A 144,179-nucleotide genomic window follows, 5' to 3' on the forward strand; every position below is an offset into this window, starting at 1 on the left:
CATTGAGATGATAAAACACCTCCCATCATCTTCTGTGGATCCTCTTCTCTTACTATACAAGAAAATATTTACAGAAGAAGAGTTTCTGACTTTCCCATTGCTCTGACTAGCCGTTTTTGTAAAGTCTTTAAAAAAATAGTAAATGCATGGCTTCTCTGGTTCCTTAGAAAGCAACAAACTTCTTTCCAACACTCAATGTGGCTTTCATAGGCACTGATCAACCTTGGGATCATTTAGAAACGTATAAAAGACATGTTCATAAAATGAGAACATGTGGTTTCAGTATTCTTTGACATGGAAAAAGCCTGATGGAGATGTGGCCGTTTTTATTAAGAACTTTCTGTCATTAAGAAGAGGTTGGGGGGGGGTCCTTAAGACTCTGTCTTAAGTGTAACCCTCTTCACTATTAAAGCGAACTCAATCACTGAACAGCTTCCTCTCACAGTGGTAGACAATTGCCTTTATGTCAGTGATTTCACAATTTACCGTCACTCCTGCAATATGAAGGTCATTGAGAGCCAACTTCAACAAGCAATTGATCGTGTATAATTTGGGGCTCTTTGCCATGGGTTCAGGTTATCTGCTGAAAAAACTGTGTATACTTCTGCTGGAATTGCATTCCCCACCCTGATCTTGATTTAAGAATAGGACAAACTATTATCCCTGTAGTTCCAGAGGCCAAGTTTTTTGGGATGATAGAAAGCTTTACACACATTTGTCATCTTCAGGATAAGTGCAAAAAAGCATTGAACATCTTTTGCACTCTTATCCTGTACTGAATGGGATGCTGATTGATGTTCTTTGCTCTGCATTTACAGTTCTGCATGGAAGAAAAAGCTCTAGTAATTGGACACTATCCATCAACAGGGTATCCAATTAACTTTTGGTGCTTTTCACACATTACCTGTTCAAAGCATTTATGTTGAATCAAGTGAACACCCTCTATCACTTAGACGAAACCATTTGTCTCTATATTATGCCCAAAAAATAAAGTCCCTTCCAGATCATCCTACATGGACTAGTCTTATCTACATTGGGAGGTCCTGTATCACACATCAGACTGCCATCCCTCCTTTTGGTATGCACGTTAAAGAGGCTATGGAAGCATGAGTGTTGACAACATTACCTACACCAAACAAAACAGCATTTCTCCATGGCAGACTTCTATCCCATCCTGTAACTTCTCATTTTGTCAACTACAGACATCTCATACATGTTCATCTGTCTACTTTCAATTGTTTAATGCACACTGAGCAGCCCTCTGATTTTTTTGCCCATCTATAATGATGGTTCAAGATCACAGATCTCTGTTGGCTGTGTTGCTGTGTTTCCTAACATTCTAATCTCTAATCAGATCCCTCTTTGATATGCATAAGTACCAGCTGAATGGCATGCAACTCTGCTGTATAGTTACTGCAGTCAAGTGGGATCTGATTAGAGATTGGAATGTTAGGAAACACAGCAGCACAGCCAACAGAGATCTGTGATCTTGAACCTTTCTTATACAAAATAAAGACCTTTCATTTCACAGTTCGGTTATGTTGGATTCCCGGCCACATTGAAATTAAGGAAAATTACATTGTAGATACGGCTGCTAGATCAGTTAATCCTTTCTTGACATACTGTTTGATGGATCCCTTATATTGACTACATACAGGTTATAAAATCAAAGTTAATGGCAATACTCCTGTCAGGAAGCACTGACAAACAAATTGTAGAACCGGTCACTACCCAGACCAGTTTCGACCTTTATTGAGGTCCCACTGGCTTCCACTGGTTAAACTTCAATAAAGGTCAAAACCAGTCTGAGTAGTGACCTTTCCCATAATGCATAGCCTTATACATGTCCATAAGGATATGTGCTCTGCATTATGGGATACTAAGGCAAGTGATGTGAAGTTATTAGCATCTATATATGAGTTACCTAGTCCTGAAGTTACTTTAGGTGCAAACTTTGTTTGCTTACACTTAAATAAAGGATAACCAAGAATATAATTTCTTGGCATTTTTAATTTATAGTATAACCAAGTGGAAAAACTTCCAACATCTCTCCCTAATCTAGAGTATTTTAGTAATAAGGTGTGACACCTTTTGGCTACTTGTATATGGAAATATGATTTGTGCATTATTTCAACCTTGGTATCACTTCTGAGTCTTGCTCCACTGATGAGATCTGAATAAAGGTACTATAACACTTTGTGCTTAACTCTAAGACTGCTATGCTTTGGCATTGACATTCTTTCCATTAAAAAATGAGTAAAATTTGATATAAAGAGATCTTTAATCTCTTTTGCCACAAACTTCCACAGTTGGGTACTGACAACAATGCTTTGTTTCATAGTTTATTGAAGTTCCAAGGATACCCTAACAGGAGGGATCTTGGAGAATATAAAGTAAAACAGAAACAGGCCATGAGCTGCACAAGGCAAGAAGGGTGACCTGTATGATAAAAAAGGACCAAAGCTAATTTTGAGAGGAAGCCAGCTGATAAGGCCAAAAGAAATTATTGTTATTGTTATTATATGGTATCTCCATGGAGTGCAGAAACTCATTATGGGAGACTCGCACTAAATTTTATACACATGAAACTTATCATACCTCTCCTTAAACTCATTGACTGTCAGGGCACTCACAACTAATTCTCTCGATCCATTCCACTCGTTCACCACTCTCCACACACTCTTACAGAACTTCCATGGATGACCCCTAGTTCTCTAACTATTGTTGAAATATCTAAATATTTCAACACGCTAGTTCTCTAACTAGCATGTTGAAAATTTCCATTGTGTCAATATTATAAAACCCTTTAATATCTTATAAGTGTATCATGTTCCCTCTTTTCTAACTATTAACTAAACTTTGTAACCCACACACACCTTCAACCTATTCTCATAGGGAGCATTCCACAGACCTCACTAGTAGTCACTTGTCTCTGAATCCTCTCCTGCTGATCCCCAAGAAACCCAGGTGATCAAATCTGTGCATAATAGTCAAGATGCAGCTGAATCATAGCCTTATAAAGAGGGATAATAATTTCCCTATCTTTGTTAGCATCTTTTTACATCCAAGTAATCCTTTAAGCTATTTTACTAATTTTTGCAATATGCCCTCTGAACTTCAGTTCTCTGTCCACCATTATCTCCAAGTCTATGGCGCCATCAATTTCCTTTAATCCAGTACCATCAATATGATATAAAGTATGTAAATGTTTTCATCCCAAAGTACATTACCCTGTATTTTGCAACATTAAATTGATAATCATTATCTTTTGCCAACAATGCCAATTTATTTAAATCATCCTGCAGGATATCTACATCACTTTTATCAACTATTGCCCTCTCCAGTTTTGCATCATCAGCAAACAACTGAATCATCATCATCAGCCATTGTCAGTCCACTGTTGGATGAAGGCCTTTCCAAGATCACTTCAAAACTGTCTGTCAATGGCTTTTCTATATCACTCATGGAAATCTGATTATATCATCAATCCACTGTGATTTGGTTTAGTGTCATGGTCTCTTATGGAATCCAATCCAGTACTTCTTTTATCCATCATTGATCTTGTCTTTTGCTCTTCCTATGATATCAGAGACTTTGGTTTGATTTCTTATTCACATATTCCTTTTTTGATCCAGTGTTGTGATACCAAGCATTCTTCTTTCCATACTAAATTGTGTAATTGTGTAGTTCTTAATTTTTGAATTTCCTTTGCATTTATTATCCATGTTTCATAGCCATATGTTAATATAGGAAGAATACATTGGTTAAAAACTTTTGCATTTCAGGCATAGTGGTAATTGGCTTTTGAATACCAACTATAATTTTTCAAATACTTTTCATTTAATCCTTGTATGTCTTTTAATTTCATTCCTGATATTTTGTTCCATTGACGTTCGCTGTCAATGAAACAAAAACCAAAACATAATTGCAGTTGATATTCATTACACTCTTTGATAAGTATATGTAATGATCTACCTGTTCAATTTTATCATTACACTTTTTTATTATTTCTGGTTTGAACATAGCTAGTGAACATAACTTGGATCTTTTTTAGGTTTATCTTTAGGCCAGCAATTTGAAGCTCATGGATACGAGTCTGTAATTCATGCACAGTTGAAGTAAAGAGAACTATGTCATCTGCAAAGCATAAATTGCTTAAATATCTTCTATTTATCTTCAGGCCTTTTTCTTCCCAATCAAGAAGCTTTGAATATTTCTTCTAGATATGCTGTGAATAGTTTTGGAGATATAGTCACCTTGTCTGGTACCTCTCTATATTTCCATAGTAGAGATTATTATTATTATGTGACACCTCCAGGAAGTCCAAAGACTCATCGAGGGAGAGTGTGGCAACAGCATCGAATGAACTCCTTCCAACTACTAACTGCACTCAAACTTGCTTACCTTTTTGCAAGCCATTAGTATACATGAATTGCAGTGTTCCCTTTGTCCCACCACTATCTTGATGCGTTATTCTAAATATCCCATTCCCATTTTTTGTCCTTATTGCTGGCTCAGGTACATTATATACATTTTTACACTCAACTATCTCACTGATGTCTGGATATCCACTTCCCCCCCTCCTTGGTAGTTCTAGTTTCCCTGGTTCTGCACATCCATTTTCACTTCATTCAGCAACACTTTTTCCAGTCTCCGCACACCAAGTCCATTCAAATGCAGTCCATCCATCTTGTATAAGTCCTTTCGCCCATCAAACTCATTCCACACATCCACAAATTCCACACCACACCGTCCACATAACCTGCGCATAATATCATTTGCGATTATGGCCCTCCTTCTAAACTCCTCTCTGTCATACCGCGGTAACAGACTCACCATTCTAACTCTGTCACGCTTTTCTTTCGCTACCTTTAACAATACTTTCAAGTCCTCTCTCATAAAAAATTTATCACCTTTCAATTCATTCGTACCAGCCACAATTGTTATTTCTTTCACCCTCTGTTTTTGCACTCTAATGCTTTAAATATTGTACAAGTTTTTACTGAATCAAAAGCTTTCTCATAATCAATAAAACCAAAACACAATCGTAGTTGATATTCATTACACACTTTGATAATGTGTTATACAACTTGAATATGACCATTGTACTAAAGCCACTTTGAAAGCCTTCTTGTTCGTTTGGTTATGCTAGGTTTAGAGTCACACAAAGCCTATGAGCCAAGACTTTTGTAAACACTTTGTAAACCACCAATAGTAGACTGAAATGTCAGTAGTTCATCAAGACTTCACCATTTTTTTGTATCAGAATAAGGGTAGCCTTTTTCTATGTTCTTGGTACATCATTTTTCTTCAGGGCAAATAGTTTTGCTAAATATTTTAGATCATTTCCCCAGTGCTTTTAGAAGTTTAGCTATGACTCTATTCTGACCTGCAGTTTTTCCATTTTGCAATCTTTCGTTGCTCCACATAACTTCCTTTGGTAGAATCTATGCCACAGTTATTTCATAGTTTGCGCCTGCACGAAATGCAAGTCTAACTGACCCTGCAGGTAGTGCAAGACCAAGGTAACTCATGGTAAAAGTAGAATAAGCTCATTCATCAATAAGTGATTGAGCTTATTATACCAAGGTAACTCATGGTAACAGTAGAATAAGCTCATTCATCAATAAGTGATTGAGCTTATTCTACTTTTACCATGAGTTACCTTGGTCTTGCACTACCTGCAGGGTCAGCTAGACTTGCATTTCGTGCAGGCACAAACTTGACTTATTTGTCTGTTTGCTTACTTGGGAAATGGAGTAAAACCAGGTTTAAAATAGCTTGGTATCTTTAACATTTATTATACCCAAGGTAAAATACTTTCTACATTTATATCTCCTCCTGAGATTTTTATTTAATAAGGTTAAAACACCTTATGGTAACTTGTTCTGGTAAAATACTTATAAGCTCTGTATTACTAAAATCTTGATATTTCTAGCCTGGCTCCCACTGATGAGACCTCAATAAAGGTCGAAACCAGTCTGGGTAGTGGCCCCTTGCCTTTAAAACAAAGCATCATACATCTCCTCCAGGAGATGTGCTTTGCATTATGGGTAAATATTAAGATTAGTGATCAGAGCTTATTCTACTTTTACCATGAGTTACCTTGGTCTTGCACTACCTGCATGGTCAGCTAGACTTGCATTTCGTGCAGGTACAAACTTGACTTATTTGTCTGTTTGCTTACTTGGGAAATGGAGTAAAACCAGGTTTAAAATAGCTTGGTATCTTTAACATTTATTATACCCAAGGTAAAATACTTTCTATATATATATATATATTTAGTGTAAGAAATTTTTTTTAAATACCAGGAATGAAAACAGCGGTAACTCAGAAGCCAGTAGTACTAACAAGATGGGGGGGTGTAGAATTTCTTAGAACTGTAAATCCTCACCTCATCATCCCCCAATTCTCTGGAGAGGACCACAATGATGTGCTGTCTTTCTTCAGGTTTGTAGAAGAGCTATGGAATGTCGGAAACTGGTCAGACTTTCAGCTTCTAATAATACTTAAGAATAAACTGATTGGAAGGGCCAGGAATTTTTTGTATTCCTTTCCCATCATGAGAGACACTTTGGAATACAATAAATTCAAGGATACCCTAATATCTCGGTTTTCCAAAGTTAAAAGCATGGGTCCGAATCTGTGGAGGCTACAAAAATATAAACAAGAGAAGAAAGAATCCATCACTGATTATTACAACAGGCTGCTCGCCTTAGCTAATAGCACGAGCATGTCCAGTGATGAAAAGAGTAACTTTGATTGGGCTGTCTTCAACCAGTTCAGATTAGGAGTCAGAGAAGAATATAAAGAAACAGCATATAAAAGGAAGATAAATAATTTAGAAGACTGCTATCAGGCCATAAAAGAAAAAGAAGAAAGCCTAGGCGATCTTCATCTCGATTCTAGTGCCAGGCAGATACACAACATCACAGAGGTGACAGATCAAAAAACTAAGATTAAGAAAGAGAAAAATAAAGGCAATCCTAAAATAAGTAAACAGAAGGAAGGAAAATAAGGTCACAGAAATAAATAACATAGACCACAACAGATTGAGTGTTGCAGAGTCTATTAATATGGAGGAAGTACACAGTTTAATTAGACAAGAGGTTGAATGGCTACAACAGTCCATTATGGACTGTACTGAAGCAGATGGCAGCAGTAACAGAAGGGACCTATGTTACTGCCGTGGCTTTTGGATCTGGAAAGCCCTCTCTCTGGCGATGTCTAGAACCGGGAAGCCTCTCTATGCTTGGCTCTGTCCCTTTTTATTATGCCTTTCCTGAGACCTTGCACAAAGTTTGTAACCCCCGAAGAATTCGGCATGATTCTTTCATCTTAAGTTTCAACCCCGAGAGAGGTTTATTTTAAATGCCCAACCCCACCCCCCCCCCCCCCCACCCCCCCCCCCCCCCACCCCCCCCCCCCCCCACCCCCCCCCCCCCCCACCCCCCCCCCCCCCCACCCCCCCCCCCCCCCACCCCCCCCCCCCCCCACCCCCCCCCCCCCCCACCCCCCCCCCCCCCCACCCCCCCCCCCCCCCACCCCCCCCCCCCCCCACCCCCCCCCCCCCCCACCCCCCCCCCCCCCCACCCCCCCCCCCCCCCACCCCCCCCCCCCCCCACCCCCCCCCCCCCCCACCCCCCCCCCCCCCCACCCCCCCCCCCCCCCACCCCCCCCCCCCCCCACCCCCCCCCCCCCCCACCCCCCCCCCCCCCCACCCCCCCCCCCCCCCACCCCCCCCCCCCCCCACCCCCCCCCCCCCCCACCCCCCCCCCCCCCCACCCCCCCCCCCCCCCACCCCCCCCCCCCCCCACCCCCCCCCCCCCCCACCCCCCCCCCCCCCCACCCCCCCCCCCCCCCACCCCCCCCCCCCCCCACCTGTACTATGTATCCTGTTTTTCTTTTTGTTGTCATTTTTTATTGTTTAAATCTTCTGGAATAGGGATGTTACAGTCACAGAATTGTTCTTGCAGTCTTGTCCATAAAGACCTGATGGTAGAACCTGTGTAGGTGATATCACAGTCTTTTTTGGCAGGGAAATTTATAAACAATGTTGTGATGTTCTAATATTTCTTTGTGTCTGTGAGATTTTGTAGGTTTTAGAAGTATTGTCAATTTTTGGTTTGTGGTGAACCAGCTTATTGTAAGTGTGTTTGAAAATGTATTTGTAGGCTTTGTACGTGTTCTGGATGTATGGCAATATATTATCATCATTCCACTAGGAGACAATCTTTGGTGGTGTCCATCTATGGTGGTGATGCATATATGTATATATAGTTAACACAAATACAGAGTTATGAAAAAAATTTTTATTGCATTTTTGTATGCTATTTTAGAAGTGATAAATATACTGTGTAGATTTATGTTCCTTATGAACAATTTTTGAATTGCAGCATATCAGTAGCTATCTGCAAGTCTGTGCAGTTAGCCTAGTGGCTTTGCGCTTCACAACCATATGCCTGGGGAAGGAGTGTCCCAGGTTCAATTCTCGTCGAAGACGTGAGGAACTTGAGGATCTTCCTCGGGCATAGCCATGTTAGCCGGTCTTGGGTGCAGGCAGTAGGGTTTTTTCTGCCATTTTTCATCCCACAAGGGCAAACCAGCCCCGTGAACATATGCTTCTACAGTCAAGAATATATCCCCTCCAGCAGCAGACTAGGCGACAGGTCGGTTGGGAGTGGTACTAACAAGAAGTTGCATCTAAGTAACATGCAGACCCTGCATAGGAAGCGAGAATAACGCGTAGTGAAAGAAGAAGCTATCTGCAAATAGTAAGACTGATTATTTGTGATGATATTTTTACAGATAACTAGCTAACATCTGTTATTAGATAGTCATCACCATTAAATATTATTATACTAACTCTAGTAGGAAAGGTTTTTTTTATTTTTTTATATAACTCTCACTGGTGAAGGGTTGTAAACCTATAGCACAAGTACCATGAGTGGATAAGGGTTGTTTTTTTATATTTGTTGTTTATTTCTTACATAATCTGGAAACCCTGCTCTAGAAGAACCAAACATTAACTATTTTTCAAGCCATTTCTGGCTTCCAGTAATCAGAGCAGTGGTCACACGCTTGGTAGTGGGAGATAATCCCCCACCTAAAGACACTAACAAATATTCATTCATCTTTAGGTTGATGGATTTTAAACCCACAACCAGTTGGTTGAAGATTAGGCATGTTAACCACTCAGCCAACTAGGCAATAAATTTAATCCAAACTAGAATTCATTGATTTCTCTTGTGAAATATTTTTTGTGTTATCTTAAGCTCCACAGAAGTTTTGAAGTTCTTTGGCTCTTATTTAGATGTAGCTGTTTGTGTATCTTAAGAACCATAGACCTGAGACTCTAGTATTGCTCATTTGTGAGAAGAATGACATAACTAAAAAAAAATTTCATTTTTTGAGCTATCTGCAAAAATTAAAAGAGAACCTTGAATTCTATTTATTTACTAGAAGAACAACATAAGTACCTTTACTCAGCTACAATCATTTCCACATAGTAAATAGTAACATTTAAGAGTATTGAGCAATTATAATATTGACTCAAAAACTCGTTTTAATGAAAAATTTTGTTTTTGTGCATTTGTCATTCTTCTTGCAAATCATGTCTGTGCACTATATGACTAGTATAATTTTTTTAAGTTAACTTAGTCAAATTATCAAAATATTTTGAAATCAGAAATTCATTATTAGTTACTTATTTAATTAAATAATATTTTAAATTATAATTTTTCATTCCAAATTCAACAACATAAGTGAATTACATTTTATGAGATATATTTGAACATACATTTGTATACCTCATTTCTTGAATGACATGCAAATTCATATACTTAAATATGATGTATTTTCAAATGTACTTCGATTTAAAATTTAAAAATATGCTTTCCAAAATTAACAAGTCATTCTTGAAAAGATATGTGAAGTAATTTTTATCTCTCTCTTCACAAATTGACCTAACATTGTGGGGAAATATATATATATATATATATATTCTTTTTTTCTTTTTTTTTTAAGTACTGCAAATATGTTTGGTTAGGAACTTATGATTCAAGGTCGAGCTTAGAATCTGAAAGCAGGGATGAGCAACGAATTCGAGAATTTATGGTCCAAAAATATGAGCGAAAGCGCTGGTATGTAGATCCAGACATTGCCACAAAAAAGATGTTGCAAGATCAACAACAACAGCAGCAGCAGTCTACAAATTATTCCACTGTTTCCAAGCAAAATAGTGTGGTTCCAGAAACAAAGCCACTTACAGTATTATTAGGGAAAAACATCGCTCCACTAGTCATTCAAAATAGTCAGGTAAAGTGTTAACTTAAAATTCATGTCATTACATTATGTTATTAGGAGGAGTTTTTCCAATTCTCATATTGCATTCTCCTCTCCTCTTTGATGCACATCTAATTATTGTAACCTAAGTTTCATATTAAATATTCTGATAAACAATGCAAATAAAGCCTTACTTAAAAATATCTGACCATATTTTTATGACTGCTTATTGTCTAGAGGTGAGATCACTGCTTCAAGAAAAAAAAAAGTTCAGTTATATAGCAAGAGATAGACTAATTCATTGCAGATGAAAGTACATAACATCTAAAACACATTCCCAATAGAACTGTTATTAAAGCAATAAAACAAATGAAATTTAACTTTTCATGCTTCTTCAGAAAGCAAACCTAAGTATAACGCTGAGATATATTTGAAAAATTTGATATGCCATAATTCATCCATTCGTGACTGTGACTGTTGGCAGTTATCAATGAAATGTGACTTCTTTTTTTTTAATATCTGCTATTTGTATTTTACATGCCACTTTATGAATGTTTCTTTTTGAAATGAAGAAAATTTAGTATCTTTGCTAAAACTTAATAAGAAAGAAACTATATATATATATATTTTATGCAACGGATTTACTTGACTCAATGATATAATTAAAGAAATTTAATGACTTGAAGCCAAGAGATACCAAAATAGAAAAAAATTATTTATTATTTGAACACACAACTAGTTTCTTCTTCTTAGAAGACTTCATTGATTGCATAACATGAAAAGTGAAATACCAAAATATACATTACGAGAGAACAACAGCTATAAATTAACTTGCAAATGTATTGCTGACATTTGAAGGCATTCTGGATGTCATAGTATTGTTGAGTATATTCATGTGGGCATGAGCTCATGTACACCAAAGCTGGATTACTGAAGAGTGACAATCATATAGGTTATAGCTAAGGTTAGTATTAAGATGGACCAGATTGAGGATAATTTCTGCTGACTCCATAATTCTTCTCTCCAACTCATCGTAGCATCTAAAAATGTTTTCCGATTTGTTCCAGATCATTGGATGAGTGACAGAATCTTCATCATTAGGATGAGCAGGATTAAGAACATGATTAGGTTGTGCACTGGCTTCATTTCTACCATATGTAATGTCCCTCACGTGTTCTTCCATATACAATTCAATGGATTTCTCTGTCTGACCAAAATAGGACACATTGCAATTACACCAAAGACGATAAACTCCTGGATACTTTAGGCTGTCATGTTTTGGTTTAGGTGTGTTGAGTAAGGAATGGAGTTTAGATAGAGGAATAAAAGAAGTATGGATTTTAAATTTCTTAAGAATTTTAGCTAACTTTAGTGAAACTGAGCTGATATATATATGGTAGATATAAAGAGATTTTAATTCTTCTAAAAGATAAGTTATCAAAAAAAGTTGTCACTCTTGACCTATTGCAAAAATTCTGGTTACTTTCTTTTTAAAAATATTATTTACAAACAGAATTTCGGCTTACCACAGGCAGTCCATTATCTCCTATATTAGCAAATTGATATTTAGAAACCTTTGAGGAAAAAGCAGTCGATTCCTTCCCATTAAAGCCAAGGTTCTGGAAAAGGTATATTGATGATATTTACTTAATCTGGAGCCATGGATCAGATTCTTTAAAAGATTTACTGAACTAGCTCAACAATCAACACCCAAGAATACAATTTACCTTGGAATTGGAAGTAAACGGTTTTCTCCTGTTCCTGGATGTCAAACTCACTTGTGTGTCAGAAAAACTGAAGATCTCTATTTATAGAAAACCCACACATACTGACACATACCTTCATGCACAATCTCATCATTATCCACCCCAAAAGCTTGGCATCATTTCTACATTAGGTAAACCTGCTTGCTTCCTGCTCAGTGAAGAAGACAAGATCACCAAAGAATTACAGTTTCTTATTACAACCTCTCAGAAAAATGGTTAGCCTAAGCAGACTGTTTATAAGTTACTATTTAATCCACCTGCTAACTGTATACGGAAAATAATACTGATGTAAAAAGCTTTCTATCTCTAATATATATCAGCTCCATTTCACCAAAGTTAGCTAAAATTCTCAAGGAATTTAAAATCCACATTTCTTTTACTCTTCTATCCAAACTCCATTCCTTACTCGGTATGCCTAAACCAAACATAACAGCCTAAAGTATCCAGGAGTTTATCATATCTTTGGATTTGCAATGTGTCCTATTTTGGTTAGACAGAGAAGTCCAGTGAGTTGTGTATGGAAGAACATGTAAGAGACATCACATATGGTAGAAATAGAGCCAATGCACTTATCTAATCATGTTCGTAATTCTGCTCAACCTAATGATGAAGATTGTCACTCATCCAGTATCTATAACAAATCAGAAAACATTTTTAGATGCTACTATGAACTGGAGAGAAGAATTGTGGAATCTACAGAAATGGTCCTTAGTCCAATCTGGCTTAATACTAAGCTTAGCTGTAACCTATCTGATTGTCACTCTTCATCTATCCAGCATTGGCATACATGAGATCATGCCTGCCAAAATTTGCCCAACAATATGGCATCCAGAACACCTTCAAATGTCAGCAATACATTTGCAAGTTAATTTATAAGTGTTGTTCTCTTATAATGTATATTTTTGTATTTCTCTTTTCATGTTATGCACTTGATGAAGTCTTCTAAGAAGACGAAACTAGTTGTGCATTTAAATAGTAAATAATTTTTTCTATTTTGGTATATCTCTTGGCAGTCATTAAATTTCTTTAATTATATATATATATATATATATATATATATAATATAATATAAACCTATTACTAGACTGACCATATTTCCTTGAGACAAAAACAGGATGTTGAGAATGCAAAAACGAGACAGGAGTTATATGTAATATTCTGTATTCATGAAAAATTAAGACGATAAAAAATTTTCACTACATAAACATATTGAGCTTACCGTTATTCTTAAATGACAGAACCCGTACAAAAATTTAGGTAGATGCAGAGGGGGACTGTATTTCACAACGATCGTACCATGAATATTTCTCCAATGAAGTGATCTTACGCAACAAATTTCGGTCTTTCAACACCTTATCATAAAACTTCTCGCACTCCATGACGCAATTTTGTCTTACAACTAACATAGCCCTCGTTGTCTACACTTAATCTAGATTTCTCCTCTGGCCACATACTGTTCATAACAGAAAATATTCTCTCAACAGGTGCTGTTCTTCCTGGAAGACAAAGAATATATTATTGTAAACCAAAGATGGAAATCAAGTGTCCTAAACTACAGATCCTTCTCTGCAGATTGTGGATCAGACCATAAGCTAGTATTAGCAAACCTAAGAATAAAGTTAAAATCTGGAAGCACTTTTAAAGTCAAAAGGAGACTGAATGTAAAAAAAAAATACAAGACAACAATATTCTAAGAAAATATCAAATATGTGTTATTTCTTGTATTATTCTGAATAATTTTACCACCTTCTTCTTCTTGAGTATTCTGCAATTGAGCAGGCTCCTTTCTTAGTAGCAAAAACTTTTCTTCCACTCTCTTCTGTTCTGAGCCTTCTCTTTCAAGATTGTGTACCAGTCTCCATTCAGCATGTCATCTAGCATTGTTTTCCGTACTCTTCCTCTGGGTCTTTTCCCGTCTATTTTTCCTTCGATGGTATCTCTGATGATTCCATTCCCTCTCAGAATATGTCCGATGCAGTTTCCCTTTCTTCTTTTTATTGGAGACTATGGAGGCTCTGGGGTATTAATACTTTTTTTTAACAAATGCCTCATGGGTATCAAGAAAGCAAGCAACATTAACTGCAAACTATAAATTAAATTATATACATCATGCCCTATATAACTTTATTCATATGCTAAGTCATTTTTATGCAATAAATTTAGTTTAATCCTTTATCCAAGTGTAAGCAAACAAAGTTTGCGCCTGAAGTATCTTCAGAACTGAGGCAACTCGTGGTAACGGTAGACCGAGCTCTCGTCACTCCTTGTTTTATTATAGTCTAACCAAGTGAAAAAAACTTCCAACATCTTTCTCTAAATCCAGAGTAATTTAATAATAATAAGGTGAGACACCTTTGGCAACTTGTATAGGTAAATATGACCTCTCCATTACTTCCACCTTGGTATCACCACCTCTGGGTCTGGATCCCACTGATGAGACCTTAATAAAGGTCGAAACCGGTCTGGGTAGTTGCCCTTCCCTTAATGCATAGCATTATACATGTATGCAAGGAGATGTGCTTTGCATTACGGGAGATACTAAGACAAGGAGTGATGAGAGCTTGGTCCGCCTTTACCATGAGTTGCCTCAGTCCTGAAGATACTTCAGGTGCAAACTTTGCTTGCTTACACTTGGATAAAGGATTAAACTAAATTTATTATAGTCTAACCAAGTTTTAAAAAAAAAAAAAAAAAAAAAAAAACTTCCAACATAAAAATGTTGGAAGTTTTTTTTTTTTCTTAAAATACATGCTGATAGTAAAACCTCAATCATCAGTTTTTCATCATCGCACCTTCAAGAATGAGAAACATCAGATGGCTAAATCAATTAATTTTAATTTGCTCATTTAATCATAAATCATCATCATCAAATTCCTGCCATGTACTCGCAAGGGGTGTACAGGATATGATAGTACTACATGAAAAATTTACATCATTACTAACTTCCTATCTACAATTTTCCTCCAAATCAGTCTGCTACTTGTCAAGACTCCAACATTATCAGATCTTATATTTCTATCTTCTAAGGTACTTTGTACCATATCAATCCACCTATATCTTGGTCTTCCTCTGGGTCGTTTTCCTGCCAACCTGGCAGAGAACACTTGTTTTGCTAATCTTTCTTGGCCCATTCTGTTTAAGTGACCATACCACCTGACATTAGCTCTGTTAACGCATTCCTGGATGCTTACAATGTCTAGTTCTTTCCTAATATCCTCGTTTTTAATATGATATTGCCACTGATGCCATCTGTTCACACCTCTAATCTTTCTCAGGACTCTCATATCTGCAGTCTCTAGTCTTTGGTCAAGTGTTTTACTTCTGACCTAGCTCTCAGATCCATAAGTTAAAACTGGTTTGAACACTGTCTTGTATACAGCTAATTTAGTGTTCCGACTAATTTCTCTTTTTTTCTATATGAATTTATTCAATTGACTTCCTACCAGCTTTGTTGATTCTATTTCCATATTTAATTTACCATCTTCACTAAAAATCATGTCTAAGTAGCTGAAATGTTTTACTTGTTCCATAGGCTCTCCATTCACAACACAGTTGACATTTTCAATGATTCTGCCTATTTTCATTGTCTTTGTCTTTTTATTGCTGACCTTCATACCATATCTATTACAACAGTTATTCAATTTAGTCAGGGAATCTTGCAAACTTGTAGCAGATTTATTTAGAAGTATAACATCGTCCGCATAAAGCAAAGAGCTGACATTAACATCTCCAATTTTGATATCATGTTTAATACCACTTTGATTCATAATGTGATCCATATAGATAATGAATAACAGAGGGGATAATGTACATCCTTGTCTCACTCCAGATTTAACATTAAACCATCTTCCTGTACTTCCTTCAATTCTAACTGCTGACTTACAACTCAATTAAAGACTAAGTATTGCCTAATATAATGTCCCATTGACACCATATAACTGTAGTGTATTGAATAGCTTCTCTCTTGGTACCCTGTCATATGCCTTTTCCAGATCGACAAAACTTAAATACAGATCTTTGTTATATTCCCATAATTTCTCCACTATTTGTCATAAAGTGAAGCGATATCTGATCCTGATCTCTATTTAGCCTGAATCCAGCTTGTTCTTCACCAAGCTTTTCTTCCACAATTTTTCTCAACTGTTTCAAGTATACTGGCATAAATCTTACCAGGATAACTCAGTAGGGAAATACCTTTTGTAATTCTCACATTCAGTTTTATTTCCCTTTTTATATATGGGTACAATGAGAGCTCTACTCCAATCATCAGGAATTTGCCCCTCTGTCCAGGCCTTCTGAACTATGCAGTGCAGCCACTGTAAGACTTTTATACCACCATACTTCAGCATTTCTGGTCGAATATCATCACTCCTGCTGCCTTTCCACATTTCAAGCCTTTGATGGCTTTTTCTACTTCAAGTATGGATATGTATTCCTGACTGTATGCCTGTTGAGTGTTTTTTACCACTGTACTATCACTGCTTGTGATAGTACAGTGGTAAGTTGTTTCATTTAGCAATTTTTTGAAGTAATTACTCCATACTTCAAGGATATCTTTTTCTCCAGTTTTCATGTCACCTTTGTAATCTCTAACTCCTTTTACAGCACTCTTTCCTCCATTTCTAAGCTTCTTCAACAACCTCCAGAATATCTTATCACCTTCTTGATATTTATTTTCTATGTTCTTGCCAAAGTCCTCTTATGACTTTTGTTTAGCTAGTTTTACAAAGTGTTTAGCTTTCTTACTTTTGTCTCTGTATTCTTTAAGAGCACAAGCTGATTTATTTGCCAGGAACTTTTGATATGCTTTCTTCTTTTCCTTCACTGTTTCTTTAACTTCCTGTGTCCACCATTTTTAGCAAGGATTTTTCTATCCTTGCAGTCACCCTCACTACATACCTCTCTGGCTGAATCAATCAGGGTTTTCTTCAAGGCTTGCCACTGAATCTCCAAGGTTTGGTTCTTGTTCTCAAACTCTTTCATTTTTTCTTCAATAATCTTTGTGTATTTTAGTCTACAGTTCACATCTGAGAGCTGCTCAACTTTTATTTGTTTTAAAACTTTCTTTCATGTCATTCTTTTCAATTTGAAATTCAATTTTATCCTGCTGAAATAGTGATCACTTCCAATTTCAACTCCTCTGTACACTGTGGTGTCCTGCACCAGGGAGAAAACATCACTATCAACAATAACATAGTCAATGAGACTTTTCTAATTCCTTGCCTCTTCTCTCCATGTGAATTTGTGCACATTTTTATGTTGGAACATGGTGTTTGTAATAACCAGTCCATGTCCTGAGCAGAAATCCAACAGGTATTTGCCATTATTATTAGCTTTGCTCTTTTCTCCAAATTTTCCCAAAATATATTTGTATGTCTGACAATCATTTCCTACTCTGCTATTTAGATCCCCAATAAGGACCAACTTTTCCTTTTTCATTGTGTCAGTTGCTTTCTCTAAAGACTCAAAAAATTCCTCCACTTCTATCTTAGTAGACCCTTCTGTGGGACAGTAGGCACAAATAAGTCTCATTGTCCAGTTCTCCATTCTGATATTTGCCCATATCACTCTACTTGAGACTGCCTGCCATTCAAGAAGATTAGTCTCGTATTTTGTGTTGAATACTATGACTACTCCTTCTTTTCCTTGATTGTCATTGCCTGAATATAACATTTTTTATTTATTGCTCAAAAAGATCTCACATAATCATAAAACATATTAATCATAAATTATAAATTTAAACAGCAAGAATGTCATCTGATAATAAATATTCAAGTGTATATATATATATATATATATGTATATATATATATATTTTTTTTTTAAACTGTTAAAATAATATAACAGGCTATTTTAATATAATCCTTATAAAGTACAAAGCAAACTATTGTTACATCATTTACTCAAGATTAAAATACCCTTAAATGTTACACAAATTTTGCTCTTATTAACTATTGCTTATTCTGCTTAATATATTTGAAGTGTAAGTTATGTGATCAGTATTGTTATTTTTAATGATCATGTCTTTATTTCTGCTTTCTAAACATTGTTTCCTTCCAATCATATTTATAATCTTCATTATTGTTTTAGTCCAGTAGCCCGTGGCCACCCCCTGTTACTTCTGCAACAGCACAACCTACAGTTACCATCACTACTTCCACCACGTCAACTAATGTTACTTCACAGAGTAAGACAAAAGGCTCTCTTGATTTACTCAGTGAATTTGGAGAAGATATTTTCAGTACACCTACTCCCACAGGTAGGATTAATTAACATTTACCAGAGATTAATGCATAAATTTGGAATATAAGAGGAGAACTCATAATGAGAATAGTAAACATATGAGGGTTGTTCAATAAGTCCGTGCAAAAATGAAGAAAACATAATTTTTTGGGGACAAACGTTTTTTGTTTTTCAACATAGTCTCCTTTGAGGTCTAAAACTTAGTCCAATGATGCTTGAGTTTTTTGATCCTGTCCATATAGTATGATTTGTCCAACTCTTCAAAATAGGCAGTTGTTAATGCAATCACCTCATCGTTTGATGAAAATCTCTTTCCTGCCAGCCATTTTTTCACTCATAATACACTCCGGTAATTGTTTTGCCCTTTTCCAAGAAGTTTATGAAGATTGTGCCACAAGCATCCCAGAAGATGGTGGCCATAACCTTTCCTGCTGAAGGAATGGTTTTTGCTTTCATTGGTACAGATTCCCTGCTTGCAACCCATTGTTTGGCTGTTCCTTGGTCTCAGGCTGATAGTGATGAATCCATGTTTCGTCCACTGGTACGAAACATGCAGAAGCTGTTTCAATGGAATCCTCTGGATTCCATTGAAACAGCTTCAAGCTGTCCTTGCAACAGTTCATGCATTGATGCTTTTGATCCAGTGTGAGCAAATGCAGCACCCATCTTGCTCATATGTAAATGTTCATGTAAAATATTATGTACATGGTCATTTGAGATGCCCACAGCCTTAGCAATTTCATGCACCTTCACTCTTCTATCATTCATCACCATATCATGGATTTTTTTTGATAATTTCTAGAGTAGTGACCTCAACAGGGCGTCCAGAATGTTCAGCGTCACTTATGCTCATATGACCACTTCGGAGGTTACTAAACCAATTATAAACCATTCTAATCGAATGCACAGACTAAAAATTTTTTATCATGCATTTTTCACAAATCACGGTACTTGATCCATTCAAATGAATGCCAAACACAGAGTAATAGATCTATCTGACTGAAACTTAGTGTGTGATCCTCCAACAGTTGACAGCAACTAAAAATAACCTCGATACGTACTGGTGACACCATCTCTTAGACTTTGCACGGACTTATTGAACAGCCTTCATACTTGTTGACGCCTTAAAATAGAAAATTGGTCATTTATGGTTTAATCGGAGGTTAAGTTTCTTTAAAAAAATATATAAAAATTAAAAAACTTAATATAAATACTTGCTATTAATAGCTGTGTTAATAATAATAACTAAGGTGTTGTATTGCATTTTCTTGTAAAATATATCTTTTCTGAAGTGAAGCAAACTGTTCATTATTAAAAAAAAAAAAAAGCATAAAATACCACACATGAAAAAATGGGCTCTACCTAAATACTTAAATACTTATACTTATTATACTCCTGTCATAAATACAAATCCTTGATGCATTCCAAATTATGTTCAAATGGAACAATCTTTTTTTTTTTTTTTTTTTAACTTACACAAAAGTAGTACATACATAGCTCACGGCAAAAACATGATGTCATTATATATTAACAGAATTGAAGAATTTAAAATATTTTAAGTTAAAACTTTGAACTTTAAAGTTGGAAAATTAAAATAAGAGTTAAAAGTAAGCTTAACATGTTATAATAAGGAAAAGAAACATATATATCATTATAAATTCAGATCTAAGTTCATAATCCAGGTCACAGCTTCAGGAGCCACTGGTAAAAAATCATTCCAGTCATTCTAATAAGCATGGAAGGTGCATTCTGTGATTGTGTTTGAATGATGGGGGGGGGGAATCATCCTAATAATTGCAACTTTAACATTGTAGCACATAAAGATCACCAATGGGTGTGTGTGTGTGTGTGTGTGTGTGTGTGTGTGTGTGTGTGTGCGTGCTCTAGAGGAGCTGTAGGCAAGCTTTTTCTGAAAAGGGCCAGATAGAAAATATTTCAGGCATCTCAGGCCGAGAGATAAAATTGAGTTTATCATATACTTATAAGATAGAAAACAAAATTTACACAACACTTTAATAACAAAATACAGAATATTATGTATTGCACTATAGTGTCATTTAATAATAAGCACAACAGTTTGTGGTTTGCTTTTTAATTCAATAAGAAAATAATGCACCTCAAGTATTCATTAAGAATGTGAAATTCAGAGTGATTTTTTCCTCTTTTTTACTTGTTGGGACATGAAATGGGTACTCACTGATAATTACAGAAAAAAATCAAAATTTATCATCCTATTTCCAAAACTTCCAAGTTACCAAATTTCAATAGAAACAAATATGTACCAATATTCAGTGGCATAAATAGTATATAAGCATACCATAAAAATAATATAACTAAGGTCTTGTATTTAATTTTCTTGTAAAAATAGATCTCTGTTTTGAAGCAAAGCAAACTATTTATTATACTCCTGATGATATGGCATGTTAGGTTCCAGACTACTGTTGTATAGCAAATCACTGTTTTTTCCTCCACTTTTAATAACCTTTGTACCTTTGTAAGCAGTCATATATGTGCATGAATGGCTTAAATAAATCATTAATTTACTTCAATTATGCAAACGAAAAGTTCTGAATATCTTGGCTTAAGAGAATATGCCAACCAGTTTGCTCATCGATTTATACTATTAAAAGTTTTTGATTTTGGCGATAAGATTGTCATGTATTAGGATGACTATAGCATTAACTAGTGTAATACTTTTCACTTTATCTTTGTTTTTAACAACTGTAATAATAATAGTAGTGCAAGGTAAGTTTAACCTAGGGCTGTTTCAATGTTCGATACACAGTTACTGAATTTAATAATTTAATCTTAGCATGCAGCATAATAGATTACACTTCTTCCTTTCATTAGAGCAACAGCACCCTAATTTTAAATTTTATATGCCATTATTAACAACACTTAAATAAAATAATAGTTATAAGCGGTTTATAATTCACAGCAAAACACCAAAACAGAAAGATGTAGTGAGCAGCAACATCATAAACATTTCATGAAAACTATGCATGGGTTGATTCACTGGAGATTCAATCTGCTAAACCATCATATGAGCAAATGCATTGTAATTTGAAAGTGTCGTATAAGAGGATCATCATAAAGCAAAATGTCATATGGTGGGATATTACTGTATGCAACTCATAAAAATGTGTCACTCAAAATGCTAGTGTTGATGAGATTGCAACATATCGTACTATATATAGTGCAAAAAACATCTAAAGACAACATGCAAACGAATGAGCATATCTGCATTATATTAACACTATTCTGTAGATACCAAAACATCAGTTTCATGGTTCTGTTATGAAATTCCTTTAAAAATCATCCTGAATCATGCATTTTTCATTATTCATATCTAATTTGGAAGTAGGCTTTGATAAACAACGAAAACATCAAAAGATAAAAAAATTATTTAATATACTCTTTCTTGCATGGAAGGCAAGATGTACCTTAGGAGATATTGTGAAAACAAATAACCAATCTTCAGAATGCACATAAGCCTTTGTAAGAGTCATTTTGTCCATCTGCATGTTATTTTTGAAATTTGGTTTGTAGAACTGTGTTAGGAGTTACAAATTTATTTAGCTGTTCCAAATTTTGGTTCATTTGCAGTGATAAAATGTCTCAAAATTATATATTACTTAACTCTGCTATATCTGGATGTAATTTATACAATTTGAGATTTAGAATTCATACAAATGAGACTTATTTGTGCCTATGGTCCCACAGAAGGTTCTACTAAGGTAGAAGTGGAGGAATTTTTTGAGGCTTTAGAAAAAGCAACTGACACAATGAAAAAGGAAAAGTTGGTCCTTGTTGGGGATCTAAATAGTAGAGTAGGAAATGATTGTGAGACATACAAAACTATTTTGGGAAAATTTGGAGAAAAGAGCAAAGCTAATAATAATGGCAAATATTTGTTGGATTTCTGCTCAGGACATGGACTGGTTATTACTAACACCATGTTCCAACATAAAAATGTGCACAAATTCACATGGAGAGAAGAGGCTAGGAATAAGAAAAGTCTCATTGACTATGTTATTGTTGATAGTGATGTTTTCTCCCTGGTGCAGGACACCAGAGTGTACAGAGGATTTGAAATTGGAAGTGATCACTATTTAGTCTTGAGCAGGATAAAATTGAATTTCATATTGAAAAGAATAACATGTAAGAAAGTTTTAAAGCGAATAAAAGTTGAGCAGCTCTCAGATGTGAACTGTAGACTAAAATACAGAAATATTATTGAAAAGAAAATGAAAGAGTTTGAGAACAGGAATCAAACCTTGGAGATTCAGTGGCAAACTCTGAAGGAAACATTGATTGATTCTGCCAGAGAGGCATGTGGTGAGGTTGTGTGCAAGGATAAAAAAATCAGAACTCCCTGGTGGACACAGGAAGTTAAAGAGGCAGTGAAGGAAAAGAAGAAAGCATATCAAAAGTTCCTGGCAAATAAGTCAGCTTTTACTCTTACAGAATACAGAGACAAATGTAAGAAAGCTAAACAGTGTGTAAAACTAGCTAAGCAAAAGTCATGGGAGGACTTTGGCAAGAATATAGAAAATAAATATCAAGAAGGTGGCAAAATATTCTGGAGGTTGTTGAAGAAGCTTAGGAATGGAGGAAAGAGTGCTGTAAAAGGAATTAGAGATGATAAAGGTGAAATGAAAACAGGAGAAAAAGATATCCTTGAAGTATGGAGTAATTACTTTGAAAAACTGCTAAATGAAACAAACAGTGATGACAGCACAGTGATAAAAAACACTGACCCGGCATGCAGTCAGGAATACATATCCATACTTGAAGTAGAAAAAGCCATCAAAGGCTTGAAATGTGGAAAGGCAGCAGGAGTAGATGATATTCGACCAGAAATGTTGAAGTATGGTGGTATAAGAGTCTTACAGTGGCTGCACTGCATAGTTCAGAAAGCCTGGACAGAGGGACAAATTCCCGATGATTGGAGTAGAGCTCTCATAGTACCCATATATAAAAAGGGAAATAAAACTGAATGTGAGAATTACAGAGGTATTTCCCTACTGAGTGTTCCTGGCAAGATCTATGCAAGTATACTTGAGAAACGGTTGAGAAGAATTGTGGAAGAAAAGCTTGGTGAAGAACAAGCTGGATTCAGGCCAAATAGAGGTTGTCAGGATCAGATCTTCACTTTACGACAAATAGTCGAGAAAGCATGGGAATATAACAAAGATCTGTATTTAAGTTTTGTCGATTTGGAAAAGGCATATGACAAGGTGCCAAGAGAGAAGCTATTCAATACGCTGCAGTTATATGGTGTCAATGGGGCATTATATCAAGCAATACTTAGTCTTTATTTGAGTTGTGAGTCAGCAGTTAGAATTGAAGGAAGTACAGGAAGATGGTTTAATGTTAAATCTGGTGTGAGACAAGGATGTACATTATCCCCTCTGTTATTCATTATCTATATGGATCACATTATGAAGGAATGTGGTATTAAACCTGATATCAAAATTGGAGATGTTAATGTCAGCTCTTTGCTTTATGCGGATGTTATACTTCTAAATAAATCTGCTACAAGTCTGCAAGATTCTCTGACTAAATTGAATAGCTGTTGTAATAGATATGGTATGAAGGTCAGCAATAAAAAGACAAAGACAATGAAAATAGGCAGAATCATTGAAAATGTCAACTGTGTTGTGAATGGAGAACCTGTGGAACAAGTAAAACATTTCAGCTACTTAGGCACAATTTTTACTGAAGATGGTAAACTAAATATAGAAATAGACAACAGAATCAGCAAAGCTGGTATCGTGGGAAGTCAATTGAATAAATTCATATGGAATAAGAAAGAAATTAGTCGGAACACTAAATTAGCTGTATACAAGACTGTGTTCAAACCAGTTTTAACTTATGGATCTGAGAGCTGGGTCAGAAGTAAAACACTTGACCAAAGACTAGAGACCGCAGATATGAGAGTCCTGAGAAAGATTAGAGGCGTGAACAGATGGCACCAATGGCAATATCATATTAAAAATGAGGATATTAGGAAAGGACTTGACATTGTCAGCATCCAGGAATGCGTTAGCAGAGCTAATCTCAGATGGTATGGTCACTTAAATAGAATGGGAGAGGAAAGATTAGCAAAACAAGTGTTCTCTGCCAGGTTGGCAGGAAAACGACCCAGAGGAAGACCAAGATATAGGTGGATTGATACGGTACAAAGTGCCTTAGACGATAGAAATATAAGATCTGATAATGTTGGAGTCTTGACAAGTAACAGACTGATTTGGAGGAAAATTGTAGATAGGAAGTTAGTAATGATGTAATTTTTTCATGTAGTACTGTCATATCCTGTACACCCCTTGAGGGTACATGGCAGGAATTTGATGATGATGATGATGACAAAAAATAACATCAGTAGTGTTCAGTTTTGGTTAAAATTGGTGCATTTTTATTGAGGAAAATTATTCAAACTAATATTAATTATAATAATATTATTATTTATTATTTTCATTGGCACCCATGGAGTCACAAGACTCATCGTGGGAGGTCAACTCTAGTGAACATAAAGTCTGCACATTCACCACCCTCTCAGGTAATATATTCCATGCTCCTACCCTCTCTCCATGCAAAAAACTGACCCTCCATCCTTTTACTCACCACTTCCTTTTTTAACTTCCAGGGATGGCCTCTTGTTTCTTTCCCTCATTCTGCCATATGAAAAATCTCTTCAGTGTTATCGTGGTAATAACCCTTCAATAGCTTAAATGTCTCAGTCATATCCCCATTTTGCCTTCTATCCACTAAACTCTGCAGTCCACATGCCCTCAGTTTATCCTCATAATCACATTGTACAGTCCTGATATCGCTTTTGTTATCCATCTCTGCACGGATAACAAAAATTAGATGAAGTAATCTCTCCAAGGTTACTTCATCTAATTCAAATCCCAGTGACCAGATCTGAGCACAGACCAGATCTGACACTTTATACAATGGGACAGCACACTTTTATCTCTCTTGGTCATTGTTCTCCTCAACATTTCTCCAATTCTCTGAGCTGTCTTCACAACTTTTGCAATATGTCCCTGGAACTTTAAATCCACAATCACCCCAAGATCCCTTTCTTCCTCCACTTTTTCCAGTATAACTCCAAGTGGATATGAAGAATCCCCTTTGTGAATCCTAAATGTTAAAACTTTACATTTAGTTGCATTAAAGTGACATCCCCATTTGTTCATTTGCCCACTTTCGCAGCTTATTCAAATCCTCTTTAAGAGCCAAAACATCAGCACTATTACTAATAACCCTTCCAAGCTTCACATCATCTGCAAACAACTGAACATCTACCTGTAGTCCTGTGACAATATTATTGACATAAAGATTGAACAGCAGTGGTCCCAGTACTGAACCCTGTGGAACTCCACTAACCTGATATCCAAACCTGTATGATGCAACTTTAAATCAACATCCCTGCATAAATAATATTACCCACATCTTCCCAATTCTGTACATGAGTTTTTTGCCAAGTTCTCCAAAATCTTAACAACTACAGAAGAAATACAAACAGGCCTATAGTTTGATACCTCCATTCTACCACCATCCTTATGCAATGGTACTATCTTATCCTCCTTCCACTCTTTAGGAACCAGCCCTCATTACAAGACTTTCATTAAACAACCAAGTTAAAGGCACAGTCAGTTCCATAGCACATTCCCTTAAAGCACATAATGTGGAAACACTAGAGAGAGTCCAAAGACGAATAACAAAAGTGATATCAGGACTCTGGAGGTTATAAAGAGTGTTTGAAGGAATATGGATTACAGAGGTTTCTGGATAAGAAAAATTAAAGATATGTTAGAGAACTTCAAGTTAGTTAAGAGATTCTATCAGATTAATACAGAAGGAATTATAAAAAGAGTGATGTTAAGATGGGAAGAATGAGAGGCCATCCCTAGAAGTTGTATAAAGATGTGGTAAAGAAAGTTGTGAGGAATAGATTTTTTTCTACTCTCCTCACAGCCTTCTTTCTTTTTCTACTCCTTTATATGAAGAGTTGTTTGTGAGTGAAATGCATTGCTGGAGTGCATTGAGAATGCAGGTAGCGTAAATAACTTCAAAGCTCATAGACATGTCGTTGGTTGAGTGGGCCTCCCACAATGAGTGTTGACTCCATGGAGGTTACCAAAATAATAATAAAAATGTATCTGAAGTTCTTAAGATGATAACAACTGTTATAGTTTGATAAAATCCAATAAATGTGTTAAAAATTACATGCTCTAACTTTTAACACATTTATTGGATTTTTTGGAAGATTACTGTTCTTTGAATAACCTAAATTTGTTGCAGACATCATATTATGAAAACACTGGAAATAACACTATTTGAAAATTCAACTCTGAGTAATATCAACTTATGCTGTAAGCAAATAGTTATGAGTTTCCTCCCTTATGTTCATTTGATATTATACAGGGTGGCCATGATTAAAGAAGAGGTGTTCAGAGTCCTGTAGTGAAAAATGTATTGAACAAAATTCAACCAAACTGGGTGCAAGTACACTCTGGAACATGGAGTGTTTATTTACAGAAGATAAAAAAATAGCACAAAACTCTGTCACAAGGGGAATTTTGGTGCTAGAAACACATGTTTTGCGATTAATTAAACCAGTAGTTCTTAACCTTTTTTTGCCTGCATCTCCTTCTCAGTTTTACACTAGGTTAATGACTCAATAAGGTAATTATAATATATTATTAGGCAAACCTAAATTACCATCAACATATTTGAACTGATAGTTAATTAAAAATTAATGACTTTGATACAAATTATTTTATTCAAAAAAGATGTAAACTAACTGTATTTAATAAGCACCAATCATTAATGGTAACCCTGAGCCTGATGAGATCCTGCTGATTTTTCAATATCAGGTTCAATGTTTGACAAATGAAGCCTCAGATCTCCTCTTTCACATATTTGCAATCTATTTCATTGCTTAGCTAACAATTGCAACATGATGCTGAATCCTTTTTTGACCAAGTATGAAGAAGGAAAAGTAATGAGCAGTAATTTTATTTCTTGTCAAAGCTTGAGGATACTTGCATTGCATGTTTGGCCAGAACCTTTCATACCCATGCTGTTGAAATTGTACTTGAGCTTCAAAATCATATAAATAAATCAATAAATTCTTCACACAAATTTGAATGAACAGAAGTGCCATCAAAAAGAAATGGATTTATGACCCAATGAGTATTTTAAGCTCATCAAAGTCTTTGAATCTGATCATCAAGTCTCTTCTTTCAGTGTCAGAAGATGGGAACAATAACAATCCAAATCCTTATCTAATATTAAATCATCATCTATTATTTGTAGACTTGAGAACTGCAGAAAATCTCGTCTTGCAATGATCTGCTTGTAGAATGTTAATATGCTGATAAAAGCATTTATAATTCCCTTTGTTTTAAAAAGATTCATGTTGCTTCCCCACAGTTTGATGTTAACCTCATTTAATTTGGTGAAAATATTGGAAAGATATGCAATGTCAACCTTTTCCTTTTTTAGAACACTACACCTGTTCTCATCACATGAATTAAGAAATTCATTTGAAGTTTCCATTTGAGAGCCATCTAACTTCAGTGTGAAGCAAAAGATGCTCAAATTCTTCATTTTCATGGCAAAGTTCCTGAAAAATATGGGTATTCAATGACTAGGCTTTTCTTTTATTCAATGCTTTAATAACATCCGAAGTCTTAAATTCACTGTGATGACCAGAGCTGGTGCTCCATCAGTTGCACATTTAATAATATTTGTGAGAGGAATGTTTTTAGCATTAAAAAAAGTCTTTAACAATCTTGAAAATTGTAGAACCTTTTGTGTCAATTTTCAGTTGTTATTCAGCAAATAGAAACTCTTCAATAATTTCTTCATTAGTATTTATATAACACATGTAGGCCATTAAAAAAAGCTTATTTGTCACGTAAAGCTGTCTCATCAAGTTGCAAAGAAAATTCTATATTTTTTAAATCATCACAAATTTTTTTTTTTCAATGTTCTTTGCCATTTCGTCAATTTTTGTTGATACTGAACTATTGCTGAGAGGAATTGATGACGACATATTACTTTTACCTGGACCAATCATTGTATTTAAAACTTCATTTATAGTCAGTAAGATGAAAGTTTCACCAGTAGTATGTGGCTTTCTACATTTGCCAATTAATTTTGAAAGTTTGTAAGACACATCAAGTCCCTTCTCTTAATTCGCAAAAGTATTCCACGTCCTTTTTTTGCTTTATATGGATGCTTTGTTTTTAAATGCTCAATCATTCTTGAAGGCATCATTCCTTTGTTTGAGAAAGTTTTTTCACATATTAAGCACATTGGCTCATTATTTATAAATGGAAAACTCCATATTTTAAATATTCACTTGAATATTGACAACACTTTCTTTTTTCACTCATTTTAATGGGCTATGGTGCTACACAATATCAATCGGCCTGCAGTGTGCTTTTATGCAGCCTGCCTGTGGGTTTTGATTTTCACAAGTGAAAAAATAAAATAACAATTTGAATCAAATGCGTATTGGATATTTTAATTCTATCACTAATCGATAATCTCGATATTGGTAATTTTATTTGGTGTTTTCGCATCACTATATATTCACTTGTTTTTCGAATACTAGATGTGTCAAAGAAGCGTTCTTACACATTTTTTTATACTAACAGAAGTGAAAAAGGAGAAGATTTTTTTTAATTATTATCAATAGAGAGGTACCCGAAATTGAGGAACTTTGGACTCATTATGTGCTCAATGCTCGGGAGCACATATTTTTGTGAAAGTACTTTTTCAACTCTGAAATTCATTAAATCAAAGTACAAATGTTCATTGACAGATAATTCTCTTGCAAATTTACTGTGATTGACAACTACATGCATCGAAATTGATATAGGTACTTTAGTAAACGAAGCCGAACTATCGCTAAAATGAAATAAACAATTATTGCTTCTTGTCTACTGTTTCAATAAAAACTTTTATAAGCACCGTGACTTTTCTTTCTTATGAAATTTTCGAAGTGCTTCCTAAACCTAACTACCGGTAGGACTCTCCAAGCAATTTAATATATGTACTGTATTTATTATTCTGGATGCAGCCCTTGTATAAATCTTATTTTTTTAATGTGGCCCTTGGATTACCTAAGGTTGGACAGCCCTGTCATAGACCAAGTATCTCCAGAATGATAGTAAAGGTGATGGAAAAGTTGGTTGTAAGTCAGAATTCGGGAATGGATGGATAAGAATGATACTGTATGGGGGACAGCATGACTGTGTGAAGAACAGGTCATTCCTTCATAATTTACTCACTGTTTATAATAGAATGACAGTTGAGTTGGATAAATCAAATAGTTACATGATCCAACTCAACTGTCATTCTATTATAAAAAGTGAGTAAATTGATGATGATGATCATCATCATCATGTAGCCATTTGATTTATCTGCTGGATTTGCAAAAATACTTGATAGGATATCACATGGAAATCTGACACAAATTGGAATGAAAAGGAATGGATGTGAAGCTAGTGGACAGATACAAAGAGCAGTATATGGAGGAGCAGAATCCAGAAGAAAACAGGCAACCAATATTGTTTGCAAAGCTATGTGTTTGGACCTCTTCTGTTTAATTTTAAAAATTATATGATATAGGAAATGATTTGAAGGAAAATATTGTGGTTTCCTTTGCAAATTTCAGTGGTATAATAGTAAATCAAGGCAATGTAGAGAGCTTGTAGGATGATTTAAATAGGCTGACAGTATGGACAAAAGATAATGAATACCAGTTTAATGTGGAAAAGTGTAAAGTTATAATCTTTGTATCTCACAATGCATAAGTTGTCTACTACATTGATGGAACTACACTCCAGAAAATTAACACGGATTTGGAATTGGTGGATAGGTAGTTGAAGCTTAGAAGGCATATTGCAGTTGTGTTCAGAGTTGCTCAAAAGATTACTTGGTTGTTGAAGAATACATTATAAAGTAGAGATAAGCAAGTTATCATTCCTCTTTATAAGACTGATGTAGCAACATCTGGATTACTGTGGCCATATCAGTCTTATAAAGAGGAATGATAACTTGCTCATCTCTGCTTTTAATGTATTCACCTGGATTTCTCGAGGATGAAGAAGTTGTGCATAGAATCTAGAGGTGAGTGATCAAGATGGTGAGTAGTCTGCAGAATGCTCAACATCTTGTAATAATTTGCCTCTGGATCTGCTCAACCACTTCCTCATCCCCAAGAAATTCAGATGACCAGATCTGTACACAGTATGACAGGTGATTATAGCCTGACAGTTTGTTGTTGTTGTTATTAACATCTGACCTCCTTGAAGTTAGACTCATCATGGGAGGTACACACTAGCGCACACACACACACACACACACACACACACACACAAAGCTCATCCAGCCATGCCTTAATTCACAACACACTCAGGCAATGCATTCCATTCACCATCCACTCTCCATGCAAAGAACCTGTTCCTTGCTCCTCTGCTCACACCCTCCTTATACAGTTTTTCAGATGGTATCTTGTTCTACCATGCTATGAAAAATTTCTTCCATGTCAACCTGATAACAACCCCTGACTAACTTATGTCTCTATCATATCTCCTACCCCCTTCCTCTTCCTATTCATGAGATTTTGCAATCTACATTCTTTCAATCTTTCTTCATACTCCACATTCCAAAGATCACTGACTATCCTTGTGAATCTTCTCTGGATCCTTTCTAACATATCCTTGTCACCATGAAAACCAGGTTACCAAATCTGTGCACAATAATCCATATGAGTCCTGATCAAAGCCTTATACAATGTAATCAACCTGCTATTATCTGATATGACCATTTCACAACTTGTGCAGTGTGGTCCTGGAATTTCAGGTCCTTATCCACTGCCACTCCCAAATCTCATCTACTCTACCTCTTTTAAAGTTTCCCCACCAAGTGTATACTTTGCATCCCATCATTGCTTACCAAATTTCAAAACCTTACACATTGCAATATTGAACTGATAGTTCCACTTACCTGCCCATTCATACAATCTATTTAAATCCTCCTGTAAGGCCATAACAGCCGTAACATCTGCTTGATTCTGCATTGCTCTTCCCAATTTTTCATCATCTGCAAATAGCTGCATATCACCAATTAAACCCATCCCAATATCATTGATATATGAATTGAACAACAATGGGCCCTAATACAGTCACTAGTGGAAAGTCACTACTAGTAACTTTCCACTTTCGTGATACTGCACAACTTTCTGATACCTATATGACAGCTAATCACTGATCTAACTCACTAGTTATCCAATCCCATCTGTTTCAGTTTATTTAACAACTTGTCATTGTTAAATAAACTGAAACAATCTATCAAAAATGACATGTAACAGTCTATCAACCCTTTTACAAAATCTAAGTATACCACTGTATATGAATCTTTCTCTTGTCCAAGAAATTTTGTCACCTTTTATAATACGAGGGCTGTTCAATAAGTAATAAGACTAATTTTACTGTCGCGAAACCACTTATCACAATATTAATTTCTGTGGAATAAAGAAATGTTGCTGTCTGTATTAACAAAAGAGGTTGATAGATGGTGTATGGGCTGATGTGCCACGTGACTAAATGCAAGTTTGTTTCAGCGCGCCTCTAACCGCGACCAGTCGTCGAAATGGAAGTGTCCTTGGAACAACATTATGCGATTCAATTTTGTGTGCGTTTACAAAAATCGGCATCGGACACTTTTAGTATGATATGCGAAGCTTTTCACGATGAAGCAATGTCGAAGGCAAGTGTTTTTCGCTGGCATAAAACTTTTAAGGAAGGAAGGCAAAATGTGGAAGATCTTGAACGTGAGGGAAGATCTTCACCGTCCATCACAGAGACAATGATCAACACAGCAGCGATTATCATCAAGGAGGATCGCAGAATTACAGTACGCCAGCTGCATGTTGTCCTGAATATTTCTGTGGGAAGTGTTCACTCAATCGTGGCTGAACATTTGGGACTGAAACGTGTTTGCGCCCGATGGATTCCCAAACTCTTGACACCGGAACAAATGCAGCATCGAGTGGATGTGTGCACAGAATGGAAAGAAAGACTGGAACAAGGAGGCGACAACTTCTTAAAACGCATCATTACAGCAGATGAAGCTTGGTTGTATCACTATGACCCTACAATGAAACAACAAAGCAGTGAATGGAAGCATCCATCTTCGCCTACCCCCAAGAAAGCAAAAACTGTAAAATCGGCTGGTAAAGTTATGACCATAATGTTTTTTGACTACAAAGGCATTGTTTACCAACACGCTGTAGAACCTGGGAATACTAAACGGCTCATACTATGCGGATGTTTTATGGACAATGGTACAGCACGTCAAAAGGAAGCATCCATTGCTGAAGAATGGCTTCTTATTGCACCACGATAATGCAAGGCCACATATTGCTGGTTGTGTAGTGGACGTTTTGCAGAAGAACAACATAGATATCCTACCACACCCTCCATACAGTCCTGATCTCACACTGTGCGATTTCTGGCAGTTTCCTCAGCTCAAGAAACCACTAAGAGGCCACCATTTCGAAAGCAACAAAGCATGTGTAAAAGCTGCGGAGGCGGTTTTGAAAGAACTCTCAAAAAAACGGACTTTCACATGTGTTTAAGAAGTGGACGCAGTGTTGGGACAAATGCATCGTGTCTCACGGTAGTTACTTCGAAAAAGACCATGTAAATGATGACGATTAAAGGTAATCTGTTTTCTGTATAAATATAGTCTTATAACTTATTGAACAGCCTACGTACATAACTTGGTAAAACATGATCTCCATTTAACAAACCCATGCTGACAACCACTGAGAATACTGCTATTATCAACCCATTTCTGTATCCTAACTCTCGCCAATCTCTCCAATACCTTAACCACAACTATGCAGATTGGCCTATAATTTGTAACCACACAAATAATCACCTCCTTTATGCAGTGGAAGAATTTTACCTTCTTTCCACTCTTGGAATCTCTGCTGTTGTAAGACTTATTAAACAGGCATGTCGATTTCCTGGGACAGTCCCTTAAGACACATGGTGATATGTCATCACCTATTTGACATCAAGCTTATTTATTTCCTCATATACCTCCTATCCACTCACAATTATTCCTTCTTCTATACTTGAGTTTGTCTGTACACATGATTTCTTCCTGATGAAGATGAAACACCCTTATATATTGTTCACAGAATACCTCAACATCCTCTGCATAATGATATAAATGGATGGAAATACTATTCTACCATTTCCATCCATTAATATCATCTTACCATAATCATTCTTCCTTCTACTTGCCACATATCTAAACTATTTTGGGTTTTTCTTGACTTGATTTTCTAATTACTGCTCATACTACTTTTGCAGTTCTTACCGACTGAGTCACTTTCTTGGTCTGTTTTTTATACATCATCATCATCATCAAATTCCTGTCATGTACCCTCAAGGGGTGTACAGGATATGATAGTACTACATGAAAAATTTACATCATTACTAACTTCCTATCTACAATTTTTCTCCAAATCAGTCTGTTACTTGTCAAGACTGCAAAACATTATCAGATCTTGTATTTCTATCTTCTAAGGTACTTTGTACCATATCAATCCACCTATATCTTGGTCTTCCTCTGGGTCGTTTTCCTGCCAACCTGGCAGAGAACACTTGTTTTGCTAATCTTTCCTTGCCCATTCTGTTTAAGTGACCATACCACTTGAGATTAGCTCTGCTAACGCATTCCTGGATGCTTACAATGTCTAGTTCTTTCCTAATATCCTCGTTTTTAATATGATATTGCCACTGATGCCATCTGTTCACACCTCTAATCTTTCTCAGGACTCTCATACCTGTGGTCTCTAGTCTTTGGTCAAGTGTTTTACTTCTGACCCAGCTCTCAACTCCATAAGTTAAAACTGGTTTGAACACTGTCTTGTATACAGCTAATTTAGTGTTCCGACTAATTTCTCTCTTATTCCATATGAATTTATTCAATTGACTTCCTACCATACCAGCTTTGTTGATTCTGTTGTCTATTTCCATATTTAATTTATCATCTTCTAAAAATCGTGCCTAAGTAGCCGAAATGTTTTACTTGTTCCCCAGGTTCTCCATTCACAACGCAGTTGACATTTTCAACAATTCTACCTATTTTCATTGTCTTTATCTTTTTATTGCTGACCTTCATGCCATATCTGTTACAACAGTTATTCAATTTAGTCAGAGAATCTTGCAGACTTTGTAACAGATTTATTTAGAAGTATAACATCGTCTGCATAAAGCAAAGAGCTGACATTAACATCTCCAATTTTAATATATCATGTTTAATACCACTTTCCTTCATAATGTGATCCATATAGATAATGAATAACAGAGGGGGATAATGTACATCCTTGTCTCACACCAGATTTAACATTAAGCCATCTTCTTGTACTTCCTTCAATTCTAACTGCTGACTTACAACTCAAATAAAGACTAAGTATTGCTTGATATAATGCCCCATTGACACCATATAACTGTAGCATATTGAATAGCTTCTCTCTTGCCACCTTGTCATATGCCTTTTCCAGATCGACAAAACAGAAATGCAGATCTTTGTTATATTCTCATAATATCTCCACTATTTGTCATAAAGTGAAGAGATATCTGATCCTGACAGCCTCTATTTGGCCTGAATCCAGCTCGTTGTTCACCAAGCTTTTCTTCCACAATTCTTTTCAACCGTTTCTCAAGTATACTGGCATAAATCCTGACTATTAGAGCTCTACTCCAATCATCAGGAATTCTTTCCTCTGTCCAGGCCTTCTGAACTATGCAGTGCAGCTGCTGTAAGACTTTTATACCACCATACTTCAGCATTTCTGGTCGAATATCATCTACTCCTGCTGCCTTTCCACATTTCAAGCCTTTCATGGCTTTTTCTACTTCAAGTATGGATATGTATTCCTGATTGTATGCCTGTTGAGTGTTTTTTACCACTGTGCTATCACTGCTTGTTTCATTTAGCAATTTTTCAAGGTAATTACTCCACACTTCGAGGATATCTTTTTCTCCCGTTTTCATGTCACCTTTATCATCTCTAACTTCTTTTACAGCACTCTTTCCTCCATTTCTAAGCTTCTTCAACAACCTCCAGAGTATCTTACCACCTTCTTGATATTTATTTTCTATGTTCTTGCCAAAATCCTCCTATGACTTTTGTTTAGCTAGTTTTACACAGTGTTTAGCTTTCTTACATTTGTCTCTGTATTCTCTAAGAGCACAAGCTGGCTTATTTGCCAAGAACTTTTGATATGCTTTCTTCTTTTCCTTCACTGCCTCTTTAACTTCCTGTGTCCACCATGGAGTTCTAATTTTTCTATCCTTGCACACAACTTCACCACATGCATCTCTGGTTGAATCAATCAGGGTTTTCCTTAAGGCTTACCACTGAATCTCCAAGGTTTGGTTCTTGTTCTCAAACTCTTTCATTTTTTCTTCAATAATCTTTGTGTATTTTTGTCTACAGTTCACATCTAAGAGCTGCTCAACTTTTATTCGCTTTAAAACTTTCTTACATGTTATTCTTTTCAAAATGAAATTCAATTTTATCCTGCTCAAGACTAAATAGTGATCACTTCCAATTTCAAATCCTCTGTACACTGTGGTGTCCTGCACCAGGGAGAAAACATCACTATCAACAATAACATGATCAATGAGACTTTTCTTATTCCTTGCCTCTTCTCTCCATGTGAATTTGTGCACATTTTTATTTTGGAACATGGTGTTAGTAATAATGAGTCCATGTCCTGAGCAGAAATCCAACAGGTATTTGCCATTATTATTAGCTTTGCTCTTTTCTCCAAATTTTCTCAAAATATTTTTGTATGTCTCACAATCATTTCCTACTCTGCTATTTAGATCCCCAATAAGGACCAACTTTTCCTTTTTCATTGTGTCAGTTGCTTTCTCTAAAGCATCAAAAAATTCCTCCACTTCTACCTTAATAGAACCTTCTGTTGGACCATAGGCAAAAATAAGGCTCATTGTCCAGTTCCCCTTCTAATATTTGCCCACGTCACTCTACTTGAGACTGACTGCCATTCAAGAAGATTAGCCTCGCATTTTGTGTTGAATACTATGGCTACCACTTCTTTTCCTTGATTGTCATTGCTTGAATGTAACATTTTGTATTTATTGCTCTGATAGATCTCACCAGTTTTTGTCTTTTTTTGTTTCAATCATCCCTATTATGTCGATCTGGTACTTATCTAATTCCTCAGTTAGCTCCATTTCTTTGCCATTCTGGCTTCTTATGTTGATAGTACTGGTCTTCAACTCTGGTGATATTGATTTGGGGTGTGTTTTAAGTTTGTTCCAGTAGCTGACTTTTTGCTGTTCGCCCTGGTTCCCTGGTGAAATGAATGGGGGCCTTGTTTAACCGTGCTACACCCCAGCCAGCATGAAATTTTGTCATGTTGTACCATCATTTTGTATATTGGTTTAAGCCAATAAGAATACAATTTTGTCGGCTAAATCCCAAATTGCCAGCCCATCCTCGTTTGTTCAGTATCCAGGTAGATACCCAACAGGGTGCACCACGAGAAGGTGAGGATTGGACATTAGGTCAGAAGCCCTGGTCGGTTCTCTGCATTCCTTTAAAGGCCATGTGGAGGCCTCCTCTAAGTTATACAGCTTTGACCTTTATGCTCCTCATGCAGTTCACTGCTACCATTATCTTGTGCTGCCTCCACAGTATGCTCTTCCAAATTTCATGCTTAGTCCCTTTATTCATCCACTTGATACCTACTTTAATTAGGCTTTTGAAGTTTGGAATACATTCGCACATCAATGTTAAATATCTTTGGGTTAGTTCCTGTGCAGCACTTATCTCCCTCCTGCTTATCATCTCATTCCATGCTATAGCTTCAAACTGTTTCCTAAACTCCATATGAAGACTTCCTCACAGAAGTCTTCATATGGCTATCCACAACCCATGTGATCACTTCATGATCCTTGCCAACTGGAAGAAAGTGTAAAACACCACTCACAATTACATCCTCTAATGAAATGATCAGATCTAAAATTCTCAGTCCTCATGTACCTCCTTTACATACTGCCTGAGGTAGTTGTCATTAAAGAATCAAATTCATTTTCCTTATTCTCAGATGGTTCTCATTCCAATCTATACCACCATAATTAAAATCACCCATAATAATCACCCTTCCCTTGTTCACCAATGCAAGTTGCTTATACATTTCTTTATCACTTCCATTCACATTCCCTGACCTATAGTAACATCCAGCTAAATATATCTTCCTGTCAACCTCCACCTCACACCATACTGATTTAAAACTATTGCCACCATAATTCGTCTACTATCATCAACCTACCTCCCCCACCTTCTTGTCCTTTTTATCCTCACAGAAAACTTCATACCCTTCCATTTCTATTACCCTAAAATACAAGCTAGAATACTAACAATAGATCGTTAAAAATAGAACATGCCGCGTGATGTTATATCACTAAGTATTAAGTATGAAATAGAACATTTTGAAGTAGAGACATGATTGAAAAAAAAAATTGAGTAATCTTGATTAGACTTTCCCAGATTTTTGATATAGATATACAGTCATTACGATTCAGGTTGGGACGATGGAGTAAGGCCTCCACGCTTTCCTTGAACAAATGTTCGAACCTATAACGGGATCTATGTAAGAGGTGAGTCCTGGACCAAAAGATGCTGTGGTCAGTTTCAATCCCGTGTTGAGCCAATCCAGGCTTTTCAGGTTTGTTGTGAAGAATGGAGGATTGATGTTCTTGGATTCTTTTTTCAAGAGAACATCCAGTCTGTCCAAAATAGGAAAGATCACAGTTGCAAGGAATTTGATAAACTCCAGGAAGAGATAAAGTTGAGCGTTTGTCTTTAGGAGAAGGAAAATGAGAAGACAATTTGTTAATAGGTGAAAACGTAGTTGTTAAATCATATTTCTCTAAAATTCTTGCAATACAGTCTGAAATACCGGAGATATAAGGAATAGACACTCGACTTATTGAAACTTTGTTGTTTTGTGGAGGATTATAAGAATTGAGAAGATGTTGTGTACTTTTTTTTAGAAAAGCCATTGAGTTTCATGTGTTGTTGGATAGTAGAAAGTTCTTTCTGTAATAATCAAAAGTAGAACAATTAGTTTTGGCTCTTCTGATGAGGCATTTTATAATTCCTGTTTTTTGACAAGGATGATGGGCTGATTCTTTAAGAATATAACGACCTGTGAACATTGGTTTCCTGTATACTGTAGTTGTAAGAATATTTGAAGGTGACCGGATGAGGAGAACATCTAAAAAAGATAACTGGTTGTTTTCTTCTATTTCCATAGTAAACTTTATACGATGATGCAAGAAATTAATACTGTTTAAAAATTTCCTTCTGAAATGAAATCTTTACAGTCCTTAAGAAAAAATAATCACCTCATTATCACCAAAGCTGACAAGGGAAAAGCAACAGTAGTTATAGACTCAGCTAATTACAGAAGAAAACTTTCTCTTCGAGATCGCTCCACATATCAAGAAATTGATTATAATTCCAACCAACAGACAACTAAAGAAATTAAATTCTCTCCTAGATGAAGTCATCAGTTTAGATAAAGACACGATTGAAAGACTTAAAACTCATTTTGCAAGACCTCCTAGATTTTATGGCCTTCCAAAAATCCATAAGATTGACTATCCTCTTTGTCCATTAGTAGATTGTATTGATTCTCCTACTTACCATATAGCCAAATATCTAGCTAAATTATTGAAATCTTACATTGGCAACTCTAATTCTTTTTTAAAAAACTCCTCAAATTTCTTACAAAAATTAAAAAATTTCTCATTACAACCTACAGATCTTATGATTAGCTTTGATATAGAATCTTTATATACCAATGTACCTCTCAAGGAAACTTTAAAATTACTTGCTGACATCTTTCCTCAAGACATTATAAAACTATTCGATTTCGTATGTCAAAATAAATTTTACAGCCAAGTAGAAGGAACAGCCATGGGAAGTCCTCTTTCTCCTGCTTTAGCCAACTTTTATTTGGAACATTTAGAAAAAGTCCTCTTCTCATCTATTTTCCCTCAACCATCCTTTTGGGTAAGATATATAGATGACATCTTTACTATTTGGCCTCACAGCAAAAACTCTTTACATTCTTTTTTAAAACAGTATTAATTCCTTGCATCATCGTATAAAGTTTACTATGGAAATAGAAGAAAACAACCAGTTATCTTTTTTAGACGTTCTCCTCATCCGGTCACCTTCAAATATTCTTACAACTACAGCATACAGGAAACCAATGTTCACAGGTCGTTATATTCTTAAAGAATCAGCCCATCATCCTTGTCAAAAAACAGGAATTATAAAATGCCTCATCAGAACGGCCAAAACTAATTGTTCTACTTTTGATTATCTACAGAAAGAACTTTCTACTATCCAACAACACATGAAACTCAATGGCTTTTCTAAAAAAAGTACTCAACATCTTCTCAATTCTTATAATCCTCCACAAAACAACAACGCTTCAATACGTCGAGTGCCTATTCCTTATATCTCCGGTATTTCAGACCATATCGCAAGAATTTTAGAGAAATATGATTTAACAACTACGTTTTCACCTATTAACAAATTGTCTTCTCATTTTCCTTCTCCTAAAGACAAACATGACAGCTTTACTCAACTTTATCTCTTCCTGGAGTTTATCAAATTCCTTGCAACTGTGATCTTTCCTATTTTGGACAGACTGGACGTTCTCTTGAAAAAAGAATCCAAGAACATCAATCCTCCATTCTTCACAACAAACCTGAAAAGCCTGGATTGGCTCAACACGGGATTGAAACTGACCACAGCATCTTTTGGTCCAGAACTCGCCTCTTACATAGATCCCGTTATAGGTTCGAACGTTTGTTCAAGGAAATGTGGAGGCCTTACTCCATCATCCCAACCTGAATCATAATGAGTGTATATCTATATCAAAAATCTGGGAAAGTCTAATCAATATTACTCATTAATTTTTTTTTTTTTTTTTTTTTTTCAATCATGTCTCTACTTCAAAATGTTCCGTTTTATACTTAATACTTAGTGATATAACATCACGCTGCGTGTTCTATTTATAACAATATATTGTTAGTATTCTAGCTTGTATTTTTTAAAACTGTTCTTGTAATACCACTGAAGATGGTCTGCTGTTTTCAGACCAAAATATTTGGTTAATTAAATATCTTTCTTGTGTTTACGTGCATTTATCATTCAGTCTTATGGCACAAGTATCCTTAAAACAGCATGTTTCACTTATTCCAGTAATTTTTGGGCAAGTAAATTCAATCAACAAAACCATTTCATCTCCCTTATTTCTGATGCTCCTAGCATTTGTAAATAAACACATCAATTCACTTTTAGGTCTATAATCACTCCTGCCCATACCACTTGTAGCTTATGATTTCCATATACCTAACCATTCCCAATTGCCTTGATCACCACTTAACCTGTCTCTCTCTCTCTCTCTCTCTCTCTCTTTTCAGACTCAATTACATTATATTTCCATACACACATTCACTACTTCTAACATCAACTCTCCTTATACTGTGTCTCCCTGTCCAATTTGCATTCTTGTTCTATCATTATCACTCTCAGTACTACTTTTTTCGGAAGTTTTTCCACTTAGTTATACTACAAATTAAAGATACCAAGAAATTTGTTTGTTTACAAGCAAACAAGTATTAAGCCAAATGATGTGAAGTCATACACCTTTACTATGAGTTGCCCCAGTCCTGAAAATATTTCAGGCACAAACTTGTTTGCTTACACTTGTATAAAGAATTAAACCAAATGTATAATTTCTTGGTATCTTTAATTTGTAGTATAATCAAGTGGAAAAACTTCCAACAACTTTCTCTAATCCAGAGTAATTTAATAATAAGGTGTGATACCTTTTGGCAACTCGTATGTGTAAAAATATGACTTCTGCATTACTTCAACCTTGGTATCACCTCTGGGTCTTGGGTCTGGCTCCCACTGATGAAACATCAATAAAGGTCAAAACCGGTCTGGGTAGTGACTCTTCCCATAATGCTATGCATTATACATACCCGTTAGGATAGGTGCTTTGCATTATGGTATACCAAGGCAAATGATGTGAAGTCATACACCTTTACCAATAGTTGCTCCAGTCGTGAAAATAGTTCGGATGCTAACTTGTTTACTTACACTTGGATAAAGGATTAAACCAAGCATATAATTCTTGGTATCTTTAATTTCTACTGCTGTTTTCATTTACAATCACCTCAGTCTCACTAGTTCCTCTCTCCTGATCTTTTGCTTCACCTCTTACTTCCTCTGCTCTCTTGCTCACATCACTCTTTCCTCCTTGTAGCAGTAGTCAGACTCGCAACGTATCCATTTAATCGCAACTCATCACTTTTGTACATTTCCATCTTTCCTTCAAATGCATCCCACACATTCATAAATTCCACTCCCTTCTCCTTGCACAGCTCTGTCAACATACCATTCATGATCCCTGCTCTTCATCTCAACTCACCATTATCATATCTAGGCAACACACCAACCACCCTTATAACCACACTGTTATCTTTCATTCTCCTCAACACTCTCCTGATGTCCAAACAAGTCATTTGTTCCAATAAAACCACCACCATCATCTCACTTGCTCATCTGCTTCTCTTATTTAATCATAAATTTTCCTGCTAATTCTTCCTTCTGGAAAACACATCTTATGAAATTTTGCATTTACCACACACCTCTTACACAACTTTCCAGGAGTGGCTCCTTGTTCTCTCCTGTCCTATCATGAATTGAAAGATTTCTTTAGCTTTCTCTACTCTATAGAACATTTTTTTTTCATGTGTTTCTATGATGTTCTCCTATCAGTTTAAATTTATAACCCACAAACCTTCGGTCTGTCCTTGGAAAGCACACTAAGCAGTTAATATTATGGTCACTTGTTCTGAATCTCCTCCCACTACTCTACATCTTCAAAAAACCCAAGCAACTCGGAAATTGTTGTTTTCATCTGTATTTTACTTTCCAATTACAGGAAGGGAAAAAAAAATACAAATATCTTTTTTGTATCTGATTTGAAATCATTTACCTTACTTGATCTGCTTGTCATTTTAGGTAGTAAAAATTAAATGTTTTTATATTCATTAGTTCTTAATTGTATTATAAAATTATATCTTTTGTTAAAAAATATTTTCATAGGTTCAACATCAAATGGAAACTTCGCTAATTTTGAAAATGCTTTCAACTCAGGAGGTAAGATATTTTCGAAATAAATATTTTTATTTGGATTGTATTCTGTTCTAAAATCAAATACATATATCTGAAGCTGTCAAGTTTCTTCTTCTTTCTCGTACATAGTTAACTACAATCAGAAATTTAGCTTCTTTTTTACATTTTCAAAGATTTGTGATTGTGGATTAAAAATTAGTTTTTTTAGTCTTCATGATTTCTGATGCTGTGCATCTCGGTGTTTGCATTATATCTAAATTACTTGGAAGCTGTTATCATTTATGTAGCACTTCCAAATTTCCAACTTCTTTCTTACTATTAGTCATACTTAATATGCCATACTTTTAAAAGAGGATAATGCATATGTTTGGTGTAGTATTCATTTTCTGCAAAAAAAAGGGCAGTTTCTTCGTGGTCTTTTAGTAGTCTGCTTGCTTTGAACAACTAGTTGTTATCATCCCTTTTCTACAAGGAATTTATATTTTTGATTAAAAATAAAATAAATCCTCTACTGCCTTTATTTTCAAAGATTGGATTTTCAAAGATCTGCAGGTGGTGGTAAGCTAGTCTCCACCTTTCAGCTATCACTGACTGATAGCCAAGCTCAATGCTGTCAGTGAATCAGCACATGACAGTGACAGCTGTTCCTGAACACTAACAGGTGTGTGTGTGTGTGTGTGTACATATGTTAGCCTGAGATACTATAAGCTCAATGGTCAGCTTTCTAAATGCTGAATTATGAACCTAAGAGAGGAAATTTAATTTCCTTTAATTAAGCAGTTCAATTAAATACCATAAACCAGGTTTCATATTATCAGACATGAAAAACACTTCAGGAATCTTCCCTATTAAGCAATTATCGTATTACAGCTAGAATGATAAAATTGATAAGTATAATGCTTGATTTTGATTGCTTACTTTATTTTCCTTAAATCGACTTGTATTCATTCTGTGATCTGCTGAAAATGATTAAAAATAATTTCACACACAAATGCCCTTCCTACTGAAAGAAAAATTTTCTGACCTTTCATTACTAAGTCTCATGACATTGTTGGTAATGCTATGAAGCTTAGAAGGTGCAGGGTTAGAGAAGTTGTATAGGATGATGATGTGCTCCTTTAGAAGGATTCGAATAGGCTGGCAAACAATGAGGTTGAACACACTCTACATTGGTAGCTGCTGACACTGTGACACATACACATAGATAGAATGCTGTTTTAGGGAATTGCTGCTTTGTGGAGTGGTAATGGCAAAGTAATACAGAGCTGAGGTTATAACGGATTCCAATAGCAATGGAAAAAATGTTGAGCAATAAGAGAGAAGGAGGTTCTGAAGCACTTTATAAATTCTGTTAGACAAAACCATGACTATTGTGCATAGATTTGGTGGATTGCTTTCATGAGCATTATATGAGGTTGAAGTGAAGGAAGAGGAAATTTAGAGATGAATGATTCAGACTAATGTGATTAATTTCTGAATGTGATATTAATGTAATATTATGATTGGCTGTGATGGTAAATTAAAAGAGAAGGGTACTGCAGCATTGTTCATAGTTCTTTTGTGAAATATGAAGATATTGGAATACTGGTTAGGAATTCCATTTAAAGGATACAAGTGTGTAGAGAGCATTTGAAATTGGAAATGACATTACTTAGTTTTAAGTACGATAAAAATGAATATCACATTGAAAAGAACAATGTGTAAGAAAGTTAAAAAGAATTAAGTTGAGCAGCTTTTATACAAAAGTTGCTATAAAAACTATATAAACATTATTGAAGAAAAAATTAAACAATTAAAAAAAAAAATTTTTTTTTTTAGTCTCAATGGCAAACTCTGAAGAAAACTGATTAATTCTGTTGCAGAGGCATGTAGAGAAATTGTCTCTACAAGGATAGAAAAATAAGAACACCATGGTGGACACAAGAAATTGAAAACCGATCCCAGAAGGGAATGAAACATACCAAAAGTTCCCAGCAAACAAAGTGGAAAACGCACTAAAAGAATACAGAAAAAAAAATGTAAGAGAGCTAAGCTATGTATAAAATTAGCTAAACAAAAGTCATGGGGAGACTTTGGTAAGAATATAGAAGATAAATATTGGGAAAGTGGCTAAATGTTCTCTATGCTATTGAAAAAATGGAAGAGGAAGAGGGAAGATGGAAGAGGACAAATGTAAAAGGAATCAAAGATAATAAAGGTGATGTGAAAACTGAAGATAATGATATCCTAGACATCTGGAGTTGAGCAGCTTTATCGTCAAAGATCGAATTACTTTGAAAGACTGTTAAGCAAAACAAGTAGTGACAGAACTTACTGAAAATTTTCAAGAGGAATGCAAAGAGAAGTACATATCAATATTTGAAGTAGAAAAATTCCACATTTCAAAAACTTGAAATGTGGACAGACAGCTGGACTAGATGGTATTTGACCAGAAATACTTACATATGGAGGTATGAAAATTTTGCAGTAGCTTCACTGCATGATTCAGAGGGGCTGGTCAAAGATTGAATTCCAGATGATTAGAATAGAGCTATCATAGGTTCCATGTATAAAAAAATGGAATAAAGCTGAATATGAAAATTACAGAGGAATTTCGCTACAGGTAAGGTTTATGCAAAGATACTTGAAACGAGGCATAGAAAAATTATTAAGAGAAACTGGGATAAAAATAATGTGGGTTCAGTCAAAATAGAAGTTGTGAAGATTAGATTTTCACTTTATGACAAATAGTGGAGAAATTGTGGGAATATAACATGAATCTGTAATTTTCTATATCTGGAAAAGGCATATGACAGGGTGCCCAGAGAAATGCTTTTTAAAACACTATAAAATCATGTAAAATCAGGTGTAAGACAAGTATGTACATTGTATTCATTCTTATTCATCATCTATATGGATCACAATATGAAAGAAAGCAATATTAAATCTGATATTAGAATTGGCAATATCAAGCTTAGCTATTTGCTTTACAGATGATGTTGTACTCCTAAACATATCCAGTACAAATCTCCAGGATTCTCTAATTAAATTGAATAAGCTGTAACAAATTTGGCATATAAAATAATTGGCATGTAAATAACAAGGAAAATAATTCAGCTTTTTGGGCATAGTTTTTAATGAATATGACAAATTAAATTTAGAAATAGATCTTAGAATAAGCAAATCTGGTATGGTGGCGAACCAGTTGAATAAATTTTATGTGGAATAAGAAAGAAATTAGCCAAAACACTAAACTAGCAGTATACAAGACAGAATTCAAACCAGTTTTAAGTTATGGATCTGAGAGTTGGGTTAGAAACTTGATCAAAAATTAGAGACCACAGATATAAGAGTTCTGAGAAAAATTAGCACCCTGAACTGATGCCATGAATGACAGAATCGTATTAAAAATGAAGACAGCAAAAGGTGTTTGTTGCCAAGATGGAAAGGAAAAAAGATCTAGAGGAAGATCAAAGTCTAGGTCAGTGATTGCAAACCTTATAGGTTCGGTGTGTTAAAAATTTGGAAAATGCTTATCCTGACTCTGCTGGCATGCCCCCCTCCCCCAAACAAAAGAGAAATAATTCTTTACATATTCATTTAGTCTGCGTGGTTAGCCTAGTGGCTATGCGTTTCGCAACCATATGCCTGAGGAAGGAGTGTCCTAGGTTCGATTCCCATCGATGATGTGAGGAGCTTAAAGATCTTCCTCAGCCATAGCTGGTCTTGGGCATAGACAGCAGGGTTTTTTCCACCAATTTATCTGGGGTTTTTCATCCTGCAAGCACTGTTTTATTCTAATTTTCACATTTCTTATCTTATTGTTTAATAATTATTGGTCATTTAAAGTATTATAAGAAACAAGAACAGTGCATATAACCAACTTCATTATTTCTCTTTTTTGAATATCTTCAACATTCTAGTCTGATTTTTGCATGATTATGTTCTGCCAAGAAACTTGGCTGAAAACTTTGCTCTAAAAATGTGTTATGTAGTATACTAAATAATTTTTATTATGACCTTCTCCTTCAGTATCTATTTCTTAACAAATTAAACCACTTTTGTATAACTTTTAAACTTTTATTATTAATTAGAAACCTTTTCACTAAGACTTCTATGATTTCTAATAACTTGAATAATGGAACTGATGTTTGTGTAATTAAAATGTAATTATGATATGAAAATTACTTTCTGATGGCATTTCTCCTACCTTATCATTCATTCATTGGACTTTTATAAACTCTAATACAGTAACCTACTGTTTATTTGACTTTCAAAACAGTCATTCTTTAAAGTTTTAACTCACGAGTGTTTCTGTGCACTCAGATGGAATTTTATTATCTTATTTTTTCCTCTTCCTTTTCTCTCTGTTAACATTGGCTATTACTCTTTATACGTATATAGAAGTATGCTAAGCTTCAATATAGCATAAATTAGATAATATAACAAAAAAATAATTATAATGTTGTTAAAAAAAACACTTAAAAATTCACTTTTTTTCTGCTTGTCATCTTAGTGGATATAGTTTTATGGTGTAAACTCCTTGTTAGTTGACTGTGAAATACTGATGTTTATTCTGACTTTTTGTAGAGCAAAGATTTGCAAGCATTTATACATATGGCCTGTTTTTGTCATTTGTGCATTATGTTACATGCAAATATTTCATAGTGCATGTTAAAATCTGTCTGTTTGTTCTTCCTTTCTGAAAAATGTCAGTTTTCTATTCAGTTTGCTGATTTCTATCATCTGTGTACCACAGAACTAAAAGAATATTCTCTTTTTCTTAGTACAAACTTGCATATCCTGTTAATTGCCTATAGCAGGAGTGGCCAACTACATGTCCTATTGGAGCCAAAATAATTCCGGTAAGACTTAGAAGAGCCATATCCTTTGACTGATGTGATGGTATGGAAGTGAGTGAGTGTGCACATGGTGAGGTGGATGGTGGGGATGCAGAAGCTATGTATGCCTGTCACAACACATTAATTACACTTCTGGCACTCATCTGTCAGTATTGTTCAACATATTGTTGTGCGAGTCCATTGACAGTGCTTGTTATAGTTGATCTCCTTTTCAAGTGCTTAGAAATGTCACATAAAAACATAAATGCGAAGAGGAATACAGAGTTTTAGGCCAGAGTGGGAAGATGAGTTTCTTTTTGTGAAACCACAAAGTAAACCAAGGTGTGCCATATGCGAAATAACACTTGCGCAATTCAAAGCCAGCAATTTCATGCATCATTATGACATGCATCACAGTAATTTTAGTAAAGAATTTCCTCTTGGCTCTGATCTGAGGCGAACTAATCTTTTAACTTTGAAAGAACAACTCCATGGGCAGGGTAAACTGATGTTCATGTTTATCAAAGAAACTGATTTTACTTTTGAGGCTGGTTTTATTTTAGCATTTAATATTGCACAGGCAAAATGTCTGTATATGGAAGGAGAATTTGTTAAGAAGAATATTGCACAACTAATTTCAGTTTATACCTGGATAATAAAAAAACTACTCAAACCGATTGAACAGATGCCATTCTCCAGGCATACAATTAAAAGGAGAATTTTTGAATCAGTGCTGACATTGTAAATAACTTTCACCATAACTTGAAAAACTGTGCTGCATTTAGTCTGACTTTAGATGAATCTACAGATATTTAGGACAAACCACAACTAGCTACATTTGTCTGCTTTTTATCTCACAACCTGGACGTCAAGGAAGAGCTATTGGACTTGATAACGTTGAAAGATACAACATGTGGCTCTGACATCAAAGAAGATCTCGATGTGCACATACAAAAGCTGGGTATTGTATGAAAAAATCATCAGTATTGCAACCAATAGTGCTCCAGCTATGAGGAGTAAAACTAAAGGGCTCATGGGGCTCCTTGAGAATGATGAATCATATCCTGCTTTCCTACCTGTACATTGCATTATTCACAGGGAACATCTAGTTGCCAAGTGTTTACAATTTGAACACATAATGGAAGTAGTTTTAAGAATTGTCAATTTTATTCATTCAAGTGCTAAAACATACCGACAATTCAAAAGCTTTCCCGATGAGTTGAATTGTGACGAGATTACTGATGATGTATCATGGTTTGCTTAGTAAGGTGGCTCGCAGTTAGCAATGTATTAAACAATTTTTTTTGTTAAACCCAATCAAACAGTTTCTTTGAGAGAAGGAGAAATTTTTCCTTCATTTCGAAGACACTCAGTGATTGTTAGACCTGGTATTTTTCACCAATGTTTGCCAGCATCTACAGATATGAAACGTTTCATTTCAAGGGAAAGAAAAACAAATAACCGATCTCACACAGACCATGTTAAGCTTCCAAAGCAAACTGCAACTTTCCAAAGAGACTTGGGAAAATAAAACTTGCAATCACTTAGTTTGTTGGAAGAAAATACTGACAAATTCACCAGGAGTGGAATTAGAAACGAGATCTTATGTTAGCAAATTAAATGACTTGGGCGAAGAATTCAACAACCGATTTTGCGACCTTCGAGAACTTAAGCCAACATTCACTTTTTTTGGAAAATCCTTTCCTTGCAAATGTGCTTGATCACGATTGTCCTATTTCAAAACTAATTGTGATGGATGTCGCAGCTGCAGAACTGCTTCTGGAAGTTCAAGAGAATGAAGGACTGAAGCTAGTGAAGTAAAGCAGATGTTCCGTAATTGAGTTTTGGAAGCAAGTTCTGGACCAACGGTATCCAACACTTAATCAATGTGCTAGAAAACTGATCTCCAGTTTTGGGACCACGTACTCCTGTGATATAGATCTGTTTTAAATTATGAACATTTGAACAAGCTTGTAAGAACTGCTTTGACTAATTACACACCTAATTGTAAGGAGCTTACTAAGAAAATGGATAACTCTGTTTTTCTCTCTCTCTTCTCTCTTTTTTTTTTATTTTGTCACTCTTTTTTATTGTCTCCTCTTCTCTTTTTGTTTATTTTTTCCTGGTAGAGCATGAAAAGCCACATTGTGGCCCTCCCTGGCCTATAGACATAATAAGTTTTGCAAATTTGCATTTACGATTGTTTTAACTTTATAGTTTATAAAACTAAAAGTATTGCACTTTATATCTAGAATGGTGATATCGTGTAATGATCTTTCCATTTTCCTCTAAGTAATCCTCTTAGTCAAAGCCCATATTTTACTTCCATATGTCATGACCAGAAGTATACAACAGCCAAATATTTTTCAAAGGCTATCCAACCAAGTTGAATTCTATGTATAATTTCTTCTTTACAGTCATCCTCTACTGTGATCTTCAGTCCTAGGTAAACATAGGAGGTTACTATATCAATTTCCTGGTGTCCATTTGTATTGGCTTTTTGGTAATGTATTTACTATACATTGTTTTGTTTTGTCTTTATTTATATTTAATCCTTTCTTTTTTACTTTCTGCATTCAATTCAGTGATCATTTGTTGAAGTTTTTCTGCAGAGTTTCCTAAAAGAACAATATCATCAGCAAATCATAGGTAATTTAGTTTTTTCCCATTTACCATAATTCTTCTATTTTTCCAATCCAGGTTTTTAAATATTTTTCTAGGGCTGCTGTAAATAAATTAGGTGAAATGGCATCTCCCTGTCTAACTCCCTTTTTTATAGGAAATTTCATATCTGTTCCTGAATTTAAAGATGCAGTCGAATTTTTATGTATGCAACTAAGTATATCAATGTAAGTTTTTTTTCATTTCCTTGTTTTTTAAGGGCTTCTAAATTTTAATAGCTAATGTTGAATTGAAATTAATAAACTTACTCAAATGTCTTTGAGTAAGTTTATTAAGTAAGTTAGTTATTTGAGTAAAAACCCTTAGGTCTGGAATTCAATTTATGAATGCCAGACTTAAGGGGTTTTGGTATTCATTTGTCTTACCATATATATGATTAATGGTGTTTAATTTTTTCTGAATCTTGTTTGTTCTGGAGGTTGGGCGAAAATCTAATCTGTTTTGTATTCTGTTGCTAATGATTTTGTAAAAATTCTGTATATTGTTAAAAGGAGACTGATAGGGTGGTAATTTGTAATGTCTTCTCTGTCTTCCTTTGTTTCAACCATTTGATATTCTCTTCTGTCTTAGGCATGATGTATAAATTTTACTTAATATAGTCATGACTGGTACACTACCTACTTTCAGAACTTTTATTGATAACTCATCTTCACCTGGTTCAATATGCAGTGCTAACCATTGCATATTGAACTTCTTCTATTAAAATATCAGAGCATATTTCTTCCTCTTTCATTTGGGATATTACATTTTTGTTTTCATATTGGTTTAGGTCTTGGCATAAAAGGATTCCATTACAACTTAAGATTTGTTCTTTGTCTTTAATTAATATTTCATTTTGATCTTTAAGGGTCATTAGCACATTCGCTGCCATGCTCCTCGGGCATAGTTTGTTACTTTGTTACCGCACGGCAAGCACTTTCGCTTCTTCAAGGTCAGTATGAGTAATCTCGTAAGCGGCGGTAATCGACATACGAGTATATCGTAGTTGGCTTGTGAGGCTCATATACCAACTATGAGTATACACATGTTCGCTGCTACGCTCCGCAAGCAAGCACTTTCACTTCTTCAAAGTCAGTAAGAGTAATCTTGTAGCCAGTGGTAATTGACCTATGAGTATACTCGTAGTTGGCAGCGAACGTGCTAATTTATTTTGTCCTATGAACAACTCTTCTTATTCCTTTTAGACTCATATTATTTTCTATTGTAATTCTAATTCTCCTTGTTCTGAAGTTTCTAATTTCTTGTGTCATCCTTTTTCTTATTGTTTTACATAGCTCCAAGAATTCCATTCTGCTTCTCATGTCTAGATCTCTTTTCATTTCTGAAATCAAAATTATGAAATTATGGTTTCATCACACAATTTTCTTTCATCTTTCTTTGGGTAAGAGATTTATGAATGCATTATTTAGTAGGGTCTCAGTTATTATTTGATAGTTTTTATCCAGTTCTTCATTCCTATCACTATTATAAAACTCTTTTTCTATCTCTTTCTGGAAGAGTTCTTTGTTTTTTTCCAGATTTGGTAAATTAATAGAGAGCCTTTTAATTTTGATCAGTTTCTGTCTTTCCCATCTTTTGTTGATCGCAATTTTTGATCTCATTAATCTGTGGTCACTCACTGTATTGAAACTATTTTTTTGCATCTGTATCTTGGACAATATATTTTATGTTGGTTAAAATGGCTATGATGGCAAACGATTCGATGTGTAGGCTATGTAGAAGGAATGGGTGTGAGTTTTTGGATATGTGGAGTGAGTTTGAGGGAAGATTGGATTTGTATAAGAGGGATGGCCTACACCTGAATGCGTTTGGTATCAGGAGTCTAGAAAAACTAATAACTGGTATGAGACCTAACACAGAGAGTCAGGGAAACTAAATTATAAAGGGAGGAATGGTGTGAATGTGAGTGTAAGAGCGACAATGTTATATAATTCTGTTAATGATGGGAATGGGCTTTGTCATGGAAATGTTGACGAGGCGAGAACAATTTCAGGTTTGTGTTCATCCGGTTCGGACCCATCATATGTGTGCAAAGATGTCTACATGTGTAAGGCATTACAGAAGAATAGAGATCTGCAAGTTGTTCAACTGTGTCAGGCAGACTGCAAACAAGAGTATACAAAAGAACATTCAGGTAGATCATTGTCTGTACACGAACAACAAAGAAATGATATTCCTGAACAGACTGATTTAGAAGGACCATCCATTTTGCTCTGTGAAGTTGAAAATGCCATCAGAAAACTAAAACCACATAAAGCTGCAGGAATAGATAACATCTTGGCAGAATGGTTGAGGGCTCTCGATGAAGGAGGACTGAAATTTCTAACAAAATTATGCAATAAAATATGCGAGACTGGATTTCTACCTAAAGATATTAATCACTCAATTTCATTCCAATTCCCAAAAAAAACAAAAACTACAAGATGTGAAGAGTTTAGGACAATCAGCCTCATCAGTCAAGTATCAAAAGTCCTCCTATACGTTATTCTTGAAAGAAATAAAAGAAAAATAAACATAGAAATAAATGATATACAAAGTGGCTTCAAGGAAAATGTGGGTACAAGAGAAGGTATTTTCAACATCAGAACCATCATAGAAAGATATCTAGAAAAACAAAAAGATGTGTACCTCTGCTTCATAGATTACAAAAAGGCATTCGACAATGTCCAACATGAACAATTAATTGAAATCCTTTCAAAAATAGGCATGGATTGAAAAGACATTAGGCTATTAACTAATCTTTACTGGAAACAGACTGCATCTTTGAGAATAAATAGAGAGACCTCAAAAGAATTCCCAGTTCAGAAAGGTGTGAGACAAGGCTGTGTCTTTTCTCTGATTCTCTTTAACCTGTACACAGAAGAAATATTTAATAAAATTAGTAACCTCAGAGGAATCACTGTAGGGGCAGAAATATTAATAACCTAAGATATGCAGATGACACAGTTCTTCTAGCTGAAAACAAATATGACCTCAAAAACTCTTATAGATGAAACCCTCAAGTATAGCGAACAGTATGGCCTCAGTTTCAACTTTAAAAAGACAAAAATCATGATAATTTCAAGAGAAAAGAAAATGTCAAAAATATGCATCAATATAAAAGGAAATAAATTAGAACAGGTGGAAAAATACATATACCTCGGACACTTGATCACAGAGAATGGCAGGACAGAAGATGAAATTAGAAAAGGGATTGAAATTGCAAGGTCAACTTTCAACAGTATGAAAAATCTACTAACATCTAGAGAATTAAATCTGAAAACAAGACTAAGAATCTCCAAATGCTACATATGGTCTACATTATTATATGGAGTAGACATGAACACTCTCCAATCTGAGTGTGAAAAAACTGGAGGCCTTTGAAATGTGGATGCTGCGAAGAATTATGAGAATATCATGGAAAAACAAAAAGACAAATGAAGCGGTACTAGAGATGGCAGGCATAAACAAGAGCCTGATGAAAGAAATTAAAAAGAGAAAAGTCAGATTTTTGGACATATTCTGAGACATAACTGCCTACAAAGGACACTTCTCGAAGGAACTGTTGAGGGAAAGAGGGAGACAAAGACTGGAGTGGATGAAAAATATAGAAGACTGGACCTATCTCTCATATGAGGAATGCAGCAGAGAAGCGCAGAATAGGACATGGTGGAGACACATGGTAGTCAATCTTCTGGAGGGAGAAGACACCTAGGACATGAATGCTAGGAGTATCAGAAACAAAGGGGAGTGTTTGTTGCTTCAGTCAATATGTTGCGACCTCATATTGTAGGTATTAATGAGACCTGGCTATCAGAATCAGACCTACTAACTAGTAGCGAGTGTCATGGGTACAGTATTTTTAGGAAGGATAAGATAGGAGAGAAGAGGGTGTGCTGCTAATGATATCAGATGACTTAAATCTAGTTAGAGTTGAGACCTATGATTATAGTAATACTACTAACAATATTTCATGTGGCAGTGAGTTTGAAGCCATCTGGTGTGAGGTGGAATCTAACAAGACAAATTACATATCGACAGCGCATGGAAAGTATTTAAACAATACTTAAATGATGCGATATCAGAATGTGTCCCAAGAGTTCAAAGAATAAATAGAGTAGGAGTCAAATGGATGTATAATCTTATTAAGCAAGAGATTTGTAAGAAAAGGACGATGTGGATGGAATACCGTTTGCATAAGGATGACTTCCGTTATTAACGTTATAAGTAGCGGGCTAGAATAGTCACAACTGTTGTACAGAAAGCAAAGTCTGAGTATGAAAAGAAACTGGCTCTGCATGCTAAAGACAACCCACAAGAATTCTATCGATATGCTGCAAGTAAAAGAAAGAATGAATATGAAAGAATAACTCTTCTAAATCCAAATGGCATGAGGGTTACAGATACAGAAGTGGTTATTTAATTAATGAGGGCCCATTTCGTTAAAAGCTATCAACCTGGTGAACGCAACATTGAGATCACTGTTACCTCTTCACTAGATGAAGAAACGCAGGTGTGTGAGGCTGAGGTATTACAGCTGTTGCACAAATTGAATAAGAATTCAGCAATAGGGACTGATGGAATATCAGCACGTGTGCTAAAAGAGTGTTCAGCTGAATTGGCCATTCCTTTGATCAGGAAGTTTAATATGAGTCTCAGAATGAGACTCATATTAAAGGAAGATTCCACAGGAATGGAAGGAATGTATGGTAATTCCATTGCTTAAGGGTGGTGCAAAGACCGATGTATCTAACTATTGACCAATTAGTATCTCAGGATACTAATTGGTCAATAGTGGTGGTGAAGATTTTGGAAAAATTGGTTAGGGCCTGCATTCAGAAATGGGTTGACAGTGAATCTCTACTTTGCAATGAACAACATGGTTTACTAAGGGAAGGTCATGTTTTAGCAACTTGCTCACATTCTATAACAATGTTACCATTAAACTAGACAAAGGGAATGATGCCCATGATGCTTTTGAATTTTGCTAAGGCTTTTGACAGAATACAGCATGGAAGACTGTTGCATAAATTGGAGAAAATGCGTTTGGGTTATACAATATTAGCATGGATAAGAGGATGGCTGACTGACAGATATCAAAAAGTGGTACACGTGGGATCTGAGTCTACAAGGTTTAAGGTAACAAGTGGTGTACCACAAGGATCAGTGCTTGGTCCACTGTTATTCAATCTGTACATTAATGATATTGGGAAGGATTTGACAAGTGACATACAGTTATTTGCTGATGATGCAAAGATAGGTAGGGTAATCAGGAATGCTGCTGATATGTAGTCTTTGCAGAATGATTTGAATAGGCTGGAATTGTGGGCATGGGAAAATGGGTGTCAGTTCAATGTCAGTAAATGTAGTCATTCACTTCAGCATAATTAGATATCCAATGTCGTATTATATTGGTGGGATTAGGCTAGAAGAAACTGATGAAGCTAGGGATCTTGGAGTGTTAATAGATAGGAAGTTAAAGTTCAGGGGGCCATGTGACAAAGATTGCAAATACAACTCAACAGATAATTGCAATGCTGAAACGAACGTTCACATGCAAAGTTAAGGATGTTGCCTCTTTACAAGGCCTTGATAAGACCTCATTTGGACTATTGTGCACAGGTGTGGTCTCCTGGTTTCGTGATTCTGATATATTGGAGAGAGTACAAAGGATAGTGTTAAAAATGATATCAGGATTGTGGAATACTGAATATGAAGACAGATTGAGAATTTGTAGACTGCAGAGACTAGCAAACAGGAGAAAGAGGGGTGATATGATTGAGACTTACAAACTTCTGAAAGGGTCATACAGGATTTCATTTGATGGAATTTTTCAATTTATGGAGGGTGAAGAAAGGACTTGGAAGCTGAGAATGAAGGATATGAGGGCTAGATTTTTCTCTCGGAGGGTGGTGCATGGTTGGAATGGATTGCCTTGGGATGTTGTGAGTGCAAGCAGTATGAATGAATTCAAGAATAAATATGATAGCTGGTGTGTGTAGTATGTGGCCTCCCTTGATGAGTTCCCTGGAGGTCTCTCTTAATAATAATAATAAAATATAATCTATTTCATTACACACCTCTCCTTTTGGATTTCATTATGTGCAAAAGAATATGACGAGGTCAAGAGGAAAGCTCTTCAAAATGCTACAGTTATATGGTGTAAATGGGACACCATATTTAAGTTGTAAGTTAGCAGTTAGACTTGAAAGAGGTACAGGAAGATGGTTTGATATTAAATCAGGTATGTGACAAGGGTGCATATTATCTCCACTGTTATTCGTTATCTATATGGATCACATTATGAAAGAAAGTGGTATTAAATTCGAAATCAAAATTGACTATGTTAATCTTAGCTCTTTACTTTATGCAGATGATGTTATACCTCTGAATAAATCCAATACAAGTCTGTAAGATTCTCTGAGTAACTAGAACAACTGTTGTAATAAATTTGGTATGAAAATTAGCAATAAAAGGATAATGAAAATAGGCAGAAACATTGAAAACATTAACTGTATCCTGGATGGTGAACCTATAGAACAAGCAAAAAAAAAAAAAAAAACAGCTATTTAGATACAATTTTTAGTGAAGATGGTAAATTAAATATGGAAATAGACAACAGAATTAGTAAAGCTGGTATGGTAGGAAGTCAGCTGAATAAATTTATATCAAACAAGAAAGAAAGAAATTAGTCAAAACACTAAATTAGCTGTATACAAGACCGTGTTCAAGTCAATTTTAACTTATGGTTCTGAGAGCTGGGTTAGAAATAAAACACTTGATCAAAAACTGAAGACTTCAGATATGAGAACAGATGCCATTAATGGAACTATCAGACTAAAAATGAGGATATTAGGAAAGAACTTGTCATTGTTAGCATTCACAAATGTGTTAACAGAACTATGGTCTGGTTGTGTTAACATATCAGATGGTATGATCACTCAGACAGAATGGGAGAGGAAAGATTAGCAAAATTAGCATTCTTAGCTAGGTTGGCAGGGAAAAGACCTAGATCAAGATGTAGGTGGATTGATAGTAAAAAATGCTTTAATAAACAGAAATATAAGATCTGATAATGTTGATGTCTTGACAGATAACAGATTAATTTGGAGGAAAATTGTTCATCAGAAGTTAGTAATGGTGTAACTTTTTCATATAGTACTATCATAATTTTCCTGTATACCCCATGGGGATACATATCAGGAATTTGTGATGACCTTTGAACCTGTATTATTTTATGATGTGAATTGTTTTGGCTTATAAAAAAAATGGGCTCAAGTAAATTAGTTAATCTTTAAAAGCTGTTAAAATAAAATTTAAAGAAAGCATTATTTGAATAACAAGCAAAAAATACTTTGGAAATTTTCCATGGGTTTGGCTGAAAGCCATTGGCTTGATTCACAAACTGCAAAAGTAAAGATCAGACACAGATTTTCTTCATTATTCCTGGAAAATGGCATAATGAAGAAAAATACCTTCTGGAGAGTAACTCATTATTCATTACTTTTTTTTTTAATATTCAATGTGTAATATAACCAGGGAAAAAATCATGATTAAGAAGTTAAAGAAAAAACGTAACTACATTTTCCTCACTTTTACTAAACTTCTGGATCTCTAGGTACCTCAGTAAAGGTCGAAACCAGTCTGGGTCATGGCCCTTCCCATAATGCATAGTATTATACACATCTGAAAGGGTGTGTGCTTTGCATTATGGGATAAGGCAATTGATGTGAAGTCGTTAATAGCGTCTGTATACAAGTAGTCCAGTTGTGAAGATACTTCATGCACAAACTTTGTTTGCTTACACTTGGAAAAAGGATTAAACTAAGAATATAATTTCTTGGCATCTTTAATTTATGATTCTTAAGTATGTTGAATTATCCAATAGCAAATCAACTTGGTTTTATTGTATAATTTCAAGACAGACTTTTGCTTGATTCTTGCTGAATCCATCACAGTTAAAGTATGGACAGGAAATCCTAATGATCAAAAAATTTGACTGATGACCAACCTTTTGCAGTTTTTATATGGTCATTTCTAGCCATATAAAACTATATAAAAATTAATCAGTTAATCTAGAAAATACATAGTACAATATTTTTATATTATGTATTCGTTTTAAAATTATTGTACTTTGTTGGTAGGCTTTTGTGGATATTCTTTATTTTAAATACTTTTTAAGTTTTAATAAATCTTAAATATACCTTTTTAAATGTAATAATGATGCTTGAAGTTCTTAAGTGCATTTTTATTTACTAAAATAAAAAGTGCATTTTTATTTTGAAAGTTTTATTTTGCATAGAGCTAGCTTAGCACTAAGGTTTTATTCTAACTTGCTGTTTTAGCTGCCTGCTGCTGCAATGGATCTTTCTCTTCTCCTTTATTTTTTTTATTTCTTTGTGATTTATGCTTGATAAAAACTTTGCTAGATTTAGATATCTGATAATTTTAGCTTCATGCATTAGATTCTTGCTAGCATATTTATTATGAAGAACAGCATGTTTTTTGATTCATTAATTGAGCATATTTTTTGTTGTGTTGAGGGCAAAGAAAACCGCTTTTGCAGAATGCTGTTAAATCTTTTGTTTTGACTTACTTTGCTAATTATGTAAATATTAAGTACTTCAGCACTTAGTATAATTCTAACACAGTTTAACATGACTTGTATAAATTTTATACCAGAGATGGAGCTCTCTTTTTCTTTATCTTTGCATCTTCCTTTTCTTGCACTTCGTGCTAGCATTGTCACCACAGTCATCACAGTCCCACCACCAGAGGAAAGCCTATACACCTCCGGCTGGCTGGACATCATTTGATGATGAACTTGATCCTCTCTTCTCTACTGCTCCTCCTCCTCCTTCCCAAAAATATTCCTCACACAAGCCCCCTCCCAGACTGGACTCTCATGGCCAGTTACAATCGAACAGCAGCAGCAGCACAGCTATACCCCGTCCTCTCAGTCTTCCCACATTTACCCCTACCAATCCCTTTACTTCTCCTCTCAACCCACCAGAAACATCGACACCATCCTCCCAGTGGCCATCATTTCCAGTTGCAACTAGCACCACTAATTCCATAGTTTCATCTGCCCAGTGTGGAATATTCACTACCATCACCACTTCAACTTCAGCCTGCAGCACATCTTCCATGACATCAACAGATACGTTATTTGGTCAAGCTTTCAGCCCACCAAGTGTGACATCAGTATGCCAGTCCAGTAGTGCACCAACTCTGACAATGAATGCAGCATTCAGTCCCCCAACAGTTAAACAGCAAGGTGCTCCTCCTTCGGCTGACCGCTATGCTGCACTGGCCCATTTGGACACTCTGTTTCATCACCATGATGAACCTCCAGAATCATCTACACATAATTGGTTTCCAGCAGCCACCACCACCACCACCTCCACCACCACAGCAACACTTGTTGCTTCAACAGTAACATCTCCTCCTGTTTTTGGAAGTTCTGTTTCTGCTACATCTAATGTAACAGGTAATTTATTTAGTTTTTTGTATTTTAAATATAAAATATTTTTACTCACATAAAATCCCAAGTAAAAATGATATTAGTTATAGTGTAGAGGCAGTATATCATTTTTGTTGCTCTTTAACTTAATGGGTAACTGTTTTTTCTAATGATAGTAGTTGAACAAATGTCCCTGTCTAAGAGATATTCACAGTTATTTAGCATTTCCTGAATGAATGGAAATATATGTCAGCTATCTTATTTACAGAATGATAGTTCCTTTTTTGCTCTTTTTGATGTTATTCTAAACAATTTAATTTAATGCCATTATAAAAAGTAGAAGTCCTTGATGAATTTACTAATTATATTAATAAAGCAAAAGATGCTAATAAACATAGTATCGGTAAGTCATCCTCTAATATCTGTCACCCCCTTCCTCCCTCCTTCATTATTATAATTGCCACTTCTGAGCTAAAGGCTGGATCTTCCACTAAGTATCCCTGCAATGATATTTTTGTAGTAGTTTGAAATCCCCCATCACTAGATGATGTGTTTGAAACTGCCATCATTAGAAAATGTATGTTTATGACAAACTTACTCTGGCTAATAGAGCAGATACATGACAAGAATTTCCTCCTGATTTGATTCAACCTTGTTTAAAATAAAAGCCTTAACTTCTGTCTCAGACAGATATAGTTTGATTACACTGTGTAGATGTGTTCTCCATTTGGCCCTGAGGCTCTTAACAACCTGCATACCAGGATCCAGTTCACTTTAGAAAAACCAAAAAAAAAAAAAAAAAACAGTCTCCTCTTCCTAAATACCTTGATTAAATGCCACCTGATGTATCCTTAGAATTCTCAGTTTACAGAAAACCCACACACAAATAACATTTGCCAACAGTCATCCCATCCCCAACAGTATTGGATTGTTAAAACTCTGTACAACAGGATGAAATTCACTAAGTTTAATAATGCTCGCACTACTGAGCTTGAACACCTTCACAACACCTTAGCCAATGGCTACAACTCCCACCAAATCCAAAAAATATTAAAACCCAAAACCATACTCCTCCTCTTTTTCTCCATCCCAAACAAAACACCAAATCTATCACCATCCCATATATGAGGCACATCTGAAAAACTAGCAAAATTTCTAAAACAATACAACCTTGTAACTGCTTGCAGATGATATAAAAAACTGGCATCCCTTCTGCTCTCCCTAAGACCTGCCATGTTTTTTCTACCAGGTACCATGCAATTATAAGCTTTCTTACTATGACCAGACAGGCAGGGCAGCCAACATAAGAACTGCATATCCGGTTTCGCTACTATGGCCAACCAAAGGCTTGTTAACCACACCTTGGACATCCACCACAGGGTATGATGGAAAAAGACCACCTGACTTCGCAGGAGTAAATTTAAATATGAAAGACTTTTCCTGAAATCTGCCTCAGTCATAATTAACTACCCCAGTCTTAACAAATTTGGTTGCATGAAACTGCTTCAAATCTGGGAAACACTCATCCTTAGAACTTCAGCCCAACAACCATGAACACCCATCCTAACCCACTAGGAGACACTATTTAGGACTTTAGGCTTACCTTTGTTACTCTGCTTGTTCCCTAATGATGGAAATTTGGCTTTCCAAAATATTGGAAATATTAAGTCATTCTAATTAATATATGGTGTACATTGTAATTTGCTTAAATGATGTTATGAACAACCGGTGTATAAGCCTTACTACCAGAAGGTTATAGTTCCCTTGTATAAGAATTTTATCAGGCCACATGTTGACTACTGTGTCTAAATCTGATCACCAGGTTTTCTAGATATATTGAAAAGGATTCAGAGGCAATTTACTGAAGTGGTTTCTGGAACATTAGATATGAAGAAATGTTGAGGAAATACGAGGGGGGATACCCAAAAATAACTGGAATTATTTTTTTAAGAAAAATTTATTACATTTTATAATACCATATTCTAGTCTCCTTCAAAGTACTCTCCATGTGAATCAATGCACTTGCCCCAACGTTTTTTCTGTTGCTGGAAACAGTTCTGGAACTGTTCAGCTGGAATACTGTTTATGGCCTCCAGTGACATTTCTTTCACTTTGTCCACATCAACAAATCGCTGCCCTTTCATGGTTTTCTTTATCCATGGGAATAAAAAAAAAAAAAAAGTCACATAGAGAGAGATCGGACGGGTAGGAAGAGCAGGGAACAACGACCATGCTGTTTTTTGTCAAGAATTGTTGACAGACAAGGTCATGTGGGTTGGGGCATTGTCATGGTGCAGCAATCAATCTCTGCTACTCCGCATTTCTGGCCATTTTCATCATACACTATCATGCAGCCTTCTCAAAACGTTGAGATAAAAATGCTGGTTCACTGTCTGCCATCACAAAATCGGCAAACTTGCTTGTAACAAAAAAAAAAAAAAAAAAAAGCAGCCAGAACAACGAACTACTTCACATATGATGACGCCACTTGCCAGACTGGCACAGAAAACTTCACACTCACGATACCTAGCAGCAGCATCATTCATAAATAGAAAATGTGCAAGCACCAAGTTCAGATTCCGGTAATTTTGAGTACCCTCTCATATAATTTGCCAAGCCTTGTGGATAAGAGGGGAGATGTGATTTAAACAAACAAGTTGGAAAGGGGTTAATGTGGAAGAAATTTTTTATAGAACATAAGAGTAAGAGGATATCCCTAGCTGTATGTGTATATGGGGGAGAGCAGGACAGTCAAGGGCTTCATGCAATAGAATGCATTCTGTGAGAGCAGAAACAGTGAATGAATGAACATTATAATGCTAATGAGTGATGTTGATATTATGACCTTTCATATATGTAGAAAGTTTTTTCACTTGGTTACAAATTAAATTAAATCTTGCCAAGAAATTGTATTCTTGTTAGAAGTTTTTCCACTTGGTTTAATCTTTTATCCAAGTGTAAGCAACTCCAGTCCTGAAAATAGTACAGGTGCAAATTTGTTTGCTTACACTTGGATAAAGGATTAAACCAAGTATATAATTTCTGGGAATCTTTAATTTATAGTATAACCAAGTGGAAAAACTTCCAACAACTATCTCTAATCCAGAGTATTTTAGTAATAAGGTGGGACACCTTTTGGCAACTCATATATGAAAATATGACTTCTGATTTTACATTGAACTGAAGAGATCTTAGCTTTTGGCAAGATAAGTACTTTGGTTTTCTTTAGTTCGTTTTTCACTTTGATTTTATTTTACTGGTCCTAGTTGTGGTTTCACTTCCACTAGCACTGGTCTTTATTAAAATAAATATTAACATTGCTGGTAGTGCAGTTAATATCTGCATTATGGGATTACTTTTAGCGGTATCACGGCTGCCATTTTATAGTAGCTCAAATAAAGCATTTGCTGGTGGTGTAGAATTATTTCTGTATCAAGGGATTATTTTATCCTCAGTCTTACGACTGAAAGGATTTTTTTCTTATAATCAAATGCAGAGATTAGTCTTTTTTGCCACTTGAGATAATGGTACCAATACCTCCAAGGGTGCAAACTCTAGGAATTGAAATTCCCAGATGTGAAGAAGCGAGATGGGTAACTAAGGTTTTAAAAGAGATAATCGGCGCAAACAAGATTTATTCTTTTACCCTTTACTGGGAGGAAAATATTTGATTGCAGTTAAAGATGGGGAAATGAGGGACAAACTATTACAGGGTTTTACTTTTGAGAGCAGCACAGTTATTCCTGTAATGGTCGGGAGCCACGTAAAAACAGTAAAAATCAAAAGATTTCTGATGGAATATATAGAAAACAGTAATGAAATTCTTATACAGACATTTTCGAAATATGGTAAGATTAGTAATATACGAAAGGGTTTATCAAGTGAAGATCCAAATTGGTTTTCTGGTGATGTTACTTTCACAATGGATATGAAGACGCCCATACCAAATTTTGTCAACATCGGAACAATCCAAGTTATGGTAAACTATCTCGGAGTACAACAGCAATGCCTGCATTCTGGTTCATATGATCACTTGGGTAGTAACTGCCCCAAATCTAAATGTTTCAACTGCATGGAAATCGGGCATATCGCTAATCAATACCTCAAACCAGAAATACGAAAGTTCTGAACACTGCGTTAACACCTGTCCTTTTAGAACTTTCACAGAAAGAGTGGGAGCAATTAGAACACCATATATATCAGAGAGGCATAATGAAGTGTTCCTGGATCTTCAGTCTAGTAAAGAAGGCACTTTTAAACAAACTGCACTTGGTAAAATCACAAAATGTTTGCAACCAAATCAGCTAGAAATTAGCCCTAAAACTCAAGATCTGCAGAAGCAACTTTCCCAGTCAAATACTGATGGAACATCAGTTGAAATTACCAATAATGAACCTAATGTAACAACTGAACAGGTACAAAATGAAATGCAAAAACACGCAACTGTTCTACAAGGAGAAACTGGAAAAGAAACAGAAAAGGAAGTAAGACAACTGAAAGAACTTAATACACAGACAAGATCATCAAAAAGGAAAGATGAATTAATAAAAAAATTGAAGATAAACAAAAAAAATTTAAAAAAGGAACTACATCTAAAAGAAAAAGAAGTAATAAAAAATGTAAAGATGGAGAAGGCTGTATATCAAATGAAAACTCTTCAGGCTCAGAAGCGTTTATGGATTATGAAGAACTAACTCATGCTAATAAAGAGAAAGCAAGAGATACAATTAAAGAAAATATAATAAAGTTTACTGATTCAAAGTTTTCTCAGTACAGTTATGACCTACATGAAAAGAAAATAACCAACTTTCAAATCAAGGACGATAGGTATGAAATTGAAATAATAGAAAGCAACTGGAAAAAACTGGAAAACAGTTTACAAGAAGCAGGTTACATAATTGCTCCTTCACAGATTGAAGACCTCATCAGGTTCATCCAAAATTCAGAAGTTAAAGACTTACCAGTGACACTTCAATAATCATGGCATTCCCTTTCTGCATTGCCTCATTAAATGTACGAGGATTCCACAGGCAAATTAAACAAGAAACTATATGGAAATTTATGCTACGCCATAATATCAGATTTCTGTTTCTCCAAGAAACATACTTTTGCAGATATAAAGATATAAAAAGTTTAACAGATAGATATCCACTTCTTTCTTATTGGAGCTTTGGAAGATTTAACAGGGCTGGAGTAGTTCTTATTCTTGCCCCCCCCCTCCTTGGGTCATTCTGCAATATTCAAAAGGATGCAGAAGGGAGAATCTTGACAATAGATTGGAAATACTGTAAATGTGTAATAAGGTTTATAAATATTTATGCTCCATCCAATGAAACAGTTAGACGAAAATTCTTCCAGGAATTGGAGCCATATTTATATGGTGCCCACTACATTATAACAGCTGGAGACTGGAATTGTATTAAAAACCCCACATTAGACAAAATAGGAGGACACCCCAGGAGTGGAAAAGTGGGATATGCACAGTTAAAAACATGTCTTGATAATGCTCAGCTAGTAGACATATGGAGGATTCATAATCCTAATCTCCAGGCATACATGTATATGAATCAAGGTATTGGCACTCGTATTGATCGCATTTATATCTCTTCTTCCCTTATAAATAGAATAATTCAGAAAAACATCTTGACATCAACATGTCAGATCATAAACCAGTTCAACTGCATGGAAAAAGTAGAGATCTCTTCTGGACCATAGAGACTTCCACCAAATTTTCCGTTAATCTTTACAACTAAATTCCAGACCCTCTGTTCAAATTGGAATAATGTTACCTGGAATTGGAATATGTGGTTAAAATTCAAAGAAACAGTAAAGCAGAATATGATGGAATGGGGAAAGGAACAGGCTTTCCTCGAAAGGAAAAAGTTGAAAGACCTGTATAAAGAGAGAAGCTGGTTCGTAACAAACGAATGCAATGGTATAGAATGTAGCAACATCATTCAGAACATAACATAGAGATAGAACTGGAAAGGCAGAAACAAGTAGAAGAAAGAAATTTTAAGATAAGAATACAGCAGCACTTAGCAGATAGCCCTTCAGCTGCATTCTTCAACAGACAATTCACAACATTTCGCAAAGAAAGGACTATCACTCAAATCTGCGCTGATGGAGAAGACATGTCCACCACTCAAGACATCCTTGACCCCTTTCAAAAATACTACAAAAATCAGTTTGAAGACAATAGTACTACTGTTGGAAATTATAACTCTTGGAACATTAATGCTTTCCTGTTCATATCCAAGATGGGCTTGACAGACCCATTACAGCATCTGAAGTCATCACAGCCTATAAAGAATGCCAAACAAGAAAATCACCAGGACTTGATGGTCTAGGAATAGAACTTTATCGCGAGGCCTGGAATTTTATACTTCCCATTCTAGTTACACTATTTAATTCCCTTCTCTCATCAGGACACATACCAAGTGAATTCATAGCAAGCCATACTGTTCTCATTCCTAAACCTAATGGAGATCACACCTTAATCAGCAGCTCGAGACCTATTTCTCTATCTAATACTGACTACAAGATATATTTCTGCATTATCAATAACAAGCTTAAAGTGGGAATGAGATACATAATTAAAAGCACACAAGTGTATGGAGTACCAGGTTGAACAGTAGAATTTAATCTATTTCTGCTACGTGATCTAATCTGCTTAGTTAACACGAAAAAGCAGTTGATGGCAGTGCTATCAGTAGACCTTACTCAAGCATTTGATAATGTCTGGCATCCCTTTCTATTCTACATCCTCCAGCAAATTGGTGTAGGTAAAAAGCTGCTATCTGTTATCAAAGGAACCTATGCCAATTCAACTACCTGCCTCCTAGTTAATGGATTCCTGTCAGACCCTGTTAAAATTCAAAAAGTTGTCGAGCAAGGTTGCCCTTTCAGTCCACTGCTCTTTGCATTGGTTCTTGAACCTTTCTTACAGGAAGTCAACAATACACATGCTGTGCAAGGAATAACAGTTCCTTCAACTATAAAGGAAAATAAGGTATTAGCATGTGCGGATGATGTAGTGGGAACTTTGAAAATATATGTATTTTTTTTGGTATTTTGGAAAAATTCAGCAAAAGCAGTGGATTAATTATTAATGCAGACAAGACAAAATTAAAAGTTTATGGAAAGTGGGATCTTGAAGGCATTCCTTTTGGACTAACCCCTAAGAGAGAACCGCTCGCTATACTTGGAATTCCCTTTAGGAAGACCAAGATATAGGTGGATTGATACGGTACAAAGTGCCTTAGACGATAGAAATATAAGATCCAATAATGTTGGAGTCTTGACAAGTAACAGACCGATTTGGAGGAAAATTGTAGATAGGAAGTTAGTAATGATGTAATTTTTTTCATTTAGTACTATCATATCCTGTACACCCCCTTGAGGGTACATGGCAGGAATTTGATGATGACGAACTTATATACAAAAACCTTGAAATGTTAGAAGACTGGAAAATAGGGCCACTCTCCTTTTCTTCTAAAGCCATAGTACTCAAAACCATAATCTTCCCTGCTCAGTTGTACATAATAAATTACAGACATCACAGAAGCTGAAGAAAAGCAATTATATAGTAAGCCTCTGCAATTTTTTTTGGTCCAGCCGATACCAAGAAGTTAAAAAGGAATTTCTTCAACCATCAAAGAAGCATGGAGGATTTGGACTTCCAGTCTTAAAATTCTGCTATCTAAGCAATACAGCTTCTAAAATCCATAAAATATTGCAGACTGAATCGCACATGTGCAGACCTTCTCCGTTACTGCTTGGGTTTTCATCTTCCCCTCTTTGGAATTAATGATTATACAGGTCCAAAAGCTGAGATTGTTCCTGAATACTACAACACTCTGTACTTAACTCTAAGACTGCTAAAACACTCTGAAATTGACATTCTTTCCATTAAAAAAAAAAGTAAAATTTGGCACAAAGAAATCTTTAATCTTTTTTGCCATGAAGTTCCACAGTTAGGTACGGACAACAATATTTTGTTTCATAACTTGAAGTTCCACGGGTACCCTAACAGGAGAGATCTTGCTTGGAGAATTACATATGGCCGTCTTCCAGTCAATACCATCAAATGGAGATACTTTAACATTGGAGATCCAATCTGTGACATCTGTTACCAAATGGAAACAGTGGAACATGCATTCTACAGTTGTCCTCTTGCCCTGCATATTTGGAACAGATTATGTAATGTATTGGGCATTCCATTACTTACAACAGAACAAGTTCTTTTTTTACAATACCCACCACCTCTCAGCAATGGGAAGAGAATTTTGATTTTTATAATTAATGAATTAAAATCCATTTATGGAAGGTTAGAAAGAAACATGGATTTGAAAACCAAATACTTTATAATATTGTATTGTGGAAATTTTATTGTTCAGTCAGATGATTTTTGCATTTAGAAAGAAGCATTCTAGGAGATATCAAATTTATGATTAGATGCTGTAGACTACCCACATTAGGCAATATTCACCAGAGGGGGGATAAAATTCTGTCTATTCTTGCTATGAGAGGTTTTTTAAATAGTTCCATCCTTTTAATTCGATGTGGTCTTATAGTCAGTTGCAGGGATGACTGGAGAGCAACCCCAAGCAGAGAAGGCCAACTGAAGGCAGTTAACTCAGATGGAGGCTAACCACATGGGTATTTGTCATCTTTGCACTTTAGTTTCAATTGGTCTTTTGGTTGTTCATCTATATGAGATTGGTGAAAAGGAAAACTGATAGCCTTTGGCTATATGATGATATAAAAGAGCTGAGGCCTTTTCTCTCTCTCTCATGCTATCTATCTGTCTTTCTTTCTCCTAATACTATCAGGCTCTCTTGCACCCCCTATACTAACTACTCTAGACCTATGATGAGCAACCCTTTACTTTTTTGTCTCAATAAAGGTTGAAACCGGTCTGAGTAGTGACCCTTCCCATAATACATAGTATTATACACCCTTAAGGATATGTGCTTTGCATTATGGGATACTAAGGCAAGTGAAGTCATAAGCTTGTATGTACGAGTTGCCCCAGTCCTGAAAATAATTCAGGCTTTACACTTGGATAAAGGATTAAACCAAGTACAGTTTACACCCCGAGTTATGTAATATGCAACTTATGTAAATTCGCAGTTATGTAATAAATCTACTAGCATGAATGAACACGTTTGCAGCTTTGCGCAGGTGCATCTTTGACAGCCTTATTGCAGTACAGTAGTAGATGCCTCGCGCAGTTAGCTCAGTCACTTGTTATCACTACTAGTTTTGTTGTTTTTTTTATCCTTAAACTGGAATGCAAACACAAAACAGAATGAGCTGGTAATAAATCGAAAAAACAAAGGTCTGCAATTACTTTAAGGATAAAAAATTTGTTGAAAATATGTTGAAAAAATTGGTTGAAAATAATTTGTATGTATAAAGGTGGGAAAATTCTATCAACAATAGCTCGGGAAATAAATCTACCTATTTCGACAGTGAATACAATAGTGAAGGATAAAGTTCGCATTCTTGAAAGCACAAAACGTGCGGTAGCATTGAGGGGCACAATTATTACCAAGAAGAGGCTATGCCTGATATCAGAGATGGAGAAATTGTTGTTTCACTGGATCGATGATCTGACACACAAGCAGATACCAATAAGTTTACTGATTATCCAGAAGAAGGCTTATATAAGGATTTAAAAGAGCAGGTTGGCATCACAGATGCAGAAAGTACATTTAAAGCTAGTGCTGGATGGTTCAAATGATTCAAGAAACGTACAAATCTGCACAGCATCAAAATCAAGGGTGAGGCAGCAAGTGTAAATTACTTGAAGAGGATGCCAACACAGACATTTATTGCAAAAGAGGAAAAATCTATGTCTGGATTCAAGGTCGCAAAAGATTGGATCACTGTTATGATTGGCAGCAACATTTCTAGGGGACTTAAAACTTGAACCTGCTTACAGTGTACCATTTCCAGAGACCGTGCGCCTTTAAGAACATTGACGCAAGTATGCTGCCCATAATCTGGAAATCCAGTCTCCAAACAGCACACATGTAACACATGTCTTGGTGGTTCAATAACTACTTCGTTCACCAGGTGAAGGAATATTGTGCCAAGAAACAAATCCTGTTTAAAGTGCTTCTCCTCCTAGACAATGTCCCTGGTCACCTAGAAGATTTGGATGACACTTTCATCCTGACATAAAAGTTGTTTACCTTCCTCCTAGACTACCTCGCTATTGCAGCCTATGAATCAAGGCGTTATTGCGACCTTTAAAGCCTACTATCTGCAGTATACATTTTCCCAAGCAATCAAAGCCATTGATAGTGGTAAGGGCATGTGATTTCTGGAAGAACTATAATATCCTTAACGCTATCAAAAACAACGGGGTGGCTTGGGATGAAATCAAGCAGAATGCTGTGTGGAAGAAACTCTGCCCGGAAATGGTCCATAATTTTAAGCATTTCACAGAAGGAGAGCAAAAAATGACTGATATGGGTGCTGAGTTGATACATGTCTCCATCACCTGCTGTAATTCTTGTTCCAGCTCTAATTGCTGTGCAACTGGCACAGCAATTAGAGCTGGAAGTGGATAATGGTGACATTAATGAGCTTCTTTTGAGTCACGATGAAGAGCTTACTAATGATGACCTTATTCAGTTGGAAGCATTCAGAAATTCTGAAGAAAATACTAAGCCGATTGAATTGCCAGGCAGAAATTTACAACGAAGGGACTAGCCGAGGTTTTTAACTTGATAGTAGCAAAATTAGAATCAATGTATCCGAACACTGAGCGGTTCGAATCCATTCTATTCTGATATATCTAGCTACAAGGCCATCTACGAGGACAAGAAGCGTGTGACCACACAATCTACCCTAGACATGTTTTTGAGATGCCTTTCACAACAAAGTCAAGATGACAACTCTGACTACCTTCAACATCGAAAGGGGTAAAACTTCCCGCAGAACAGCCAAATTTGCCATCACAAGAAATTTTTTTATTTGAAAAGTGAATATTTCAGTTTGTTTTTATATTCTTTTATATGTGTACTTTTCATACTTTCATATTTACGGTATGTATATTATTCGAATACAATTGATAAATTTTTTTTAATCACCCCAAAAATGAAAAATATTAAAAATCGAAAATATCTAATTAATGGCAAAAAAATTAATGTAAGACAGCAGAATGAGTAACCATTGAACATTTTATTGTATGTAATTTACAAATTCGACTTGTTTAAAATTCGAGTTACATAAAGGTTTATGGAATGCATTACTAACGTAACTCAGGGTCTAACTGTATATAATTTCTTGGTATCTTTAATTTAAATTATATTCTTGTTAATCCTTTATCCAAATGTAAGCAACGTTTGTTTGTGAAATATTTTCACAACTAGGCTACTTGAATATAGAGGCAGATTACTTCACATCGGTTGTTTTAGTATCCCATAATGCAAAGCACATATCCTTTCAAACAAGTATAATGCTATGCATTATATGGGAAGGGTCACTACTCAGACTGGTTTTATTGTTTAAGAGATATGAATGCTATTTATTTGAGGACATATTTCAGAACATATTTATTTGAGGACATATTTCAGCCTGAATATTACAAGAAATAAGTAATACTATTTATCATCATCATCATCAAATTCCTGCCATGTACCCTCAAGGGGTGTAGAGGATATGATAGTACTACATGAAAAAAATTACATCATTACTAACTTCCTATCTACAATTTTCCTCCAAATCAGTCTGTTACATGTCAAGACTCCGACATTATCAGAACTTATATTTCTATCGTCTAAGGCACTTTGTACCATATCAATCCACCTATATCTTGGTCTTCCTCTGGGTCGTTTTGCTGCCAACCTGACAGAGAACACTTGTTTTGCTAATCTTTCTTCACCCATTCTGTTTAAATGACCATACCACTTGAGATTAGCTCTGCTAACGCATTCCTGGATGCTGACAATGTCAACATCCAGGAATGTCGGAACACTAAATTAGTTGCATATACAGCTAATTTAGTGTTACAACTAATTTCTCTCTTATTCCATATGAATTTATTCAATTGACTTCCCACAATACCAGCTTTGTTGATTCTGTTGTCTATTTCTATATTTAATTTACCATCTTCACTAAAAATCGTGCCTAAGTAGCTGAAATGTTTTACTTGTTCCACAGGTTCTCCATTCACAACACAGTTGACATTTTCAATGATTCTGCCTATTTTCATTGTCTTTTCTTTTTATTGCTGACCTTCATACCATATACAGGGTGTTCGGGATAAATTTGACAGTTTCGTAAGGAAAAAGAAAATCTTCTTTCTATCTATTAAATTTAATGAATTGACAAAAAAACATTACAGGCAGAGTTAATTACAATACTATCAACAAGATTTACTCAAAATAACCACCATTAGCATCGATCACAGCTTCAATTCTGCTTCGGAACCTCGAACAAGCTGATGCTACAGTCTCCCTGGGAAGGGCCGCAAAAACTGTTTTAATTTTATCCATTAACTGGGCTTTTGTATTACTGGAAGTGCGATTGGTGTCTTTTTCAACTGCGCCCCATACAAAATAATCCATGGGGTTAAGGTCTGGGGAGTTTGGAGGCCAAACATTTGGACTGGTGAAGTCGTAGAAATTTTCAGACAACCATTTTTGACTTTTCCCAGAGGTGTGGCAAGGGGCCGAATCCTGCTGCCATACATACGGCCTACCATTGGCTACCCTTGTTATCCAGGGCTTGACTACAGTTAGCAACTCCACGAACAAAGCCCGAATTCCAATGCCAGGGTTCTTCAACACCTGTTCCTGCAGATTTGCGAGGAATTCTGCTGTACGAACGCAATCAGATCGTCTGCTAGGGATCTTTCTTCTTGCTACATCCTCGTAGTCACCATTGCAAGTCTCTAGTTCATGCCTGATTGTTTTTACTGTATTCAGGGAGCATTGGGCAGCAGTCGTAATATCCTTATTTTGATGGCGGGCACGAATCATCATGATACAAGTTATTCTCTTCCATGATTCAGGTGGGTTCCAGCTATCCATCCTTTCTGACATCTTGTATATGAATGAAGAAGGGTCCAAACTTTTAAATGAAGAGAAGTGTGTGTTAATACATGTAACTTACGGAAAAATATAATTAATTATAAATATGTCAAATTTATCCCGAACACCCTGTATATTACAACAGCTATTCAATTTAGTCAGAGAATCTAACAGACTTGTAGCGGATTTATTTAGAAGTATAACATCATCCGCGTAAAGCAAAGAGCTGATATTAACATCTCCAATTTTGATATCATGTTTAATACCACTTTCCTTCATAATGTGATCCATATAGATAATGAATAACAGAGGGGATAATGTACATCCTTGTCTCACACCAGGTTTAACATTAAACCATCTTCCTGTACTTCCTTCAATTCTAACTGCTGACTTACAACTCAAATAAAGACTAAGTATTGCTTAATATAATGCCCCATTCACACCACATAACTGCAGCGTATTGAATAGCTTCTCTCTTGCCACCTTGTCATATGCCTTTTCCAAATTGACAAAACTTAAATATAGATCTTTGTTATATTCCCATGCTTTCTCAACTATTTGTCGTAAAGTGAAGATCTGATCCTGACAGTCTCTATTTGGCCTGAATCCAGCTTGTTCTTCACCAAGCTTTTCTTCCACAATTCTTCTCAACCGTTTCTCAAGTATACTTGCATAGATTTTGCCAGGAACACTCAGTAGGGAAATACCTCTGTAATTCTCACATTCAGTTTTATTTCCCTTTTTATATATGGGTACTATTAGAGCTCTACTCCAATCATCAGGAATTCGTCCCTCTGTCCAGGCTTTCTGAACTATGCAGTGCAGCCACTGTAAGACTTTTATACCACCATACTTCAGCATTTCTGGTCGAATATCATCTACTCCTGCTGCCTTTCCACATTTCAAGCCTTTGATGGCTTTTTCTACTTCAAGTATGGATATGTATTTCTGACTGCATGCCTGGTCAGTGTTTTTTATCACTGTGCTGTCATCACTGCTTGTTTCATTTAGCAGTTTTTCAAAGTAATTACTCCATACTTCAAGGATATCTATTTGTTTATTTATTTATATATGAATACTATTTATTTGAGGACATATTTCAGCCTGAATATTACAAGAAATAAGTAATACTATTTATTTGAGGATATATTTCAGCCTGAATATTAGAGCCCATCATCAGTCGTGACAATTGTTAGTTACAAAGTAGAACGCAAACAATGGATTGATTTGAAAAAGCATGAAACGCACGATGTTATGCATAAAATAACACAATGATATAACTGAGGAATATTGCAATATTAATTATTCATTAGTTATTTTTTTTTTAAATTATTGATGTCTGATTACAATAAGACTTTCCTATATCTTAGATAGAGAGGCAGAAAAAGAAATACCAGAAGGTAGTTTTGATGTAAAATCAAGTATGAGACAAAGATGCACATTAACAAGAGTGTTGTTGTGAATCACATTATGAAGGAAAGTGGCATTATATCAAAATTGAAGATGCTATGCTATCAAAATTGAAGATGCTATCTTAGCTTTTTTACTTTTTTGCAGACGATGTTATACACTTAAGTAATGTTTCTTATCCTCCTTAACTTGACAAATAGGAGATAATTGGAGTTGGTCTGGATAGTAATACACATTGTCATTCATATACAAGTTAAACAAGTGTAGTTCAAGTACAGAATCCTCTAATACCTCACTGGTCACCTTTCTTCTCTTAAACTTTACATCTACATACATTACTCTCTGAAACTTGTCAGTCAGCTACTCTTCTATCCTTGTTGCAAGGCATCTTTTTGTTTGTGTAACAACCTTCGGTGTGAAATCCCGTCAAGTACCTCAGAAAAATCTAAAAGTATCATGGTGTACTCATTCCATTCTCTTATCCAATTCTGCAGTTTGCTGTACTGTAAAATGTGCAAGTTGCTAAATAAAAAAAAATGTGGATCCAATTCTACACAGTCTCGTATAGAAGACCAAAGCACTATCTGTCCACCTTAATGACCACTCCAATGATTGGTCTACAATTGGTTGTCGTAGCTCATGGAGTTATCTTGTCCTCTTTCCACTCATTAGGAATTGTGCTCAATGCTGAGACTCAAGTTGAATAACTAAGTCAGAGGCACTGTTAATTTTCTTGTGCCCGGCTGGCCGAGTGGTTAGCATATCTGCTCTCCAGCCAAAAGGCTGCGGGTTCGAATCCCGCCGTGGGCATGGATGTTTGTAGTTGTCTGTGGAAAAGCTAGTGGTGGTAGTGGTAGGCAGTTGGTAGTTGCGGCCATTTGGTGGACTGAGTGGTGGAGACAGTGCTGTAGAGCAGGTACCCTCCCTCGATGAGTCTTTGGACTCCCTGGAGGTGTCAAATAATAATAATAATAATTTCTTCAGCACTCATAACGATATTAAATCCAATATCACCTTTACACAAATATGACAAATTATCGTACTATCATCTCTTTTTCTCATAAACTGCTTACATCATGCGCATGTTTGAATCTGCCTTATATTGAAGTTAAAGGACTAACAGTCTCCACTGCTATGTCACTACACATAGTAATTCAATAATTTTAAATGAAAATAAATAAAAAAAAAGCATTCATTTATGCTCCTATTTAAATAATCTCTTGTAGCACCAAATATTTGTCCTCTTATAGTGAAGAGGAGAAAAAAATGCTTCTTTGCACTTTTGTGCATGAGTGGCATAGATAGTGTTGCTTTTTTTTTGTGGAAATCTTTAATGGTTGATGGATTTCATTGTTCAGTATGATACCTATACCTTGTTTATTGGAGACCTGAAGTGGCTTGAAAACATCATTTGGTTTCAAGGGTAGGTTCTTAATTTATCTAATGGTGCTATTCTTTATAGGTTATTGGTTAAAAAGATTTTCCTAGTTTGCTTTGATTTGTTTTAGTAATATCAGTTACGCTGACAAGACATTTATGTGATTGCCTTGCTTAGTCCACTTCTTTTTTTTTTCCTGTTCTACTTCATACCAAAATATTTGATTATGTACCACTATTTTCTGATTTAACAAAAATGGTACATGCCTTTTTCTTTTTTTTTTAATAATCCATTATATGAGAAGCACTGCTTTTTTAACAGCTGAAGAAGAGCAAGAGCATTATTGATGCTATTTCTAAAAAAACAGTGATGATAAAAATATTTTTGCAAAATTCAAGTAGTAGAAACTAAACCTCTGCTGAAAGAGGATGCAGTGAATAGTTAGATATGGATCATTAATTAACTCAATTGCTCTCTTATTTACTGAGTCCAGGACTTTCAGGGTGCTTTTGGTGTCACCACTCCAAATATGAGTGGGGTATTCGGTGGTTGGAGATTTATGATTTGCATAATGTTATATAGTGTTAATAGCTGTCTAGAGGTAAAGTAATACTTGGAGAGGAAATAGAACCTAATTTCTTTAATGCTGAAGAGGCAATACTTATAGAATTTATGCCAAGAAAGATTGGATGTTAGTTATCATGAAAAAAAGAAATCTCAACACTCCAGAGATTTGAGTGTTTTCAAAAATAAGACTTTAAAAGAAAAGTTTTTTTCCTGAGAAGTAAAAGATTGAGTTTTACTATCATTAAAGTTAACAAGTTAATAGATAAACCCTGGTTTGGACACCCCCTTCACACAGGATAAGATGGAAGAAAACCGATGTGCTGTATAGAAGTCATTACAAGTCAGCAATCGCTATGAAGCTTCTCCTAACCTAAAGAAGTATGGCAGCATTAATTTGCCAAAGCTTTGGGAGACTGTTATCTTAAGATCAACTCCTACACAGCTGTAATACTTCTTTTTTTACAACATTAGATGGTACCAAATTAGGACTTTAGATCTTTTGCCCTTTGCAATTTGAATTGTTCACTTACTCATTGCATGTAAACCTTAACATGTGTTGTGCTCTAAAGATACTGGTTGAAATCCAGTGAAATATAAGCCAGTTAATAAACATCTTTTTAGGATTTAGTTTGTTTGGTGTTGTAATGCTGTTAAAATAAGTTATGAATAACATTAACAAGGTTACCAGAGGCCCGTTTGAAGAATTTTTTTATTTATTTAATTTTTTAAAAATATTTTTTTATTTATTTATTTTTGTTATGTGACTGCCACTTGTCAAAGTGGACTACTGCATAACGAATTCTTTCTATAATATATAAATACTTTTGGGTAGACTAAGATTTATATATTTACTTTTGTATATATTTTTAAAATAATCTGGACATCTTGCTCTAGAGGGCAAACATCAAACTTTTTTAAGCCACTTCAGACCTCCCTTTTAGCAGAATGATGATTTTACACAGGGTGATGAAATTTGTCTCCCTGTGTAAAACTATCCATTCTAATGATAGGATTCAAACCCCCATCTGTTGGTGAAAAGTGAGTATGCTGGGTAAACAGGCCAGTGTGGATGGCTTGAAGATTTCAGTTTAAAGTTCTAAATATAGATATTTTAGAAGTTTGATTGATTTCTGTGATCCATGGTTTGTCAGATGAGAAAGGATGCAGTATACTGTCATTAGCAAAACTGCATATTGACCTCTTAGTCAATTGGAGTAATTGATATTGTGTTTAGGAGGGACAGAGAGAATAAAATGGGGGGAGGGGTATTATTGATGATAGCTGATGAACTGCAGCCAAGGAGAATTGAAGTTGTATCGCAGGATAGTGAAAGGAGCTCATTTGAGGCTATTTGGTGTGAGATTGAGACTGGCAGAATAAAATATACAGTTGGGTGCTGCTATCGACCAGGTAATGGAATAGATGGTGGAGATAGTATGCATAGGGAAATTGATGAAATGAGTGGAAGGAGGGTAATTATTATGGGGGATTTCAACAATGGTAACATTGATTGGAAGGAGGAGAGGACACATGCGAGGAAGGAAAAGGATTTTATTCAATTATTAAGGGATAACTATCTGAGACAGCATGTAATTGAAAATACTAGGGGTGTGAGAGTTCTTGACCTGGTAATACCATCTGAGAATTTGACTGTAATGAATATGACCATGTTGCCACCTATTGGTGAGAGTGATCATAAGGTCTTGACCTGGGAAGTGGCTAAAGGTGTGGAATTTTCGATTAAGACAGGGTATATATGGAATTACCGTGCTGGCAAGTATGACAAGCTTAGGAGATTGCTTGGATCAGTGCCATGGCATGTACAACTGCAAGGGCTGGACGTCGATAGAACATGGGAAGTGGTCAAGGAGCATTTACAGGAGGTAATGGCTGATTGTATACCTAGGGTCCAAATAGTAAAACAAGTAGGGGTTAAATGGATGAATAACACCATTAAGCTTGAGCTACAAAAAAAGAAACAACTGTGGAGGGAATTTAAAGAAAGGGGTGACCTGCAGGCACACGAACGGTATAAAGTGCAGGCCAGAAAGGTAACGAGTGTGGTAAAAAAAAGCAAAAGCCGATTATGAAAGGAAACTAGCTTTGCAAGCAAAAGAGAATCCCAAACAGTTCTTTCAATATGCTGCAAGCAAGAAAAAAACTGTACACGGCAAAATGATTTTAAGGAATGATGATGGTAAGGAGGTCACTGAATCAGTCGATATAGTGGAGTTACTGAGCGTGCACTTTGCAAAAGCATATCATCCAGGTGGTGACATTGAAAAAATGAAGGAACCATTAGTTTATACGGGAATAGTGATGAATGAAGTGGAGGTGACTAGTCTATTACAGAACCTTAATGTGAACACATCTGTGGGATTGGATGGTATACCGGCACAGGTCTTGCGTGAAGCGGCTAAAGAATTATCAGTGCCATTGACCATGTTGTTTAATCTGAGTCTCAGGTCTGGTTTAGTCCCGAAGGTATGGAAAGAGGGGAAAATAATTTCACTGCATAAAGGTGGATCCAAGACTACGGTTGCAAATTACCGACTAATCAGCATATCAGAGTCGTTGTCAAGGTCTTAGAGAAAGTAGTCAAGGGAAAAATACAGGAATGGATTGATGAAAACGAGATACTGTACAGGGGACAGCATGGCTTTGTGAAGGGTAGATCATGCTTCAGTAACTTGCTCAAGTTTTATAACAAGGTGACGGCTGAACTGGATAAGGGAAATGGGTTTACAGTGATACTGCTGGACCTGGCAAAGGCGCTTGACAGAATACCACATGGAATACTAATCCGTAAACTACAACATATGGATGGATATAGGATTGGTGAGATGGATAGGTGGTTGGTTGATGGAGAGATATCAAAGAGTAGTTTATTCAGGAGTAGAGTCCAAAAGACGGCCTGTGACTAGTGGTGTGCCGCAGGGTTCTGTTCTTTGACCACTGCTGTTTAATCTGTTCATTAACGATATAGGGAAGGATCTAAGAGGAGCGGTTCATTTGTTCGCTGATGATGCAAAGTTGGGTAGGGCAATAGTGAATGCAGAAGATGTCAAAGTCTTGCAGGATGACTTAGATAGATTGGAGTTCTGGGCTAAGGAGAATGGATGTCAATTTAATGTGACAAAATGTAAGGTTATGCATTTTGGGGTGAAACGATTAGCAGCAGTATACCACATTGGTGGAACTGTACTCCAAGAGATTGATGAGGCCAGGGACTTGGGAGTGTTGGTGGATAGGGAGATGAAGTTTAGGGGGCACATTGCAAAAGTAGCTAAATCAGCTCATCAACTCACTTGGTTGTTGAAAAATACCTTGACGAGCAGAGACAAGCAAGTTATTGTACCTCTGTACCGAGCCTTGATAAGACCTCATCTCGACTACTGTGCCCAGATCTGGTCACCTCGGTTCCTTCTTGATGGGGAGGAGGTGGAGAGGATTCAGAGGCGAGTGACTAAGATGATAACAGGTCTATGGAATGAACCATATGAGAACAGGTTGAAGATTTGTGGGTTGCAGAAACTAGCTGATACGCAGAGGAGGGGAGATATGATTGAGACATTCAAATTCCTAAAGGGATTCTATAGGATTAATTCAGAGGATATTTTTGAGATCAGGACTGGTGGTGGGAGAACTAGGGGACACCTATGGAAGCCGGGCAAGAGTGTGGTTAGCAGGGGTGTTAGAGCTGGGTTCTTTACTTTTAGAATGGTAAATGAGTGGAATAAGCTGCCAGAGTCTGTTGTGGGTGCTATGACGGTGAACGAGTTCAAGACAAGGTATGATAGATACTGTGAAAATGTAATCGTATAGTTGTGTGGACATGATGTTTAGGGCCTCCCTCGATGAGTCTAAGGACTCCTGGAGTCACCCGAAATAATAATAATAATATATAAAAGGGATGAAAATAATAAAGAATTGGGCCCTGTTAAGCTCCAGTAAACCTACAAAGTTAGGATATCAGAGAAAAGGTTTGCAAAATATAAAAACTAGAAGAGAAATCATAAAATGGAAACTTACGTAATAGACCTGTATGCCAAACCTAGTCCACTGCCTTAAAAAATACTAAAAGCTGCCACTTTAGTTTCACCAGACTTTTCCAAGCCATTTGTCCAAAGTTGGCAACATGAGTAAGGAGATGCTATTGACAACTGCAGAAATCATACTAGTAATCATTTATTAGTTGAGAGTTTTTTATATGACTTACAGAGGTTTACAGGTAATATAAAATTTCACTTTTAATGTTTTTTATTATTTAAAGTAATTCTAAGCTGTGCAATTGAGGTGCTTGGTGAAACATCCAGAAAGATTACAGAGCAGAAGGAGGGCTGGTGGAGGAATAATGATGATGATGTACAAGAAGCAGTGATGGCTAAGAGGAAGGCAAAGCAGAAGTGGGACGAGTCAAGAGTGGAAGAGGACAGAGAGGAATACAGAGAGAAAAAGCGAGAAGCCAAGAGAGTTGTGCATAGGCGAAGGCCATGTCATATCAAGACCTTTATGATCAATTAGAAACAAGGGGAGGACAGAGAAAGATTTATCGATTGCCAAAATGTAGAAATAAGGCTTCAAAGAACATCGTACATGTGAGGCAGTTCAAAGACGCTGAAGGAAGAATATTATGGAAGGATGTGGACATAAGAAACAGATGGAGAATAAACTTTGAGGGACTTTTGAATGAGGAAAATGCAAGGCCTCACAGAGATGGGCAGCCTTCTGAGGGGATGGTGCAGAACATTAGTAGAGTGGAAGTGGAGGAGGTCATGAAGAAGATGAAGAATGGAAAATCGGTGGGCCCAGACAGGATTTCAGTGGAGGCATGGAAGGCTCTGGGGGGAAGAGGGAATTGACCTGCTGTGGGACCTGTTCATGAAAGTTTGCCAACAGGAAAATATACCCGAGGAATGGAGGAAAACTACAAGGGAAAAATAATATCAGCAGGATGGAGGTAGCGGAGATGAGAATGCTTAGGTGGATGTGTGGTGTGACCAGAAAGGATCATCTGAGAAATGACTTGCACAAGACTGTAAGAATTACAGAGGAATAAAGTTGATGCCCCACACAATAAAAATCCTAGAAAGGGTTCTTGATGGAAGACTGAGGAAGGAGGTGGAGATTGCAAAGGAGCAATTTGGCTTCATGCCTGGTCGATCAGCCACAGATGCTATCTTTGGGGTATGACAGATGATGGAAAAGTTTCGAGAGAAGCAACAGGAGCTACATCTGGTATTTATTGATCTGGAGAAAGAGTATGATAGAATGCCAAGGCAAGAAGTCTGAAGGTGTCTGAGGGAGAAGAAGATACTGGAGAAATATGTCAGGTTGGTGCAGGAGATGTACAGAAATGTGAAGACAAGTGTTCGAACCTGCCCGGGAGTGACAGAAAGTTTTCCAGTGATAGTTGGCTTGCATCAAGGATCTGCATTAAGTCCGTTCCTGTTTAATATTGTGATGGAGGTGGTGACGGAGGAAGTGAAAGAAGATGCGCCTTGGACTACGTTGTATGCAGATGACATCGTGCTGTGTGCGGAATCAAGAGAAGAAGTGGCAGCCAAACTGGAAAATTGGAGGAAAGTACTGGAAGAGAGAGGTATGAGACTGAGCAGAAGTAAGACCGATTATATGTGTTGCAGAGTGGATGGCAGCCAGGAGACAGATCTGGAGCTGGAAGGAAATGTCATCAGGTAGGTCAGTGACTTTAGATACTTAGGTTCAACAATGAAAGCGGATGGTGAGGCTGAGAAGGAAGTGGGGTGCAGGATGGAGGGACTGGAGAGAGATGGCTGGAGTGCTATGTGATAAGAGGGTGCCAATCAATCTAAAAAGCAAAATTTACAGGACAGTAGTGAGACCAACTATGACGTATGCTTTGGAAACTGTGGCCCTGAGGAAAAATAACATCAGCAGGATGGAGGTAGCGGAGATGAGAATGCTTAGGTGGATGTGCTGTGTGACCAGAAAGGATCATCTGAGAAATGACTATGTAAGGGGAACAGTGAAAGCTACAAACTTAGGAGCAAAGATACAGGAGGCAAGGTTGAGATGGTTTGGTCATGTGATGAGGAGGGAGGAAGAGTATGTGGGAAGAAAGGTCATGCAGATGGATGTGCAGGGGAAGAGGAGCGCGGACAGCCAAAGAAGAGATGAAGGGAGATGGTGGAGGAGGACTTGAGGATGAAGAACTTAGATATGGCTACAGCCCAAGACAGAAAGTTGTGGAGGAGACTCACCACAAACAGCGACCCTACTTAAGTGGGAAAAGCTGCAGAAGAAGAAGAATGTTTTTTATTATAAAAAGACAAGCTTTATAAACTTAATGAGCTATACATTCTCATCTAGAGCAGGCTTTTACAAACTGCCCAAGATGAGATTCAAACCTACAACCTGTTGGTTGGAGAGTAGGTATTCTGCCACTTGGCCAACCAGGGTTCTTTTCATTACTCAATAAAGAACTGAAGTGAGAATAGTTAGTAATTTGGTAAAGATTTATTGACCTTCTTTAGAATAGGTTGAATGTGAGATAATTTTTGAGCTGTAGAATAAATACTAGTAGGAGCATTTATATAAAAAAGGTAACATAGAAGAGGAGGAAACAGGGTTGGACAGAAGAGGTTGAAGACTTTTTTTTTTTTGTATCCAGTTTGCACAAGATTCTTCTGATCTCTTTCTGAAATCTAACTGTTAATTGTGAGTTTCGAATGATAGGATGACGTTTATCAAGATCACCAATGCAAGAATTCAAGAACTTTGGGTAAATTTGCAGTCGAACCAGTGGTGCTTTGACAAAAGTTAGGATCAAAGCATGATTGCCATTTGGGCATGCAGGTTTCCTGCTTTTGGCTCTTTCAGAATCAGTTTTTGACATGTTGATACTTTGCTTACAATTATTTCAGTATTTAGTATAAGCAAAAATGGAAGAGAGAGAGATTTCAGTGAAAGCCGACTGCAATATATGCTTGCCTCTTTTCTTGAATAGCCTTAGCTCACTTCTTGGAGATCCAAGGTTAAAGTGGATTGGGAAGTGAATGTTTCAGGAATGTGTTCAGTGTAAATGTCTGAATCAGAAGATGAAAACAGTAATCCAACCCAGGAAATGAAGCATAAAAATTCCAAGATCATCCTGGTTGACTTTCTTATAATGCCAGACAACTTGCAGATAAGGATGGCTTTGTGATTGTTGCTCCATTAAAGAATAAATCATCACATGAATTACCTAAGGAATAAACACCATCCATAGTATATTTACAAGGATCATTAGTGAGGAAGAGATCAAAAAGTGTTTGGAGGATGTTTAGGTTTATCTGGTATTTTGGTAGGTATGTGTGTTTGGTGATGATAGTACTTACCTTGCCATCTCTAGCTGATTGTTCATGCAGTTAGAAAGAAAAGCCATTTGAGTGTGAATATAAGGAAGATAACTTCACTGTTAAGATAGTTGCACTGGAGAAAATCAAGTTCAAAGACAGGAAATCAGTGAAGTTCAGAATGATTGATGGCCTTAGGAGAGTGATAGAAACAACAAATGAATTTCTTAGTATAAAGCAAAGATTTTTAGCAAAGCAGATCAAAAAGAGGAAATTGTTCCACTTACTGACCTTGCATGTGAGAGAACATATGTGCAAATGTCCCTTTAAGATGAGTAGTGATTGATAAAAATAAGTTGTTTCTGAAAAGTGTGTGATTTTGAAGATGGAAGTAAACATCAAAGTTATATCTAAGATCACTTAGTTTCACTGTTCCAACTTCACTTCATAGCCAAATGTCTGCCAGGTTGGCTGAGTGGTTAGTATATTCACTCTACAACCAAGAAGCTGCAGGTTTGAATTCCACTATGGACATGGATTCTTGTGATTCTTTTCTTCTTCTCCCATCACATAATGGGTTGAGTCCCCTACAAATAAGGAGTCTTTGCCATCTGACTCTATCTCTGATCATTTATCATCTTTCATTTTTATTATATATTCTTAATATATAATTAATATTTAACAATTAATATAATTAATAAAATCTAGTTCTTAATATTTTTTTTCTTTGTTTATTTTGTAGCTTCATCTAATCCTTTTAGTAATACGTTTTCTTGGAACCAGTCAACCCCCACGCCACCAACATATGTATATCCAAATGTTAATCCTTTCCAGACTGGAGTTGCAACTCACCCATCAGGTCTTCCCACTCAGATTTCTTCAGGCACATCAGGCTTTGGACAGCAGTTTGGAGTTTCCCTTGTTGGAGTCCCCAGTGAAAGTGGATTTGGTGCAGGTGTTAGTACATCAGTGTTTGCACCTTTTGGTAGTGAAGGATTATCAAATTCTCCAAATGGTCTTCCACCTAATCAAATTGGAATACAGAATGGTGGATTTAATGTTCCCCAGTTGCCAGTGTGGGGAGTTCAAGGTAGCACTTCAGCAAATGCACCATGGCCTGTAGGGCAGCACAGTCAAATTTCAGCATTTTCCTCTAATAAAGTAGCTTCTAACATGACATTTGGTGCATGGCCACAAGTTGTTGCTAATCCTTTTTTGGTAAGTGCTATAGTAATTTAGTTTAAGAAAATTTGTCCTATATTGTAAAAAACCAAGTTAACATTTTTTTAATTACTAATTTTGTTTTATAAAAATTATTTTATATAGTGACTAAAATGATGATGAATCTTAGCATTATGTGACAGTATCTATCTCAGAAATGTCTCATTGTGTAATTCTTCTTCTGGACAAAAAAGATCATCTTCTTCTATATCTGTTTTTCTGAATATCATAAAAGAGAAAAAAAGGAGTAAAAAAAATGTGATTTTCTTTTAAATAAAATATATACAGTTCACACACACACACACAATAGCAAACACCACTGTGGAAATTTCCCAGCCTGAGTCATGGCCTTAGAACCAATGTTATTTTAAGTCCACTGTTCAAAAACCTTTATGATAGTGGACTGAATTCCATAACAAATGACATCACATCAATAGACAAAGAAAATTGTATGGCAAAACAGTAAGGAAAATCATGGAAAATTAAACAAATTGCAGGAAACAGTAGAAATGGTGAGAAATCATGCATTGATCACAAAATGAAAAAAAGATTGGTAAGAACCATAAAAACACAAGATGATAATGTGAAAAAGTACATTTTCACAGTAATGGGAAACATAAATAAGAACAAGAAAAGTATGAAATTATAAAGAAAATTCAGAATTAATGATTGCTTAAGTTTTGAAACATTAAAGTAGCTTAATGTCTCATTTGAAATCTTCATAATGAACCAAATATGTCAAAAACTTAACTTTTAAATCAGAAATTTAGAATTTTTGCCTTGCTGATAAAGAATCTTTCAAACACAAAATAAGGTGGTTCCTTAATTTACAATTTTAAGAGAACAGTATCATTTATGCCAACTGTACATCACTGGATCTCTGTCTAATGTCTATACTTAGACATTCATAACAGCTGTGTCAATTTTCTCCTCTCCTCAGGCTGACTAATGTTCATTACCTTGCTCTTTGTAATTCTTGATCAATTACTATTGCAGTTGACTGACTGCTGAAGTATTCAGATTATTTTTTATTTTAATGTTAGAGACAGCACATATCTGCACATAGAGGCTGCACAGTATAGTGGGAAAGGTTGTTAGTGTGTTACCAAGGTATTACAATGATGAGATAGAGAGCCAGAATAATGAATAGTATGCTGACAGAGCCATGTGAGGAGAAGGGAGTGCAGTTTGTGGATGTATAGCATGTATTTGAAGAAAGAATGGAATTATACAGATTTAACTGATTGCATTTGAATGGCTTTGGAGTGAGTGAACTGGAGAAACTGGTGCTAGGTGGAAGTGCAGTGTGTGATGCAAGCAAGAGATCAGAAGTAAGAAGTGAAGATCAGAAGAGTAGTACGGAAGAGACTGCAGTGCTTGGCATTGGAAACAGTAGTAGTGAGAGATGAAGAGAGAATGGGAATGCAAAAAGAGCAGGGTAATAAAAAGAGCTCATGTGGACAGGGAGAGCGGAAGTTAGAATAGTAGTCAATGTATGAATGGAGGATGATCAGCACAGAAATGGAATACATCATAATGTCTAGTTAAGACTGAGCAGATATATGTGATAAGCGGTGATATAGGTGATTGAGCAAGGGCAGGTGTGGTGGGAAAATCGCAACCAACAAGTGGCTTGGTTAGGACTGGCTATAGACCTTAAAGTGAACTGCTGTGTTTATATACAAATGTCAGGAGTATCAAAAAGGGAGATGAAATTCACTGATTGAATTTATTCATTCAAAATGATTGGAATAAGTGAAACATGGTTGAATGAAGATGACATCCTAACAGAAATAGAAATGGAAGGGTACAGTATTTTTTGTGAAGATAGAAAGGACAAGAAGGGAGGAGGAGTGATGCTAATGATAGCATAGGAATTGTGTTCACATAAGTTAAGTAGAGAACTAGTGGCAATGGTTCTGAGGCAGTGAGGTGGAGATTGACAGGAAGAGATATTTAGTTGGATGTTGCTATAGGCCAGGGAATGTGGAAAGAGGTGATGAAGAAATGTAAAAGCAACTTGGGTTAGTGAACAAGGGAAGGGTGCTAATTATGATGGTATAGATAGATTTTTCAATATGAGGCAAGTAGAAAGAAGAATGATTATGGTAAGATGATGTTAATGGACAAAATGAGTTAATGATTGGTAACTGCTGCAGAGACGTCAAGATATTCATCAGGGTTTTTCATCCTCGTTGCTAACCAAGTTTCACTGATACCAACAACATTTGGAGAGGCTAAGTCAATCAATACCACAAACTCATTCCCTTTATTCCTAATGCTCCTAGCATTTGTATACAGAAAAATCAGTGCGTTGCCAACATTCTTATGGCCATTATTACTTCCCTCATACTCCGCCTGGCTCTATAATATAAGTGTACACCCTCTCATTTTTCAAGCATCCCCATGAAGCTATCTATTCTACATTCCACCAGTGCACTTCTAGTTTCCCATGCCCCGAACACATTTACTTGTCCAGAAAACAACAGTTTCTCCAAATGCCCTTCTGCATTCAAATGTAATCCATCTTTTGCATACAACCCTCTTCTATCCTCAAACATACTCTACATATTCCAGATCTCTTTTCCTACATATTCTTGCTGTTGTCTCATTTGTTATCATTGTTTTTCTCCTCCACTCTGCATTACATACTGGGACAACACACTCACTGTCTTTCCTTCGAATCTCGCTCTACACAATTCACTACCTCTCAGGTCATTCGTCCCAACCATTACCATCATCTCCTTTACATTTTCATCCCTCTTCACTGCCATTGCAACACTCTATTGGTCCACCAGGCAAGCACTTCTCTGGCACTCTACTATGCACACCTCAAATCATCGAATCTCCATTCATGACATTCCAAACAGATTCATTCATCCTTCTCTCACTGGCATCTCTGACTCTTACAACTTCCAATCTTTCTCTCCTTCTCATCTCTCTATCCCTTGCTTCCACACTCCTGGCTTTCTGCAGTTTCCTCTCCTCTCTCTCCCTCCCTCCCCCTTACTTTCTGTCTTGCTTCTACATTCTCTTGACTTTGTGCAATTTCCACTCTTCTCGTCTCTCCCATTTTCTCTCTCTCTCTCCTTCCCCTCTCCCTTGTTCTCTGATGTCATTCTCTTACACCTACTCTTGTTCTTCTTGCACTAGTCAACCTCTTCATCCTCCTAATATCTTCATTCCTTCCATCTCCTTTCTCAGCAATTCTATTTCTCTCTCTCTCTCCACACATCCTGCTTATAATTTACATTCACACACATAATCATAGCTATCAGGCAAACCATCTCCATCTGCTACACTTCTTCAAGTGTCATCCCCTAGAAGGAGGTTGGCAACCATATCATGGAACTTTTTTCTTTCTTTTGCTGCTCTGGAACATTTATGGTACTTCAAGTCAGTCCTTCATGTCTTCAAACCACATTCTCCTGGGTCTACCTCTCCCTCTTTTTCCATCCAGTTTCCCTTCTAATATTAATTTCTGAATGCCTTCTTGTCTAGTTAGATGTCCAAAATATTTTCATTCTTTAATTATTTTCATTAATGTTCTTTTTATTTTTGCTGTCTTTAAAACATCTTCATTTTTCATTTTATCTGTCCATGATATTTTCAACATTATTCTGATGGCACACATTTCAAAAGCTTCTAATTTTTTCTCTGCTTCTTTATTTAGAGTCCAAGTTTCACTGTTGTAGAGAAGGCTTGACCAGATATAGCATTTTGTTAATCTTTTTCTTGTGTCTATATTAATGTCTCTGGATGTTTAGAACAGTTTTCATATCAGTAAAGGCCTTTCTTGATATCTCTATTCTTTTTATTTCTTTAAGAGAATTTCCTCTGTTTGTAAACATTTTTGTCTCAAATATATAAAAGACTGAACCTGTTTAATTTTCTTGTTGTTAACAGTTATGTTTAGTTTCTTATTTGTTGATTCTTTTGATATAATCATGCACTTTGTTTTCTTTAGGTTAATAATTAATCCCATGTCTAAGCTTCTGTTGTAAATTTCTGTGCCTAAATTTTGAAGATCATCTTCAGATTCAGCTATAAGAACTGCATACCTGAATACCTGAATCATTTGCATACCTGAAGTTGTTGAAGTTCCTACCCCTGACTTTTTACATCCTTCAGTTCTGAAATATTTTTAAAAACTTGCTCATTATAATTATTGTACAGTAAGGGTGATAAGAAACATCCTTGTCTTACTCCTTTTTTCATTTCAAAGTTATGAGAATATGCATTTCTATATCTGATTGAGACCATTTGATTCCAGTATATATTTGTAATTATACATAGATCTTTTCCTTTTAATACATATCTTTTAATACACAAGAAATTAATACATATCCATTATTCTGTAGGATATGTATTAATTTCTTGTGATCTATTGAATCAAATGCTTTGGTGTAATCAATAAAACAGACATATGCTTTTCTGGTTATCAAGGCTTCTTTCACATAATGTTTTCAAATTGAAAATTACGGGCGACTCCAAGGAGTCCTTAGACTCATCGAGGGAGGCCCTGAACATCATGTCTATCACAGCTATTTGACATTCTCACAGTGTCTATCATACTCTGCCTTGAACTCATTCACTGTCATAGCACCCACAACAGACTCTGGCAGCTTATTCCACTCATTCACCACTCTAAAAGTAAAAAACCCAGCTCTAACACCCTTACTAACACACTCTTGCCCAGCTTCCATAGATGTCCCCTAGTCCTCCCACCACCAGTCCTGTTCTCAAAAATATCCTCTGAATTAATCCTATAGAAACCCTTCAGCAATTTGAATGTCTCAATCATATCTCCCCTTTTCTGCCTATCAACTAATTTCTGCAATCCACAAATCTTCAACTTGTTTTTCATAAGGTTCATTCCATAGACTTGCTATCATCTTGGTCACTCACCTCTGGATCCTCTTAACCTCCTCCCCATCAAGAAGAAACTTAGGTGACCAGATCTGGGCATAGTAATCAAGATGGGGGTCTTATCAAGGCTCGATACAGAGAAACAATAACTTGCTTATCTCTGCTCGTCAAAGTATTCTTCAGCATCCAAGTGATTTGATGAGCTGATTTAGCCACTTTTGTGATGTGTCCTCTAAACTTCAACTCCCTTATCCACCAACACTCTCAAGTTCCTAGCCTCATCAATCTCCTGGAGTACAGTTTTCCACCAATGTGATATACTGCTGCTAATCTTTTCACCCCGAAATGCATAACCTTACATTTTGCCACATTAAATTGACATCCATTCTCCTTAGCTCATACCTCCAGTCTATCCAAATCATCCTGCAAGATTTTGACATCTTCTGCATTCACTATTGCCCTACCCAACTTTGCATCATCATCAGCGAACAAATGAACCGCTCCTCTTAGATCCTTCCCTATGTTGTTAATGAACAAATTAAACAGCAGGGTCCAAGAACAGAACCCTGCAGCACACCACTAGTCACAGGCCGTCTTTTGGATTCAGCCATCACTGTGTTATAAAACCTGAGCAAGTTACTGAGGCATGATCTACCCTTCACAAAACCATGCTGTCCCCATACAGTATCTCATTTTCATCAATCCATTCCTGTATTTTATCAAGGCTTCTTTCATATAATGTTTTCAAATTAAAAATTCCTTTTCTTGTATTATTATTATTACGGGCGACTCCAAGGAGTCCTTAGATTCATCGAGGGAGGCCCTAAACATCGTATCCATCACAACTATTCAGCAAAGTACGATAGACACACAGTGTCTATCGTACTTTGCATTGAACTCATTCACTGTCATAGCACCCACAACAGACTCTGGCACTTGTACCTTTTGTCTTTTTGAAAATCTGATTGAATGTCTTCTATTTCTACTGACAAAGTGCCTTTTATTCTTTCTAGGATTATTCTCAGTAGTAATTTTGTAACATGGCTTGTTAAGACTATTAGTCTATATTCTGAACATTCAAAAGTTCATGGAATTTTGGGAATAGTGACAAAGATGGATTTCCATAGATCATTAGGGATGTATCCTGTATCATACATGTTATTAAAGATAACCTTTAGGTCATTAAGTGTGTTTTCATTTACTTTCTTTAACAATTCAATAGGGATCTGGTCAGAGCCTGGTGTTTTACTTGTTTTCATTTGACTTAGAGCGTATTCTATTTCTTCATATGTAATTGGTTCACCATCCATATTTTGTATATCTGGTGTGTCTGAGTCACAGTTCTTTTCCATTCTTTCCATCTTTTTATGATATCTTGTGTCTCTAGTAGCATTTTTCTATTTTGATCTTTTATACAAGGATTATGGTTGAAATTTTTCTTTTTATTTGTCAGAGCTTGGATTGACTTATGCATTTCTTTACTATTGTGTTTCTTGTTCATTTCCTCTGTTGCTTTACATTTTTCATTTAAACACTTTTCTTTAGCCTTCCTGCATTCATTTTTTATAATTTTGTTGAGTATTCTATACTGTTGTGTACTTTTCTTTTTTCATCGTTCATTCATAAGTTCTAGTACTGATTCAGTCATCCAGGTTTTTTTCTTATTGTATTTAATATTTGGAATTACCTCCTTAGCTGTCTTATATATTGCACTTCTAAAATTTGACCTGTTTTCTTCCTCTGTGTTACAAAGTATTATTATTATTTGACACCTCCAGGGAGTCCAAAGACTCAACAAGGGAGAGTATACCAACTGCATTGAACAATTGGTCCCCTTCCAACTACTAACTGCGCTCAAACTTACTTAACTGAGCCATTAGTAGCAGAGGCTCTACCAATCGACAAACATTTGCCAGCGATGTATTATCTTCTGTTTTATATCCTACATCAGGGCTGTCCAAAGCAGTGCTTTGGACAGCCCTGATGCAGGATATAATCACCCTGATTGCAGGATATAATCACCCAGGATATAATCACCCTGATGCAGGGTGATTTTGTACAGGCAGGCTGCACAAAATCACCCTGCGGTGTGATTTTGTGCAGCCTGCCTGTGGGTTTTGATTTTCACAAGCAAAAAAAATAAAATAACAATTTGAATCGAATGCATACTAGATATTTTAATTCTACCACTAATCGATAATCGCGATGTTGTTAATTTTATATGGTATGTTTACATCACTATATACCCACGTGTTTTTCAAATATTAGATGTGTCAAAAAAGCGTTTTTATACTGTTTTGTTCCAACACGCATGCTCTGGCTGCTCACGGGGAACGAGCATTATTATTATTATTTCAGGCGACTCCAGGAGTCCTTAGGCTCATCGAGGAAGGTCCTAAACATCATGTCCACACAACTATACGATTACATTTTCACAGTATCTATCATACCTTGTCTTGAACTCGTTCACCGTCATAGCACCCACAACAGACTCTGGCAGCTTATTCCACTCATTTACCATTCTAAAAGTAAAGAACCCAGCTCTAACACCCCTGCTAACCACACTCTTGCCCGGCTTCCATAGGTGTCCCCTAGTTCTCCCACCACCAGTCCTGATCTCAAAAATATCCTCTGAATTAATCCTATAGAATTCCTTTAGCAATTTGAATGTCTCAATCATATCTCCCCTTTTCTGCCTATCAACTAGTTTCTGCAACCCACAAATCTTCAACCTGTTCTCATATGGTTCATTCCATAGACCTGTTATCATCTTAGTCACTCGCCTCTGGATCCTCTCCACCTCCTTCCCATCAAGAAGGAACCGAGGTGACCAAATCTGGGCATGCGATTAGTGTTGTTCATTTGTTCAGCTATCGAGACTGTGTCACTGCTGCTCACCAAATTACTAGATATGCATTATGATGTGGCCCCTGAGTAAATCCTTTTTTTAAATGCAAACCTCGAATTACCAAAGGTTGGACAGCCCTGTCCTACATGATCTAATTTTTTCCTAATTTCTGAATTAAACCATTATGTTGTCAGGTATTGTTTTTAGAAATGTTTTTTAGTTTAATTTTTAAAATAGACACAACAGGGTTATGGTCTGAACCTATATCAGTGCCTGGGTATGTTTTTATGTTGATTATATTATTTTTGTATCTATTATTTATCATTATGAAATCTATTTGGTTTCTTATAGAGTTATCTGTGTTTGTCCAAGTATATAATCTGTGCTTTGGATGTTGAAAGAAAGTATTCATTATGTGTAAGTTGTTTTGAATGCAGAATTGTATCAATCTCTCACCTCTTTCATTTCTTTCACCTAATCCAAATTTTCCAACAACTGGATTTTCTTCCCTTTCTCCAAACTTTGCATTCAAGTCACCCATCACTATGACTATCTCATTTATTTTTACATATTCTATAGATTTTTGTAAGTTGTTATAAAATATTCTATTTCTTCATCATTGTGAGTCATCGTAGGGGCATAAACCTGGAATATTATGATGCTAAAGGGCTTTGCAGCTAATTTAATAAGTATTATTCTTTCATTTATGGGCCACAGCCCCATTACACATTTAAAGATGTTTTTCTTAATCATGAAACCCATGAAACCCACTCCATATTCATGCTTCTCTCCACCAGAATATACAAATGTAAAGCCATCTTTTTCTAGTTTTCCCATGTTAGGTCATCTTGTTTCACTAATTCCCATTATAAATCCTTAATATTCTCTCCAACACACCACTGGTATCCACAATCTGAATTTCACTTGTTTCCAAAGCACTATCTCCACTGCCATGAAATCCTGAGATCGAGGTACTTATGCATCCCACTGCCTACATTTCATGCACACATACACATTCCTGCCCTGCACCTGCCACATTTTTAAACAATGGGATGCATACATGTTGCATGCATAGCAAGTAACAAAATCATCAACTATGCAAATAAGTCTTTAAATGATGGTGGGCTGGGTGAGTTGCTAAAACTGGCAGCTGCCATGTTAACTACAATCGATACAGTTGGATACAGTACTGAGACAATAAAACCTAACAAAATACCGAACAGTCATAGAAAAAATTGTCAATTTGAGTAGCATAAACTTAAAAGCCAGTATTGGCAATGAAATACACACAATAATATATCCTTTTTTTAACAGCTCTTGATGTGTTATCTCCATTTTTGTATTCTAGCAGCACCACAACATGAAATCAACACAACTTATCTACGCAAGCACAAATGTATTCTTCAGATTACAAAAAGCAATTTAAATGTGCACAGCTTCCTTACAGTCTCATAAACCAATAGTAATTTTCCTATATGGACAAAGCTCCTAGAGCCTTAGTCTTTTGCCTCCTACAGAACTTTTATTCTTTCTTGAGTTCACACAGGAGAAAGACTATCACAAAATAAAAATGCTCTCTCTCAACAGCAACATAAGTGAAAACTTCTTTTATCTTAAAATCACAGAACACTGAAAAAACTTATCTTGTCTTCATCAAAAACCTTTCTGTAACTTCACTTTCTCTATGAAAGTAGCAATAAACTCCATTAAATAAACTACTAAAAACTATATCATCACCTGAAACGTTCTATATGAAAGTCTCAGACATTCTTCTTGAAACCTTATCAACACTTCAAGAACCACAAAGTGGTTCTTGTCAGAACCACCTTGCCCTCTGTATGAAAGCTTCTGAAGAAATAAATAAAGCATATCAACCATTCAAAATCACATATCAGACTGAGAATCCTAAATAAAACAAACTTTACAGGACTCATTCTGTATGAACCGGAAATCAATAAAGTTCCTTTCAGCTTCAAATGAAATAAATCCTATATGGATGAATGACCACAATGAACTTCACACTTATCTAGTTACACAAGCATAATCTCTCTGTCTTCATTTCTAATTTTTGTTCAGTCTTCATATATTGAAGACACAGAAACTTCATAGGTTTCTCCTGCTATGTTCCTTTCCTACTTCCCAAACAAGTGAATGCTTGGATATGCAACTGAAAAACTTTTGCTCAGGTCCGTCGTTCACTGACATTACTGCTTTCCAGCATTGTGCTTGAAATGAAAAAGTTCTTTCTTTGCAGTGCAGAAAAGTTTATTTAATTATAACAGTTTTTCATTTCACAATCTTTTATGCACCAGTGATTCTTGCTTCCTTTGCTATTGACAACATCATAAATAACATCTGTCTACACACAAACAGTACCAGTATTACAACACTTGACAATTCATACAAAATTATAATTAACAACTAATTAATAAATGTCACTCTTAAGCAAGACTTCAGCAGCCAAAAAAAAAAATTAACTAACAATTATTATAAAATGCCTCATTACTAACTTTGAATTAATTCATTTTTATATTTTTAACTTGTCAGATATCTGAATATTAATACAGATATCCTACAACTGTATCATCCATCTATATCTTGGTCTTCCTTTAGGTGTTTTTCATGCCATCTTAGCATGAAACACCTCTTTTGCTTACCTTTCTGTTTAAGTAACATACTGCCTCAAATTAGTTTTGCTTCTCATTCTTGACTGCTAATTAAGTTTCTTTGTTATTATCACACCTTCATGGATTCAAAAGACTCATCAGAGGTTTCCCATCACCTGCACAGTACAATTGTACCATGTCTTAAATACTTTAAACTTTTTATATAATTTTTAATATGATTATGACACTGATACCATTCAATCCCCTAATTTTTCTTAGAACTCTCACACATGGTCTGTCATCTTTGATCATCTGTTTTTATTTCTGGTTACAGATCCATAAAACTTTTGGATCCATTAGTTAAAATCAGTTTGAAACTGCCTTATGTACTACTAGTTTAGTGCTTTGGCTATTTTTTTCTCTTATCCAATATAAATTTATTCAGCACACCCCTCATTATATTAGCTTTGCTTATTCTGTATTTCTATATTTAACTTTCTGTCTTCACCAAATGCTGTACCTAAATGAAATGTTTCACTTGATTATAGGTTCTCCATTTGAGAATATAGTTATTTTCCATATTCCTGCCTATTTTCATAGGTTTTTTCCCCCTTTTTTTATTCTTGATTTTCATACCAAATTTGATATGGCAATTTCTCAATTTAGTTAAAGATTCCTGCAGACTTGAACTGAATTTATTGAAGAGTATAACAACTACATAAAGTGAAGAGCTGAGTTTAATCAGAAATGTTAGATTTTGATATCAAGTTTAGTGCCACCTTTACTGTCCAAAGTCATGATTATAGATGTATTTTTTATGTTCTTCAATATTGGCTGATCTTTCAGAATGCTCATAGTAAGATAATTACACTGTTTAATTTATTCCTTATGCTGTTTTCATTCCATTAAACATCTACCATGAATTCTAACCATCGCTTAAGCTTAAACACAGAATCATTGAATGAACCTTTAATTTTCTTTCTAGCATATATTTCCTTTTGTTCTCTTCTCTGAGACCTGCTACCTTCTTACTTATATTTTACTTCATATTTTAAAATCCTTGGCTTTGAAGCAAAGAATACAAATGAGACTTTTGACTGCGTCAAAACTTTCAAGTTCTTTCCCATTAAGATACCATTGTAAATTTCTAATAGAAAATCTAGTTCAAAAATCTATCAAATATGGATTTATTTTAATTTATTTTCTTTGATTTTGGCATTTGCAGTCTGAGCAGTATGAACATTATGCTGAAAAAGCAATTTTCTTGTGAATGATCAAAGAAAGATGTTTTTCTTATAATCCTCTGAAATGTTTTGAATTTGGCTGTTGTGATTTTATTAGGCTTAGTTTCAAAATAAATGTCTGTGATATATCAGATTCTCTGTGACCACCCCTGATGTCAGTAATGACTTAATTCAAAGAAGTGCTTGAAGTACAGGTAACAGGCAAAAACAGATCTTATTCTAAGTGTTTTTTTTTTCTTCTTCAGCCATTGTATGTGATTGCAAAAGTTTTGAACATTTAAAGCAGGATTCTTAAGTTTTTAACAGCAGACCATTAAACAGAATAACCTTTAAAGTGTTTCATTAGCTAAACTGTAGTCACCTAACTTGAACATATTTTTAACATTCTTTAACTGTTAATAAGGTCATCATCTGGATTATGTACATATATTAAAGGAATAAAGGTTAATCTAGCTTGGCACTGTGATCACTAATTATATATATATTGGGTTTTATCTTTTATCCAAGTGTTAGCAAACAAAGTTTGCACCTGAAGTACTTTCAGGACTGGGGCAACTCATGGTAAAAATGGTATAAGTTCTCATCACTTGCCTTAGTATCTCCCATAATGCAAAGCACATCTCCTTGCGGACATGTATAATGCTATGTATTAAGGGAAGGGCCACTACCCAGACCGGTTTCAACTTTAAAAGCACTGATCATCTATATTATGACTAACTACATAACCAACCTGACATAACAAAACAAAAAATAAAATAAAAAAATAATAATAATAAAATTACTTCAAATAATAAAAGAGTAATTAGGATCCAAAAATACAAACAACTTTTGACTGCCTGAAAACCCTTGAAGTTTTTTCCCATTGAAATAGAGTTATGGACTTCTTAATACAGTAAAAAAATAAATAAATCCTCTGCCTTTTATTCCCTGTAAGGAGTAGGTTAGGTTATTTTACTCCTGTCTAACTTTTAGAAACTGAGGGGGCAGTTCATTCTCCACAAATAGCCAATCGGAGATAGTTGGCCCAAGACTATCACTAATCCAACTTGCAGTGGGAAGGCAGTTTGCCATTCTGCTAATTGAAGAGTCAGATAAGTGAAGTACATTTACATGGTACTCTGTCATAAGACAGTTGACAGTTGCTATGCATGGATTGGTTAATTGAAGAATCATTGTTTAGAAGGTTGAGGTCAGATAAATGGTGGATTACTATAGTTGATAAACTGATGATACAAGATCAGAAGCCAAATCACTTTGAAACCACCAGTTCTACCATGATCAATGAAGTTACTTAAGTTGAAACTCTCTTTGGTAGCTTACAGCCTGATCCATGTTTAAAAATGATTCTTTCATAGCTGATTTTATTATTATTATCAGACCTCTGTGGAGTCACGCATCAAACCAGGCCTTAAACCCATTCACAGATTTTACACTCACCACAATCTCAGACAGTGCATTTTACTCCCCAAACATGCTTCATGCAAAAAAAAAAAAAAAAAAAAAAAAAAAAAAAAAAAAAAAAATGCTTTCATTTCTTAGCTTAAACCTCCTCTTACAGCCTTTTGTTTTTCTCCTGACTGTCTCAACTGTGAAAAATTATCTTCTTTATTAATCTGATTATAAACTTGTTTGTTTGCTACTTTCCTTTTTTTTGTCTTTGTGTTACAGGACACTCAAAACATAAAATAAGTTGAATCAGTTACTTATGTTATAAAATAATAATTAAGGGGATACAAATTTGAAGCCGTTTGGCTTTAAATATATGTTATAAAATGTTTATATATTGATAAATACTAATATTTCAGAGTTTAATGGCATTTTATCAATATGAGCCCACACTGAAGCACACAGAAAAATAGTAGAACCAAATAGTAGAAAACAAACCAGTTAAAGAAGGCATATGTACCCAACAGAAAACAAAAATGTTAGCAATATAAAGTAGATGCAACAGCAGCATAGCTACACTTTTAGCATCCTTGACATCATAGCAAAGCAGCTTTTATAGTATGAAAATTTCAAAAATTGGTAAAATATCTTTCCACTGGTGCTCTTCCAACCAGCACTCTTGATAACTGCTCCATATATCCCAATCTTTGTTATTATTATTATCACCCTAAGATCCCATGGAGTCAAAGACTTATCTAGGAAGTCTCTTTGTCATACACATAGCTCATCATGCTGCGCCTTAAACACATTCAAATTCTCTGCAGACACCACGCTCTCAGGTAAGGCATTCCAATCACTCACAACTCTGCATGCAAAAAAACCTGCTTCTCGTTCCCCTATTCACATCCTCTTTATACATCTTCCAAAGATGACTTCTTGTTCTCCCCTGATCTCCCCCACCATTTTATGAAAAAACTCTTCAACATTGATCCTATAACAACCCCTTACCAACTTGTATGTCTCTATCATATCACCCCTCTTCCTCCTATCCACCAGACTGTAAATTGCATCTTCTCAACCTTTCCTCATATTCAACATTCCAGAGATCCGAAACTACCTTAGTCAATCACCTCTGGACCCTTTCCAACATATCTTCTTCCTGTTGAAAACCAGGTGACCAAATCTGTGCACAGTAGTCCAAGTGTGGCCTAATCAAAGCCTTATACAATGGAACAAGAATCTCCTTGCTTCTACAAGTCGGTGTCCTCTGCATCATTCCCAGAATTCGTTGTGCTATCCTCATAATTTTGACAATTTGTCCTCTAAATTTTAGATCCATATCCACCATCACCCCAAGATCTCTTATTTCCTCTGCCTCTAATAATATATCCCAATTATTGTTATAATGAATTTAGAAGGGGAAAGATTGATTCCCCCCCCCACACACACACACTCCATTCCTATGAAATAAAGGAAATGGTGGGAAAGAAAAAAGAAGAAATGACAGGAAGTAAAAAAAATCACAGTAAATAGAATAAATTTAGTTTAATCCTTTATCCAAGTGTGAGCAAACAAAGTTTGTGCCTGAAAGTATCTTCAGGACTGGGGTAAGGTAGTACAACACCAGGGAACTTGTTGCAAAGGTGGAGCAAGCTAACATCACTCCTATCTCAGTATCTCCCATAATGCAAAACACATCTCTTTGCAGATATGTATAATGTTATGCATTAAGGGAAGGGCCACTACCTAGACTAGTTTCGACCTTATTGAGGTCTCTTCAGTGGGAGCCAGGCCTAAGTGGAGATACCAGGCAGAAGCATTAGCAAGGTCATCTCTACCTATAGGAGTTACCAAACGGTGTGCTAGCTTTTTTTTAAATTACTCTGGATTTAGAGAAAGATGTTGAAAGTTTATTTTTTACTTGGTTAGACTATAATAAATTTAGTTTAATCCTTTATCCAAGTGTGAGCAAATAAAGTTTGCACCTGAAAGTATCTTCAGGACTGAGGTAAGGTAGTACAACACTAGGCAACTCGTTGCAAAGGTGGAGCAAGCTAACAAGACTCCTATCTCAGTATCTCCCATAATGCAAAACACATCTCCTTGCAGATATGTATAATGTTATGCATTAAGGGAAGGGCCACTATCCAGACTAGTTTCGACCTTTATTGAGGTCTCTTCAGTGGGAGCCAGGTCCACTGAAATAAATTTAATTTAATCCTTTATCCAAGTGTGAGCAAATAAAGAATTAAACTAAATTTATTATAGTCTAACCATGTGAAAAATAAACTTTCAACACAGTAAATAGAATAAATCATACATTGATATCAGAATGAAAGGATTGGCAGGAACCAAACATAAAAAACACAAAAGAATAACATGAAAAAGTACAGATGCAAACAATAATTGAGGACATGTAAGAAAGAACTAGAAGAGTATGAAATTATACAAAATGAGAATGCAGAATTGTTTCAATTTCAAAATGTGTCATTATCTTAAATTAATGTCACTTTCCAGAAATCTTCATAAAAACTAATTGTTGTTATTATTATCAGATCTCCATGAAGTCTAATTGTAGGAGTCCCACTTACACATGCATCATACCACATCTTAAATAAACTCAGTCTCTGCACTCACCACACTCACAGGCAATGCATTCATTCCAATCACCCACCACTCTCCATGCAAAAAACCTACTTCCCAACTGTTCGTGCTCTCATTATACAGCTTCCAGGAATGGCTATTGTTCCTGCTCCCCATCTTTCTTATTCTATGATAAACCTCATCCACATCTTTACTAACTCAGTAATATCCATTCTCTAAACATATTGAACATTCCAGAGACCAGAAATTGCCTTAGTCAATCATTCTTTCCAACATCATGAAGAGATGTTGGAAAAAATGACCAATCTGTGCACAGTAATCCATATATGTCCTGATCAAACCTTATACAATGAAACAAGAACATCCCCCACTTGTTATCCATCTCATCATTGCCATAATCTGATGTATTGTAATTGCAATTTTAGCAGTGTGTTCCAAATTTTTAGGTCCTTTTCTGCCATTGCCCACAGATCACTCATCTTCTCTGTCTCCTGTAAGATTCCATTCCATGTATGCGTCCTGATTTTTTAAACCTAACGCATTGCAACATTGAACTGGCAAGCCTCACTCACTTTGCCCATTCATCTAGTCTATTCAAGTCTTCTTGCAGAGCTACAACATCTGCTCAACTCCTCATACTTCAACTTTGCATTATCTGCATATTGCCATTCATACCTTTCCCAATATATTAACAGTAACAATGCCAAAACAAACTTTTGGGGTACACCTCCAGTGACTTTCCTTTCCTGGGATATTGCTCCCTCATATACAGCTTCAATAATACCTATCAAACAATCAACCTCCAATCCATCCTATCTGTTTCAATGTAATTACCAGCTTGTTATATGGCAGTTGATCAGAGGCCTTTACAAAATCTAAATATACCACTATGTTATAATATTTCTATAAACAGAAAACAATAATGAGTAATTTGAGTGATGTGTAAGTAATGAGTCTAGGAAAGGCATACAGTTGTTTTCTTTCTTTTTTCTTGTAGAGCCCCAGGGTTCAGTTTTAGGACCTTTATTATTCCAATGATTTAAGAATGATCTTAAAAGACTTGAAGAGTGGACAGGAAAGTGGTGACTGAATTTCAGCTTAGAGAAATGTAAATATATTTGGTTTGATAATAAAATAGGATATGAGATGGGTATAAATTGATTTAGAAAGGGTTACTTGAATATAAGGACTTTGGCATCATGGTGAATATGGAATTTAAGTTCAAGAATCATATTGGTAAGATAAGTAATGCACAGTGGATTAAAAGAAACTTTCACTTGCAGGAGGAAGGAAGGAAGTTATGATATCCTTATACAAGTTCTGTGGTCAAGCCAGATTTGTATTATGGTTTTCATCTTTGGTCACCCACATTCCTAATAGATGTTAAAATGGAAGATATGCAGAAAAGGCTCACTAAGTTAGTTGTGGGATTAAATTAGTTTTTGAATAGCTGATTATGAAAGTCAGTTGGCAAATGTCATTAGTTCAAAGTAAATATAATATAGATATCTGGTCTCTGTTGCACATGACTGAACCTGGATCTACTTGGGGGTGGGGTATAAAAAAGTAACAAAGAAGAAAGAAGTAGAATAGTATAAGGAGCTCATTTTTATAGTTAGCTTCGAAAATTTGTGAAGTGGTGTTCCCATAAGTATTTTTTTTTATATATATATATTTATCCCACACAAGGCAGAAGAGCCTATAGCAAACAGATGCCATGTGAAGGCAGGGTTAGGAATAGAGTAATCTGTTTGACATTCTTCTTAAATTGTCGAAGATCATAATCCTTTGGAAATGCTTCATGAGGGAGCCTGTTGCACAGAATTGAGGTCAAAGGAATGAAAGATGACTGAGAGTAACAGGTTCAGTAAGTATGCAGTTTGACTATAAAAGGACGCTGTAGCACGAGTTCTTATAGATCTGGCAGAAATAGGAGGCATAATGGATGCTAGTTCTGATGAACAATGGTCATAGAAATATCTGTAGAAGAGATGCAATGCAGAAACTGATTTTCCATGAGAAAGTGAGTGAAGAGAATCTATAGAGAAGTGTCATTTATCAATATCCATGTGTTAAGGCTGAAGTGTTGGGAAAAACTTATGATAAAAGTTTAATGGAGTGAAACAGCACTAGGAAATAATTAAAAATAATATTTAATCCTTCCAATATTTAATCTCAGTTACAAAGACATTGTTAAGGCATACAAAATGAGACTTGTAACACACATAAAGACAGCACAAAACTAACTAAAACACGTGAATGAAAGACTAGAGTTCTAACTAGGTGAGGGTGCCCTCTATGGACACCAGTTGGTGGCCTAGAATGTAAACTAGGTTCTCAAAATATTAGTGTTTCCCATAGATCTGTAGAGCAGCTCAAAGATCCTTGCACCATTTTCAAGCCCCACTTAAAAATAGCTATCCTTATCCATTCCACTAAAGACAAACTCCCTTTCTTCTCAGTTCCAGACATATATAAAGTTCCTTGTTCCTGCAAGTTATTGGCCTACTATGGACAGATACTAACATCAGCTACCATTTGAATAGAACATAAAAAATACATCTGCAGTCATTACTATGGTCAATCTGCCCTTGCAGACCATGCTTTGGATACAGATCACAGAATCAGTTGGAAAAAGACCATTATGCTTCATCACAGTAAATTTAGAAGAGAAAGACTATTGTTACACACTGCTGCTATTCTTAAAAATCAGCCTAATTTGAATAAATATAGTTGCATAAAACTTCCCAAAATATGGGAAACACTGATACTTCAAGATCCCAGTTTACACCCTAGGCTGTCAACATGTATCCATAGAAGGAGCCCCACCTAGGACTCTAGTCTTTTGTCCACATGTTTCAGTTAGTTTTGTGCTGCCTTTGTGTGTGTGTGTGTGTGTGTGTGTGTGTTACGTCTCATTTTGTATTCCCTGAAGATATCTCTGTAACTGAGATGAAATATGGAAGCATTAAATACTATTTTAATTGTTTCCTAGTGCTGTTTCACTCCATTAAACTTTTATCATGTCATTTATCAATCAGACTGCCCTTCTCTGAACTGCATCAAGAATTTTTAGAGAGGTTTTAGGTATACCACCCCTACATTTCCGGTCAAGATAGTAAGTACTATCTTGACTGGAAAAGGATGCCAAGTTTTTTTGGAAGCTATTGATGCTATAGAAGTGATACACGTGTGCCAGGAAAGGTTTGAAGTAAGAATCAGTCCGAGAAGAGAGATTTGGTCGTGACTGAGCTGAGCATTATCAAAAGTAAGTGGAGAAGATCTAAGGTCTCTTTTTATGGGAAAACAAGCAAAACTGCATTTTGGAAGCATTGAAGTTTGACTAGATTGTTGTTAAAGTTGTGGATACAAGCAGTGTTGAATAGCTTTAAGAATCAAATAGATAAATTTATGGATGGAGGGTAAGTTAAAAAAATTAAAAAGAATAATAAAATAATAGTATGTATTAGTTAAATGGCTAGTTCATATAATGAGAATTGTTTTTTAATCATATTGGGACTAAGTATTATTATTGTACAGTATAATTATCTCTTAGTATGTTATTGAATAGTCGGTATTATTTTTGTTTTATGGTTTACTATGTTTGAACGTCAGTTAGGTGACTAATTATTAATTACCCAATAGAAGACGTGTTATTGATATTGTTTGTTATTATCAATAAATTTGGAAAGATAGTTATCATAATGTGTAGTTCATATGGACATTTAAGAAATATAGTCATATGATAACATATTTGATGATGATATTTTAAAGATATAAAATATCTTTAAAATTTGAAATATCTTGGTTTTAATCCTTTTCCCAAGGAAGCAAACCAGTGTTTTGCATGTGCAAAATATTCACGTCTGAGCTGCATGTATGTAGGGGCTAATGGCTTCATATCACTTGCCTTAGTATGTATCCCATAATGCAAAGCACCCCCCCCCCTTACGGGCATGTGTATAATGCTATGCATAAAGGGAAGGGCCACTACCCAGACTGGTTTTGACCTTTATTGAGGTCTCATCGGTTGGAGCCAGACCCAGGAGAGATACCACAGTTGAAGTAATGCATAAGTTATATATATCTCATATGCAAGTAGCCAAATGGTGCTAGACCTTATTAATAAAGATGATGATATGCAATTCGTACATCATCTTTATTAATAAGGTCTAAAATATTAATATTGTTTTATTGTACATGTGCCAAAAGTCATAAAATTAAAATGAAGGGAAGGAATGCAAAAGAAACGTTATGATAAGTAAGTGCAAGCCTTCCTATTCAAGAATGAGAATTTAGTATACATGTTTTGACTGTTGCTGCAGTGGCATGTGCTGGTGTATTACTCAGATGTTGGTATTTGGGGTTAGTCTTTCTCTGGTTGGTCTGTTGTTACCCTCCCCAAAAAGAACACTAATTACAGTCTAGCATGCTTTTTTTAAAAAAGTAATTATCCAGAATGCATCAGAGCGGTGCTAGTATCACAGCAGCAAGTAGCAGTGTATTTGAAGGGTGTTATGAAAAGTGTTTTTTTTTCCTTCCTAAATTATATTGTGTATATTTGTGTAATAGTGCTTTTATGTGATGGCCAGACTGGATATAATCATTGTACTGTGGTATTGTGGTTTTAAAAGTGTTCGCTTCGGTTATCTTGATTAATATGGAAGTACTAATAACATTACAAAAATGGTGGCAGTGGCAGCAAAGAAGCATAGGCCAGCAGTGCAGAAGGTCTCAACTCAGAGATCGAGTTTTTCCCTGGACTTATCACAGTAGATAAGGTGCGACGATAGTTTTATGTATGCATCCAAAAACATTAAAGATTTATGGAGTGTTAGATTGAACAATAAAAAGGAATGTATTATAGTATGTGAGAAGTGTGATGAAGGGCTAGGACATTCCAAAAAATGAGAACGGTGTTACCAGAAGTAATCAGAAAAATGGATGGAAGTGCTTGCAACAGTAATAATAGAAGTGATGTGGAAGAGCTTAGGCAAGAGTTAATTAAAATGAGGAGTTAGATTATATGTATGGAGGAGGAAATTGAACATTTAAAAAAGAGCATAACTAATGTAAATGACAAGGAAATTAATAAGCATGTACTAAGGATGATAGGGTTGCTTTATGGTGACTCAATCATTAAAGGTATGGAAAAAATAAAGTGCACAAGACATATTTTACAGGTGGCACAATAAAATGAATATCACATGCTTTGTGTAGAAGGAAGGAATGGGTGTCAGAATTAGTGGTGGGCACAAACAACTTGAATAGTGAGACAAAGAATGTGGAAAGGGATTTGAAGAAGTTGTTGCAGGAAGTGAAGGATAATAGTATCATTGGGAAAGTGATTAGTTTGTTGCCCAGATATGACAGTAGTGAACTGAGAAGAAGAGCAATGATCCTGAATAACAAAATGGCTGAATTGTGTCATGTGGAGGGTGTTCAATTTGTGAATGTATGAATTAATTCAAAGGGAAATTAGAATGGTTCAAAGCTGATGGAATGGATTTGGTGTTGGTAATTTGGAGTGATTGTTTTTTAATATGAGTACACAGGGTTCATTATGAAATTAGTACCACTAAGAGTCAGAGAGAGAAAGAGGTTGAAAAGCAGTTGTGGGAGGATGGGAAGAGGATGGATACAAAAGTTAAGAAGTGTTTATAGCAGAGCAAAGAGATGCAGAAAAGTAAGACAAAACATGGCTGCATTACTTTGCCAAAGATCTGGGAGACAGTCATTTTTAAGATTGGCTGGCATTAAGGTTAGCATTTTTGGCCTACCTGATTGACCAAGTGGTTAGCATATCTGCTCTCCAGCCAAAAGGCAGTGGATTCGAAACCCACCATGGGCATGGATGTTTGCGATTGTCTGTGAAAATACTACTGGTGGTGGTGGCCAGTAGATGGTGTTGGTGTAGATCAGGGGTGTTCACCCCGTCGATCGCGGAGTGATTTTTGGCCGATCTCTTGTGTATTCCTCCTTACTTATAAATTTAATTAAAACTGAAAACATAATATTTTATTTATCATTATTTTGTATTATTTTTAATTTGCTTTAAGTGTATTGCTATTGTTTATTTATTTTTCTTTAAAATTGTCAAATCAGTAATTTTTTTTAGTCTGGGTAGATGAATTAATTTGGATCAGTGGAAGTCAAACAGCGAGCCAAGTGAATACGATTATAAGCAAAGTGTAAAAACTGGATTGTAGCTTAAATATTAAATATTCCAAAGCACATTACATCGATTTTTTACTTAGGTTAAGTCCCATGTGAATATTGTAAAAAAATAAACTTTGTTTGTCTCGGTATAGTTTGTATTAGATGTTTTTGTAAATAACTCTTTTGAAGCTAACTGTATATACTGCTTTAATAATAATATGTTAGAGTGTTAAAAACAAAGCAATGTTTTTGTCATCGAAGAAAGATTGTTATTGAAACTTGTATGTATGAGAAAGGCTTGCAGCTCTAAGTGTAAACATCTCTGAAGTTAGTCAGAAAGAGTTCAAACAACTTTCCGATGGCCGGCAACTTACAATCAAAAGAAAGTGGAAGAGAACAAAAGGCATGCCGAACTTGAAACTTAAGATGAAAGGCTCGTACCGATTCTTTGAGGGTTGCCAAACTTCATGCGAGGTCTCAGAGGAGGCCTAATAAAAAGGGACTGAAGCAAGCAAGCAGAAGGGGTCCCAGTTCCAGAATTGCTGTCAGAGAGGAGGCCACCTGGTCCAGAGTCACCATCAGAGAGACTGCCCAGATCCACGTTGCTTGAGAGAGTAGTTTCCCGCTTCCAGAAAGGAGCTTCTCGGTTCAAGATGTTGCTAGAGAGAAACTACTTCTAGGCCACAGACAAGGTTTCAAATTGCTGAAAGGAAGAGTTCCGATTGCTGGAGAAAAGTTTCCAGGCCAGGTTAATGTCAGACATTCACCAGTGTGTTGTGTTTTCATTACAATCTGATGAATCAAATGACTTCACTGATATTGCTCAGTTAATGGTATTTATTCACATAGTATTTCAAGATTATTCAAGTAAAGAAGAACTTTTGAAAATTATACCATTATTGGGAAGGACTAGGGGAGAAAACATTTTTTCAGCATTTGATGAATTTGTGAAACAACACAACCTTCTGCTTTTTAAACTTGTCTATTACTACTGATGGTGCTCCTGCAATGATAGGTAATAAATCAGGCTTAATTTCATTATGTAAAAACGATGGCAAATATCCAGATTTTTTAACGTACCACTGTATTATTCACCAACAAGTACTGTGTAGTAAAAGATTAAACACAAAAGATGTTTTGGATATTACATTTAAAATTGTAAATTCTATTTGAAGAAAAGCCCTGCAATGGTACAATGGCAGTTATTTAAATTACAGGCAGATGATGATAGAGAACTTCTGTTGTACAATAATGTTCGCTGGCTCAGCAGAAGTCAATTATTAGAAAGATTTCTTGTATTAATTAACGATATAGAAATTTTCTTGATAAAAGATGGTTGTTACACTTATCATTTTTAGTAGACTTCTGTACGAAATTAAGCAATTTAAATTTAGAGTTACAAGGTAGAGATAAAAATTTAATTCACATGTTAAGTTCAATAAAAACTTTCCAACAATACTTACTTTTATTAAAGAAAAATATAAATGACCGCAAATTTAGACATCTCCCATATTTATTACAATTTTTTGAACAAAATCAAGAAATGCTTCGCTATGATTTAAAAGAATTTATTCATCATCATCATCAAATTCCTGCCATGTACCCTCAAGAGGTGTACAGGATATGATAGTACTATGTGAAAAAAATTACATCATTACTAACTTCGTATCTACAATTTTCCTCCAAATCAGTCTGTTACTTGTCAAGACTCCAACATTATCAGATCTTATATTTCTATCGTCTAAGGCACTTTATACCGTATCAATCCACCTATATCTTGGTCTTCCTCTGGGTCATTTTGCTGCCAACCTGGAAAAGAACACTTGTTTTGCTAATCTTTCTTCACCCATTCTGTTTAAGTGACTATACCACCTGCGATTAGCTCTGCTAACGCATTCCTGGATGCTGGCAATATCAAGTTCTTTCCTAATATCCTCGTTTTTAATATGATATTGCCATTGATGCCATCTGTTCACGCCTCTGATCTTTCTCAGGACTCTCATATCTGCGGTCTCTAGTCTTTGGTCAAGTGTTTTATTTCTGACCCAGCTCTCAGATCCATAAGTTAAAACTTGTTTGAACACTGTCTTGTATACAGCTAATTTAGTGTTCCGACTAATTTCTCTCTTGACTTCCCACTATACCAGCTTTGCTGATTCTGTTGCCTATTTCTATATTGAATTTACCATCCTCACTAAAAATCGTGCCTAAGTAGCTGAAATGTTTTACTTGTTCCACAGGTTCTCCATTCACAACACAGTTGACATTTTCAATGATTCTGCCAATTTTCATTGTCTTTGTCTTTTTATTGCTGACCTTCATATCATATCTATTACAACAGTTATTCAATTTAGTCAGAGAATCTTGCAGACTTGTAGCGGATTTATTTAGAAGTATAACATCATCTGCATAAAGCAAATAATGTGATCCATATAGATAATGAATAACAGAGGGGATAATGTACATCCTTGTCTCACACCAGATTTAACATTAAACCATCTTCCTGTACTTCCTTCAATTCTAACTGCTGACTTACAACTCAAATAAAGACTAAGTATTGCTTGATATAATACCCCATTGACACCATATAACTGTAGCGTATTGAATAGCTTCTCTCTTGCCACCTTGTCATATGCCTTTTCCAAATCGACAATACTTAAATACAGATCTTTGTTATATTCCCATGCTTTCTCGACTATTTGTCGTAAAGTGAAGATCTGATCCTGATAGCCTCTATTTGGCCTGAATCCAGCTTGTTCTTCACCCGGCTTTTCTTCCACAATTCTTCTCAATCGTTTCTCAAGTATACTTGCATAGATCTTGCCAGGAACACTTAGTAGGGAAATACCTCTGTAATTCTCACATTCAGTTTCATTTCACTTTTTATATATGGGTACTATTAGAGCTCTACTCCAATCATCGAGAATTCGTCCCTCTGTCTAGGCTTTCTGAACTATGCACTGCAGCCACTGTAAGACTTTTATACCACCATACTTCAGCATTTCTGGTCGAATATCATCTACTCCTGCTGCCTTTCCACATTTTAAGCCTTTGATGGCTTTTTCTATTTCAAATATGGATATGTATTCCTGACTGTGTGCCTTGTCAGTGTTTTTTACCACTGTGCTGTCATCACTGCTTGTTTCATTTAGCAGTTTTTCAAAGTAATTACTCCATACTTCAAGGATATCTTTTTCTTTCATTTCACCTTTATCATCTCTAACTCCTTTTACATCACTCTTTCCTCCATTCCTAACCTTCTTCAACAACCTCCGAATATTTTGCCACCTTCTTGATATTTATTTTCTATATTCTTGCCAAAGTCCTCCCATTACTTTTGTTTAGCTAGTTTTACACAGTGTTTAGCATTCTTGCATTTGTCTCTGCATTCTCTAAGAGCACAAGCTGACTTATTTGCCAGGAACTTTTGATATGCTTTCTTTTTTTCCTTCACTGCCTTTTTAACTTTCTGTGTCCACCATGGAGTTCTACTTTTTCTATCCTTGCAGACAACTTCACCACATGCCTCTCTAGCTGAATCAATCAGGGCTTTCTTTCAAGGCTTGCTATTGAATATCCGAGGTTTGATTCCTGTTCTCAAACTCTTTCATTTTTTCTTCAATAATCTTTGTGAATTTTAGTCTACAGTTCACATCTGAGAGCTGCTCAACTTTTATTCGCTTTAAAACTTTCTTACGTGTTATTCTTTTCAATATGAAATTCAGTTTTATTCTGCTCAAGACTAAATAGTGATCACTTCCAATTTCAAATCCTCCATACACTCTGGTGTCCTGCACCAGGGAGAAAACATCACTATCGACAATAACATAATCAATGAGACTTTTCTTATTCCTTGCCTCTTCTCTCCATGTGAATTTGTGCACATTTTTATGTTGGAACATGGTGTTAGTAATAATGAGTCCATGTCCTCAGCAGAAATCCAACAGGTATTTGCCATTATTATTAGCTTTGTTCTTTTCTCCAAATTTTCCCAAAATATTTTTGTGTCTCACAATCATTTCCTACTCTGCTATTTAGATCCCCAACAAGGACCAACTTTTCCTTTTTCATTGTGTCAGTTGCTTTTTCTAAAGCATCAAAATATTCCTCCACTTCTACCTTAGTAGAACCTTCTGTGGGACCATAGGAACAAATAAGTCTCATTGTCCAGTTCCCCTTCTAATATTTGCCCACATCACTCTACTTGAGACTGACTGACATTCAAGAAGATTAGCTTCATATTTTGTGTTGAATACTATGGCTACTCCTTCTTTTCCTTGATTGTCATTGCCTGAATATAACATTTTGTATTTATTGCTCAGAATGATCTCACCAGTTTTTGTCTTTTTTGTTTAAGTCACCCCTATTATGTCAATCTGGTACTTATCTAATTCCTCAGCTAGCTCCATTTCTTTGCCATTCAGGCTTCTTATGTTGATAGTACCGATCTTTAACTCTGGTAATGTTGAGTTGGGGTGTATTTTCAGATTTGTTCCAGTAGCTGACTTTTCGCTGTTCGCCCTGGTTCCCTGGTGAAAACAACGGGGGCCTTGTTTAACTGGGCGATGCCACAGCCGGCATGAAATTTTGTCATGTTTTACCATCATTTTTTATTTTGGTTTAATCAATAAGAATACAATTTGGTTGGCTAAATCCCAAATTGCCAGTCCATCCTCATTCGTTCAGTATCCAAGTAGATAGCCAACAGGGTGCACTACGAGAAGGTGAGGATTGGACATTAGGTCAGAAGCCCTGGTTGGTTCTCCGCATTCCTTTAAAGGCTATGTGGAGGTCTCCTCTCATTTATACAGCTTTGACTCTAAAGCACTCCCTTAAGAATTTATTCGTGAAATAGAATTAGTTGAGGAAGAAATAAATTCAAGATTTAAAGATTTTAATAAAACTGAAATGATTGTATCTTTAATCAATAATCCATTTCAAGAAAACTTGAACATCACAGAAATTTCAAATGAAATTAATGGGCTGTTTGATATAAACCAAGCTGAAGTAGAACTTGAGATAATAAACATTCAGAATAGTTTACATTTAAAATCAATAAACAATGAAGTCATTTGGAAGTATGCACATGAAAAATTCCCAATATTAACTGATATTGCGCAAAAAATTCTTCGTGTTTCAGATCGACATACTTGTACTTGTCAGAATCTGCTTTTTCAAATATGATCATCATAAAAAATCAATTAAGAAACCAAATTACAAATGATCATTTGGATGATTGTCTGCGATTGGCCACTTCTTCATATCAACTTGACTATGAAAATATTGCGAGGTCCAAACAATGCCAAATTTCACATTAAGTTTTTTTTTTTTTTTTAATCAACCAGCATTTCCTATAACTTGTGAGTTTGTAATCAATCTGTTGTTTTTTCTAACTTTGATTTTCCAAAATAGAGAAATAAATATTTTATTCCAATATATTTGTTTGTTTTTTTTTGTTGTATTAAAATAATTAAAAGTCATAAATAAATTTTTAGATGCACAAATAAAGTTTTTAGTTGTGTATTTTTTTAGTTGTTTATTTGTGCGTAATCAGATATCAGGTTGGGGGAACGTGATCTATATAAGAGAGTAGATCGCCGAATAACTTTTTATAGAAAAGTAATAAACTAAAAAAGTAACTAAAACTAAAAAAGGTTGAACACCACTGGTGTAGATGATGGTAGTTGCACTTCGTGTGAAGTGCAACCATCAAATGGAAGAAGACAACTGTGCTCTCTAGAAGTTGCTGTAGGTCGAGAGACTGTTTTTGGAATCAGCATCACTTATAAAGCACTTCCCTAATCTCAAGTTCGGCTGCATTAATTTGCGAAAGGTCTGGACAGCTATTAAGCCCACACTGAATTAACTTCATTTTTATCCAGGCCCTTAGAAAGAGCCTAGGTTAGGATGTTAGTTTCTTTTTAGTTACAATTTGAATTGTTATTACAGCAGTCTAATTAGTGTTGTGTGTTTACCGCTGATGTAACTTGGCTCTGAAGATGCTGATTTTAAATCCAGTGAAATATTTATGAGTTCAATAAATATGGGCCAAGAAATAACAATCCATAATCTGGTAAGGGAAACAGTCTTATAAGAGATTTTCATTTTTTTGGTTATAATAAATTTCTTGTTTAACTTTTTAAGGCTGCTGTTTGTTATTGTGGAATGTCACTCATTTTGGGTTTGAATTTAGTTAGGATGTTTGCTACATTCAAATGAACATTGCCAGCCACTTTGGAAGGTAGATAATAAATTCTACATTCAATGTTCATCATAATTTTTAATTTGGGTGCTTGTCTGGTTGTTATAGTAAAGTCATGACCTTAACTGAGAATGATGACTACTGCTTCTGTTAGTGACTGTGATGAAAAATTCACAACTATACCATGTTTTTAGACAGTGACTACAACCCTTGTAAAATAGGTGAAATACCTCATACTTTCCATCCCCTATATCCGGGATACATTTGAAATGGATAGAAGCATTCTAAGGACAAATTTCATTCACTAACACATCCAGCAATGCATAAAGTTATTTGTGCCTGCAACTTGGCCTGCTGTGGATAGACAGGAACATCAGTTAATATTCTCCTTGAAGAACATAAAAACTATGTTTATTTGCTATTGCCATTTTGGTGAATTATAACTTAGTCAGAATTTGCTATGAAGTACACCTCTAACCTCGATAAGCATCGTTGCATTGCGTTAACAAAAATGAAAACCAACTGGCCATTGCATCTGTATTCAACATATGAACAATTCCATGCCCTTGGGGTTTACTTTTTGCCTGCTAGCAAATATAGCTCACTGTAATGAATTTTTGAACTTTACATTTCTAATAACCTGCTAAAAATAGCATTACTGCTATGAGCTTTTGTTCAAGACTTCAATATTACATTACAGCATGTCATATCATTAGCACAGTGTTTACTGTAGTATCTACCGAAAATCATATTATTGCCATTGCTATATATCTATTTATTATTATTATTATTATTTTCTTCTTGACCTCCACCTCCATGGAGTTATAAGACTCATCGTGGAAGGTTAGCTAGTCAATACAAAGTCTATCATACCATTCCCTAAACCTATTCACTATTTACACTTTTACTGCTCTCTCAAGCAATGCATTCCATGCTCCAACCTCTTCATGCAAAAAAATTACTTCTTATCCTTTTTCTCACTACTTCCTTTTGCTGCTTCCAGGGATGGCCCCTTGTCCTCATTCCTTCCCCTCGTTCTACAATACAAAAAATCTTAGCATTAATCCAATAGTAACCCTTCAATGGCTTAAATGTCTGAGTCATATCCCTCTTTGTCTTCTGTCTACCAAACTCTGCAGTCTACATACCCTAAGTCTATCCTCATAACCAACATTGTATAGTCTTGATATCATTTTTGTTATCCATCTATTACCCTCTTCAAGGGTTCTTCATCCCCTTCAAATCTTGGCGACCAGATCTGAGCAATTTCTCTTGAGATCTCTTCATAAAAATTTAATAGATTGGTTAAGTCAATCTTCTCTTTCCCCTTTTAATGAAACCATGCTGTACTTTTTCCTTATAAATTGGGACAATCCCTACAAACATTCAATTAGATGCATATCAGTGGTTTCTTAAAAATAATTGCAAATGATTTAATTAATCTTAGACATTTATTATAAATGTCATTTATTTATAAATTTATTTATGACTTTAATACTCAGTACTAAGCATGATAGATCTTACCAGTTGCCTATTTTCAGACTTCTTAACCTGCATTTTCATGAATTCTTCATTTGCATGAATGCTCACTAAGGAATTATTCAGTCCTCCACTATCACAATATGATCTTTCAAAGTCTTTTTCCCAAGAAGCTATGTGTTAACTTTGGTCATATGTGCCTTCCTCTTTTAAAAGAGGAAGGCATATATATATAAAAACTATCTATACATCTATAAAATTATCTATAAAAACTTTTAGGGTTACTCTTAGCTTTCCTAAGTGAAACTTAGCATTACTCGTGAATTAAAAATGTGGTTAATATGAATTTGATAGTTTATATTTAAATTTCAAGTTAGTTTAAAAAATTTATAATTTTCAGTTTATATTCATCATGATGGATTTTCAGATCATAAGAACAATTATTCCTGGTTGGTCTGTATGGTATCTCCACTTTTAAGCAAATAGGCTGAGAATTTGAATACTACTGTGACACTGTTAGTGACTTTAAATAATAGAAAAATTTCATCACTCAGTGTGAGACTACTACCCTGTTTATTGGAATCCTGAAATGGCTTAATCATAACTTTTAGTCTGTCCACAGCACAAAAGTGCTGTTATACATCTAATTTTTTTGTTAATATTCTTTCCATGTGTGTTTTACACAGAGGTGTAAAAGTTTTGCGTTGGCTACACTGCATAATTCATAGGGCCTGGTCAGAAGGTTCAAATTCCAGATGTGATTGGAGTAGAGCTCTCATAGTACCCCATCTATAAAAAAGGGGAATAATAAAACTGAATGTGAGAATTACAGAGGAATTTCTGTACTAAGTGATCCAGGTAAGATTTATGCAAACATACTTGAAAAGAAGTTGAGAGAATGTGGAAGAAAAACTTGGAGAAGAACAAGCTGGCTTTAGACCAAATAGAGATGGTCAGTATCAGATTTTTATTTTACGTCAACTAGTTGAGAAATCATGGGGAATATAACAAGGATCTGTATTTAAGCTTTTTGGATCTGGAAAAGGCATATAACAAGGTTCTTAGAGAAAAGCTTTTCAAAATGCTATAATCATATAGGCTAAATGAAATATTATATAGAACATACATACTTTATTTTAAGTTGTAACTCAGCAATTAGAATTGAAGGAAATACAGAAAGATAGATGGTCTGATGTAAAATCAGGTGTAGGGCAAGGATGAACACTATCTATTAGAATCGGAGATATCAAACTTAGCTCTTTACTTTATCCAGTGATGTACTCTTAAGCATATCTGGTGCAAGTCTCCAGGATTCTCTAACCAAATTGAATAACAGTTATAACAAATTTGGCATGAAATAAAAAGAGCAAACTATGAAAATAGTTAGGAACATAGAAAACTTCAGCTGCATTCTCAGTGGGGAACCTATGGAACAAGTAAAATATTTTGGCTATTTAGGCACAGTTTTAGTGAAAATGTCTCCATACTTAATTTGCCAACAGAATAAGCAAAGCTGGTATGGTGGGGAGCCAGTTGTATATGTAATAAGAGAGAAATTAGCAAAAACACTAAACTAGCAATATACAAGACAGTGTTTCAAACCATTATTAAGTTTATAGATCTGAGAGTTAGGCTGGAAATAAAGCACTAGATTAAAGATCACAGACATGAGGGTTCTGAGAAAGATGATTAAGGGAGATTAAGATTGATAAACAGTTGGCATCAATGGCAGAATCATATTAAAAATGAGGATATTATGAAGGACATAGATATCGTTAGCATCAAGAATGTGTGAGTAGGGCTCATCTAAGTTAACATGTCACTTAAACAGAATAGGGGAGGAAAGGTTAACAAAATAAGTGTTTGATGTCAAAATAGCAGAAAAAAGATCCAGACAAAGACCATGATTTAGGTGGATTGATTAAGTCAGAAATGTCTTAGAAGTATGAAATGTTAGATATGACAATATTGAAGTGCTGACAATTTGGTGTTAATAATTAATAGACTAATTTGGAGAAAAATGGTTGACAGGAGATTAGTAACAAAGTAAACTTAATCATGTAATACTGTCATAGTAGCCTATACACCCCTTGAAGATATGTATCAGGAAATTGATTATGATGATTCCTTTCTTATTAAATTCTAACTCTACTGTATGCTTTTTTAATTCTCTTACAGTATCCCAAATCAGATTCTTAGAATTCCAATCTCATTTCCTTATTACCACCATTATTTTTCCATAATTTTGGTTCCAACTGAGTTTAAATCGCTATCATATACTGGTTGTAGGTAACTGTTATGATCTGTTCTAAATTCTACTATTTAATGGCCTACTTTTCTTACTGTTCATTCACTCATTCCTGGCAAGTTTGACATATTCTTCTGTTTCTCTTCTACTCAGCTGCCATGACAAAAACTGACATATCTTCAGTTTTTTAAATGGCCAGTGTAGCATTACCCAACCGAGTGGATCTGTCATTATTGAGATAACATAAAAAAAGATTCTGTAATTACTAAATCTCAGTCGCCAAACCTAATTTATTATATTGTAGAAATTTTATGTAGTGCTTAATGTGTTGCAACACCATCTAAAACATTGTTTCAGATGAACACAAGGAACTTGAAACTAGGAACAAGGGACGGAGATCAAAAGTTCTTAGCAAAATGGAGTTGATGACCTCAATTTCTTGCTTTGTTTTAAATATAGTTGGAATACGTTGCATCTCTGTAGTGCAGTTTTGAGAATAATGCAATATTTGTCCTTTGCTTAGAAAACTATCCAGATTTGAATCCTTTCTAGGTCACAAGGAATAAGTTTTTTCAGCAGAAGGCAGGTTAGCTAATCTCATATGGAAATGACTTTTTTTTTTTTTTTTTTTTTTCATCCTACAAATGAGGCTATTTCGAGAACATTTGCAATTACAACCATAATATGTTCATAGCCTTAGTTACACTCATAGCCCTAATTCCAACTAGCTTTCTAATCACTTTTGTTTTTCACTTAAAGTTTGAACAGATTTTAAGAGGCTGTAGTTATAATGATAACCAGTGATACAAAGAGTGGAAGTTAAAAAATGGTTAACCTGAAATCTGATCAATGTACTTCCCCTGAATACAGAGAACAGAACTTGAAACCCAGCTACCAGCTCCTTCAAACATTTATATTGCATGTGTTTTCTTATTTCAGTTTTCATTATATTATGTGAATTATGTTTCTGAATGCAAAAGTATTCATTTATCTAAAAATCGATAATTTCATTACAGACAGGCAATGGAACCACAACAGTAACAAGGCCCCGATTAAATCCTGGTAACCCTTTTCTATGACATTATTCACTGGACTACCTAGATGCAAGAGTGCAAGTTTTCCAGGGTTTCCGTGTACACTGAAATTTATGTCTCATCATGTTTCCTATGCTGAGTTGGTGAGAACAGTTTTTATCAGTACAAAAATGTCATGGACTGCTTGAGGCAATCAGTAAAAATCAAGAACACATGGCATTATTACTTAAAATGTCCAAGAGAAAGACTTGAAATTATAATTTAAGACAGTAGAACAGATTTTTCCATAAAAAATAAAACACAAAGTATCACATATATAAATATACATGTATAGGCTTATGGCTCTAGTCGTGGTGGGCATATAGTAAGATTTGATTTCTCAAAAGTTATTAACTTGCACACCACCCAGTACTATTTGTATATGTAAGGGTCCGTACATAAAAAAAAAAGTGTGCTGGTGCTTTTTTTTTTTTTTTTTCCATTATGCATTCCCAAATAATTCATATGCTAAGTTAAGGCCATTATTTGAAGATTCTTATTATCTCCTTTGCTATCACCATTACAAAAGATAAATATCATGTCTGATATGCTATTCAGTGTATTTTAATCCAGTGTAAAAAATTTAATATGTTAGCTGATTTGTCTTTCCTTAGTTTCAGAAGGCTTCTGTAATGTATGCAGAAATATTAGATCCCAGGTTTATACACACAGCCTTGTTAGTAGATTGTAGTATAATTTAAAGTATAATTAAATTTGAAATGTTTGATTACTATATGTTAATTTTAAAAAGATTCTGAATTGTTTCTTTATTACAGTTAATTTATTTGTTATGAACTCTTATAGAATATTGCCTCGTAAAATTTGAAACATATTTTTATTAAGAAATATGTGATGAGATTTCATACTAACTGTATAGTTTTAAAATCTAAAATATGCTACTGTACAGATCTTAATAGTTGTTTGTAACAATAGTCATTTTTAAAAATTGAAATTTGTTTTGCATGTCTTTTAAGATGTGTGCTAACTGAAATAATAAACATTCTTGGAAAAAAGTCTCATGTCAGATCAGTTTTAATGTAACATAATTACACTTTTGAATTATGTCTGGATGAAGGACTCAAGTTGATTGTGTTGATTACTTTATTTTCTATATTTATCCCTGACTGTGTTTTTTGTCTCATAAAATGGAGTATTTAAGAAATCAAATTCAAACAATTCATAGTTACAAGGGTTAGAAAAGGTAATTTAAAATTATCTGTTTTTGAATATGTAATTACTACAACCGTATAAAAAAAAAAAAAAAAAAAAAAAAAAAAAAAAAGGGCTGCATGGAGTGAGTTTGAAGTAAGAATGGATTTATGTAAGAGGAACAACTGCACTGAATGCATTTGGTATCAGGAATCTGGAGAAATTGTGTATTGGTATGGATCCTAATACAGAAAGTTATGGATTATGATGAGGGGGGGGGTGAATGGTGAGAATCTGTGCATAAGAGTGACTAAGTTATTCATCTATAATAATGATATGAAGATGCTTAATAATGGAGGTGATTGTGTGCTTAAGTGCTCATCCAAACGATGAGCACTTAAGTATGTGCAAAGATGTCTATATAATTGAAGCCTTACAGTATAATGCTTCACTGTATATAAAAAAGCATGGAGATAACTTATGTCTGTACACAAATGCCAGGAGTATCAGAAACAAAAAAGGTTGAGTTTTGTTGCCTTAGTGAATACATTGTGATCTCAGATTATTGCCATCAGTGATGCCTGGTTCTTAAAAGCAGATGTGTTTACTGATATTGAGTGTAAAAGATACACTATTTTTAGGAAGGACAGACAAGATAGGAAAGGATGTGATGCCATTGAAATCAGGTAATTTGAGTACAATTAGAATTCTTTCCTTTAGTGTTACATAGTGATCAGCATTCAGTTCAGTAAATCATGGAGACTACAACTGTGTTAGGAATGAGCGGTGACTCATTTATGTCGGCTAAATTACTACAGTATTTTTCCAACATATGATAGCCTATTTGCCCAAATTTGTTAAAAATAACAGGAAAATAATAACAAAAAAACCATGTTAATTTAATTATAAGCAAATCTTGGTTAAAAGCATTTTAAAATTAACTGTTAATTTTCACGTGTGTATATATATATACACACACACACACAGTAGTGAACAAATTAATCCGAACACTCGCATATTAAAGAAAAATTTTAATTAAGAAAAAAAGTTAAACTCTAACTTTACCTAATAATTCATATGTGCTGCTCTGTTCGTAATAAGTTCATTAATTTGCTTAGGCATAGACTTTACCAACATAGAACACATTTTTCTTATTTCTGCATCTCGAAACCATACTTTTATAATGGATTGTATTAAGTATCCTTTGTATCACAATGTAATTTTCCAAGTGTCTATTTTTAACTATAACCCACAAATTTTCTATTTGGTTAATGTCAGGAGAGTGTTACCTGGCTACTGAAGCAATTGGATGTTGTGATTTTTGAGGAGCTTAAAATTTTTTTGAAGTGTAACATGGAGCAAGATCCTGTTGGAAGATCAGTTCTTTGTCTTTCTGGACATGTGGGACCACTCTTTTCTCCAATATTTTTATGTATTGGTCACTTTTCATCATACCATCAACAGGCACAAATGATCCTGGACAGCCATATGTAAAACAACCATAGAACATCTTTTTAGCTGGGTGTTTAGGAGCTTGTTGAAGGTGGGCAGGAGAAGTCCTCTCAGCTGCTGACTTGCAAACATAAGATACTCACTCTCCTTGGACACAGAATGGCTCTCATCTGAAAATATTACCTTCTTCCACTTCTCAACAGTCCAATCTTCCTACACTTTTGCCCACTGAAACCTCTTTTTCTGCATATCCTTTGTCAACAGTTGTTTCTTTTTTGGTCTGTGGGCAGTCTTCCCTGCTTTCAACAATCTTTGACAGACTGTCATGTTAGAAACATTAATCCCACTAGCTGCAAAGTCTCTAATTAAGTCTACAGCAGACAATCTTGGATTCATTTTGCTTTTCCTAACTGGTGAATGACCTTAAGTGTAGTTTTCCCTTTTTTCAGCCACATTTTCCTTTTCTGTTTTCTCCCTAAACCTCTTTAAAACCACATTAACAGTACCCAAACCAATACCACACTCATTGGCAATTTGTCTTTGAGTCATAGATATGTGTTGAGAAAGAGTATATTTTTGAATGCTTTCTTGGAGATTTATCCATTTTTAGCTACAAAAATGAATAAAAAAACTATGAATGTCAACTTGTTTACACTATTAAAAATTAACAACACTAGAAAATAAGGGGATAAACATTCTTTGTTGTTTTATAGCCAGTAAGCGAAACTAAAGATCGATAACTACGATCTATAAGTTTCATGCCGAAAAACCATCGGCGAAGGTAATTCAAAGTAAAAGTGGAGCAAGCTCCCTCACTATTCTTGATATTTTCTCATAATGTAAAACACAGCTCCTAGGAGATGTAATACTGTCATTACATTATGAGGAGAGGTCACTTCCCCAGACCGGTTTCAACCTTTTTTGAGGTCTCATCAGTGAGTAGGTAGACCTGGAAGATATCAAAGCTTAGTGAAAAGAACTTACATACCTTCACTATATGAATGCCATAAAGGTGTAATTATATTTTAGTTAAGATAAAAAGCCAAATGGCTAGTTTTCTGGCACCTTAATATAGAAAATAAGGGGATAAACATCCTTTGTTGTTTTATAGCTTACTGGCTATAAAACAACAAAGGATGTTTATCCCCTTATTTTCTATATTAAGGTGCCAGAAAACTAGCCATTTGGTTTTTTATCTTAATTAATGAACAACACTATTAATAAATATCATAGAGACAGTTAAAATACACAGCACTCAATCAAAATAGCGAACTAAAATCTAAACATTATTGTGAACTGAAACAAAAATCAAACCAAAAACTTGATGAAAATTCAACTTGTTCGGATTAATTTGTTCATAGCTGTGTGTGTGTGTGTGTGTGTGTGTGTGTGTGTGTGTGTGTGTGTGTGTGTGTGTGTGTGTGTGTGTGTGTGTTTGTTTATATATATAATGTGTGTTTGTGAAGAGGAAACAACAGGCATCTTTCCAGTCAGTTCTATGTAGAGTATTCAGAGCATGATCAGAAAGGCAGCAGATCTTCCACTGGCCCACCCATACTCAAGGTGCCATATTTGTTGCGCCTGTAATTTGCCCTATGTAGGTGAAACAGGACATACAATTCCTATTCGAAAAAAGGAACATAAACAGTACATTAAATTTAATATCGGAAAGGCCACATTAAATCTGGCCTTTCTGATTATGTCCTGAATACTCTACATAGAATTGACTGGAACGGCACCTGTTGTTTACATCACGCCAAAACATGGTATAAGTGTAAATTTAAAGAACCCTGTGAAATTCTTATCAACCACACTAATCTTAACAATAATGGTAGTCTAAAAATCCCAAGAATATGGATGGCACATATTCTACCCACATAAACAGAGTTGATTATAATTAGGACTGTAATAATGTAGGATCTTAGCTTTAATATAACAAACACTTATGCTAATTTATTGATTAAGCCACCAATTTTGCTGTATTAAAAGTATTTATATGAATTTGTTCTCTGATGTTATAAATAGGATATAGCTTTAATGTAGATTTTTTTCCTCACTAGAGGTCAGGCCAGTAGAATAGCGGTTGATCAAATCATTGTCACTTTGGCAATGTAATATAGCTTGTGTGCATGAAATTAAAGCAGTTATTCCTAACATGGTTGTAATCTCCATAATTTACTGAAATGAGTCCAATTAGGGTAGAAAGCTATGATTGCAATATTAGTAACACAGTTTCCCATGCAGTAGTGAGTTTGAAGCTATATGATGTGAGGTCTAACAAAGTCAAATACATGGTGGGGTGTTGTTACTGACTAGTGGATTATCTACTAGTAATGATGAAATGCATTGACAAATGAATACTAAATGATTAATCATCATGGATGACTATAATTATTTATACATTGATTGGATAGCAGTAAAATCTGACAAGAAGAATGAAGTCAAACTTATTGACCTATTGCAAGACAACTTCCTTAAGCAGCATGTGACAGAAGGAACTAGAGGTCAAAGGATATTAGACCTGATCATACTGTCCTAGGAGGTTTCAGTAAAAGATGTGACAATTTTGCCTCCAGTTAGTAATTTTATGAATATTCTATTTAAAAAAGGTTACATGCCTGAACTTCAAAGCAGGAAATGATAACTGAGGAAAATACTAGTTCAATCCCATAATATCGGTTGCTAAATGGGAAGGATATCAGCAGTGAATGAGAAGTATTTGAAAAATACATCAGTGATGAATGGGTGGTATAACACTAGTTATGTGTTATATTACCCATTAGTATAACACATAACTACTGCTGGATGGATATTAAAAAGTGGTATATGGAGAAGAGCAGAATCCAGGCAAAAGCAGGTGACTAGTGGTGTGCTGCAAGGCTCAGTGCTAGGACCACTACTGTTTAATTTGTACATAAATGATCTAGGAAATATTCAGTTATTTGCTGATGATGCAAAATTAGGTATAGTAATAGCTAATCAAGGAGATGTGGCAAGCTTGCAGAATTATTTAAATAGGCCTGCCAGTATGGGCAAAAGATAATGTGGAGAAATGTATAGCTATGCATTTTGGGATAAATAGATTACAAGAAGTGTATCAGGTCATCCCAAAAGTAATGTTGTTTTCAGCATTAAGTTTTGAAAGGATATAAAAGATAAATCACTTGCTAATTTAATCAAGTATATAACTGTCAGATCTTAGGGGAAGGCAACGTATATTGGAATATTAATTAAAAACTTTAATTAATACTTCCTGTATGTTGGTAATGTTACATTACCATCTTCAAGGATCACAAAATAACATGTGCAAGCAAGCACTAACACAGTGCTTCCCAAACTTCTGGTTGTCATGGCCCCCTTTTGAAAAATTAAAATATATCACGGCTCCCCTTGAAAAAAAAAAATCTTAATATAATATAGACATATTATATTTATATTCAATACAAAACATACACAGCAAATACTGCAAAAATAAAATGCAAATATTACATTTTTAGCATGTTACATACACATTATCTCATATTTTTATATAGATAGATTTTATATAGATAGATTTATTGTTATTGTACATTTGCAGTACAAGCACATGAAACGTAAAACGATTAGTAATAAAGAAAGAATTAAAAACATAAAAGAAGTTTAATAATTTAATGTGATGGATGTGTTTCAATACTGCTACACCAATATCAGGTGAAATATTTGAATGTTCCCTCAAGGGGTATACAGGATACTATGATAGTATTATATGAAAAGTTTACATTATTACATGTGGAATTACCGGTCTGGTAAGTATGACAAGCTTAGGTGTGTGCTTGGCTCAGTGCCATGGCATGTAAAACTGCAAGGGCTGGATGTTGATAGTGCATGGGAGGTGGTTAAGAACTGTTTGCAGGAGGCAATGGTTGACTGTATACCAAGAGTCCGAATAATAAATCAAGTAGGGGTTAAATGGATGAATAACACTATTAAGCTTGAGCTGCAAAAAAAGAAACAATTTTGGAGGGAATTTAAGGAGAAAGGTGACCATCAGGCGCAGGAACAGTATAAAGCTCAGGCCAGGATGGTAACAAGGGTGGTAAGAAAAGCAAAAGCAGATTATGAAAGAAAATTGGCCATGCAGGCTAAAGAGAATCCCAAACAGTTTTTTCAATATGTTGCAAGTAAAAGGAAAAATGCTCATGGTAGAATGATCTTAAAAAATTCTGAGGGTAGTGAGGTAACCGAATCAGTCGATATTGTGGAATTACTGAGCGAGCACTTTGCAAGAGTATATCATCCAGGTAGTGACTTTGCAGGAATGGAAGAACCAACAGCTTATACTGGAATTGTGATGAATGAAGTAGAAGTAACTAGTCTATTACAGAACCTCAATGTCAATACATCTGTGGGATTGGATGGTATACCAGCTCGTGTCGTACGTGAAGCGGCTAAAGAATTGTCAGTGCCCTTGACCATTTTGTTTAATTTGAGCCTCGGGTCTGGGTCAGTCCCAAGGGGGTGGAAAGAGGGGAAAATAGTTCCGCTGCACAAAGGTGGTTCCAAGGCTGCTGTTGAAAATTACCGGCCAATCAGCATACCAGGAATCATTATCAAGGTCTTAGAGAAAATAGTCAAGAGGAAAATACAACAATGGATAGAAGAAAATGGGATACTGTATCGGGGACAGCATGGTTTTGTGAAGGGTAGGTCATGCCTCAGTGACGGCTGAACTGGATAAGGGTAATGGGTTTACAGTGATTCTACTGGACCTTGCTAAGGCCTTTGACAGGATACCACATGGAATTCTAATCAGTAAATTGCAGCATATGGGGATGGACATAGGGTTGGTGAGATGGATAGGAGGGTAGTTGACGGAGAGATATCAGAGAGTGGTTTACTCAGGAGTAGAGTCCACAAGACAGCCTGTGACTAGTGGTGTGCCACAAGGATCTGTTCTTGGACCACTGCTGTTTAATTTGTTCATTAATGATATAGGAAAGGATCTGAGAGGAACAGTTCATTTGTTTGCGGATGATGCGAAGTTGGGTAGGGCAATAGTGAATGCAGATGACGTCAAAATTTTGCAGGATGATTTGGATAGATTGGAGGTCTGGGCTAAGGAGAATGGATGTCAATTTAACGTGGCAAAATGTAAGGTTATGCATTTTGGGGCGAAAAGATTGGCGGCAGTTTACTGCATTGGTGGAACTGTGCTCCAGGAAATTGATGAGGCACGAGATTTAGGAGTGTTGGTGGATAAGGAATTGAAATTTAGGGGACACATTGCAAGAGTGGCCAAATCAGCTCATCAAATCACTTGGTTGCTGAAGAATACGTAGACAAGCAGGTTATTGTTCCTCTGTATCGAGCCTTGATAAGACCCCATCTCGACTACTGTGCCCAGATTTGGTCACCTAGGTTTCTTCTTGATGGGGAGGAGGTGGAGAGGATCCAGAGGCGAGTGACCAAGATGATAGCAGGTCTGTGGAATGAACCTTATGAGAACAGGTTGAGGATTTGTGGGTTGCAAAAATTGGTTGATAGGCGGAGGAGGGGAGATATGATTGAGACATTCAAATTACTGAAGGATTTCTATAAAATTAATTCAGAAGATATTTTTGAGAACAGGGCTGGTTGTGGGAGGACTAGGGGGCATCCATGGAAACTGGGCAAAAGTGTGGTTAGTAAAGGTGTTAGAGCTGGGTTCTTTACTTTTAGAGTAGTGAATGAGTGGAATGCGCTCCCTGAGTCTGTGGTGGATGCTGTGACAGTGAATGAGTTTAAGGCGAGGTATGATAGATACTGTATGAATGTTCGAATAGTTGTGATGAATATGATTTGGGGCCTCCCTCGATGAGTCTAATGACTCCCTGGAGTTGCCCGTAATAATAGTAATTACTAACTTCTTATCAACACTTCTTCTCTAGACTAGTCTGTTATCGATCAGGACTCCAGTATTTCCAGATCTTATATTTCAGTCTGCTTTCATCTTGGTCTTTCTTTGAGTCTTTTTCCTACCATCAAATACTTATTTTATTAATATTTTCTATCACATTCCATTTAAGTGATCATACCATCTTAGATTAGCTCCACTCATATTCCTGAATGCTAACACTGTTGGTTTCTTCACAATATCCCATTTTCCATTCATGTCAGACTCAATAGCCTGTCATGGCAGTAACTAGGCATCTTAGAAACCTGTATACTGCTTATGATAGGTGATATCTGCTATATCTGTAAATTGCACGTGTTCTGGCCAGTTTGCCTGTTTTGCAGGACGAGAAGCTAATTTCTGGGAGGGGAAACCTTGCCACCTCCATATGATACCAGCTAACTCACCTTCAGTTGAAAAGCCCTTATCAAGGTTCATCCTAGATTGGAAAGACTTGTGATTTGAACCCAGGTCTTTCTGACCAAAGGGCATCATTGATAGTGACTGAGCTATGGAAGCTATATATTCATTAACATAACTTTATTTTTAACATGATTCTGTCATTGATGTCATCTGTTTTCACTTCCTATTTTTTTTTAACAGACCTCTCATATCTATAGTCCAGTTTTTGATCAACTATTTCGTTTCTAACCTATCAGGTCCATATGTAATTGATTTGAATATTGTCTTATTCTGGATAAATTTATTCAGCTGACTCCTGACCATACCAGTTCTGCTTATTCTGTTGTCTATTTCCATATTTAATTTACCATCTTTATAAAAACTGTACCTAAATAGCTAAAATATTTTACTTGTTCTATAGGTTTCCCATTCTTCTACATATATTCTTAGTCTTTTTATTGCTGATTTTCATATTGTTACAGCAGTTATTCAGTTTAGTCAAGGAATCTTATCAAGTTGTACTGGATTTATTTAAGATAATATCATCTGCATAAAGTACTAAGATTTGCACATTCAATTTTGATCAGGTTTAATGTCCACTTTTCTTCATAATGTGATCTATACAGATGATGAACAGTGGGGATAGTGTGTAACCTTACCTCAAGCCTTCCTTCAGTTCTTACTGCTGGCTTACATTTCTGAGATAATGTATTATTATTGAGTATAATGTCCAATTTTCACCATATAATTTTAGCATTTTGTACACCTTGTCAGACCTTTTCCAGATCTTCAGAATTTAAATATAAATTCTGTTATAATTCCTCATTTTCTAATTATTTTTAGAATTTTTTGAGAAAAAAAAAGTTTACAGGTTCCTGTGCATTTTAAATTTGAATCTCTTAATTAGTAATTTAAAGATTGATTAATTATTAATATTTTGTGGCACGATCCCTGTCAAGACCCAAAATTAGGCCAAGGACTTCACATTCCCCTTCTGAATACAAATAATTCTTATTGATAACAAATTTATAAAATAAAAAGAATAACTTTTTTTTTATAGTAGAAAGTTGGTTAGTGCAAGCTATAGTGACTGAGGTAACTTTCATTTTCATAACACTTTCTGTGTTATGAAAATGAAAGAGTAAAAAAGAAACATGGGACTATTGAGAATAGCCTATTCAAAATATTACTCAAGAGGTGGATGAAATGTATATAACACACAAGTTTAGGAACAGAAGAATAGGATATAAGTGGGAAAGTAGAATCAGGTCTGTATCAATCAGGATTTGAGAGAGTATAAAAAGGAAAAAAGCAAGTAAAGTTGAAAAATTAAGTTGTACATAAGAAAATAATAAAGCATTCTGTTCTAGGTGTCAAAATTAAGCATGTACTTAAGGCTGTGTCATTGTAGAAACAATAAATGTAAATTGTAAAAATTTATGTGAATGATTTCGGTGGTGAAATTTTTCTATTAGAAAAGATATAAAGGAACAGTAAACAAAAAGAGTGACAATGGAAAGACTAAGTGTACTACTAATACATGACTGCAATAATTTGAGAAGAGTTGTTAGTTGCAACTGTATTATATTATGTACAAGGTGTGTAAAAGAAGAAAGCAGCAAATATCTAGAATATTAGGTGGCGGGAAATAGCATGAAAGAAGTTGCATGTGAATGGATTTCAAACTGGCCTTTTTGAGAATCTGTTGATAAAAGGAGGAAAGAAACCAATGAAGACTTTTAAATTTGATCTGAAGACCTGCAGATGATTGTTCCAGAGGAAGGAGTAGAGTGAATGAATAAATAAAGAGGAAGACAAATTTGTTTTGTGACTTTAGAGTTGAACTGTAAAGGGGGGGGGAGCTGCTGCACACATTTCAGTAGATTTAATAGAGTGTGAATTATTGGTGTTCATTCAGATGAACAATAGCTATGCAAATAATTGTAGAAGTCTTGAACTTTCCTGAAGAAAATTATTACTGAATAATCTGTTCAATTGTGAAGTTATGGTTGCAAGCCCCAGAGCTACCTAAATAGTAGATGGTGTAATATCCCAGTCACTTTTTAAGTTGTTATGATGGTTGAATGGAGATTTATGTAGTACTGATTGAGGATAAGATGACAAAAATAGTAGACCAAATTTTCTAATCTTGAGGCTATCATGTTTATTTAGGACGAACACTGATTTTCTTGACATTTTCCAGTGGAGTGAAGAAAACCTTGTGAACACTTCATTGCCAAGACACAGCATTTTCTTATTTCTCATAAAAGAAGTCTTGCCTCATTTTCCCTCATCTTTGATAATACTCAGACCTCCAGTCAAGATCATATTTCTCTTCTTAAGCAGATTCACACTTCTAGCACAAATACATCATGTTCATAACCTCCACGGCTTCCAAAAAAGTTGCCTTTTTCTTAGATTCCACTCACTTGTACGACTGCTAATACTACATAAATCCTTGTAGTACTGGTCTTGCATTAATAGTGCACTTAAAAATCTCTCTAAAAAATGCTTAATACTGTCCAGAAAAGGACCCCTTCCTCCTTTTCACAGACTCACTCCAGTCAAACAGAACATCTCATTGATGTTCTATTTGACAAAAAGAACATAATGTTCTTTTTGTGTCCAGTGACTTTTGTGTCCAAAACACTTTTGTGTCCAGTGACTATAAATCAGGCTACCATTATAGGAAATTTCGATGATCGCATTGATTGGAAGCAGGGGAATATGAAAGAAATATTGTTAATACTAGGACTAGGGATATAAAGTCTTTGGAATATATGTCATTTCTTGCTATGTACTTTAAAACTGTGATTCATGTTGAAACTTGCCTTCATAAAGCACAGCAGTGTAGATAGCTTGAACAGCTTCAAGTTACGCCATGCTTAGAATTTGGAAACTTGTGTAATAAAAAAATTTAAAAAAAGCTTAGAACAAGCCTGCTACAGGATACTATGATAGTACTATATAATTAAGTTTATTATTACTTTCTTATCAACATTTTTGTATATTTTAATGTGAATCCTACCCATTAAAGGTGGAAATCTATTATGCATTAGTACTATGAGTAAGGTGTCTTGACATTGTTTTCATTTTTTTGGGAGCAAAATGATAATTTATTTTACATGTCTAAATGATTTTTTGAATTATTTAGAATGAGTGACCATATCTAATTTCAGAACCTTTAATTTTGAGTTTGAACTTGAGAAAAGCAACCAATGCAGTCTAAAATATCTGCATACTGGAAGATTAGTGCACTGTGAAGCACTCTGTGGTTCACAGTGCACTTTTTGATGAGATGAACTTAGTGCTGCATGAGAAAACTGCAACATCGTGTAGTTTTATGGCTTAATTCAACTCCAGTGTAACAAAAATATATTTAGCTACTAATATCTTCAGAGCACAAATACCACATTTTGCAGACACTAACAATCAGTTATTAAGAGGAACAATTTAAAATTGTAATGAATAAACAAAGAACAGATGTCCTAATTTAGTGCCCTCCATTGCTGTTTACAAGTTTTAAGTTGGGGGGGAGGGTTGGTCTTGAAATGGAAGTCTCCCAGATTTTTGGTAAATTATACAGCTATACTTGTTCTTTGGGGAGAGGTTTTGTTGCTGCTGACTCCAGAAAAAGTCTAACTTGTTTCTATGTAGCACTCTTTGATTTTGGGGTGTAGACATCATTGTGAAAAGATCGGATGTTATTACCTTGGTTTCTTCTTTAGATGTTTTCAAACCTCTTCATCTTCTCAAAAACAGTTGATCAAATCTGTGTACAGTAACTCAAATGCACTCTAATTGTGTCCCTGTATGGCAGATCTATAACCACTTTGTTTTTGTGTCAGTATCCTCTTCATCATGATCATAATCCTTTTGTTCTCATAGTCTGGCTAATAAATTTCAGCTCTATCATCATCTGCATGTACCCTTATCATCTTGCATGCCAAGCCCTTCAAAATATCATCACTAACTGAACACAGGGCTTCCGTCTTTTAAATTTCTAAACACTACACTTCACAACATAAAAGTAATAGTCTCACTCATCTTACTACATTTACAGTCTATTTAAATTCTTATAAAGAGCTTGAACATCTTTATAGTTCCTCATAGCTATCCCCACCTTGGTCCTTCCATACTGCAGTCACAATGATGACACGACAGTGACTTTTCAGTTGGAAAGACCTGTGTTTGAATCCCATCTTGTGAGAAACCTTTAAAAGGGGCTTTTCAGATGAAGGCAAATTATTAGCTTATCTGATATGGAGACAGATCTATCTTCCCTTCTGAAAATGTGAGTTTTTACTTTGCAAAACACACAACACAGCTTTTATTAGTTGCTTTGTCTACAGTTCTAGCCAGTATCAAACTTTACATCATTTGCAGACAACTGGACACCCTTCCTCCCCCATTTACACTTCTTCCCAATATCATTAACATATAAACTAAACAATAGTCATAAAACAGACTCCAATAGCACACCACCATTCATTGTCCTCTGCCTTCTAGAATACTGTTTCTCCATACATAACTTGCATATCTATCAGATATCCAATCTCCTCTCCAACCCCAATTTAAATAATTTGTTATAGAGCAGCATGTCAAGAGGCTTTACAAAAAAACAGATATATATTATGTAAGTGGAGGTTTCTGTGGTTTAGAAGTTCGCATATTCCGGTAATTGGACAACATTTTTTTAATAAGCTATATAAAACACAATGAATTAAAAAACCCGACAAGTTTCATAAGTCGTTTGACTTACATCTTCAGGAGTAAAAGGTAACTTAAAGTTTAAAACACAAAGAAAAGAGAAATTATTAGTAATAGTTCATACTATACAGTTGTAGCTGTCTGACTATTCATAAAATTAAAAATCAGAATGCAGATTCAAAGCAGTGCTGAGTTTAAACAATGCTAGATGATGCCACGTTCTGTTGTTCACGTTCATAACGTCCGAGGTCTGATTGAGGTATATTTTTTATTAAAGCTGACCAAACTTGGTGGAGAATTAATCCTTGATTTTTATTGCATTGTATTGGTATTTTAAGCATGTTTGCAGCTTCTTTAAATTTCCTTATGTAACAGTTTTTTTCTATGTACGACATGTTTGTTTTCTGCCAGAGTACATTGTGGCCAGTGGAAGTGGTATGGAAAGCTAGACCCGATTTGTGTTCTCTTCTGTTTTGCACATCCTTTTGGTGTTCGTTCATGCGAATTTCCCCAGATTTTCCTGTCTGTCCTACGTAGCAGATGCCGCAAAAACAATAAATTTTGTAAACGCCTGGTTTTTTAAATGGATGATGAGGAGGTTTCGGGGGATGTAGAAATCTCAAAATTTTTTCCAGCAGCAGAAAGGCTACTTTGATGTTATATTTGTTAAGTAATTTAGCCATCTTGTCTGTAACATTTTTGATATATGGAAGCATGATAGTGTTTTTGAAATCTTGTTTCTGAGATATATATTATGTATATGCATTCTTTGTGGCTAATAAATCTGCAATTTTATCTCTCTTTCGCTCTTTTGGGACTTTGCATGTCATCAAATTCCTGGTATATATACCCTCAAGGGGTGTACAGGAAATGATAGTACTACATGAAAAATTTACATCATAATTAACTTCCTATCTACAATTCTCCTCAGTCTGCTATCTGTTAACATATTATCAGATCTTATATTTCTGTCTTCTAATGTACTTTTTACTGTATCAATCCACCTATATCTTGGTCTTCCTCTGGGTCATTTTCCTGCTAATCTGGCAGGAAACACTTGTTCTGCTAATCTTTCCTCTCCCATTCTGTTTACTTGACCATACCATCTAAGATTAGCTCTGCTAATGCATTCCTGGATGCTGACAATGTTAAGTTCTTTCCTAATATCCTCGTTTTTAATATGATGTTGCCATTAATGCCATCTGTTCATGCCCCCTAATCTTTCTCAGGACTCTCATATCTGCGGTCTCTAGTCTTTGGTCAATGTTTTACTTCTGACCCAGCTCTCAGATCCATAAGTTAAAACTGGTTTGAACACTGTCTTGTATACAGCTAATTTAGTGTTTTGGCTAATTTCTCTCTTATTCCATATAAATTTATATAGTTGACTTCCTACCATACCAGCTTTGTTGATTCTGTTGTCTATTTCCATATTTAATTTACCATTTCACTAAAAAATTGTGCCTAGCAGCTGAAATGTTTCACTTGTTCTATAGGTTCTCCATTCACAATGCAGTTGCTGTTTTCAATGGTTCTGCCTATTTTCATTGTCTTTGTCTTTTTATTGCTGACCTTCATACCATATCTATTACAACAGTTATTCAATTTAGTCAGGGAATCTTGCAAACTTGTAGCGGATTTATTTAGGAGTATAACATCGTCTGCGTAAAGCAAAGAGCTGACATTAACATCTCCAATTTTGATATCAGGTTTAATACCACTTTCCTTCATAATATGATCCATGTAGATAATGAATAACAGAGGGGATAATGTACATCCTTGTCTGACACCAGATTTAACATTAAACCATCTTCCTGTACTTCCTTCAATTCTAACTGCTGACTTACAACTCGATTAAAGACCACGTATTGCTTGATATAATGTCCTATTGACACCATATAACTGTAGCATATTGTGAATATGCTTTCTCTCTCTCTCTTTTGGCACCTTATCATATGTCTTTTCCAGATCTACAAAACTTACATCACTATCAACAATAATATCGTCAATGAGATTTTTCTTATTCCTTGCCTCTTCTTTCGTGAATTTGTGCACATTTTTATGTTGGAACATTGTGTTAGTAATAACAAGTCCATATCCTCAGCAGAAATCCAACAGGTATTTGCCATTATTATTAGCTTTGCTCTTTATCTCCCTGGAACTTTCCCTTAAATTGTAAAATTATATCGACTCATATCACCTTATTTAACCTCAAATTTAACTTAGACTTGAGGTTACTACTGGCCCCTCCTCCAACATTCCATCCTCACTCAAGTATTGTGTGATATATACCACACTCATCAAAATGAAATACTTCAGCTGATATCCTCTTCAGTCACCTGTATACCATTTCTATCATTCTATATTGTCTTTCCATAATTATTTCTTTCTGTCTACATATTAAAAGAACTGAGATTTTTCTTAGCCTGCTTTGCTAAGGGCTGCCTGTACTATACTTCCATCTTTTCATTCCAAGTCTACCCTTTATACTCCTCATGTGATTATTGTCTCCCACCTTATACTGTTCACCTCTTCTCTTCTGAATTGCTTGCTTAACATCATTATTCATCCATTTTATACTTACCCTATTTAAATAGAATAAGTCTAAAATGGTTAGATAATCTTCTAGCCTTTGGAATACATTCAGATGTTACTGCTGCTAAATATTCCTTTATTCATGTCCAAACAACATCGATCCTCTTTCCACCTAACCCTCATTTCATAATCATCTGACTTATAGTTCCAGATCTATCCTTACCTCATAGAAGATATCATATGACTAACCATATATGATCACTTTTGTCAAGTTGATGTTCAGCATCTTATTCACAATAACATCCTCTGATACCATCATCAAATGCAAGATTCTTAATCTTCATCTTTCTCTGTTACTGCCTAAAGTAGTTATACCTCAGAAACAAATTCATTTCCTTTCTTCTAGAGCTAGGAAAATTAATTTCTTCAGTCTAATCTATATTTCCATAATTAAAATCATGGTGATGACACATTTCTTGAGCCTCCATAGCTGAGTTGGCAATGTCCTTTGGAAAGACCTGGGTTTTAATCCCATCTAGGATGTGAAGAACTTTTATGAGGGTTTCATCTGAAGATGAGCCTTGTGCAAAAAATGCAGGACTTTTCCTCACAGAATTTCAGGTGTTTTCAAACCACAAAACAGGCAACCCAGCCAGAAGAAAACACATAGTTTACAGACATAGTAACCTGGAATCATTAGCCTGAGGCTTCAGTTACAAATCCAAAACAACAATTCTAAGCAAATTTGCTAAACCAGTTTGCCTAAACTTTTCCATTCCTTAACCTTCAATATTTCCAGGTCTGTAGCAACATCCCACTAAATACAGTATGTCATATCTTTGACCATACTACCTCATTGCTGCTTCGTCTATTTCCCGTTACAGGCACAGTTCTTTGTTATTGTGAACACTTCTCCTTCTCTATTCACCATCTCTGTTTTCATCAGTATTTCCTCACCTGTTTTACTTATTCCAACAACAAAATCAATTAGTGTAACAAATTCTTCAATTAAAAAGCACTTATAAATGTTTCTCATCCTACGTGGGATTCAAACCTGAAGGTATGAGGGTGATTCCATAAGTTTCTAGCCTGACTAACTTTTAGAGGTGATAGAAAGAAAACAACTGTCACTTTTTCAACATGATCTCCCTTTATTTCAACACACTTTTCACATCTTTGAATTAGCATTTCTATGTCCTTGAAAAAATAGTCGGCACTTTTGTCTGCAAAATGGCCTAAAACTGCATCTTTCACCTCATTGGTAAATTTCCTTCCTCAAAGGTCTTTCTTCAGTTTTGAGAAGAGGTAGTAGTCACTGGGTGCTAGATCTGGGCTATAGGGTGGGTGTTCAATCTCCTAGAAACCACAGTCCTTCACTGCAGCCTTTGCAACAATAGTCGTATGGACTCGAGCAGTGTCGTGAAGCAGGCAAACATGACTCGGCATTCCTCGTCTCTTCTCCTTTATGGCGTCACACAGTTTGTGCAGGAGTGAAACATAATATTTTGTATTCACTGTGGTATTCCTTTCCTTGAAGTCAATCAAGAGAATTCCCCAGCAATCCCAAAAGATTGTTGCCATGATCTTCTTGGTGAACTGAGTGACCTTGACTTTTCTTGGCAGTGCTTCGTCGATCATGGATTCCCTTTTGAAAAGAGGATTATAATAAAGGATCATGGTTTCATCCCCAGTGACAATGGATTCCAGCATTTCTTTTTGATTCCCTTGGCAAAACTCTCAAAGTTTCTTCCACTGACCTTCGTCATCTGAAGCTTCTTGCGAAAGATGGTTGTTATAGAAAAGCCCCAACCTTGCTGAGATTTCTTTGAGCTTCAGCCGTTTGTCATTGAGCAGTTCCTCCTCACCAAGAGAGAGGCATTTTCCTCAGTCATCACTTCCACAGGCTGACCATCATGAGGATCATTTTTGATGCTCTCTTCCTTTTAGCCCATTCCTTCATGGTGGAATATGAAGGAGAAGCTTCAGCATAAACAGCCAATCGCTGTTTGATAGCACTTGGAGAAAGCCCTTCTTTAATGAAAAACTTTATCACAGCGCTGTACTCAATTTTTAACATTACAGCCACTTAGCATGCCATGTGTTAGTCAAATGAGTGCCTCCAACTGAATGATGCAGGTAGAGAGTTGAAAATGATACACTAAGCTCCCCATAGATGGTGCTATCTGTCATGCATGGTGTTTTAAAATTGGTTGAATTTTGTATGTCAGGCTGGAAACTTTTGGAACAGAGCTGTGGACACACACTGCTGAGTGCTTCTGCTCGGTGTTGCTACTTTGGAATGCAGAGTTGAAAAGTTGATTTCTGCTCAAAAAAGGCTATAACGGAAAGGAAAAAAAAAAAAGTTGAAGATGCAACTTTTTTTTCTCAGGTTTGAATCCCATGTAGGATGAGAGAAACATTTATAAGGCCTTTTTAATTGAAGAATTTGTTACATTAATTGATATTTTTTGTTGGAATAAGTAAAACATAGAAGAAAAGATGCAAATCTTAAATGTCTTGGTGGACAAGAGTTGGAATTTTTGAGAGGGGAAAAAAAAAAAAACAGAACGAAAACACTGGATATCTTCAATAATGTAGTTAGCCCCATCATGGAAGGCCTCAATCAGACAACATTTGATTAGTAGGCATACAGTTTGGTTGCTTGAATTTCAGTGATAGAAAAAAAAGGAAACTGGAAAATTCCAAATATAGAATGTCACTTATCACATACAGGATATCAGTACAAATCTTGATGGTTAAGAGAAGAGATATAATTGAAACATTTACTTTTTAAAGTTAATTCCACCCACAAAAGGCAGTTTGCAGTATTGTGGTGGGCTCAGAGAGTTTAGATAATCCAGAAATCCTCTAGAGAACTTTTTCAAGCTATTTCAGACCTCCAATAATCAGGTTAGTGGTGTCACACTAGGCAACATGGCATGGTAGGGAGAATGGTATGGTGGTGAATGCAAAGACTGAATGAATTAAAAGTATAGTATGGTAACGATGATGGTTCAAGTTAAATGTTTCATTGTTAGGTTTAGCTCTGTGGGAGGAGCTATAATAATATTTATCAATCTCCTTCTTCCCTGGTCTACTATTTCTTGGGTCTTTTCTAGAATGATCTAGACGTGTTTAGGATTTTGACATTTTATTTTAACAGTTAATAAAATTGCAATTCGCAAACCATTATGCACCAAAATTTGAACCATTAAATTCTGCGGTTGACTAGCACTTCAATCTCTCTCTCTAAAATATTAGATATGATGATCCTCAAAGGCAAAACTATCAAAACTCGGTCCAAACTTCCTCAATGTTGGCAAAACACCATCTATGCATAAAATGAATCATCAATTTTCTGTATCCAGTAGAAATCAGCCATTATGTTGATGTTTTGTTCACCTTTCCCAGTGCCTTCTCCCTATTTCTTTAATGTAACCATTATCCTTATAGTCAGAATTAAAAAAAAATAATAAAAAAAAAAAATAAGAAATTCATTTTTAAATTCAAATTCAACTCTGAATTTGTTGAGCATATTGTTAAATATTTTATCTAAATAGAAAACATGTATAACCAAACTGTTGGCCATACAACAAGCAAAGGACTTTTAGGTCTTTACAAAGTGATATGCTCTTAATGATTGACCTTATTAAGATAAAATTCAAAAATTGTTGCATGTTTCTTTCAAATGCATTGAAGGATTAATGGGTTAAGTTTGCATATAAGTCCATTATAAATAACTCCTTTTAGACTTTGACTGCAGGGACTCATTTTGAGACCATCATTGTTTAACTTATATGTAGATATTATTATATCTTTACAACTCTCCGACTCCACTATTGGGAAAGGTTTATTTAAATGGGGATTATGCAGATGATGTAAAATTGAAGAGAGTCATGAGATATATACAAAACTGATGTTGAATGGGAAGTAGAGCTAACAATTCAATGCCAGAGTGAAAAAAATTTTTCATTCTGGCATTATTCTTCTACCTCCTTCAATTGCCTTGGAAAGAGGTGGAAGAAATAAGGGACTTACATATGATGATAGACGAGGACCTGAAACTTAGGAGTCACAATTTCATTTGTGAGAACAACACAACAAATTATAGAAATCATGAAGGGGGATATTGTCAAACATGTAGAAATAGTTTTTGATTCCACTATATAAGCTTTGAACAAATTGCATATAAGTAGGTACAGATTTGAGCATCTAGTTTTTGAGATAAAGATCAAGTCATCATGGATTGAGCAGCTAAACTAACTCAAATCATGTAAATATTCTGAGTTAGTTTTGTTTTGTTAGTTGAGTACAAGAAAGTGTCATCTGCCAAACTTGATGGTAGAAGGAAGCAGATTGATTTGATTGAGACAAAGAAATTAATAACGTGGTTTGTACCATATTAATTATTATTATATGGATATCTCCATGGAGTCAAAAGACTCATCGTGGAAGACCCAAACTATCAAAACAATATCTATCATACCTCTTCTTGAATTCATTAACAGACAAAGCGCTCACAACTGAGTCAGGCAATGCATTCCACTCATTCACCACTCTCCAAGCAAAAAATCTAGTTCTCACACCCTTGTCAACCACACTCTTCCTTAATTTCCAGGGATGACCTCTTGTTTTTCCATCACTATCATGCAACTGAAATATTTCCCCTGCATCAATCTTATAAAAACCTTTTAGTAATTTAAATGTTTCTATCATATCCCCTCTTCTCCGCCTATCAACCAACCTCTGTAATCTACAAACTCTCAATCTATCAATGTAGGGAGCATTTTTTACACCACTCACCAACTTAGTCACTCTTCTCTGAACCCTCTCCACCACTTCCTCATCTCCAAGGAATCCAGGCAACCAGACTTGACCACAGTAATCCAGATGCAGAAGTACCAATGCCTTATAAAGAGGTATAAAATAATAACCTCTTTATCTCTGGATGTTAGTGTGTTCTTCAATAACCAAGTAATCCTATGTGCTATCTTGGACACCTTAGCAATGTGTCCCCTAAATTTCAACTCCCTATCCACCAACAGTCTGCGCAGTTAGCCTAGTGGCTTTGTGCTTCCCAACCATGTGACTGGGGAAGGAGTGTCCCAAGTTTGATTCCCATTGAAGACGTGAGGAATTTGAGGATCTTCCTCAGCCATAGCCAAGTTAGCCGGTCTTGGGCACGGGCAGTAGGGTTTTTCATCCCGCAAGCAGGAAAACCGGTCCCGTGAACACACAGGCTACAGTCACAGGATATAGTACAGCAAGGAAGGCAACAAGAAACCACCTTGCTCATAATCATTTCCCTAGATGGTGGCATATATAGCAACCCCCAGACAGCTGTAAGGCTAAATACTATCAATCAATCCACCAACACACTCAAGTCCCTAGCCTCATCAATCTCTTGGAGTACCATTCCATCAATGTGGTACACACTGGTAATCTTTTAATCCCAAAATGCATACCTTTACACTTTTCCACAATGAACTGACATCCATTACCTTTTACCCATTTTGCCAGCTTATTTAAATCATCCTGCAAACTCTCAACATCAGCTTGATTTTTATTGCACTATCCAACTTTGCATCATCAGCAAACAACTGAATATCTCCTTTCAAGTCATTTCCTATATCATTTATGTACAAATTGAACAATAACGGTCCAAGCACAGAGCCCTGAGGCACACCACTGAAAACTGAACTCTGCTCCTCCATACACCACCTTCTAGTATCTCTCCCTGAGCCATTCTCTTATCCATATCACCAGTTTAGTATCCATTCCCATTTGTTTTAATTTGCAACAGTATTCCATGGGATATCCTGTCAAAAGCCTTAGCAAAATCCAGAAGTATCACTGTGTAACCATTCCCCTTGTCCAACTCAGATGTCACTCTATTATAAAAAGTTAATAAATTGCTAAAGCAGAAGAAATTTTTCATATAATGAAAGGGAAAACAGAGACAACAAAACCATCTTCAGTTATATAAATTAGGGTGTGATCAAGAAAGCAAAGAATAAATGTTGGAAAAGTGGTGGATGAGTGGAATGTATTGCCATGCTGCCTGTGACTTCTGCCTTGGGCAACAGAAACCATCCATCACCTAAAAGTTTGTACAAACATTAATTCCATAGTAAGATTTGAACCCACAGCCTATTGGTTAGAAATCAGAAATGTAATCCATTTGAGCAACCAAGCTGGCAAAAGGTGAAGATATTACATTAAACGGAAGTACTTTAGCTTTCAGAGAAAAAAAATTAATTCACTAACTACGTGTGAATCACTTATGCTGTACCTTTACTTATGCAGTCCTTCATTCAAAGACTGCATAAGTAAAGAAAGTAGATAATCTGCATGAAATTACCATCATCCTCACTTTCTGGTATGTACCAGATATTATGGTCTAATGCAATTACTGTTTCAGTATGTAGCAAATCTTCAGTGTTGGTTGTTATTTTTCTGTATCGGATTTATTTACATGAACTCAAAATATCAAAAAATAAAAATAAATAAATAAATTGGGTAATTTATTAAGCTTCTGATATTTTGAAGTTTCAAACAGTCTCCTCATCCAAGCACACAACTACTCATCAAAGAACACAAGTCACTATCCCTGCAGATAAGTAATTATGGAGACAATTCAAATTGTAAGGAAAACTAACATCTCAGTATAGCACCCTCCTTGGGCTATATATAGATATATAATCTATGGCTATCAGGCTGGAATTGGTCTTAAAATAAGTCTCCCAAATTTTAGGTAAATTTAGGCAGCCATACAAGTTCAGATTACAGAGTTGCTTCACTGATAATGCTAACCTCAATACGATCGCTCTCTTAATGGCTTACAGATGTAGTATTGTTTTTTATATTCTTCTGGTGGATATTAACAGTTCTTGTCTGTCCATAAGTAGGCAAGGTTGCAGCTACAAGGTATTTATTTATAGTCCTAAATGTGTGTGAAAGGATGAAGTTTGTCTTTAGGAGAACCAGCAAGGGTTGTTAGATATGTGGTTTAAAAGTAGTGCAAAAATTCATATTACACTTTAATGGAATAATTACAATACAAAGAAAAATAATTAAACAACAGGTTTAATCATTTCAATATTTCGTCTCAGTCACAAAGACATCTTCAGGAATACAATGTTAAAATTGTATTCCTGAAGATGTTCTTCAAGCTCTTTCATTGTCACTAATCCAATGAACAGCTTGTGCATGTGCTCACTTCAGCGGATGTAACTCAATGACTGATGCTCGTAGCAGAACGGGACAAATGGCAGTTTGTTGTCAAACCTGCCACTAGGTGCGCTCAGTAGCTGCAGTACATTCTCTGTGCACACTACTTAAAAAGTTCGATCTTTTTTTGAACACCCCTCATAGGTCTTGAAATTTTATTATTTCGTTAGAAATTGAACGAGCAACACACCATACTAGACCCAAATTAACGCTTCTTATTCTATGGATATTCTCTTTTCCCTGAGTAATCATCAAAGCATCGTGGAGTCTTTTGACTCCATCATGTGAAGCCCTTGCTATTGAACAATGCTCACAAAATCATACGGTAAATTCCTTTCTGTTTCTACACTCACTGCATGCTCATGACAATGCATTCCACTCGTCTGCCCTGCAAGCAAAAAGTACTTGTTCCTCACCCTTTTACACAACTTGTAAGTTGTATAAGAAGGGTATCTCAATCACACATATCTATATTTTTTTATATATTGATCCTATACATGGGAGGTCAAAAGCCCTATAAGCACATCAGTGCCATATGTGGGGTGGAAGATGAAGACTGAGAAGATTTTTTTTTTCTTGAAGAGCTGCAGATTGTAGTTGTTTGGGAATACTTCACAAGGAAGGCCATTCCAGAGGACAGAGGTGGACAAAATAAAAAAGCAAGAGAAGATGTAGGTTCAGTGTGTTTGCATTTGCACGGTAAAGGAATGCTACTGTTCTTGTATTAATAGGTGCAACAGAAAATGGAGGAATGGTGGTTGCCATTTCACTGGATCTGTGACTAAGGATGTACCTATAGAATAGACACAGTGCTGAAACACTGTGCCTATGAGATAAAAGTTGAAGTGAATCCGTAAGAGGGGGAATAATCTATGAGCCTAATTGCTCACCTCTGAACAGTGTCAAGGATTTTAAGGGAGGTTTTAGGGTGCACCATTCCAAACATGTGAACAGTATTCTAAGAATGGACAGATTTGGAATTTGTATATAGCTAAGAGTTGGCTGGGTAATAACATCTTGAATGAAAGAACACCTAGTTTTTTGGATGCTGAGGAGGCTATTGATGTGTTTATACCAAGAGAAACTGGAGGTAAACATTAGTCCAAGCAGAGAGATCTGATCCTGTCTGGTGATTTATGTAATACTGGGGGTAAGGATAAGTGGGCTGAGCTCTCTTTTAAAAGAGAAAAGGCAAGACTGTATGTTGGTGGCATTGAACATGACAAAATTGTCCTCACCCCATTGAAGGATAGTATGTAGATTAATGTTTAAGACACTAGTTGTGGATGATCTTGTAGCCCATTATGTCAGAGTACCAGATGGTTTGTCAAATAAGTCGAATGAGTGGAGAATACTACTGTCTACAAAACTATGGATAGGATTAGTGATGATTGTGAGGAGGTCATTTATGTACTAGGTGATAGGAATAGCAATTGGTTGGTAGTTTCACAGTACACTTCTATTACCCTTTTTTGGATTAGGATGGATATGAGATTGCTTCCATGTATTGAGATAAGTACCAGTTGTGTATAATAGATTGTAGAGATGATGCAGGATGGGTGTTAGTTCTGGAGCACAATGTTTGTGAATGATTGAAGAGGTGCCATCAGAACCAGAAGAATTTTTAGTGTTCAAGTCATTTAGTAGCTTTATAATGTATTTTTATCAAAAAACTATAGGAGGCATATGGTGCTTTAATTCCAGTATGGTAGGAAGTGATTCCCTTGGTTATGTATGCAGGAGTTCAAGGAAAAGAGTGATGCTAGGATGTCAACTTTATCTTTGGGTGAAGTAACAGTGGTGCCATTGGGATGAGAGAAAGAAAGAGAGGGAGATAGAAGTGCAAGGAAGCAGAATCGCAGCTTCCATTTGGACAGGAGGTAAGTTTTCTGCTGTTGGCCTTTATGAAATCTGATTTGAATCTGCTGATGACTGATTTGCACATGTTGCATGCTGTAGTATACACAGATTATGAAGCTGTAGTTCTTGATGTGAGCCAAATGTAGTAAGCTGAATTTTTTTTATTCTACTGCTTTGATACACTTTCAGTTGATATGCTTCACTGGTATGAAGGTAATTTCTGTGACTCATCTGCATTAGGTAGGGTCAGACAAGTGGAAGCAGTAGTCAGACCAAGGAGTAGAAATTCTGGAGGTCATCCCAATTGGCTCCTTTGTATGTAGTGCGGAGGATGTGAGGTCGAGAGTGGTTAGAAGATAGGCATTCTTTGAGGAAGGAGACTTGTACAAGATTGTTGTCTGAGAGGAGAGGAGAGGTGAACTCTACGGTGTATCTATGGAAGGAGAACTGGTCAAAAAGAGATCCAGAGTATTTGCAGAGTGAAGAGGGTTATTAGGAATTCAAGAAGATGTACACAATTTGTGTTAGGTTATTAATATCACCACTCCTCCTATTCACCTGGCCCTGTAGATTTAGTGGAAAGAAAAACTGTATTTCTGAAGAATGAAATGACAAGTATACTCTCTAATGTGTATGTGGTTTTGTTAATTTTTTTCCCCTCAACAAGAAAAAATATTATTTTTTCTTGTTGAGAATGACAGTGATTCAAATTTCAAACAAGAAATTCATTTAGGATAGTTCCCATTCTGCAGTTATTGTAATACAGTTTCTTATAAATATAAAAATTTACATGTCCTCAGAACAAACTTGAAATATGTTAACATTTCCACGGCATTGCAATAGGATCTCCATACACTGCAATTCTATACACACACACACACACACACACAGTCATCCCTCAACTTATGTCCGGGTTCCGTTCCATATGGCAGGACATAAGTCGATACATTAAATCAACAGAGTTATAGGGGCTAGGGACTTAACCGTAATAAGCATACTGTCATTTTAATTTTTAAGCCTTATTATAAAACTGTACTGTGTGTTACTGCCACTATAAAACAGGAGAATAATCACCCAAATCTTCCTCCACAATCACATCTTCATTAACTTCCCTGTGTAAACGATCAGACTGTGGCTCTTCTGGTGTAACCTTTGCTTTTTTTATGAAAATGTCCAATGTGCTTTGCTTATTCCTTTTCTTCTTTTCATCATAAATTTGTTCATAGCAAGCAAATGCATCATGTACTTTCGTTTCTATTATCAAGTAGCATTCAACATTGGGGTCCATGTCTTCAGCCATTTTGAGAACATCGCTAACTGCAAAGAATATTTCTGCAAGACCCTTCACTATAAATTGTTTAACTACCTCTTCCTGTTTGTCTTTTCCCTCTTCCTTTTCTTGTTTTTCCTATTCTGCAACAGTTGTTCCTCCAGTTCGACCAATTCTCCGTTGGTCAACTCTTCAGGGGAACTTTCTATGAGTTGAGTTATGTCGTCATCATTCACTTCGAGATTCAGATTGTTTGCTAGTTCCATTATTACAAACTTCCAAAATCATGCACAAATCTTTTTAATGTCTTTTACCATATGCCACTCATACACTGAGAGGTCACTTCGTCCCAAGCCACAGCAATATTTTTAATAGCATGATAAATATTAAATGTTTTCCAGAATTGCATTAAAGTCCGGTCATTTCCTTCAGTAACAGAAATGGCTCATGAAAAA

The 144,179-nt window shown here is 35.6% G+C and overlaps 1 protein-coding gene across 1 annotated transcript; it reads left to right on the forward strand.

The window, feature by feature from the left end:
• The first annotated feature begins 6,631 nt into the window (after nt 1–6,631).
• Nucleotides 6,632–118,220, forward strand: LOC150093187 (uncharacterized). The gene is made up of 7 exons (XM_090414180.1): nt 6,632–6,937; nt 10,027–10,317; nt 18,141–18,309; nt 42,573–42,626; nt 58,824–59,573; nt 84,009–84,484; nt 117,149–118,220. Exons 1-7 carry the CDS (start codon nt 6,632–6,634, stop codon nt 117,209–117,211), a joined length of 2,109 nt encoding a protein of 702 aa, XP_090270306.1. The 3' UTR covers nt 117,212–118,220.
• The last annotated feature ends 25,959 nt before the right edge of the window (nt 118,221–144,179 follow it).

Source organism: Typopeltis vanoorti, chromosome 24, assembly GCF_054136105.1.
Source record: "Typopeltis vanoorti isolate ZY-2024b chromosome 24, IOZ_Tvanoo_1.0, whole genome shotgun sequence".
Classification (NCBI taxonomy): domain Eukaryota; kingdom Metazoa; phylum Arthropoda; class Arachnida; order Uropygi; family Thelyphonidae; genus Typopeltis; species Typopeltis vanoorti.

What these genes read in the sequence shown, in the direction of transcription:
- LOC150093187 (XM_090414180.1), top strand. Translation starts at nt 6,632, where the DNA reads ATGGGTCCGAATCTGTGGAGGCTACAAAAATATAAACAAGAGAAGAAA. An exon ending in AGATACACAACATCACAGAG is followed by an intron (nt 6,938 to 10,026) that starts GTGACAGATCAA and finishes TTTTTTTTTAAG; the next exon opens with TACTGCAAATATGTTTGGTT. An exon ending in TTGTTGCTAATCCTTTTTTG is followed by an intron (nt 84,485 to 117,148) that starts GTAAGTGCTATA and finishes ATTTCATTACAG; the next exon opens with ACAGGCAATGGAACCACAAC.